General features: G+C 43.2%; 1 protein-coding gene and 1 pseudogene across 2 annotated transcripts; one reads left to right on the forward strand and one right to left on the reverse strand.

Moving 5' to 3' along the window:
• The first annotated feature begins 7,448 nt into the window (after positions 1-7,448).
• Fkbp5 (FKBP prolyl isomerase 5) lies at positions 7,449-111,100 on the forward strand. 2 transcript variants are annotated; one of them, XM_070023900.1, is made up of 11 exons: positions 7,449-7,540; positions 52,751-52,876; positions 57,551-57,695; positions 64,573-64,715; positions 65,610-65,724; positions 85,649-85,805; positions 92,350-92,440; positions 94,456-94,539; positions 105,078-105,263; positions 108,049-108,288; positions 108,766-111,100. In XM_070023900.1, the coding sequence occupies exons 2-11, from the start codon at positions 52,772-52,774 to the stop codon at positions 108,868-108,870; spliced, it is 1,371 nt and encodes a 456-aa protein (XP_069880001.1). In that variant the 5' UTR covers positions 7,449-7,540; positions 52,751-52,771; the 3' UTR covers positions 108,871-111,100. The 2 variants fall into 2 exon arrangements, with proteins under 2 accessions (XP_069880001.1, XP_069880002.1); XM_070023901.1 differs by having other exon boundaries at positions 7,474-7,560.
• LOC138828134 (ubiquitin-conjugating enzyme E2 T pseudogene) lies at positions 56,814-57,555 on the reverse strand (annotated as a pseudogene).
• Positions 111,101-130,075: the final 18,975 nt, after the last annotated feature.

Consider the following 130,075-nt stretch of genomic DNA (forward strand, 5'->3'; position numbering starts at 1 on the left):
CCTTCTCTCTCTCTTATATGCTGGTTCTGGGGGCTTGAACTCAGGATCTGGGCACTCTCCCTGAGCTTTGTGTTCAAGGCTAGTAACTCTACCACTTGAGACACATCTCCTTCAGGCTTTTTTTCTGGTTCATTGGCAATACAGCCTTTCCTGCCCAGGCTGGCTTTGAACTGTGATCCTCAGACCTTTAGCCTCCTAAGTGGTTAGGATTACAGGTGTGAGCCACCAGCACAAACTCTTTCTTCTCTTTCCTTTTTGCCATGCTGAGCTGGAACCCTCCCTCCCACAAAGCAATTCACTGTTCTACCACTGAGCTTCAGCCTCATAGTGCTGTGCTCAATGAGTGTTGATGAATACATTTGTCTGTGTAACCTCTACCACAACACAGATTAGTTCCATCACCCCAAAGGTTTCCTTGTTCCTTTCTGCAATCAGTCCCTACTTGGCTCAAACAACCCTTAATCTATGTTCTGTCATTGTGGATTAGATTTGTAGCTCTAAACTTTCAGATGAATGGAACACACAATACATACCTTTTTTTTTCTTTTTCCTCAGAGTGGGATTGGAACTCAAGTTCTAGCACTTGCTCAGTTTTCTGGCTCACAATTGGTATTCTGCCACTTTTGCTACAACTCCAGCCTGGCTTTTGACTAGCTATTTGAGGATAAAATCTTGTGGACTTTCTGACTGGGCTGGTCTCAATCTGTGATCCTCCAGGTCTCAGCTTCCTGAGGAGCTAGGATTACAGGTGAGCCATTGGTGCCTGGCTAGTATATTTTTTTCTCTTAGGAACAGATTGCAGAGTTGGGTGGCAAGTGTATATGTATACTTACCCTCAAAAGACACTGCCCATCTCTGTTACAAAGCGGCTGAATTGGGGCTGGGAAGGTGGCTCAGTGGTAGATCGCTTGCCTTGCATGCATGAGGACCTGGGTTCGATTCCACAGCACCACATAAGCAAAAGAAAAAACGCCGGAAGTGGCGCTGTGGCTCAAGTGGTAGAGCACTAGCCTTGAGCTGAAGAGCTGAGGGACAGCACCCTGGCCCAGAGTTCAGGCCCCACGACTGGACCCCAAACAAACAAACAAACAAACAAAAACAAAACAAAGGGGCTGAATTGGAGCTCCTACTTGTGTCCTGTCTTGGCCTGCTCTTGATATCGTCAATCTTTTTATTTTTAGCACTTTTTGATTAAGTGTTGCTATTTTTGATTAAGTGTTGCTATTCCCCCCCAAATATTATGATTTGAGTGTGTCCCTCTCCCCACCCAAAAAGATTCATGTGCCAAAAACTAGCTTCATAGTGTGTAGATGTTGAGAGGTGGTCGATCCTTTCAGAGGTGGGGCTTAGTGGGAGGCCATTAGGTCATATTACACTGCATTTTTGTTTTGTGAGATAGGTCTCACAGTTGGCCTATAACTTGCTCTGTAGGCCTAAGTTGGCCTCAAACTTGAAGTTCTCCAACATTAGGTCTCTTGAGTGCTGAGATTACAGGTATGTACTACCACACACACCCGACTATTTCTAGGAATTCTCCTTGATCATCTTTCAGCATTAGTGCCACCTCCTCAGAAGTCTTCCCTGATGTCTTCTAGAACCTTTTTAATGCTGTCCTCAACACTTCTTTGTTTGTTTTTAAATCACATTACCCTGTCTGCCCCATGAAGATGTGAGCTCCTTAAACAAAATCATCTTGAACCAGGTGCTGGTGGCTCACACTTGTAATACTACACAGGAGGCTGAGATCTGAGGATCATAGTTTAAAACCAGTCTGGGCAGAAAAATCCATGAAATTCTTATCTCCAATTAACCAGCAGAAAACTGGAAGTGGAGCTGTGACTCAAAGTGATAGAGCACTAGCCTTGATCGCAAAAGCTCAGGGAGAGTACCCAGGCCCTGAGTTCAAGCCCCAGGACTGATTTAAAAAAAAATCATCTTGTCTGTTTTATTTACCTAGAACAGTGCCTGCTACATTAAATGGATTTGCAAGGCCAAAGTACACATGCATGCATTTAATATATTGATCTTTGGGGTTCTAGAATTGAAGGTTATATGTATGCCAGGGGCCAGTGGCTCATGCCTATAATCCTAGCTACTCAAGAGACTGAGATCTGAGGATTGAGGTTCAAAGCCAACAGAGGCAGAAAAACTTACAAGATTCTTATCTCCAATTAACTACCAAAAAATAAAAATAAAAAGCCAGAAGTGGAGCTGTGTTTCAAAAATAGAGTGCTAGCCTTAAGCAAAAAGCTCAGGGACAGCACCCAGGCCCTGAGTTCAAGACTCAGAACTGGCACTAAATAAATAAAATAAAATAAAGGTTATATGTATCATCAAAACAGAAAAATTTAAAGCATAAATTATTTTTTATTGTCTGGTCTTTTCTGTTTTGCATGTCAATATAATAGAATCCCAAAAATATAAAGAAAAAGAAACAGAAAAGCAAGCATAGTATTGTCACATATACATCAATTTTGGTTTTTTTAATACTAGTGGCTCATAGCAACTCAGTAGGTTGAGATTTGAGGATTATGGTTCAAAGTCAGCCTAGGTAGGAAAGTCCATAAAATTCTATATTCAATTAACAGGCAAAATAACAGAGTGGAGGCATGGCTTAAGTTGTATACCAATAGCCATGAGCAAGAAAGATGGTGGAGCCGGGCGCTGGTGGCTCACGCCTGTAATCCTAGCTACTCAGGAGGCTGAGATCTGAGGATCGCGGTTCAAAGCCAGCCCGGGCAGGAGAGACCGTGAGACTCCTATCTCCAATAAACCACCAGAAAACGGGAAGTGGCGCTGTAGCTCAAGTGGTAGAGTGCTCGCCTTGAGCTGAAGAGCTGAGGGACAGCGCTCAGGCCCAGAGTTCAAGCCCCACGACCGACAAAAAAAAAAAAAAAAAGAAAGATGGTGGAGCTTGAACTCTACACCTGTATTCTCTCTTGGTTTTTTAGTTATAGGCTGGTGTTCTTCTCACTGGAGCCACAGATCCACTTCTAGCTGCTTTTTTTTTTTTCCTAATTAGTTGGAGATTCTGGATGGGCTGGCTTTGAACTGTAGTTCTCAGATGTTCTACTGAGTAGCCAGGATTATAAGTTTGAGATACCAGTGCCTGGCCAGTTTTGACATTTTAAAATGATTAGATCCTTGCAATTAAACATGAGTTTAAGTTTCAGCTTGCCAATTTCTATAAGTAATCTGAACCTATAAAGGGATAGTATGGAATCTGAAAGCTAATTTAGAGAGCATTTCCATCTTAGCAATGTTAAGACAGTGATTGGGTCTGTGGTTCATGTCTATAGTCTCAACTACTCAGGAGGTTACAGATCAAGGTGACTAAAGTTTCAGACCTGAGTTCAAACCCCAGTGCCACACCTCCACAAACAAGTTAAACCAATGTGTATACCTAGGATATTTTTTCAATTATTAATTTTAATTTCTTTCAGTGTTTTGTAATTTACAGAGGATTAGTTTTGCATTTCTTTTGCTAAACACATTCCATTTTATATTATTCTTTTTTATGGTGTTATGAATTAATTGTTCTCTTTTAAAATAATTGTTTTATTAATTTCATTTTTTGGGTTATTCATTGCAAGTATACAGAAATATAATAGTTACTTGTGTCTGATCTTGTATTCTGTAGCTTTGCTGATTCTGTGTCTCAATTCTAGCAGGTGTTACTTTATTTATTTATTTATTTATTTATTTATTTATTTATTGTCAGTCGTGGGGCCTGAACTCTGGTCCTGGGCACTGTCCCTCAGCTCTTCAGCTCAAGGCTAGCGCTCTACCACTTGAGCCACAGCGCCACTTCCAGCTTTTACTGCTTATGTGGTGCTGAGGAATCGAACCCAGGGCCTCATGAATGCAAAGTAAGCACTGTACCACTGAGCCACCTTCCCAGCCCCATTACTTTATTTTTTATTTTTTGGTATGGAAAGCCTAGACTCGGCTTACCATAAAATTCTATAATTGTTCAAAACTAAGGAAAAACTATTCAGAAGGTGACAGCTATAAGCTGATGGCTAGCCTGTGTGTGTGTGTGCATGCATGTGTGCATGTGCATGTATATGTGTGCACACATGTATGTGTATGCTTGTAGTGGGGCTTGAACTCAGCCTGAATGCTCCCCTTGGAACTTTTTTGTTCAGGGCTAGTACTCTACCACTTGAGCCACAGCTTTACTTCTGGCTTTTTGGTGGCTAATTGAATAAGAGTCTCTTGGACTTTCCTCTTCTGGCTGGCTTCAAACCATAATCCTCAGATCTCAGCCTCCTGTGTAGCTAGGATTACAGGCATGAGTCTCTGGTACCTGGCTTAGATATCCCTTTTAACATGTGTCCTGCCTCTTAAAACAGTACCTCTTTACTGTGCCAAGCTGCTTCTGGCAGAATTCTGAAATCAAGCCAGAGGTAGCTCGTAGTAAATAAAATGGAGATTGGTGGTCAGCCCACTCAAGTTCAAGTATAAGCTCTGTCTCTTGCTATTGTTGGACCACCTGGACAGGATTGCTGAACTCTAGCTTTCTCAGTTAGTAAATGAGAATAAAAAGTAATGCAAGCCCATCCCATATTACCATGGTGAGAATCAAGTGACACAAGCATGTGAACAAACTTAGTGAATGCCAAATGCTTTAAAAATGAGATGTGGTTTGAGCTGTATCACAAACACACCCAGGGGTACTAAGGGATAGGCGGAATTGGCTGCATAATCTGCAAGATCCAGTGCAAAGTGAAAATGCAGGGCCCTTGTTGAAAAATTACTGAGAATGTCAATATGGTGACAGCCAGGCATGGGGCCATTCTAAGTTTGGGGCCCTGTGTAACGATACAGGTCAAGCAGCCAGCTTCAGTGACAGGCCCTGAAAAGAACAGTTCCATGAATTGAGGCTAGGGCTGTTCATTCCATATCCAGATGTTTGCAGCCATAGTCCATGTCATCTTTGAATTGAGAAGAGCAGCCGTGTTTAGAGGAAATGCAAGCACACGTGCTTCCAAACGCAGAGGAGGGTAGGTGCAGTGGCCAGAATGGATTGTGGGGGGAGTGGGGAAGACGAGCCAGGCTGCCACCGGAACTGTGGAACTGACTGTTCCCCACAGACTCTGGCCTGGTGGGGGTGGGGGGTGTGAGGGGGGGAAAGCCTGCAGCTGTATCTACAGGGCCTGTTGTTTGCTGTGTGGTGTGTTACAACACAGCCTGGCAGCCTCTGGGGCTTTTCTGTCTTCCTCCTGGAAAAGCCTGGTCCCAGAGCATGTGACAAGTCCACACAGCCTGCAGATCTGTCTATACCATGTCACACTGTTCCCGCAGTTACCAGGCTTTTCCAGGTCTGTGTGCTGTTTTGCTCCTCCTTCTACTGGGAGTCCTTGCCCTCCTTCCTCATCTACAGATCACAGTCTGGCAAACACCTACTCTATCTTCCAAATATGACCTCGTCAATGAAGCCTTCCCTTCCTCTTCCAAGGAGAGCTGATTCCTCCCATGGAGCCCTGGCTGTGCCCTCTGCAGTTGTCTGCCACCACCTCTGTCACATGGGCGGCACTGAAATGTGATGTAGATGTCCCTGCTGCCTAGGCTTCAGGCCTTCAGGGCTGGCACAGTGTCTTCTCACCTCGGTCTAAGTGGCACTGCACAGTACTTACAACTTGCTCTTTGAAAGCTTAAGTAGGTACTTAATTAAATGACATTGATATGGTAGGTTTGATCAACTTCTTTTTTGTTTTGTTTTGGTTTTGGTTTTGGCAGTGGGACTTAGCACTGTCCATCAAGGCTGGTACTTGACCCACAGTTCTACTTCTGGCTTGTTGGTACTTAAGTGGATATAAGAATCTCATAGATTTTCCTGCTTGGTCTGGTTTTGAACCATGATCCTCAGATCTCAGACTCATGAGTAGCCAACGTTAAAGGTGTAAGCCACCAGCACCCAACTAACATTGTGATTTTGAGACAATGCAAATCTATTGTTTCAGTGATATCCTGGCAGCTCATGAAGAGGAAGCTTCCAAGTGGCTGAGACAGGACCCCTGCACACCAGGAAATTTCTTTCTTTCTTTCTTTCTTTCTTTCTTTCTTTCTTTCTTTCTTTCTTTCTTCCTTCCTTCCTTCCTTCCTTCCTTCCTTTCTTTCTTTCTTTCTTTCTTTCTTTCTTTCTTTCTTTCTTTCTTTCTTTCTTTCTTTCTTTCTTCTTTCTTTCCTTCTTTCTTTCTTCCTTCCTTTCTGTCGGTTCTGGGGCCTGAAATCTGGGCCTGGGTGCTGTCCCTCAGCTTTTCAGCTCAAGGCTAGCGCTCTACCACTTAAGTCATAGTACCACTTCTGGCTTTTTCTGCTTATGTGGTGCTGAGGGCCTCATGCATGCAAGGCAAGTACCCTACCACTGAGCCACCTTCCCAGCCCAATCAGTGTCTTTTCTTGAAGGCACAGAATGAATAATTATACCACCAGCCAACATGGTGACTTGTTGAAGCTCTTCATAAATACCTGACATTGACAGAGAACAAAAAAACAGATTTGGAGCCAGGAGACATGACTTCTAACTCCACCATGAGACAGTAAGGCTTCTACAGGTTAACTACAGGATAACTAGCTATGGGTTTTTAGGTGCATTTCCTCAAAAATTGAAGTAGTGAATTGAAACTCTTCCGTACATTACTTAAATGAAACACATGTTAAAAAAATCGAAGGAGTTAAATTGAAGTCCCCAAGGCCCAGGTGCAGCTCTGGAGTCTGTCTCTATGCGAGTGACTCAGAAGTTGCTCATCTTTTTTGGGGGTGGTGGTGGTGGTGGTGGTGTCTTGATGCGGGGTTTGGTCAGCGCTCCTTACTCAGGAGCTGGGCTGGGGTAGAGAGAACATAGCCATTTTTTAAACCCCTTCTGTCTTCATCACCTGCGAAATCATGTTTGAAAGGTAGAGAGCCACGGGAAAGCATAGTTTTCAGTTACTGGGTGTCCAGAGGGAGGTGCTATGTGGCAAATTGGTTCTAGAGGTGGGATCTCCCCGGTCTTGTTTGAGCATTTTTGACTTCTTAGGGTTGCTTCCAGGGGCCAGCCTAGTCTGCTCTCCCACTGACCGTTTGTCCTGATCGAAGGGGAAGAGCCTTCAGAAAGCCGAGACAGACATAAAAGTCAACGAGCTTGTTTGAGCATTAGTTTGTCTAGAGGTAGGAAATGATCTGAGGGGTGTCAGTTAGCTTCCTCCATCCCTTCTCTCTGGCCCCCACAAAGGGCAAGGGCCAGACACGTGGGCTAGTGTGGAGAAGCCGGATGCAAATAAGCAGGGCGTGGTCTCATTTGCATGAGCGGCGCGCGGCCACCAATCCGGTCAGGCGGAGAGGCAGCCCGCGCGCCTTTTGGGGGCGGACTGACAGCCCCAGGGCCCTATGGAAGGCGGGTCCTGCGGCCGGCGGGGGCGGGACCGCGCCGGGCGCTGCCCGGGGGACTCGGGCCGGTTCGCGGACGCTGCCAGTCTTGGGCGGCGGTGTCCGGCGCGCGGGCAGCCTGCTGGGCGGGCTGCGGGGTGAACGGCGTGCTGAAGAGACGGAGCCGGTGAGTTATCACCGTGACAGGTACCGGCGCCAGGGCCGCGGGGACTAGAGCGGGCGGGCGCGGCGCCCCGGGAGCCCAATTCCCTCTTTCCCGGTCCCGCCGCCACCGGCCACCTTCCCGCCTCCCTCACGCGCCGGGGCGAACGGAGCCCGGGAAGCCTCGAGGTGAGGCGCGGGAGGCCCACTCCCTGCGAGGGGCCCGCGGGCCGGGGCTCCCTCCCGGGAGGCGCGGAGCGGGCAGCCGCCGGAGCCGCTCCCGCCCCCGCCGCGCTCCCCCGAGGCGAGGCGGTCGCGCCCGTCCGTCCCCGCTCGGCTTTTGTTTCCCGCCCGGGTGACAGGTCCCGCCGCGGCTCCGCCGGCCGGCAGACCCCCCTCCTTCCCCCCCGGCCCCCGATACCGCCCGAGGCCCAGCGGTAGTGACCGCTGCGGCTGCCCGCGGGACCCTCGAGAGAGCCGGGCGGCGCCCGAGCAGCCACGCCGCGGGCGGGAGCGAAACTTCGCCTTCCGGACCCCGGCAGCCGGAGCGCAGGAGCCGGGGAGCCGCGGGAAATCGGGGTGTGGGGGGGCCTGCCCAGGCACCCCACAATTAACTACCACGAGCGATGCAGTCCGCTCACCTAGTGGCAGCCCGGGAGGGGAGGGCGAGGATAACGGAGCGACCCGCCGCCGCCGCCGGCCTCCTCCGCGTGGCCGCCGCCGGGTGTGGAGGGGCGGTCACCGCCCTCACCTGCCGCCCCGCGACCTGACACCGGGAACCGCCGGGCCGCGCTCGGACCCCGGCCGCGGGGTGCCGGTGCGGCGCCGGGCCGGCAGGTGACCCGTGTGAGTCTAGGGCCCTGGTCGGTCGAGGGGTCCTTTTGTTCTGGGACCTTAGCACACGACTTCCGCCCTGCTGATGGTCTGGAAAGGTGTCCCCGGCCGGAGCGCGGGGCCCGGGTGTTCAGGGGGTGTGGGGAGGATGTGGATGGATCCCCCCCCCGCCCCCGCCCCCTTAGGAGTCCCGAGGAGCGTTTTTAAGGCTCGTTTTCAGAACGGTTTTGTGCCGGGGTGGCGGAAGCCTGGGAAGGTACAAGTTGTAAGTGGAGAATGCAGAACTCGAGCTATCCCGGAGCGAGCCTCGGGACGGCGTGCACGGCGCTTGGCCGCCATTCAGTAAATTCTGCGGGAAGCCGGCTTGGGTTTACTTTTCAGGAGTACGCGTTGCTTTCCAGGGCAGCCAGGCTGAGCACCGCCGTGCACGTTCTCTGCCCTCCCAGGACAGGGTGGTCGGTGAGATTGCGCACCAGGGGGGAAAAGTTAAGGCGTGTGTGTGTGTGTGTGTGTGTGTGTGTGTGTGTGTGAATAGTCTGTGTGTGTGTGTGTGAATAGTCTGTGGAGTTAAGGCGTGTGTGTGTGTGTGTGTGTGTGTGTGTGTGTGTGTGTGTGTGTGTGTAAATAGTCTGTGGGAGTTCTGTTCCCCCGGCTTTGCACCAGGAGAATCCGAGTAGTTGCTTCTCCGGGTGTCAAGCAAAATTCAAGGGTGCACTTGGGGGGAAAAAAATGCTCATTCTGGTGGAAAAGTATTTCTCTATCTTGATTTCACCTACCGTGTTCTGTTTGTCCCTCTCTCAAACTGACCTGATTAACAGTCTAACAGTTATGGGCCTGATCCATTTAAGGATTCTACAAAAACCGTATTATTTGTTACAGATATTTTAAGATGGAGTTACTTACTAATAACACTCATCTGTGAGAAACGCTGCATTTCCTTGTCTCCGTTTTTCTCTTCTAACATGTCTTGTGTGCTGAATATTGGGTAGCTTTATACTTCAGAGATGTTTGACTCTTATTTAAAATTATTTTTTTTGTTATCTTCAAATAGTTCTACAAAGGGGTTTCAATTTAACCCTCCATTGTGTACAATGCATCTTCATCAATGTCACCCTGCCCTAGTTTAAGATGAGTTACTAATTTTTATTTAAATTGCTAATGTATTAATATTTAATTGTATAATCATTTTATTATCTAGCTTTTAGTTGTGACTAATTGAGATAAAAATAGTCAAAGATACTCTTTATAAATTGTTTTATATCTCTAAAATGACAGGGTTAAATATTGCCACTCCAACAAAACAAGTCATTGTCACTTAACAAAACAAGTATGTTTTTGAATCTTTTTTTTAAAGTTTTGATGGGAATTTTGAATACATTTCTCCTTTAAAAACATTTTTTCAAAAACCTAATTTTAATCAGTTTCAAATAAACATATCTTCAGTTTTTTAAAAAATCTTTTCAGTTTTTAGATTGGAAAAGAGCGCATTTTTTTGGAATGTCTAGTTTCCTAAAGGTTTCTGAGCTTAGAATGAATTAGTTCCAAGAAGAAAGAATGACCTTTTGGTGTATCTACCTGCAAAAGAGGTTCTTGCTAACAAAAAGCAAAGTTGACTTTTTGATGGTTAGAACAGCTGGTTGATTGAACAATTACTCTTATTTAGAGTGAGTTTATTTTTCTTAAATAACTGTAAGGGATTTTTAAAGATGAGGGCTTTTGTTGTTTTAGATAATTTAATTACTCTCTAGTGCACAAGAATTTAAATACTACGGGTAATTAGAGGGCTTATATTATTGATCTTATGGTGTTGCATAAGTACAATTAATATCAAAGGCAGTTGTATTTACACAAAAAGCATATTTTCAGCACTTAATTGGGAAAGTACCTTTTAATTAAAAGTCCATTTCAAAATTCAGTTTTTAGATATTTTAATTACTGGTTTATGTCCACTTTAACATGTTAACTTTACCATATGATTATCAACCACATTTCACTTTTACAATTAAGCATGTTGATTATCTTTTTTTTTTTTTTTGTCGGCTGTGGGGCTTGAACTCTGGGCCTGGGCGCTGTCCCTCAGCTCTTCAGCTCAAGGCGAGCGCTCTACCACTTGAGCTACAGTGCCACTTCCAGTTTTCTGGTGGTTTATTGGAGATAGGAGTCTCACGGTCTCTCCTGCCCGGGCTGGCTTTGAACCGCGATCCTCAGATCTCAGCCTCCTGAGTAGCTAGGATTACAGGCGTGAGCCACCAGCGCCCAGCTGATTATCATTTCTATATAACAAAAATTGGGACCATCAGGAGGCTGAGATCTGAGGATCAAGGCTCAAACCAGCCTGGGCAGGAATGTTCGTGAGACTCTTATCTCCAGTTAACCACCAGAAAACTGGAAGTGGCACAGTGGCTCAAATGGTAGAGTGCTCACTTTGTTTTGTTTTGTTTTGTTTTTTGGGTCTGGTCGTGGGGCCTGAACTCTAGGCCTGGGCGCTGTCCCTCAGCTCTTCAGCTCAAGGCTAGCGTTCTACCACTTGAGCCACAGCGCCACTTCTGGCTTTTTTCTTTTTGCTTATGTGGTGCTGAGGAATCGAACCCAGGGCCTCATGCATGCAAGGCAAGCGCTCTACCACTGAGCCACCTTCCCAGCCCTAGAGTGCTCACTTTGAACTGAAGAGTTGAGGGATAGTGCCCAAGCCTAGAGTTCAAGCCCCAGGACTGGCAAAAAACAAACAAAAATTGGGACCAGTTGTCAGGTACTTACCTTCAAGTATGGCACATTTTGAGCTTGAGGCATGATAGTGTTGGTAAGAATCACTCCTTCCTTCCTTCCTTCCTTCCTTCCTTTTTTCCTTCCTTCCTTCCTTTATTTCTTTCTCTCCCTCCCTCCTTTCTCTCTCTTTCCTTCCTTCCTTCCTTCCTTCCTTCCTTCCTTCCTTCCTTCCTTCTTTTTGGGTCCGGTCGTGGTGCCTGAACTCTGGGCCTGGGCGCTGTCCCTCAGCTCTTCAGCTCAAGGCTAGCACTCTACCATTTGAGCCACAGCACCACTTCTGGCTTTTTTCTTATGTGGTGCTGAGGAATCAAACCCAGGGCCTCAGGCATGCAAGGCAAGCACTCTACCACTGAGCCACCTTCTCAACCCTTCTTTCTTTCTTTCTTTCTTTCTTTCTTTCTTTCTTTCTTTCTTTCTTTCTTTCTTTCTTTCTCTTTCTTTCTTTCTTTCTTTCTTTCTTTCTTTCTTTCTTTCTTTCTTTCTTTCTTTCTTTCTCTTTCTTTCTTTCTTTCTTTCTTTCTTTCTTTCTTTCTTTCTTTCTTTCTTTCTTTCTTTCTGTCTTTCTTTCTGTCTTTCTTTCTGTCTTTCTTTCTGTCTTTCTTTCTGTCTTTCTTTCTGTCTTTTTCTGTCTTCTCTTCTTTCTTCCTCCCCTCTCCTCTCTTCTTTTTCCTTCCCTCTTTCTTTTTTGTCAGTTTGAGGATTAAACCAGGTTCTTACTTTATCACTGAGCTACATGTCCAGGCCTTAGTAATTATTTTTAGATGAACAAAGCTGCAAAACCCAGCTAGATTGAAGAGTAGATCAAATGACATGGGTACAGATGTCAATACTGCTTTATGTAGTAGTAATACACATGTTGTACCTGACATTAAAAATATCCTTGCCCTGGGCCAGGAGGGTAGCTCGGTGGTAGAGTGCTTGCTTGCATGCATCAGGCCCTGGGTTCGATTCCTCAGCATCACATAAGCAGAAAAAGCCAGAAGTGGTGCTGTGGTTCAAGTGGTAGAGTATTAACCTTGACTGAAGAGCTGAGGGACAGTGCCCAGGCCAGAGTTCAGGCCCCACGACCAACAAAACAACAAAAAGAATATCCTTGCCAGCTGGGTGGTAGTGACACATGCCTGTTATCCTATCTACTCTGGAGGCTGAGATATAAGGATCTCAGTTTGAAGCCAACCCACTCAGGAAAGGCTGTGAGACTCTTATCTCCAGTTAACCACCAGAAAAAGCCAGAAGTGGCACTGTGGTTCAACTGGTAGATTGCTAGCCTTGAGCAAAAAAGATCTCAGGGACAGCACCCAGGCTCAGAGTTTAAACCCCAGGACTGGGAAAAATAAATTTTATACACACACACACTTTTTTTTTTTTTTTTTTTGGTTGTGGGGCTTCATCTCAGCTTGGGCGCTGTTCCTGTGCTCTTCAGCTCAAGGCAAGCGCTCTACAACTTGAGCCACAGTGCCACTTCTGGTTTTCTGATGGTTTATTGGCAATAAGACTCTCACGGACTTTCCTGCCCTGGCTGGCTTTGAATCGAGATCCTGAGATCTCAGCCTCCTGAATAGCTAGGATTACAGGGGTGAGCCACCAGCGCCCGGCTTAAAATACATACATACATACATACATATATATATTTTTAATTTTATTATTATTTTTTTTTTTTTGGGTCCGGTCATGGGGCCTGAACTCTGGGCCTGGGCGCTGTCCCTCAGCTCTTCAGCTCAAGGCTAGCGCTCTACCACTTGAGCCATAGCGCCACTTCTGGCTTTTTTTTTCTTTTTGCTTATGTGGTGCTGGGGAATTGAACCCAGGGCCTCAGGCATGCAAGGCAAGTGCTCTACCACTGAGCCACCTTCCTAGCCCCTATATATATATATATATATATATATATATATATATATATATATATATATATATATATTTATAGGATTTTATTTTTTAACTGTATTTTTTTTGGGGGGGGGCGTCCAGTCGTGGGGCTGGGCCTGGGCGCTGTCCCTCAGCTCTTCAGTTCAAGGCTAGCGCTGTACCACTTGAGCCACAGTGCAGCTTTTTTTCTTTTTGCTCATGTAGAGCTGAGGAATCGAACCCAGGGCCTCATGCATGCAAGGCAAGCGCTCTACCACTGAGCCACCTTCCCAGCCACTTGTCTTTTCTTTTTTGGTACTGGGGATCGGACCCAGGACATTGCACTTGTTAGGCCAGTGCTTTACCACTAAGCTACATCCCAGCCCCTCTATAGGACTTTAATATACTTTTTCACAATTCCTGAAGAAACATATGCTGTCCATATTTTGGTCTACTAACTTTAGTAATTAATACATGCTAAACAAATATTCTATTTTACAGGGACTGGGAATGTAGCTTAGTGGTAGAGTGCTTAGCATGCTTAGCATGCATGAAACCCTGGTTCGATTCCTTAGTACCACATAAACATTAAAAAAAAAAAAAAGCTGGAAGTAGTGCTGTGGCTCATGGTAGAGTACAAGCCTTGAGCACAGAGAGGCTCGGGGACAGAGCCAGGCCCTAAAAAAACAGAAAGGAACAAATACTCCCATTTTATAATTCTGAAGCTTTTTTGGGCGTTACAATTTAGTTGATCAGTTAAGGTTGTAGGGCTTGAACTCTGGGCCTGGGCGCTGTCCCTCAGCTTTTCAGCTCAAGGCTAGCGCTCTACCACTTGAGTCACAGAGCCACTTCCGGTTTTCAGGTGGTTTATTGGAGATAAGAGTTTCACAGACTTTCCTGCCCGGGCTGGCTTTGAACTTCGATCTTCAGATCTCAGCCTCCTGAGTATCTAGGATTACAGGCGGGAGCTACCGGTGCCCAGCTTGTTTTTTTTTTTTTTTTTTTTTAATCCTAGTCTTAAGGTGTTGTGCCTGAGCTTTTGTGCTCAAGGCTAGTGCTTTATCACTTGGTAAGTCATCACTTCGAGCTTTTTGGGTGTTAACTCGGGGTACCAGCTTTTTTTTTTTTTTTTTTTTTTTGGTCGGCCGTGGGGCTTGAACTCTGGGCCTGGGCGCTGTCCCTCAGCTCTTCAGCTCAAGGCGAGCGCTCTACCACTTGAGCTACAGCGCCACTTCCGGTTTTCTGGTGGTTTATTGGAGATAGGAGTTTCACGGTCTCTCCTGCCCGGGCTGGCTTTGAACCGCGATCCTCAGATCTCAGCCTCCTGAGTAGCTAGGATTACAGGCGTGAGCCACCAGCGCCCGGCTAGGGGTACCAGCTTTTTGGGTGTTAACTCGGGGTAAGAGTCTCATGGGTGATGGCTCTGCCCAGATCTCAGCCTCCTGTTGGCTAGAGTTACAGCTGTAACCCACTGGCATCTACTTTTTGTTGTTGTTGTTTTGTTTTTTATGTGGATTGAACCCAGGGCCTTGTACAAGCTGGGCAAGCACTCTGCCACTGGGCAACACTACCAGCCCTTTAGTGCATTTTAACACTCTAACATTGTATCTCTCCCCAAATGTAAAAATTACACTTATTTAAAACAGTAACCATGTATGTATGATATACAAACAAGACATTTATTTACTGTGTAAAAGGCAGTTCTGTACATTAGGACTGAATAAAATAATTTATTGTCAGGCATATGTATTAACAGGTTGTAGCTAATAGATTAGTAAAGGTATTATAGCAATATTTACAACAGTAAAATTTTAGTATTCGAAATAATTTGTATCTCATATTTTAAGATGGTAGAGCGCTAGCCTTGAGCTGAAGAGCTGAGGGACAGCACTCAGGCCCAGAGTTCAAGCCCCATGACCGACCAAAAAAGAAAAAAGAAATACTCATATTTTAAGAGAACTGACTGTGTGAACTTATGCTTAATTTAGTATTGCTACTAATCTTCTGTAAACATTTGATTAACGAGACCAAAGAACCACCAGAGGGAGTTTGGGGTCTACACATTGGGTATACTTGTTTTTTATACTTGATCTAGAAGCAAAATATTTTGAAGATGAGAACAAAATTTTAGTCTTCTATAACAATCAGGCACAAACAATATTGAAAAGGGAGATTGTCACTGGAGTTGCTGCCAGTTTTGTAATAATAACTAAGACTTAGTCAAGGTTCATTTTCTTCTTTTAGAAATAGGTAGTTATTACCAAAATGAAATCATATATCTTCAAAGTGAAATAATGGGTTTTAAAGTAAATAGTCCGACATAGTTAGGAAACATAAGAGGGCCCATAATTTTTGTTAAGATGAAAATGTAAACTATTTGAATTGTATATGAAAGAAAGATCAAGGACAAAAAGGTTTGCCTTTTCCCTTTTGTAGTTGTAAAAGGAGCAATGGTAAATTTATAGAACCATTGTAGCATTCTGCTTGTAGTGTTGGCAATTTATAGAATGAGAAGTCCCCTGAAAGTGTTCACCTGATTATATCAAAAGCTAGGTTGGAGTTCTGAGCCGGTGGCTAATTCCTATAATCCTAGCTACTCCAGAGGCTGAGATCTGAGGATTGTGGTTCAAAGCCAGCCCCGGTAGGAAAGTCCATGGGACTCATCTTCAATTAACTACCAGAAAACTGGAAGTAGTAGCTCAACGTGGTAGAGCACTAGCCTTGAGTGAAAAAGCTCAGGGACAGTGCCCAGTCCCTGAGTTCAAGCCCCATGACCGACCCCCCCAAAAACAAAACAAAACAAAACAAGCCAGGTTGGAAATTTCAGATTGATTTCTTCAAAAATTACATTAGTGTTGCTGGGTGTCAGTAGCTCACACCTGTAATCCCAGCTACTCAGAAGGCTGAGATTCAAGGATCACAGTTTGAAGCCAGCCCAGGCAGGAAAGTCCATGGGACTTACCTCCAATTAACCACCAAAAAAGGTGCTGCGGCTCAAGTGTTAGAGCACTAGTCTTGAGCACAAAAGCTCAGGAATAGCGAGCACATACACAAAATTAGATTTATGTTTCCTAATGTCCCTATCTCTGAAAAACGAAAGAACCTCTTCTGCTGTAACCTGCAAATTTCACAGTGGAATTCTGAGTTAAAATATCTTTTTATCACAGACTTAATGTTGCAGCAAGTTCCTTTTTGGAATGGAGAAAACATCCTAGAGATTGAATCTTTATCAGCATATATTCTGAATAAGCATGGAATGTTCTTTATCTATGTTAAATATTAACTAGTGAAATTATTTCCATGTTTAACTTTTTGGAAAATGCAAGACAATAAAAGCCTTCTAATATTAACACACACTTTAGGTTTTGTCTCAGCATAAAACATTGTTGAGTGAGCTGGGTGCCAATGGCTCATGCCTGCAATGGTAGCTACTCCGGAGGCTAAGATCTGAGGATTGTAGTTCAAAGCCAGCCTAGGGCTGGAGAGGTGACTCTGTGGTAGAGTGCTTGCCTTGCATGCATGAGAGTGCTAGCCATGAGCAAAAGAAGCTTAAGAGTTGAAGCCCCAGAATTGACAAAAAATACAAATAAATTAATTTAATTTAATTTGAGCAGAACTCCAGGGGTTCACACCTATAGGCTGAGATATGAAGATGACAGTCAAAGCCAGCCTGGGCAGGAAAGTCTATGAGACTCTCATCTCCAATAAACTACTCAGAAAAGGCCAGAAATGGTGCCGTGGCACACATGGTAGAACATTAGTCTTGAGCACAAAGAGGCTCAGGGACAGTGCCCATGGCCTGAGTTCAAGCCCCAGAACAAGCAAAACAATAAATAAAATGAAATAAAGTTTGGAAATGGAGTTGTGGCTTAAAGAGTGCTAGCCTTGAGTAAAAATGCTCAGAGACAGTGCCCAGGTCCTCAATTCAAGCCCCAGTACTAGTAAAAAGTAAATAAAACTTACATGCCATAAAATGCATATATCTCCTTTAGCTTACTAAGTCTGAACATACACAAATAATTGGTGAATCTGGAGAAAGATATATGGGAAGTTCCTAGTCTTGCATTTTTCTTTAAGTTAAAAATGACAGGAGGAGCCGGGCGCTGGTGGCTCTCGCCTGTAATCCTAGCTACTCAGGAGGCTGAGATCTGAGGATCAAGGTTCAAAGCCAGCCTGGGCAGGAGAGACCATGAGACTCCTATCTCCAATAAACCACCAGAAAACTGGAAGTGGCGCTGTAGCTCAAGTGGTAGAGCGCTCTCCTTGAGCTGAAGAGCTGAGGGACAGCGCCCAGGCCCAGAGTTCAAGCCCCACGGCCGACCAAAAAAAAAAAAAAAAAAAAAATGACAGGAGGCCAGGCGCTGGTAGCTCACGCCTGTAATCCTACCTACTCAGGAGGCTGAGAACTCGGGATTGAGGTTCAAAGCCAGCCTATGCAGGAATGTCCGTGAGACTCTTATCTCCAATTAACCACCAGAAAACCGGAAGTGGCAATGTGACTCAAGTGGCAGAGCACTAGCCTTGAGCTGAAGAGCTCAGGGATAGCGCTGAGGCCCAGAGTTCAAGAGTCACAACCCACAAGAAAGAAAAAAAGAAAAGACAGGAAACTGACATTACCCATAGAAGTGTACACTTAAATTTTCATCATCCAGGTTGAGTTATAGACTATTTCCATCACCCCAGAAAGCTCCCTTGTACCCCTTTTCATTCAACCCCAGCCTCTACTTAGAAGCAACCACTGTCCTAGTTCTATCATCATACCTTTGCTTTGCCTGTTCTTGTTTTTAATAAATGACACCGTATATTACATACTCTTGTTCTAAACAGTTCTGAAATGTCTCTATTTTGTGTGTAAATCAGTAGTTTATTTCTATTGTGGAAAAGCAGCTATGAACATTCTGTACCAGTCTTTTCGTGGACATGTACTTTGCTCCTCTTGGTGCAGCAAGATTTTATTGACAAGAAGGGGTTTCACATATAAGAGAGAATGGATAAACAGAGCTATATACACCTATATACATATAGCAACTTTTGTATACGTGTATAATGCAGAAAACTGTTACGTGATATTTATGTATACAAATTTATTACATGTGTAAACAGATACGTTTCTAAAGAATTTATTAAGGGCTGGGAATGTGGCTTAGTAGTAGAGTGCTTGCCTAGTATGCATGAAGTCCTGGGTTTGATTCCTCAGTACCACATAAACAGAAAAAGCCAGAAGTGGCACTGTAGCTCTAGTGATAGATTGCTAACCTTGAGCAAAAGAAACTCAAGGACATGCCTAGACCTTGAGTTCAAGCCCCAGGACTGGCCAAAAAAAAAGGAATGTATTAAGTTAAATTTATAGTTAAAGTAATCTAAATTGGGAAATACAACTGACTTTCTCAATTATTCTTTATGTGTCAAAAGTAATTTAAGCCAGTTCTGTACATCAGCTTTATAGTAACAATTAAAATAGTTAATAATTATAATTTATTCTGGGCGACGGTGGCTCATGCCTGTAATCCTAGCTACTCAGGAAGTTGAGATCTGAAGATTGTGGTTCAATCCAGTCCAGGCAGGAAAATCCATGAAACTCTTATCTCCAGTTAACCACCAGAAAAGAGGAAGTGGAGCTAGGGACTAAAGTGATAGTGCACTAGCGAGGAAGAAAAGAGCTCAGGAACAGTGCCTAGGCCCTTAGTTCAAGCTCCATGACCAACAAAAAAGAAAATGAAATTTTCCCTATGTAAATTACTGTTATGCTTCAATGAGACATTTCCTTCTTATAAGACATATCTCCTTCCAAACTAGAATTTCAAAACATTGTATCCTCCACACAATTTGTTGTTGTTCTGGCCTGTGACTTGAACTCAGGGCTAAGTTAAGTGCCCTGAACTTTTTTGCTCATGGCTAGCACTCTACCACTTGACCATAACTCTAATTCTGGCTTTTCTGGTGGTTAATTGTAGTTAAGAGTCTCATGGCCCGGTGCTGGTGGCTCACACCTGTAATCCTAGCTACTCAGGAGGCTGAGATCTAAGGATCCTGGTTTGAAGCCTCTGAAGCAGGAAAGTCCACGACATTCTTTTTTTTTTTGGGTCCGGTCATGGGGCCTGAACTCTGGGCCTGGGCGCTGTCCCTCAGCTCTTCAGCTCAAGGCTAGCGCTCTACCACTTGAGCCACAGCGCCACTTCCGGCTTTTTTCTTTTTGCGTATGTGGTGCTGAGGAATCAAACCCCGGGCCTCTGGCATGCAAGGCAAGCGCTCTACCACTGAGCCACCTTCCCAGCCTGTCCACGACATTCTTATTTCCAATAACTTACTCAATAAAAGCCGGAAGTGGCACTATGGTTCAAGAGGTAGAGCGCTAGCCTTTAGAAAAAGAATCTCAGGGACAGCACTGGGCCCAGAGCTCAAGCCCCAAGACCAGCGAAAACAGTCTCATGGACATTCCTGCCTGGGCTGGCTTTTTTTGTGTTTTTTTTTTTTTTTTTTTTTTTTTTTTTGTGGGTTGTGGGGCTTGAACTCTGGACCTGGGCACTGTCCCTCAGTTCTTCAGCTTAAGACTAGCACTCTACCACTTGAACCACAGCACCACTTCCAGCCTTTTCTGTTTATGTGGTACTGAGGCATCGAACCCAGGGCTTGATGCATGCTAGGCAAGAAACAGGATCTGGAATATGATTTGAGGCAGGACTTGCTAACAAGGAAACCTTGTTTTATCTTGTAATTCTATTCACATCACTCAGGAAAAGAGACTGATACCTAGTGATAACTTTCTGGGAGTTGAAGATGGTGATTATTCCTGTTAGAGTTACATACCTACAGTGTGCTAGATTTTGCACAAACATACCATCTTTATTGTCCCGAAACTTATTAGATAAATGGAGGCCAAAATGTCTGTCACTTTTGGGCAGTGCTATTTATCATAGGGGGGCAAGATTCCTGCTTGCAAACCACATAAACTATTCATGGTCATTGGCAAGTAGTGAATCTGCTGCTTGCTACTAGTTTTAATTCTCTCTTAGTCTCAATAACTTAATTGGATTAAATCTATTCAATCATGGTTTACACAACCATGTTGTGTAATTGTTTGAAGTTATTTTGTGTAGGGATCCCTCCTCCCTTTTCCCCCCAGCCAGGGGGCTTGAATTCAGGGCCTGGGTTCTGTCCTTGAGCTTTATCTGCTCTGCCTTTTTGGGCCACAGCTTTACTTCCAGTTTTTAAGTGGTTAATTAGAGGTAAGAGTCTCCTGGACTTTCCTGCCCAGGCTGGCTTCCAACTGAGAGCCTCAGATCTCAGCCTCTTAAATATCTGGGATTACAGGCATAAGCCACTAGTTCCTGGTGATTTTGTATGGTTTTTTTAAAAATATGCTCATTGCAATTTAAGATTAGGTATCATATATGGATATTGATATAAAAAATCTCTTTTACATCTTCATCAGGAAGTTTGGTTATTTACAAGTTAGAAGTATCTGGAGGGCTAAATAGATGCTTCAGCAAATTAATCATTGATATTGTAGACACATTTATTTTTGCCTTTGCTAATCAAAACCATGCATTTATATATAGCCTATGTGTCTTCCAACAAAACGAGTTCATTGAAAAGAAAAATGACAGTTGTCTTGAGATCAGTGTGGATAGACTCACTTTTTCCATTTATTGAACATGTTTGTGTTCCTCTGAAATGACAGGCGAGGCCTTTCCTGCCTTTTATACATACACTAAATTCCACTAGTCTGTTAAGAACGAAGGAAACATTTGAAAAGTATTTGCTACAAGTCCCTCCTCACCTCCCCCCAATCCTACCGAGGATCGAATCCAGGGCTTCTTGAATGCCAAGGATGGGCTTTAATTCTGATCTAAACCCCCAACCCTATCTGCTAGAATTTTATGCTTTAATTCAGACTTTATTTTTTTCCCATATTGTGCTTTGTTGTACTCTCATTAAAAAAAAATTATCCTTAAGTTAAATAGTTGTACAAAAGGGTTTCAACCTGTCAGTTTGTGAATACAATGTTAAGCCAGAATTTGGAAAATAAAGTGTATGTAGCCTTCTTCCACCATCCTTTTATTTTACTATGAAATTTTCCAAGTGTACACAACGGGAGAGAGTATAGGGAACCTCCATGTTCTCACTCTCCAGATTCATTAATGCCCTCCATGTTCCATTCTGCAGATTCACCAAACACTGACATTTTGGTTAATATGCTTTTAAAACTTGGTAGATTCTCACAAGGACTATAAAACAGGGGTAGTATTGGTGTACTAGGTTTTTGTTTTGATTTTTTTCTCTTAATTATTTTTCTTTTGTTATAAATAAACTTCAAATCAGCGTGTTTAAGCTCAGATATTTGACAAATGTTATTACAGTACTATTTTTGCCTTTAGCTTCTTTCTGCTAATTCATATTCTGGGAAGGAAAGAAAAATTAATTTTAAGCTTCTTACTAGAATAAATCAGTCTAAATAAATCAGCCCTCCTATGTATAGGGCTGGGAAGGTGGCTCAGTGGTAGAGTGCTTGCCTTGCATGCCTGAGGCCCTGGGTTTGATTCCTCAGCACCACATAAGAAAAAAGAAAAAAGCCGGAAGTGGCGCTGTGGCTCAAGTGGTAGAGCGCTAGCCTGTGCCCAGGCCCAGAGTTCAGGCCCCACAACCAGACCCCCCGCCAAAAAAAAAAAAAAAAACCAACAAAACACTATGTGTAGAATAAGGTAGTATTCATCTGGCAAGTTAGGTTATCTGAAAGAATGCAGTTACATGTGTGTTCTTCTGCTAATTTCTAACACCCAGTCATTGCACTACTTTCTCTCCCTGAGGCCCTAAATCTATATGGTGGTCTGTGCTTGAGGTCTGAATTTTCACCTGTGTTTTTGAAACAAAATCTATGTCTATACTATGTAGCAGCTGTGCACAGCATCCCTATTCTTGCCCCTTTCTCTAGCTGGAACACTATAGCTGTTGATCAGTCATTTTGACTTTTGTTAGGGCCAGTGAGTCACTAAATCCTTTGTTTTTAACTTTATACTGTCTTTATTTTATTTTACTTTTTTTATTGGTTGTGGGGCATGAACTCAGTGCCTGGGCACTATCCCTGAGCATTTTCACTCAAGGCTAGCATTCTACCACTTTGAGCCACAGAGCCACTTCCAGTTCCTTGATGGTTAATTGGAGATAAGAGTCACAGACTTTCCTGCTCTGGCTGGCTTCAAACTACATTCCTCAGATCTCAGCCTCTTAAGTAGCTAGGATTCCAGGTGTGAGCCACCAGGTGCCCAATTTTTAGTCACCAAGTACTGGTAGCTCACACCTGGAATCCTAGCTACTCAGGAGGCTGATGATATCAGAGTCTTGTGGTTCAAAGCCAGCCTGGGCAGGAAATTTCATGGGACTCCAATAAACTACTTAAAAAAGCTGGAAGTGGCACTATGGCTCAAGTGGTAGAGTGCTCATCTTAAGCAAAAAGAAAAAAAAAGTCCATTTCATTTCCACTATACTTGACCTAATTTGATTAACATATTAATGCAGAAAATTATCTGTAATCTCTAGTGAAACTTCATGCATATCAAAATTAAAATAGGTTCGTAAATTAAATAGGACATTTTCTTCCTTTCCATAGAAGGCTTCCCTTAGCTTTATTTACTTACAAGTAATGATAGGGATTGAACCCAAAGCTCTGCATATGCTCGTTAAGTGCTCTACCACTGAGCTAAAAACCCCTAGCTCCATAAGCCTACGTAATAATTATATTTCAACTAAGGTGATAGGGAAGACTGCCAAGTCGTTCAACTCAACTGTGAATAGTGGCTGGCATTATTACAGGGTTTGAGCAGTAGACTTCTATAGACCAATAGCATGGTCCAGGATTACTTCCTAATAGTTCAGAATATCCACAGACTTCGCAGTAGATGAAATGCTGACCTGTGCATATGACATATTTCTAGGACAGTTAAGCATTTTTTATAGCTGAAAATACAGCTTTTTTTTTTTTTTTGCTTACCTGAAGAGTCTTTTATCTCTTGTCTATATATCTCGGCATAGATAGTTCCCATTAAAAATCCAGCTTTGCTAGGAGTAGCATGAGATTTGATTTTGTTACCTTGTCTTCTTATTATAGTCTTCTGGAACTGAAGTTTGTCAGAAAAACAGGAGCCTGAGGTTCTTTATGCATGTGCATATATGAGTACATGTGCATTTGTACCTGTCCTGGGGCTTGAACTTGGGGCCTGGGCACTATCTGAGCTTCTTTGGCTTAAGGCTAGTGCTCTACCACTTAGACTACAGCTTTACTTCTGGCTTTTTTGGTGGTTAATTGGACTTGAGAGACTCCGGAACTTTCCTGCCCAGTCTGGCTTCAAACTGCGATCCTCAAATCTTCAGCCTCCTGATTAGCTAGGATTACAGGTATAAGTAAGTCACTGGACCTGCTGGGAAGATGTAAAATTGAAAGGAGGAAATAACTGCTGCTGTTGTATTTCCTACAAGGAGCTGTCTACCCTCCTGGGATCTTGGACCTTATTCTTTTCTGTCTGGATTGCAATTCATTAACCTGGCTTGGTTTTAGTCTGTTTATGGTGATATTTCTGCTCTTCTGGGAGAATGTTTGAAATTTCCTCCTGGCAAGAACCTGATCCAATTTTGGATTATTGAGTTTGGGGACAAGAGAATGAACTATGTATATTATGTTAGGTTACTCAGAATACCTGATTGTTTTCTTCTAAGGGATCTACAAATCATATGGGGATTCTGAAATGCTTATTAAGAAATTAATTGGATGGTTATTGAGGGTGAAAAAAGGGGAAAACCACACCATATTTAGAAAGAGGGAAGTGGTGAGAATAGACACTGGGCTGAAATTCTAACGATGTAGTTTATAATATAAGTATTTGTATGACCCTGGGCAAGGCAGTTGGTTAGTCTTCTTGAGCTTTGCTTTAACCATCAAACGAATGGGTTCAATCAGATAGTGTTTAAAGGTCCCTTTCAGTGTTGATATTCTAAGATGAGTAGTTTATGAGGAAAAAAAACTCCTAATTTAATTATTGTTCCTAGTTAATGGCTTTTCAGTGGCTGGAAAATAATTTTGTTTTCTTTAGAGGTTAGGAAAAAAAATAAAGGAGTCAGCACGATGAGATTTTAGTGTTTTCATTGCTTTTTGTTTCTGTATTGGATTTATTCTGGACCCCTACTTGAGCTGTCATCTGTTTGCATATATTTCTCAATTTTTCTTGCTTTTTCTTCTCTTTGCTTTACAGTGTGCATCTTTCAAAATCTCTGCTTTTTAGGCTGCTTTTTTCACAACTGTTCATATTTTATTATGGAATAGAATTTGTCAAGAATACCTTTAAGTCTAAACTATCACTAATTTTTTAATACATTTTCTATTGTAAAAATACTGTACAGAAGCCGGGCGCTGGTGGCTCACGCCTGTAATCCTAGCTACTCAGGAGGCTGAGATCTGAGGATCGCGGTTCAAAGCCAGCCCGGGCAGGAGAGACCGTGAGACTCCTATCTCCAATAAAACCACCAGAAAACCGGAAGTGGCGCTGTAGCTCAAGTGGTACAGCGCTTGCCTTGAGCTGAAGAGCTGAGGGACAGCGCCCAAGCCCAGAGTTCGCCCCACAACCGACAAAAAAAAAAAAAAAAAAAAAAAAATACTGTACAGAGGGATTACAGTTACATGAGCAAGGTAATGAGTACATTTCCTATCAAGCATTGTTACCTCCTCCTTTGTTTTTCCCCTACCATCCCTTCCCTTCCACCTCCACAACGACACTTTTTTTTTTGAGATAAGTTTTTATATAATGCTGCGTAGCCTTGAACTCACCATCCTCCTGCCTTAGCCTCCCACATAGTGACATTACAGGCATGTGTCATATGTTATACTAATCACTAATTTAAATTCACATATTCTAATAGTTGTTAGGATTAATGGAATCCTTTTCTAAATAAAATACAGCAGTGAGTGCTATGGTAGAAAGAATAAGTAAGCCTGAAGGAAGACAGAATGGTGTGGAAGAGAATTTCTAAGGATTAATTTGATTTTGCCCCTAAACATACTTTCAGCTCTCTAATACTGAGCTTACAGGCTTGTGTCCAGAAGGTCCTGAGCTCTTCATAGTCTGTTAATTTCTTGGGGGCAAAAGCCATGTATTATGCACTCCACTGTGGATTGAACTCAGGACCTTACACTTGCTAGGCAGGTGCTCTTATCCCCTGAGCTGTGCCTCCAGCATTTTTTCTGTTGATTATTTTTGAGCCAGGGTCTCCCACATTATGCCTAGTCTGGGCTATTATCCTTCTGTTTGTGCTTCCCTGTGTCACTGGGAATGACAGGCACATGCCAGCATGCTCAGCCATTGTGTGCAATGGGGTCTTCACAAACTTTTATGCCTACGCTTGAACCACGATTCCCCCCCCCCCAGCCCTGCCTGCCAAATAGGATTATAGACTTGAGTCCCTATGTCTGGCCAATGGTATCTCTTAATTCTGTATCCTCAGCGTCTGTAGTGCTGAAGTACACTGCTGAGTAAAGGCAAGCTAAATTGTTGGGAGCGATGATTTCTTCTGATGTTATTGTGGCAGGCTGAGGATTAGGAGTATTTATAACATAACATAGACTCTTTTTTTTTTTTTTTTGGTCATGGGTCTTGAACTCTGGGCCTGAATGCTGTCCCTCAGCTCTTCAGCTCAAGGCTAGTGCTGGCTTTGAACCACAGTCCTCAGATCTCAGCCTCCTGAGTAGCTAGGATTACAGGCATGAGCCACCGGCACCCAGCTAGACTCTTAAATTGTACTGTTGGAAGTTGAATCATATTACTGCCACTTTGTGATATTGGACAAAATTTTTAGTTGTTCTAAGCCTCAGTTTCCTTATCTGTAATGTTGGAAACATTGGGCCTTCAGGATTGTGAAGATTGAGACAACAACTATTAAAGTACTTAGCTCAGGGGTATGTGTCTTCAATAACTATTAAATACTATTCTAGTTTTTTTTTTTTTTTTTTTGGATCCAGTCGTGGGGCCTGAACTCTGGGTCTGGGCACTGTCCCTCAGCTCTTCAGCTCAAGGCTAGCACTCTACCACTTGAGCCACAGCACCACTTCCGGCTTTTTTCTTTTTGCTTATGTGGTGCTGAGGAATCGAACCCAGGGCCTCAGGCATGCAAGGCAAGTGCTCTACCACTGAGCCACTTTTCCAGCCCCTATTCTAGTTTTTTTTTTGTCCCTGCGCTCTTCAGCTTAAGGCGAGCGCTCTACTGCTTGAGCCACAGCACCACTTCCGGTTTTCCAGTGGTTTTTATTGGAGATAAGAGTCTCACGGGGTTTCCTGCCTGGACTGGCTTTGAACTGTGATCCTCAGATCTCAGCCTCCTGAATAGTTAGGATTACAGGCATGAGCCACTGACGCCAGATTCTAGCTTTTTTTTTTTTTTTGCCGGTCATGGGGCTTGAATTCTGGGCATGAGCACGCTCCTTCAGCTCAAGACTAGCACTCTACCATTTGAGCCACAGTGCCACTTCTGGTTTTCTGGTGGTTTATTGGAGACAAAGAGTTTCATGCTTTTCCTGCTCCGGTTGGATTTGATCCAAGATCCTCAGATCTCAGCCTCCTGAGTAGCTAGTAGCTAGGATTATAGGTGTCAGGCACCAGAGCCGGGCACTATTCTGGTTTTAATAAAACACAATCCTGCTCTCAGAAAGTAGAACATATGCACAAAAGATAGATAAATAACAACTTTGACCCCATGGGAAGTGGTAAATGAATGGCTTTTTTTTTTTTTTGGCCTGTCCTGGGACTTGAACTCAGGGCCTGGGCACTGTCCTGAGCTGCTTGTGCTAAGGGAGAATACTCTACCACTTGAGCCACAGAGCCACTTCCAGCTTTTTCTGTGCATGTGGTACTGAGGAATCAAACCCAGGGTTTCATGCATGCTAGGCAAGCACTCTACCACTGAGGCACATTCCCAGTACTGTTTCCACCCACCCCCCTTCCGCCCCCAATTTTCTTTTTTTTTTTTGGTCGGCCGTGGGGCTTGAACTCTGGGCCTGGGCGTTGCCCCTCAGCTCTTCAGCTCAAGGCAAGCTCTCTACCACTTGAGCTACAGCACCACTTCCGGTTTTCTGGTGGTTTATTGGAGATAGGAGTCTCACGGTCTCTACTGCCCGGGCTGGCTTTGAACCGCGATCCTCAGATCTCAGCCTCCTGAGTAGCTAGGATTACAGGTGTGAGCCACCTGTGCCTGGCCTCCCAATTTTCTTAAAAGAGCTCAAGAGGCAGAAATATCTGCTAAGCAAATGTAAAATTAAGGAAGGTGACACAATTTGACCTGAGCATTGAAGGACTAGTTATCAACTTGATAGATTTGTAGGAACCAGACTGTATTGGATACCTAGCTCTAGTAGTGTAACTTTTTTTTTTTGTTTAATTTTTAACTTTTTTTGTGCTGGTACTGAGATTGAACTCAGGGTCTTGTGCGCCTACTCACCTTGCTTGCCCACAGCTGGCACTCTACAACTTGAACCTCTACTCCAGCTTTTCGCTGGTTAATTGGAGATGGAGTTTGTCTGCTGGCTTTGAACCAACATCCTCCAGATCTCAGTCTCTTTGGTAGCTAGGATTATAAATGTGAGCCACCTATACTGGCAAGTTTCTTAACCTCCTTCCTAGGATTACTGAGAGAATTAGGTGAGCTAATACACATAAAATATTTAGAACAATGCCTCAATCATTGTTAGAGCTTGATAAATTATTAAGGGAGAATGTGTGTCAGATAGAACATTGAGCACTGAGGAAGGGGTGATACCTTAGATTCATTTGAAATGATGAAGCCAAGTGGGCCAAAGTGATAACTTATCTGAAAGTAGTGTGATTATGTTGGGGCAGATTGATGAATGATTAAACCAGGGAATATGACATCTCTTCCATATGTGCTGAGGGAACTTGGAAGATTCTTGGGTTGTTTGGCAAGGGCTCTTATGTATTACCCATCACACTTCTAAGTCAGTGTCTAGCATTTCTCACTGTCTTTCTTGACTTAAAAATAACGGAAATTCTGTGAAGCTCATGATCATCTGTCCTGCCATTATGGTGTTTAATTAGTCCATTTGTTTTTGCAAACTTTTTTTTTTTTTATATCCCAGATGTTTATATCCTATTCGTTTCTCAAAATTTCAGTAGGCTTTTACTATTATTTTACTCTCTGTCCTCCTAGAAACAGTGTAGATTCTAAATCACAAAATGGAAAGGGCCAGGGAGAGGGAAGAGGAAAGAATTAGTGCAGCCATGTTGTTTTACAGCTAACTCCTGGGCAGCTTGTACCATATAAGGCTAAACTTTTTTTTTTAATTGTAAAGATGCTGTACAGAGGGGTTACAGTTATAAACTTTTTTAAAATGTAAGACTGAACTGTTTTTTAAATTGTTTTCTAAATTGTACAGAGGGGTTACAGTTATAGGGTGACATTGGACAATGTCTGGCTTTCTCTTGCTCACTCCCAGTTTTTCCTTCCCATCCCCACTCACAAGTTGTATAATTCCTTTTTAACATAATGTCTAGCCTGTTGCCAGTGGCTCACTCATGTAATCTTAGCTACTCAAAGCCAGTCCAGGCAGGAACGTCCATGAGACTCTTATCTCCAGTTAACCATCAGAAGAAAAGCGGTGCTGTGGCTTAAGTGATAGAGTGCTTGCCTTGAGCTGGAGAGCTCAGGGACAGTGCCCAAGCCCAGAGTCTCATGGACTTTCCTGCCTGGGGTGGCTTTGAACCACAATCCTCAAATCTCAGCCTCCTGAGTAGCTAGGATTACAGGCATGAGCCACTGGCATCTGACTCTTTCATTTTTAGTTACAAATTGTGAACACAATAGTGCTTTAAAGTATTTTGCTTCAGGCTGGAAATGTGGCTTAGTAGTAGAGTGTTTGCCCTAGCATGTGTGAAGCCTTGGGTTTGATTCCTTAGAATCACAGAAAAAGGTGGAAGTGGTGCTGTGGCTTAAGTGGTATAGTGCTAGCCTTGAGCACAGAGAGGCTCAGGGATAGTGCCCAGGCCCTGAGCTCAAGCCCCAGGACTGGCAAAGATTTATACATGAAAGAGGGGGGGCGGGGAGAAAAGGAAAGGAAAAAAGTAGTGAGGGTACATGAAGATGTTCCAGACTCTTCAAATTCTCACCTTCTTTCTCAAAAAAAATCAGGCTTCTGGACCATAGTCATGTTTACTATTTTTTTTTAACGTTCTGAGGCTGAATTGTAACCCACCAATGTCTTCAGTGCCTTGTGTCAGGTCACTTACATTTCCCACCATTTCTTTCTTTTTCCTGTTTTTATAACATTTTTAAAATTATGCTTTGAGAGAAGAAAAATGCTCCCAAATTTATTTATTTATTTATTTATTTATTTATTTTTGGGTCCGGTCGTGGGGCCTGACCTCTGGGCCTGGGCGCTGTCCCTCAGCTCTTCAGCTCAAGGCTAACGCTCTACCACTTGAGCCACAGCACCACTTCCGGCTTTTTTCTTTTTGCTTATGTGTTGCTGAGGAATTGAACCCAGGGCCTCATGCATGCAAGGCAAGCGCTCTACCACTGAGCCACCTTCCCAGCCCAAATGCTCCCAAATTTAAATTGGGCTTTTGAGGGTGTGTGTGTATGTGTGCATGCGCGCATGTCTGGACATAGGTTTTGCTTAGTCTCTTTGTAATTTAGACAAACTTCTGTTTCTATGCTTTAAATGTTCTCTTATGCTGCACTATTTCATTGTTTGAGAAAAATCTGTTAAATTATTTATAGGAAGTTGCTAGCCTTTTCTCATAAATTTATATAGGGACAAATTTTGTTAACTTTTATTCTTTTTTTTTTTCCTTCTTTTTTCTTTTTGTCGGTAGTAGGGCTTGAACTCTGGGCCTGGGAGCTGTCCCTCAGCTCTTCAGCTCAAGGTGAGCCCTCTACCGCTGAGCCAGAGTGCTACTTTCGGTTTTCTAGTTATTTATTGGAGATAAGAGTCTCACAGACTTTTCCTGCCTGGGCTGGCTTTGAACCGTGATCCTCAGATCTCAGCCTCCTGAGTAGCTAGGATTATAGGTGTGAGCTACCAGCCCCTGGCAACTTCATTCATAGACTATTTATTTATTTATTTATTTATTATTTTTTGTCAGTCACGGGGCCTGAACTTTTGGGCCTGGGTGCTGTTCTTCAGCTCTTCAGCTCAAGGCTAATACTCTACCACTAGAGCCATAGCTCTATTTCTGGATTTTTCTGCTTATGTGGTGCTGAAGAATTGAACCCAGGGCCTCATGCATGCAAGGCAAGCCCTCTACCACTGAAACACCTTCCCAGCCCCTTTATTTATTTTTTACCATTTAGCTTCTCTAATATTAACTCAGATTTTTATAAGTTGAGAAAGCAACATTTGATTTTTGTCAGTTTCATATTATGTTTATTATTTGGCTACCTTGTTTCTTCTGTTTATTTTTATTTTCTAGTTTATATTTGTGTTTTCTAAAAGTAGAGAGTTTTAATATAATATGCTTTTGTTTTGATGCTGAAGATCCTTCCTCACGCCCGTTTTAGCCACCGGCACCCTGCTTGCCTTCGTGTTTTTTGTTCACTTAAGTACTAACTTATGCTGGGTGCTCATGGCCCATGCCTGTAATCCTAGCTACTCAGGCTGAGATATGAGGATTGTGGTTCAAAGCCAGCCCAGGCAGGAAAGTCTGTAAGACTCTTATCTCCAATTAACCACCAGAAAACCGGAAGTGGTGCAGTGACTCAAGTAGTAGAGTGTTAGCCTTGAGTTAAAGAGCTGAGAGACAGCGCCCAGGCCCAGAGTTCAAGCCCCACGACTGACAAAAAAACCTCCAAAAACTAAAAATCCCATTTTTAACTCATTTTTAATTGCATTTAACAATTGTTTGCTATTACTGTATAGTTTCCATGTGCATGTGTGTGCACGTGCATCATGCTTAGAATTGTTAAACAAGTGTGACAGGCACCTCTTTTCTGAGCTAGTAGACTATTTTAATGTTTGTATGTGTAACTATATATATATATAGAGAGAGAGAGAGAGAGAGAGAGTCTACTTTGCATTTATGCATACTGATAGTGGCACGTGAGAATTAAATACACATTTTGTGAGTATATTTTTTACAGTTGTCTAGCATTACCAGGACAATTTTGTTAATAAATTAATGGCATTTCAAGTTTTCTGATCCTCCTAATTCAGGGTCTCCATTCAGTAATTTAAGCTTTGCTCTGTTTTCTCATTCTTTCACTTAAAAAAAAAAGTCATTGGCTTTTATAAAAGTGAGTCATAATTATGTGAAATAATTTACTTTAGAAGAAGAAAGAAACATTTGTCGTTCATTAAAAATTTTATTTTAGATAATATAGGTTATAAAATGATGTTATAATCTGAACTTTTAAGATATTAATTTAACTTATGTAAGTCTACTCATGGAAGGATTTACACAGCTTGTATTGTCAAATTTAAAAAGTAAAGGACCAGTAAAAGCAAAGTCAGAAAAGGATCATAAATCACTTGAGGAATAATGGACAGGATGAGGGAGTGTGAAGAAAACTTCACACCAATAATCTGAAGCAACATAGTTCCTATATTTGAACATTAAATTTAGCTCCAAGTTTCCTGGCAAGCAGGAGAAAAGGAAACAGGATGGGTTCCATAGTTATTGTCTGATAAAGAATGCTTATCAGTTTTTCAGAAGGGAGAAACTGTTTCAGAGTTCTGAGTGGTAAAAGAAGTTTATGTGAGTTCTTACATGAGAAATGTAATTTATATTTTCTATTTTTATATTATTAAACTTGTGCAGTTGTACAGTTGCTATGTACCCCACTGTATACATTATAATTATAATGGGTCATATGATCTCATGTCCACTGTTGTCAGAAATGGACCGCTGAGCAGGGCTGTGTTTATGCATTGCCTGAGTTGTAGCCATTGACGAACAGGAAACTGAAAGCTAAAAGTTCAGGAAATGTATTGTATTTAGACTGTGTGGAAAAATTTATATACCATACTTAACTCCTAAAATCCATGGCTACTTCCAGACTGCAAGTTGTATGTATGTATTTAGAAGTAGATATTTAGGACTGTTCTGACAATACGATCAAATGCTTCATTGTGATAAAAGATACAGTATGTACATTGTAGGCAAGAGACATTGTGCAATCCTGGGAAACACATTCCTCATCAGGTTATTGTTGGTTTGCTGGGCTGTACTCTTTCAAGAAATAACAGCTAGCTCATCGCTGAATTGTTCAATGATGTTTTATCTTCAGAGAATTAGAGAATTTTAATTTAGTTTTCAAGGAAGAGGAGCTATGTTTCACAAGCCATCCCAAGTCATTTTTAGGAAGTTTCCATGGTTAAGTCTTATTTTCATATGCTGAATTGAACTTTGTTTTCTGTTTTTCTGTAATTTATTAATATACTCTAAAGTTTTCTTCATGTTGAAAACATTATTAACTTATCAAAATTATTTAAAAGGTAAGTATATTTCAAAACTTGCTTAGTTAGGGGCCTCATAAAATAATAAAATCTGTAGTAATTTATTTTTGAGGTTATAAAAGGATTTGTTAGAGGAGGTTAATTAATGTGTATTCTGGGTAGACCTTTCTATACTTACCTGTTTTGACAATAGATTCTTTTTTTTTTTTTTGTCCGTCTTGGGGCTTGAATTCTGGGCTTGGATGCTGTCCCTGTACTCTTCAGCTCAAGGCGAGTGCTCTACCTCTTGAGCCACAGCACCACTTCCGGTTTTCTGGTGGTTTATTGGAGATAAGAGTCTCACAGACTTTTCTGCCCAGCTGGCTTTGAGCTGCAATGCTCAGATCTCACTCAGCCTCCTGAGAGTGAGCCACCGACTCCCAGCTAATAGATTCTTTATACAGGTAAAACATTCTTATTATTTGAGGTGAGCATAAAGTTTTAATAGCTTCTTTAGGATGGAATTTTAGTATTTAAGAAACTAGTATTTAGGAAATGTTTTGTTGCTATTTATTGTTTGTACAGTATCAGTAAATATTATATACAGGAAGAGGTTTCATTTTTAAAATAAATTTTTGAGACAAGGATTCACTGTGTATCTCAGTAGGCTGGAACTCACTATGGAACCCAGGCTGCCTTGAACTCATCATCCTCCCGCCTCATATCTTGAGTGCTGGGATACAGGAGTGTGCCAACCACTCCTGGTTTGTTGTATATTTTAACAAAAGAAGTTATATGACTATTTAACTGCAAGGGTATTTTGCTTTGTTTTTTGAGATAGGATTATCACTCTAATTTAAGCTAGGCTTGAATTTGCAGTATGCCTGCCTTGGCAAGTTTTATGACTTGAAATTAGTCATGTAAAATCTTTAGGAGCCACATTTGGTGAAAATTCTATTTGAAAGTTTTTTCTGTTGTTGTTAAAATTTTAGTATTAAATGTTGGCAATGAAGAAATTTAGTATTAAGTGTGGGCAATTAAAATAATTTGAATAGGGGACTGGGAAGGTGGCTCAATGGTAGAGTGTTTGCCTTGCATGCATGAGGCCCTGCGTTTGATTCCTTAGCACCACATAAACAGAAAAAGCCAGAAGTGGCACTGTGGCTCAAGTGGTAGTGGCTCAAGAGTACTCGCTTTGAGCTGAAGAGCTGAGGGATAGAGCCCAGGCCCAGAGTTCAAGCCCCATGACCACCACCACAACCAACAAATAATAATATTTTGAATAGCTTAATTAAAGTTAGTCTCTTGACAGGATTGATTTGGTTTAGATTTGTTATGTTAAGGTCATGTGTTCACTCATGAACTCTTTTTTTTAAATTTTTTATTGTAAAGATACTATACAGAGGGTTACAGTTACATGAGTAAGGTAATGAGTATACTTCCTATTGAGCATTGTTACCCCCTCCATTGTTTTCCCCCTATCATCCCTTCCCTCTCTACCTTCCCCAAGGTTCCTTTTTTTTTTAAATTGTGATTAAGTGATTACATAATTTCCCAAATTTCACAGTATTGTGGAATAATGATGCTCATTTAAAGTCACAAGTTCATTCTAACTTTCCTGGAGCAAATTGTCTATCACAGTCTATAACATATAATGGTGTACACATATACACCATACATGTGATCAGCAGCATGGGGATATTTAGTAGTGGTTTGACCAGATGAGTGGGAGTTCTTTGTTTCTTAAGTCCTGTTAGTTTTGTCGTATCACCTAACATTTTGGATTTAGCATCCACTTATCAGGGAGACCTGTACCATTTGTCTCTTTGCTCTTGGCTTACCTCGCTCAACATGATTCCTTCTAGCTCCATCCATTTTCCTGAAAATGCCATTATTTTGTCATTTCTAATGGCTGCATAATATTCCATTGTGTATAGATACCACAATTTTTGGATCCATTCATCACTCATGAACTCTTTTTTTTTTTTTTTTTTTTTTTTGCTGGTCATGGAGCTTGAACTCTGGGCCCTGTTCTGAGCTCTTCAGCTCAAGGCTAGCACTTTACCACTTGAGCCATAGCACCCACTTCCAGCTTTTTCTGTGTATGTGGTACTGAGGAATCGAACCCAGGGCCTCATGCATGCAAGGCAAGCACTCTACCACTGAGCCACCTTCCCAGCCCCACTCATGAACTCTTATAGTGACCAAGGGGGTAGAAGGTGCTAATTGTCAATGACTGCGTACAGCCAAGGGGGTAAGAAACATTAGCTTTCTAGAGGAAAGCCCTGTGAGGCTGTTTCCATCAGGAATGGGGGATGGCCTACAAAAGCAAGTGTGTCAACCAGTCCAGAACCTAAGGAGCCTGGTCTAGCAGGAAAGGCATTGGCTATATGCAACAGCTTGTCTGTCTTTGCAGTGCAGAGCTTTCTTCCAGAATAATTCACATTTTTTTCTTTTTCTTTTTTCTTTTTCTTTATCTAAGGCTAGGACTTGAAGTCGGTACCTGATATTTTATCTCATTGGCTGGTGCTTTACCAACTGAGCCATGCCTCCCATTCTTACATTATGCTTTCATTCTAGAAACATTTTAGGAAACAGTAAATTGATGAAGAAAATAATTTCATATATATATATATATATATATATATATATATGGTTTTTTTTTTTTTTTTTTTTTTTTTTTTTTTTTTTTTTTGTCGGTCATGGGGCTTGAACTCTGAGCACTGTCCCTCAGCTCTTCAGCTCAAGGTGAGCGTTCTACCACTTGAGGTACAGTGCCACTTTTGGTTTTCTGGTGGTTTATTGGAGATAAGATCTTGTTTCACGGACTTTCCTGCCCGGGCAGGCTTTGTACCTCGATCCTCAGATCTCAGCCTCCTGAGTAGCTAGGATTACAGGCGTGAGCCACCGGCGCCCAGCTCCTATATTTTTTTGTTTTTTGTTTTGGTCAGTTGTGGAGCTTGAACTTAGGACCTGGATGTTGCTCCTGAACCTCTTGGTTCTCAAGGCTAGCCTTCTATCAGTTGAACTTCAGCTCCACTTCCAGTTTTTTGAGTGGCTAATTGGAAATAAGAATCTCTTGGGGATTTCTCTGCAAGGGCCAGCTTCAAACTGTGATCCTCAGATCTCAGCCTCCTGAGTGGCTAGGATTATAGGCGTGAGCCACCAACACCAGGTTTTAATGTTTTTATCTAATTTCCCTTATACTTCATTTAACATCTAGGCTTTTCCCCCACACCCCTTCCCCTAATGGTTATGGGGCTTGAACTCAGGACCTAGATATTATCACTGAGCTTTTTTATTTTCTTGAAGACTAGTGCTCTACCACTTGACCACAACTTTACTTCCAGCTTTTTAGTAGCTAACTGGAGATAAATAAGAGTCTAATGGACTTTCCTTGCTTGGGCTGGCTTAAAAAAAACTGTGATCCGCAGATCTCAAGCTCCTGATCTCAGGACTATAGTCCTGGCCTTTTTGTTGTTGTTGTTGTTATTGTTACCAGTCCTGGGACTTGAACTCAGGGCCTGGGCACTGTCCCAGGGCTCCTTTTGCTCAAGTCTAGCACTCTACCACTTGAGCCACAGCCCCATTTCTGTTTTTTTCCTGTGTTTCAGGCACTTTCCTGCTTGGGCTGAATGAACCACTATCCTCAGATCTCAGCCTCCTGAGTAGCTAGGATTACAGGTGTGAGCCACCAGTGCCTGGTTCAGGCCATTTTTTAATTTATTTGAAAGGGTGTTACATTATTCTTCCTAGAAATTGTGCTTTTAGTAACCTTAAGAATTAATTACAGGGGGAGGGAAGGGATAATGGGAGAACAACAAAGGAGGGGGTAACAATGTTCCACAAGAAATGTACTCATTACCTTACTGATATAACTGTAACCCCTCTGTATAGCATCTTTACATTAAAATAAAATTTTAAAAAATGAACTACAACACCTGGGCACCAGTAGCTCACACCTGTAATCCTAGCTACTCAAGAGGCTGAGGATCTGAGGATCGTGGTTCAAAGCCAGCCCTAGCAAGAAAGTCTGTGAGACTTTTTTTTTTTTTTTTGAGTCCGGTCGTGGGGCCTGAATTCTGGGCCTGGGCACTGTCCCTCGGCTCTTCAGCTCAAGGCTAGCACTCTACCTCTTGAGCCACAGAGCCACTTCCGGCTTTTTTCTTTTTGCTTATGTGGTGCTGAGGAATCGAACCATGCCTCAGGCATGCAAGGCAAGCGCTCTACCACTGAGCTACCTTCCCAGCCCCTGTGAGACTCTTATCTCCAGTAAACCACCAGAAAACCGGAAGTGGCACTGTTGCTCAAGTGGTAGAGCATTTGCCTTGAGCTGAAGAGCTGAGGGACAGCTCCCAGGCCCAGGGTTCAAGCCCTACTACCAGCAGCCCCCCCCCCAAAAAAAAAAAAAGTTTACAAAAGCCAGACATGACACACACCTATAATCATAGTACACAGGGGGCTGATGCCAGAGAAACATGGATTTGAGGCCAGTCTGGATTATAGAGATCCTTGTTTCAAAAAACGAAACAAAAAAACAGACTAAATATTAATTGTGAAAGGGTTAAAAGAATTAAGAAGCATTCTTTTTGTTTGGTGTAATGGTCCTGTTAGTGAGAGGCCCAATAGGCATAATGAAAATACAGACCTGTACGTTTAAGTACAGGGGAAACAGGAAAAGCAGAGACCAGAAGGCCTCTTTCCTGTTCACCATTATGTCAGGATCATCAGACACAATGCTTGGCACATAACATTCCATAAATAGTTGAATGAATAGGTATGTTTCTCATTAAGCACGAGTAGCTCCAATATGCTACATGGTAGACAGTTGGGGTCAATTATTTTCATCTAAAGTTAACTGTCTTAAGCCAGGCGCCAGTGGCTCACGCCTGTAATCCTAGCTACTCAGGAGGCTGAGATCTGAGGATCACGGTTGAAAGCTAGCCCAGTTGAAAGCTAGCCCGGGCAGGAAAGTCTGCGAGACTCCTTGCTCCAATGAACCACTAGAAAACCAGAAGTGGCGCTGTGGCTCAAGCGGTACAGCGCTTGCCTTGAGCTGAAAAGCACAGAGACAGCGCCCAAGCCCACAGTTCAAGCCCCACAACCGACCAAAAAAAAAAAAAAAGTTAACTGTCTTAGGTGTACTTGTCTTTCTCTCTTTTCTTTTCCTTTCTTTGCTTTTTATTTAAATTTTTATTATCTTTAAGTAGTTGTCCAAAAAGGTTCAGTTAAGCATATCAGTTTATGAGGGCAATGCTTCTTTTCATGAAAATTGAAGTTTAATAAACTATGTTTGTTTGTTTTTTTTGGTCAGTCCTGGGTTTAAACTTGGAGCCTGGGCGCTGTCCCTCAGCTCTTCAGCTCAAGAGTGAGTGCTCTACCACTTGAGCCACAGCACCACTTCTGGTTTTCTAGTGGTTTGTTGGAGATAAGAGTCTCACGGACATTCTTGGCTGGGCTAGCTTTGAACCGCAGTCCTTAGATCACAGCCTCCTGAGTAGCTAGGATTACAGGTGTGAGCCATCGGTGCCTGGCTAAAAATTTTTTTTTTTTGCTGTTTTTTTTTTTATTGTGATTAAGTGATTACATAAATTTCACAGTATTGTGGGATAGTGATGCTTAGGTAAAGTCACAAACACATTCTAACCTTCATGGGGCAAATTGTCTTTATCGTGGTCCATAAAGTTTATGAGTTCTATGAGCTTTGACAATAGTTATTTCTTCTACATCAGGTGATATGTACATTTCTTTCCTTTTGCTTAGTGTCAACTGTTCCCTCTTTCCCACTCATTCCCTCCCTCCCATTGCTGCCATTGAGTGGCTTAGTTTGTTTTGATCAATGTACTATACAGCTGATGGGTCCCACTGTTGTATGTTTTCCAGTTTCCCTGTTTCTGTGTCTTCCCCTTAGTTTCCCTCCGATGTTAAACTAATTATTTTTAAAGATATCTGTGTATGTACACACAAAACAAAAAAAAAATCTCATTTGTTCTTTTGAATCCCATTCTTCAGAAATATTTTTAAAATTTCTTTACTAGATATTTTCTCTGCATTTACAAGTAAATATTTATTTATTTAGTGCCTACACTGGGGCTTGATCTCAAAGCCTCTTGCTCTTGGTTGAGCTTTTGTTCACAGTTGGTATTCTACCACTTAAGCCATGCTTCCAATTCCCGCTTTTTGCTGATTAATTGAAGATAATAAAGATGAAAGAAGAGACCACACATCCATCCCAGGGAACCATGCAGAGGCAGGCAGGCACAGGAGAAAGATTATTACAAGGTTTATTAGAGGAGCCATATTTCCCCCAAGAGGGAGCACATGGCCTCTGTCCCCATCCAGGTAGCAGGAGAGTCTGAGGGAAGGAAGTGAGGTAGATGGAAGTTCAGGTGGGTCTGGGCATAGAGAGGGAGGGGCCAGCTGTATGGAGGGAACTGCAGGAATGGGAGAGAGGCCCAGATCTGGGTGGAGCTGAGGACCAAAGGTAAGCATAATACTAACAAAAGGTATGGAAGATTTGTGGGTCTGGGTTGTGAATCAGGATCCTCACATCTCAGCCTCATGAATAGCTAGGATTATAGGCATGAATCACTGGTGCCCTGCTGAATCTACATTCTTTATACAAATAGAGCATCTATTTTATCTACTCATTTATGCATCTGTCTATTAGTCTGTTCATCTAGGAAGCTGACTTTGCAACCTTATGGAAGTACCCTGCCACTGAGTACAGCCCTTAGAACAATTATTTTACATTCTGTTCTATAAATTGATTTTTATTTATTTATTTAGTTTTTGGTTGGTCGTGGGGCTTGAACTCTGGGCCTGGGCACTGTCCCTCAGCTCTTCAGCTTAAGGCTAGCGCTCTACCACTTGAGCCACAACACCATTTCCGGTTTTCTGGTGGTTAATTGGTGATAAGAGTCTCATGGACTTTCTTGCCTGGGCTGGCTTTGAACTGCAATCCTCAGATCTCAGATCTCAGCCTCCTGAGTAGCTAGGATTACAGATGGCTCCCAGCTATAAATTGATTTTTTTTAATGCTTTTCTTTTGTTTGTTTGTTTATTTCTTTCTTTCTTCATTCCTTCCTTCCTTTCTTCCTTTCTTCCTTCCTTTCTTTCTTTCTTTTTTTTTTTTTGTCAGTTGTAGGGCCTGAACTCTGGGCCTGGGTGCTGTCCCTCAGCGCTTTCAGCTCAAGGCTAGCAGTCTACCACTAGAGCAACTAGCACCACTTCTGGATTTTTCTGCTTTATATAGTGCTAAGGAATCAAATCCAGGGCCTATACATGCAAGGCAAGCACTCTACCACTAAGCCACCTTCCCAGTCCTTTTTCTTTTTAGTTGTGCAGGGACTCATGCTTCTTAGTCAGGTGGCCTACCATTTGAGCCACTCCACAAGCCCCTCTTCCATTCCATTCTTAAATATTTTCCATATCAATTCATATGTAACTGATTCTTTATTTTTGCTGTGTGGTGTTCAAGTGCAGAAATGATCCTTGAAGTTCTATTATAACAATATGTTTAAAAATCCCTTTTGGGAGACTGTCTACAAATATTTTTCTGGAAGTGGTATTCCTGGGCTTTGAAGGATGTTTAAACTTTTGATAGATACTGACACATTTGCTTTTAAGGCTATTATACCAGTTTGCATTATCACTAAGGATACAAAGTGCAATTTTCTGATAACCTAGGACCTGTGATAGTGCTAGATGGTCTGTACGTGGTATGGTTAGTATATAGGCTCTGGAGTTTTTCTACCCAGTACTGCTGTTCGGTAACAGTGTACCATTCATTAGTAAACTACTTAATTTCTCTGTTCCTTAGTTTCACTGATGGGCGGTTATTGAGAGAATATATTGTAAGTCCTGCATTCTAGTGGAGAAAGACAGGCAATAAACGTAGTGCCAGGTGGTGAGCGGGAGCAGATAGTGGGGCTGACTGCAGCACTATCTTGTTCTTTTATAGCAAATACCAGGGAAAGCCTGTCAGATCCCGAGGAAAGGAAAGAATGCACTACACAGCCTTCTGGAAGAAGTGTTCTAGGTGAAGGGAATAGCTGGTGCAAAGGCCCTGAGGCGAGGCATATTAGGGCAGGATACAACAAGAATTCAAGTATAGCTAGAGCAGAGTGAGGAAGGGAGAATGGTAGAAACTAATTTCGAAGTTAGCCAGTGATTAGCACACAACAGCTTTCAACATGAGAAGGATTTGAGATTTTATTTGGGGTGAGATTGGAAGCCATTGGAGATTGTAGGGCACTTCTTTTTTTCCCTTCAACAAATTTACCAATATTTATTTATTGGCACTACTGAAGAGTAAATGGGGTTTTATGCTTGCAAGGCAGATGCTCTTACCACTTGAGCCAGGCCTCCTGACTTCTTTGTAAGCCACTCTTTTAGTCACATCTTTTCTTTAAAATGTTTCAGTTCCTTATTCTTTTGAAATAAAGCTCAACTGGGCACTGGTGGCTCATGCCTGTAATTCTAGCTACTCAGGAGGCTGAGAGCTGAGGACCAAGGGTTCAAAGCCAGCCTGAGCAGGAAAGTCCGTGAGACTCTTATCTTCAATTAACCACCTGAAAACCGGAAGTGGTGCTATGGCTAGAGCACTAGCCTTGAGCTGAAGAGCTGAAGGACAGCCCTCAGGCCTAGAGTTGAAGCCCCAGGACAGACAAAAAAACCGGAAACAAAACCAAAAAAGAAAAGAAAGTAATATAAACTAAAACAACCACTGCAGTGATGATTGCTGTCACTAATGTGTGACATGTGCCTTATTAAATTTATTCCTCAGAATCACAAGAAGTGGTAGTAAGCCTCATCATTTAGAAGGGAAACTGAGGCACAAAGTAGTTAAATGGGGGCTGGGAAGGTGGCTCAGTGGTAGAGTGCTTGCCTTGCACGCATGAGGCCCTGGGTTCAATTCCTCAGCACCACATAAGCAAAAAGAAAAAAGCCAGAAGTGGCGCTGTGGCTCAAGTGGTAGAGTGTTAGCCTTGAGCTGAAGAGCTGAGGGACAGCACCCAGGCCCAGAGTTCAGGCCCCACGACCGGACCCAAACAAAACAAAACAAAACAAAACAAAAGTAGTTAAATGACTTGCCCCAAATCCTATAGCTGCTGTTGTCAAGCTGAGATGCTCATTTAAGCAGACCTGTTTCTGTAACTCTTGGACATGTTAAAAGCTGTCAAAAAAAAATATTATAGCAATGTTAAGTAGTATAAATAAATCGGAAGCAATGTATAACCTGAGTTATAGTCCCCTAACTCTGTAGATACCTTTTATTACAGCTTTGTTAGGGGGCTGGAAATGTGGCTTTGTTGGAATACAGCTCACATAATAATATGTGAGTGTGACTCAAGTGACAGGACCCTTGCCTAGCATGAGTAAGGAGGAAGGAGAGGAGACAGAAGAGAGAGATTATGTGTTCTTTAAGGGTAGACTGTTCAAGTTTTGTTCTAAAACAAAAGCAAACTTTAAAGATCTGTTAAAGTCTACTAATACCAACAGCAACCAGAGTCAACTTAAAAAATTGTCAAAGTGATGTACAGAGGGTGTGTGTGTGTGTGTGTGTGTGTGTGTGTGTGTGTGTGTGTGTGTGTGTGTGTGTGTGTGTGTGTGTGTGTGTGTGTGTGTGTGTGTGTGTGTGTGTGTGTGTGTGTGTGTGTGTGTGTGTGTGTGTGTGTGTGTGTGTGTGTGTGTGTATGCTCTGGGCGCTGTCCCTGAGCTTTTGTGCTCAAGGCGAGTAGTACTCTACCATTTGGAACAGCTTCATTTCTGGCATTTTGATAGTTAATTGGAGGTAAGAGTTTTACAGACTTTCCTGCCCAGTCCAGCTTTGAACCTTGATTTTTAGATCTCAACCTCCTGAGTATCTAGGATTACAGATATGAGCCACTTATTCCTGGCCCAAAGCCAACTTTTATAGCATTATGACTTTGAAGCATTGTGATTTCCTCTGTAGTATATTTTTCAGATACACTCTGTAATCCTAACACTTGGGAGGCTGAGGCAGGAGAACAGTGCGTTCCTCTAGCCTGTATAGCATGATCCTTTCTCAAGAAATGGGGGTGGGACAGGTTGGAGAGAAAGAAAAAGGAGAAAAATAGTTTTTAAGTTAAAGTTGTCTTTTAGAATATAAAGTTATAATTTTTCATTCCGTGTAACTTTTAAACATAACCACTTATATAGGTTAAAGAAACAATAAGATATGCAGTTATCTGGATTTCTAGAAATGTGTATAAAACATAGTTTTGACTGCTTTTAAAATAAAGCACTTTTAGGAGAAACTTATTTTTCTTTTTCTTTTTTGTGTGCTAGTCCTGGGGCTTAAATGCAGGATCTTTGAGCTTTTTTGCTCAAGGCTGGAATGCTACTACTTGAGCCAAAGCTTCACTTCTAGCCTTGCTTTGGAAGTTAATTGTAGATAATTGTCTCACGACTTTCCTGCCTGGGCTGGCTTCAGACTGTGATCCTCAGTTCTCAGTCTCCTGAGTAACTAAGATTACAGGTACGAGCTATTAGCACCTGACTGGATAATTTTTTTTTAAATTTTCAGTTATTTTATTTTTTTCAGTTTGACTTTTGTAGTGTCATGGAAAAGGTGTACCCTTCAGATTTCGCACTGTCAAAATTTGTTTTGCGAGTGTTTATTTTCTAAGACACTTTTTCTATTTTGAAACTCCATTCTTGGTATCTATGTCTTTTCCTGGCTTAAGAGTAGAATTGGTGGGCTTGTACTTCTGGACAGCACAAAGTTAACAGAGATCAGATTTACCTTCCTGGCTGCAGTCATAAAACAAACAAAAGCCCCAGACAAAACATCTTCAAGCACCAAACAACCACAGCACAGGATGACCACTCAGAAGACAGAGACAAACAGGTGAAACCTGCAATTATACTTGCTCACTGCTTGGAGAGAGTTCTAGTGTGCAGGGCAGAGCCCAGCCTTCTCTGAGTTGAGGAAGTGGAGCTGGAGTACTGGGAGGACAAGGTGGCCAGAATTTGAGGCAGAGAGGGATGCACAAGGGGAGAGCTCCGGAAGTCTGAAGATGAGTATTGGTCACTATTGGTGAATGTATTATATAGTAACTACCCAGTGAGAGAAAGAACTACCCAACAGGATTAGCCACAGTAATGTGTGTTTCTCAGGGTCAAGAATAGTTTTAAAGGATGAATTCCCAGCACTGAGAGACAGACATTTACAGATTTTTTTTCCCCAGGTCAGTTGTTTGGATGTTTTTAGAGCTTATTTTGCTAAATGATTCTTTACTGAATAGATTTTATTTATCTATTTACTTATTTTTGTACTGGTGCTAGGGCTTAAACGCAGAATCTCACACTCAGGTTTGGCTTTTTTGCTCAAGGCTTGCTCTATACCTTGAGCCACAGCTCCACTTACAGTTTTTTTTTTTGGTAATTGGAGATAAGAGTTTTTTGGATTTGTCTGCCTAAGCTAACTTTAAACCAGGATCCCCAGGTCTCTATTTCCTGACTAGTTAGGCTTATAAGTATGAGCCATTGGCACCAGTCACAAATAACTCCCCCCCACCCCCACCCCCAGTTGTGGAGCTTGAACTGTGCCTGGGCGTCATTCCTGTGCTCTTCTGCTCAAGGCAAGCACTGTGCCACTTGAGCCACAATACCACTTCTGGTTTTCTGGTGGTTAATTGGAGATAAGAGTCTTAGGGATTTTGCTGCCCAGGCTGGCTTTGAGCCACTATCCTTAGATCTCAGTTTCTTGAGTAGCTAGGATTACAGGCGTGAGCCACCAGCACCTGGCTACAAATAACATATTTTTATAGCATGAATTTGCTTCTGTGGTTGCATGTGCGCATGCATGTGTGTGTGTGTGTGTGCGCGCGCGTGCGTGCGTGTTGAATTTGTCTGCTCAGGCTGCTTTTGAACAGAGATCCTCAGATTTCCACCTTCTTAGCTAGAATTACAGGAGTGAACCACTGGCTTCCAGCTGTACTTGCCAAATTTTATTTAAACATTTCCTTGAGCATCCTTTTGAGGAAGAACTTTGAAATAGTTTTATTTAGCCACACAATTAATATAGCTGCAACTTAAGGAATCTGGAATGTTTATTTGATGAGCAAATCTGTTCCTTGCTCCTCCTTTTCTAGTCATTACTTTTTCATTTCCCTCCACGCTACTCTATATATCTATGCATATCTGGCTCTTTCCTCTGCAACTTGCGCTCTCCATTCCCTCTTTCATGCAAAACCTCTTGTTTTCCTCTACCTAGCCCTATGGCAGACAGCAGACGTCACCCCTTTCACTTTTGCAACTTTCTTAGCTTTACTACTCAGTGCATACTGCCTTCTTATTTCCAGTTCTGACTTTCTTAGCCTTTACCATGCCTAGTACCCTTAGGAGATAGTAGAGAATACGTAAAACCAGCACTCTTCTCCCTTTTTTCTTTTTCTTTTTCTATTGTTATCATAAAGGTGAGATACAGAGCGGTCACAGTTACATAAGTCAGGTGAAGAATACATTTTTGGACAATATCATCCTCTTTTTTTTGTTGTGTGAGATTGGGACTTGAATTCTGTACCTGATGTTTTGCTGGCCCTCTGCCAATGAAGCCATGCCTTTTTCTTTTTCTTTTCTTTTCTTTCTTTCTTTCTTTTTTTTTTTTTTTGGTCGGTTGTGGGGCCTGAACTCTGGGCCTAGGTGATGTCCCTGAGCTCTTCAGCTCAAGGCTAGCACTCTACCACTTAAGTCACAGTGCCACTTCCAGCTTCTTCTGCTTATGTGGTGCTGAAGAATCGAACCCAGGGCCTCATGCTTGCAAGGCAAACGCTCTACCACTGAGCCACCTTCTCAGCCCCCTCACCCCCATGCCTTTTTCTTTTTTTTTCTTTTCCTTTCTTTCTCCTTCCTTCTCTCCCTCCCTCCTTCTCTCTCTCTCTTCCTCTTTCTCTTCCTCTTTCTCTTTCTCTTTCTCTCTCCCTTCCTTCCTTCCTTCCTTCCTTCCTTCCTTCCTTCCTTTCTTTCTTTCTTTCTTTCTTTTTCTTTCTTTCTTTCTTTCTCTTTCTTTCTTTCTTTCTTTCTTTCTTTCTTTCTTTCTTTCTTTCTTTCTTTCTTTCTTTCTTTCTTTCTTTCTTTCTTTCTCTCTTTCTCTCTTTCTCTCTTTCTTTCATTGTGGGGCTTGAATTCAGGGCCTGGGCACTGTCTCTGAGCTCCTTCACTCAAAGCTAACAAGTTTGAACCACCACTCCACTTCCAGTTTTTGAGTGGTTAATAGGGGAGAAGAGTCTCATGGGGATTTTTCTGCCTGGGCTGGCTTTGAACTGAGATCCTCAGATCTCAGCTTCCTGAGTAGCTAGGATTACAAGCATAAGCCACTGGTGCCCACCTCCCTTTTCCTTTTTAAAACAGCTCTTAGCTGAATACTTATTCATAAGAAATGTCCCATTTTAGTCTAAATAGTTACCTCAGGAAGATTTCAGGGAAAATTGCATCTGCAAAATAAAGACAGAATGCTAAGAAAAATGAGTCAAATTGTTTAAAATCCCTGGAACAGACTAAACAAAATATTAAATATAACTGATGACCAAACGATGATCTAAAAATTCCACCAAAGAAAATCTCTTAGAATCTAGAGGAAAAAGACAAAGAAGAAAAATGAGAGAGGAAAAAAGGCAAGCATATCTGGCTGCTGATTGGAAACATCTAATGAGCTCCTTGACATTGCTTCCCTGGCCCCATTTTAGATCAGGTAAATCAAGGTACTCTGGGGATGGAATCCAGGCATGAGTAGCTCTTTTTAAGTTCACTAAACTTGTTAGTAGCATGATCTGATGGTAGATATCCACAGTCTCACAAGGAGAACAACACAGTAAGTACTATGCCTGGGGAGTCATTAAACAGGGCTTTAAAAGAACTTCTCATTTGGTAAATCTAATAATTTGGTTGTATTAGTGGAAGTTTTCAGTCCCATGATGATGAAATACCAAACGTCTTCTGGGTTTCCTGTAGTGTGTCAGGTATTTGCTGATGAGCACTTTGGAGGTGCATGCTTATCTGGCACGTCTATAGCAGAAGGAACTGTGTGTTCCTTTCTGATGTACTGGGGACCAACTTACTCCCTTTGCATACTGTAGTTCAGTAAGCTTTATCATAGATTAATAGCCATAGCTACATAGTGATTTTAAATCCAGGGTAAACTGATGATGGGAGGAAGAGGAATAAATCCTGTAGAAACAGTAGAACTTTCCCACTTTGTCTTAAGGGATTTTATGAATTTTCTGCCCTTACTGTCTTTCTTGTATAACACACAATAAAGTAAGAAGGTTGTTTATATATTAGTTTTGAATCTAAAAACCTGAATTCCAAATGGCCTATTGGGAATTAAGAGGATACACTGAGAAAATTAATTTTTTTCTATATTTTTCAGATATTTTTGAAAGCTACGAAAAGTTTGTTTTCTTATTCTTTTTTTGATGTTTATTTATGTTTAATTATTTGTGGTGCTTCTTTTCCTATGCACTCAGACTCAGTAAGAATAGGCTTCGAAGATTACTAAGCATACTTGTCACTCCTAAAGTATTGGAACCAAAAATGAAGAACACATTTCCTTACCAAATCCCATTTACAAAGCTAGCAAATTTACTAATACAAGTTACCTATCTATTTAAATTTAAGCAAGTCATTTTCTCAAATCAGTAAGGTTAAAACCCAACAGAAATATTTCTTGATTAACAGTACTTTCAGGAAGTGGCACTGTAGCTCAAATGGTAGAGTGCTAGCCTTGAGCTGAAGAGCTGAGGGACAGCGCTCAGGCCCAGAGTTCAAGGCCCACGACCGACAAAAAACAAAACAAAACAAAACAGTACTTTCATTCAAAACCTTGGCTGAACTTCAGATGATGAGCATTCAAAAGAAAGCTTTGGCCATTAGTGTCTGTGCCAGGATCTTGTTTGCTCAGTGATGTGCTTTAGTTCGTTACAGCATTTGCACATTCTGTCTGTCTGTCTGTCTGTCTGTCTGTCTGTCTGTCTGTCTGTCTGTCTGTCTCTTTTACACACACACATACACACACAGATTTGACAGTAAATGGCACAGTATGGTTTTTTTTTGTGTGTCTTAAATATCAGTTAAAAAAGTAATCTAAAGTTGGGCAATGGCTCATCACACCTGTGCCTAGCTACTCAGGAGGCTGAGATTTGAGGATTGCAGTTCAAAGCCAGCCCCGACAGGAAAACCTGTGAGACTCTTAACTCCAATTAACACCAGAAAAACCAGAAGTGGCACTGTGGCTCAAGTGGTAGAGTGCTAGCCTTGAGAGATAAAGCTCACGGACAGTACCCAGGCCCTGGGTTCAAGCCTCATGACCAACCCCCCCCCCCAAAAAAAAAAAGTAATTTGTGAGGTGTAAAGATAAATTTTCACTGGGTTTTAATTGTTCGGTGCCATAAGTCTTGGGGACGATTGATGGATGTCAGTGTATCTATAAAGCCCCAGAATATGTTTTGCACATGGGTATTTTCCTGGGAATATAATCCACAACCCTTAAAATATTTAAAAGATCTTTCCTTCTGCTATTGAAATGCTTTCTAAAAGTTTCCATATATCAGAAAAATGTTATCAACAGTGGGTTTATAGAAGCTGAGAACCAACCCTGCTCATCTAATTTTCCTGATTATCTAGCCCAGCATTGTGTACAGCTAGGTACTTAATTTTTGTTTGTTTGAGAACGATTTGTTCTGGCCTTTTACTTACCCTGAGCCAAACATTTGAATCTTTTATTTGGTATAAACTGTGCTAGAAAATAAAGCAAAGGGGCTTAGCCCCTGGATTTTGGTGTTTTGAAGGTTTTAGGGCACAGCAGTTCGATTGTGTCTTTGTTGACACTGAAGTAAACTTTGGCTGTCTGGAAATGAGCTAAAACAGTACAATCTATGTTTTAATTGTTTAATTGTTGGTGATACCAGTAAGACATTTTTCACAAGTACACAAAAGCTCTTTTGGCTGTTGAAGCTTGGGTATAGTCTGTTCTTAGCCTAATGTGGGTTAATTCTTAGCTGGGGAGGAGAGCATGCTTATAATCCTAGCGTTCAGGAAGCTGAAGCAGGCTTATGAGTTTGATGCTAGCCTGTGTATTAGTGAACCTCCAAAAAACAAGGCGGGGCAGGGGCTGTTATTCTTTACTTTAATTTCTTGATTTTTTTTCTCCCCTTCTGCTCAATCAAAGAGCTGTGTGGCAGTGGCCAGGTATATTTTGTTTAGCCCATCGATTAGCTTCTTGGCATGCAAGTGTCTGGCAATAACAATAAAAGCTGACAATAACAATAAAAGCTTATAGGCGGGCACTGCTGGCCCAGCCTGTAATCCTAGCTACTCAGGAGGCTGAGATCTGAGGATCAAGGTTCAAAGTCAGCCTGGGCAGGAAAGTCTGTGAGACTTTTATCTCCAATAAACCACTAGAAAACTGGAAGTGGCGCTGTGGCTCAAGTGGTAGAGCACTCGCCATGAGCTGAAGAGCACAGGGACAGCACCCAAGCCCAGAGTTCAAGCCCTACAACTGACAAAAATAAATAAATAAATGAATGTTATATTTCAATAATATACTTTGTGGGGTGGGGGGGGAAGGCAGTACATGGAATCAAACTCTTCTTTAGCTGGCACTTTACCACTTGAGTCATGCCTCCAGTCCAGGTTTTTGCTGATTGTTTTGGAGATAGACTCTAGAAAATTTTGTTGCCTGAGCTGGCCTCATACTGCAGTTCTCCACATCTCATCATCATGAATAGCTAGGATTACAAACATGAGCCATCAGTGTCAAGTTGAATAGTGAATACACACACACACACACACACACACACACACACACACACACACACTTGTGTTTGTAGTGATCCTGGGGCTTAAACTCAGGGCCCGGTACTGTCTGAGCCTTTTTGCACAAGACTAGCACTCAGCCACTTGAGCCACAGCTTCACTTCTGACTTTTTTGGTGGTTAATTGAAGATAAGAGTTTCACAGACTTTCTGCCCCTGTTGGCTTTGAACTGTCATCCTCAGATCTCAGCTCCTATCTAGGATTACAGGTGTGAGCCACCAGCGCCCAGATTGAATAGTGTGTGTGTGTGTGTGTGTGTGTGTGTAGGTGTAGGTGTAGGTGTAGTTTGTTTTTTTGCTGGTCTTGGGACTTGAACTCTGGGACACTGTCCCTGAGCTTCTTTTGTTCAAGGCTAGCACTCTACCACTTGAACCACAGCACCACTCTGGCTTTTCTGAGTAGTTTATTGGAGATAAGAGTCTCACAGACTTTTCTGCCTGGGTTGTCTTTGAACTGCAATTCTCAAATCTCAGCCTCCTGAGTTGCTAGGATTATAGGCAATGAGTCACTGGTGCCCTGCTTGAATAGTATATTTTAATACTAATTACACAGTGAAAAAGGTTTAAAAATAACAACAAAATTCTCCCAGTATAGCTAATGTAATCTTTAAAAAAGGAAAAAGTTTAGAGAAGCTCAAATAGCCAACTACAGATAGTTTGTTAGAAGTAGAGGAAGAACTTCAAGTTTTATTCTAAATTCTAAAACTTTGTTTTTTAATCATTCTCAAAGCTAGAGGCATTCTAGGAGATCTACAAATAAAGAATGGGCCTTGCTCTAAAAGACCTTTTATAAATTTAACTGGAATGTCTTATAGTCACCAAATTGAAGGGTGATCTAAGGAAATATAGCAAAGGGGCAAAATAACTCCCACTTACAGGGTCAAGGGGTTAAGAAGGAAGTAGCATATGAGTGGGAAAGAAGAATCAGAATAACCAAAGCATGGTTATGGGAATATGCAGAGCTTGCTGTATGTCTAGTTTGGCCACAATAAGAGCTTTAAGTAGCAAAGTAGTGGAAACTAGATATAATAGCCAGGTTACTATCAGATCCTAAAATATACTCAATGCCAGAGAGTAAACCCATGTTCTGTGGATATTCTAAGTAGGAGATGAAAACTGGCCCTGAAAAGATCCAATAATGATAGTAAGTCCTTACTTATTATTTAAGGCTTCAGTGCATAAGCCATTGGTGTCTGGCTGCTAATCTCGTAAGTATGCTATTTATTAGTGCCTTACAGTAACACCATGAACAGTTGAAAATGCCCATTTTACAGACATGCAACTAAGAATAGGTACTATTAAGTGAATTGCAAGCCAGGAATGGTGATTCAAGCTTGTAATCCCAGTGCTCAGTAGGCTGAGGCAGCCTATGTTACATTATGTAGTGAGACCTAAAACAAAGCAAAATTTGTAGATGCCAGTAGCTGAAGCTAGGACTCAGACTCAGTCCAGTTCTAGAGCCTGTTCTTACCACTATGATAAGAGCTTTTTTTTAAAGTCAGATCACCTGATAATTTTTTAATTATCTATTCAGAATATGGTTTTAGAAAGTGTTCTGTTTTTGGTCAGTCATGGGGCTTGAACTCTGGGCCTGTGTGCTGTCTGTGCGCCCTTCAGCTCAAGGCCAGTACTCCCCCACTTGAGCTACAGTGCCACTTCCATAAACAGTGTTTTTTTTTTTTAATATAATTTTATTGTTATTAAGGTGTTGTTTAGAGGGTTACTATTTCATAAGCCAGAAAATGAGTGCATTTCTTCTTTTGGACAGTGTCACCCTTTCACTTTCCCTGATTTCCTTCTCCTATCCTACCCTACAAATTACATAGGTCATTCCCTACATAATATATACTGAATAGCATGATTGCATTTGCTCAGCCTTCCTTTCTTTCTGTGCCACCCCACACAAGAAGAAAAGAAAAACAAAAAGCAAAAACACCACCACCAACAACAATAACAACAAAAACTATGTCTCCATTTCCTGGAATTTGTTTCAATAAATAGTATTTTAAATGTTCAGAGGAGTTACACTTTGGGTTCCTCCCCTAAGGCTATCCTCCTTTACTCTGACTGTGCATGAATGCCTAGAGTCCTGTATAGGTTGTCATGTCCAATTATATTTTAGATCTAGTTTCCACATATGAGAGAAAACATGGGCCATTGGTCTCTCTGAGCTTGGCTTACCTCACTTAACATGATATGTTCTCTGCAAATGACACAATCCCATTCTTGCTAATGGATCAGTAAAATTCCATTGTGAATATATACCACATTTTCTTGATCTACTCATCTGTTGTAGGCATGTTTCTATAACTTGGCTATTGTGAACAGTACAGCAATACACATGGGGTGTACATGTGTCTTTACCGTAACCTCACTTGTGATGTTCTGGGTAGATGCCCAAAAATAGTACGCCTGGGTCATAGAGAGGTTCTTTTTTTTTTTTTTTTTTTTTTTGAGGAACCTCTAAATGACCTTCCAGAATGGTTGTACTAGTTTGTAGTTCCACCAACATTGCAATAGGGTTCCTGAAAAATAATGTTTTTTAAGATTATCAGACTGTTTGCTACTGTGTAGTCACATTCAGGAATATAATTACTAACAAACCTAATTTGTATTGCTTTCTAGTTTGGAGCTCGAACCAGATGGGAAATAGAAGAATTGGGTGGTGTTTTATTTATATGCCTGATAAATCAATACCTGATCATAGCAAAAGCTTGTGCATGTTGCCAGGGTTTGAACCTAAGGCATTGCACATGCTGAATAAGTATTCTACCACTGAGCTACATCAGCCCAGGCAAATGCTTTGTTTTCCATTTCTGGTGTCTATTTATATTGGTCCTCATATAAATCTTAAGAAAAGCTTAGTTCCAAGGGGCATTGAAAAAGATGATAAAAGAAATGATATTTTCCACAGCTAAACTACATTTCTTTCTTCTTTTCTTCCTCTCTCTCTCTCTCTCTCTCTCTCTCTCTCTCTCTCTCTCTCTCTCTCTCTCTCTCTCTTTCTCTCTCTTTTTTTCTTTTTTGTCGGTCATGGGGCTTGAACTCTGGGCCTGGGCACTGTCTCTCAGCATTTCAGCTCAAGGCCAGCGCTCTACCACTTGAGCCACAGCGCCACTTCCGGCTTTTTTCTTTTTGCTTATGTGGTGCTGAGGAATCGAACCCAGGGCCTCATGCATGCAAGGCAAGCACTCTACCACTGAGCCACCTTCCCAGCCCCCCTTTTATTCTTGTCTTTCTATTCTTTTCTTTCTCTTTCTTTTTCTTTTTTTTTTTGTCGGTCGTGGGGCTTGAACTCTGGGCCTGGGTGCTATCCCTCAGCTCTTCAGCTCAAGGCGAGCGCTCTACCACTTGAGCTACAGCGCCACTTCCCGTTTTCTGGTGGTTTATTGGAGATAGGAGTCTCACGAACTTTCCTGCCTGGGTTGGCTTTGAACCATGATCCTCAGATCTCAGCCTCCTGAGTAGCTAGGATTACAGACATGAGCCACCAATGCCTGGTTTAAAATATGTTTCTTCTTGGCAGGTTTCCCACTTAGAAAAGACAATGACTACTGATGAGGGTGCCAAGAACAATGGAGAAAACCCAGCAGCCACTATTGCTGAACAGGGAGAGGACATTACCTCCAAAAAAGACAGAGGAGTGTTAAAGGTAAGGACACAAGTGAATGACACACAGGCAAATATGCTATCTGGAAAGATTGGTCATAGACACGTTGTTGTGGGGGCAGGTGGTAATATTATTCAGGCTTACCAAGTGCTAAGCACTATAGCTAGATTCATGTTTCACCTTGGTAGTACTGAGGTTTTCATTTTGATCCTGCCTGTACATGGTGAAATGGAAGCTGTGCTAGGTAAATTAATTTGCTCCAATCTTATAAATCTTAATAAAAGGCAGATCCTAGAGTTCAGGTCCAAGTTATTTATGCCTGACTCAAAAAACCCCTCTTTTTTCAGTGTACAAATGAGTTCTGATTTTAATATATCTTTCTGAGACAGGATGTAATGTAGTACAAGTTGGCTTCAAAATTATAATCTTTCTGACTCAGCCTCCTAAGTGCTGAGATTACAGGCATGTGCCACCATGCTTCTCAGTTAATGTATCATTTCAGTATAATAAAGCTAGCTATAATGACAATATTAAAGACTTTTTAGAGGACAACAAAGCTAGTTTGGAAGCTTAAAAAGGATTTTTCGGCCAGGTACCAGTGGCTCGCGCCTGTATTTTTCACATATAAGTAGAGTTACTGTATACCATGGAGACTTTGGGAGTGGAATAAAAAGTTTTATCAGAAAACATACCTTATGATTAATTTTCCTATTTATTAAAGCACTGTAGTTAATCATTTTTCATTTTTTAAATTTCATTTTTTTTTTTTTGTCGTTTGTGAGGCCTGAACTCTGGGCCTGTGGACACTGTCCCTGAGCTCTTCAGCTCAAAGCTAGCCACAGCACCACTTCGGGCTTTTTCTGCTAATGTGGTTCTAAGGACTCAAACCCAGGGCCTCATGCATGCACGGCAAGCACTCTATACCACTGAGGCACCTTCCACGCCCATTAAATTTTAATTTAAAAGGTGATGTACAGAGGGGTTACAGTTACGTAAATAAGGTAGTGAGTATATTTCTTGTCAAACTTGTTAGTCACTGCCTCGTTTTTCTACCTCCTTCCCTCCCCTAATTTTCGTATTTTTAAATTTGTTTCTCAAACACTTCTCACTGTAAGCAAAACACATTTGAATCTTCAATTTCCTAAGTCAGTAACTGAAGCTGAGAGGTGAAATAGCTTTTGTGCATTAAGTAGTTGCTGCTTCTACATCTGTGGGACATAGATGCTCTCTCACTTGGCTTATTCTGTGTATGGTTGGCACTCTACCACTTGAGCCATGCCTCTTGTTCCAGCTTTTAGCTTATAATTATAGATAAAGAGTCACTCAGCACTCAGCTGAGTGCTGGAGGCTCGTGCCTGTTATCCAAGCTACTCAGGAGGCTTAAAATCTGAAGATCTGGGTTAGAAGCCGGCTGGGGCAGAAAAGTCCCCATGAGAAAGTCCCTGTGAGACTCTTATCTCCAATTAACCACTCTAAAAATGGAAGTGGCACTTGCTGAAGAGGTAGAGCGCTAGCCTTGAGCAGAAAAGATCTGTTTCAGCACACAGGCCCTGAGCCCCACAGCTGACACTCCCCCCCCCCAAAAAAAAAGGCATTTAGATTTGTCTGCCTGGCTGGCTTTAAACTACTCCCCTAAAATCTCAGTCTCCAGAGTAGCTAGTATTACAGGCATGAGACTTTGTCCTCTGCACCTAATCGCCTCTTAAAAGACCTCACCGCAAAAAAAAACAAAACAAAACAAAAAAAAACCTCACCACATGAGAGAAAATCTGGGAGAGAGCAAGGGAAGGGGTGACTTTGTCTGAAAAGAAATGTCCTCCTCTTTACTGACTTATGTAACTGTAACCCCTCTGTACATCCCCTTTATACTAATGACTTAAAAAAGAAGAAGAAGAAGACCTCACCTACTGGGTGCCAATGGCTCATGCCTATAATCCTAGCTACTCAGGAGGCTTGAGCTCACAATTCGAAGCCAGCGTGGGCAGGAATGTGTCTGTGAGACTCATATCTCCAAGTAAGCATGCCAAAAAACCCAGAATTGGAGCTTAGTTCAAGTGATAGAGTATTATTACCCTTTAGCAAAAAGGTAAAAAGTCCAGGGATAATACTCAAGCCCTGAGTTCAAATCCCAGGGCACACGCACGCACACGCACACACACTTCCTTATCTCCCAATCTAAGTTTTAGTAAAGACAAACAATATTAAAACCACAGCACCCAAGGACTGAAAGTCTACAGCATTTGCTTTGTATGTTTAAGGCCCTGCATTTTATCCTCAACACTGCAAAATAAAGGAATAAACCACAGGTAATAGATAACATCATTGCCTTTTGCAGGTGGCCCCCTGGCTTCAAGTAGCCATTCATCCATGTGCCGAGTTGTTTGTGTACAGTCCTTGCAATGCAAATTCCTACTGTTGGCTGAGCCTAGACTTCTAGATATCACACACACTTTTAGATTAGTTTTGTGGGGTGTGTTTTTTTTTTTTGTTTGTTTGTTTTTTTTGAAACCTTTTTCTTTTGCAGTCCCATGAGAGTAACAATGCTTCTTTTGCTTGAAAGAATTTTTGGGCTTTTGAGCTAAGAAAATTGTGGAATTTAAGTTCACAGTGTTTATGTGGGGTGGGGTTGGGGAACACATTTACTAGAATTTAAAAGCAAATAATTGTATTCTTCAAATGAAAGCTCAAGCCCTTCTCCAAGAAAGATATGCATTAAATGTTAGCTACTATCCTCTGCTATCTACTAAAAATGATTAATTTGGCACAGATGATTGACAGAATAAATTATACCACCACATGCCTGGATTGAATTTTCTTTTCCAAGAAATGACCAACTGCATTAGCAGCTTGCTCTGCCAAGAACAAAATAAATATACTGGATTTTACGATAGCTAAATATTTTTCAGCTTGGAACTTTTCTTTGGCATTTCCTTTACTAGAAAACAAGTTTTTCAATGTCACCAAACTGCCTAGTGATACTAATGGTTTTTACAGATTGAACATTTTTCAAATAATGTGAAGTATAACATGTTATTCCAAGATATTGGCTTTATGAAATCAAACCAAACTGGCAGAATATTGATAGAAGTTACTGTTTTGTCTTTTTTTTGTTGTTGGTTATGGGATCTGAACTCCGGGCATGGGCACTGTCCCTCAGCTCTTTAGCTCAAGGCTAGTGCTCAACCACTTGAGCCACAGCACCACTTCCTGTTTTTTCTGTTTATGTGGTGCTGAGGAATGGAACCCAGGGCCTCATGCATGCAAGGCAAGCACTTTACCACTGAGCCACCTTCCCAACCTGTGAAGGTAGCATTTTTAACAAAGGAGGGAAGTAAGTAAAAGCATACTTTTGAAACTTCACTTGAGTTCTCTCATTGACTGTTTTAAAAGTCTCATAGTCTTCGTAGTATAGTTTGTATGAAGCTGCCTACCTCACAAGTTTGTGTTTTGAAAGATCTTTGTGTCAGTATAGACTATTAGATTTATTGGCTAATTTTTTTGAGGGAATAGTACAGTAAGCAGTAAAATTAACGGTAGCCTTTAGAAAAGACAGGTTTCTAACTGGAAGGGATATTGAGAGAATGCTGAAGGAAGCCTTCAAAAAGGAGAAATCAGGGCCTGAACACTGTCCCTGAGCTTCTTTTACTCAAGGATAGCACTCTACCATATGATACTGAGGAATGGAACCCAGGGCTTCTGCTAGGCAAGCACTCTGCCATTAAGCCATATTCCCAGCCTGCTGTGTTGCCTTTTTATTCTCTGAATAGAAATCAGAAATTCTACCACCTGTTTCTTTTTTTTTCTTTTTTCTTTCTTTCTTTCTTTTTTTTTTTTTTTTTTAGAATTCTTGCCAGTTTATTCCCACATACTTAGGATAAAAATATACACAACATTAAGTGACTATTTTTCAGATTAAAAAGGTTTCAAAACATATATACAACATAAATAAAACAAACTGAAGAGAATCATTGTCGATCAGAATACATAAATACAGTATTGTTTTACAGAATACAAAAATTATGTCACCAAATACAAAGAAAAACATTCAAGAAAAATAAGCAAATAAGATCTTGTCAAAGATCTTATTAACTAAGATGGATCAAGAAAAACCTCCTGAACATCAGAGTGAAATTTCTTTTCTATGCCTCCTAGTTGCCTGGCCTTCCTTTTCTGTACTGAGTTGTAGACTTCACAGTCACTGGTCTTTGGTAAATCATCAAGCACCTCCTCTTCACTGGCCCTCTGTTTCTGTCTCGCATGTTTCTCTGTCCACTGCCTGGCATTCTTGAGGAAAACTGGCTTGTTATATTTAAATTCTGAGGAAATGTCAGCCATGAGTGGGTCATCAGGGTTGGGTTCTGATATGAGCAGTTGGATAGAGGTCAACACAGTAGCAATATTGAGGGATGGTCTCCAGGCACCCTCTCAGGAATGATAACTTCCAGGTTGAAAATACCTTTCTCATAAGGTGTGTTGGTTCCACCTAATATTTGAGCTCTAAGATCATCCATTTGGTCCTTTTCCTGCCAGCATGTGATGCCTGGGGGAGGATCTGTGGCTAGCATCTGAAGTTCTCTCTTCAGCCGTGAGGCTCTCTGCATGATTCCCTGCGTGAGCGAGCTCCCCATTCCACAGCAGCTCGCGACAGTGGCTGGGGACCCGCGGCCCGGCCAGCTCGGACCCTACCACCTGTTTCTTGATATTTATCTTTTCTAGATTGTCAAGAGAGCAGGGAACAGTGAAGAGATGCCAATGATTGGTGACAAAGTTTATGTCCATTACAAAGGAAAATTGTCCAATGGAAAGAAGTTTGATTCCAGTCATGATAGAAATGAACCATTTGTTTTTAGTCTTGGCAAAGGTAAGAGGATGTTTTGGGGGGATATATTTTGCTTAGATTTATTACTATCTGTATTTTATAGGAACAGTAGAACCTAATCTGTCCTTAGTCAAAAGCAGTATTTTCAGAGAGTTAGCAGCATGGGAGTCTCTGAGATTCTTTTCAGGAGTTCAGTTATTTTCATAACAAACTAAGCTATTACTTGCCTCTTTTAGAGGGTTCAGTGCTATTGGGGTTTGAACTCAGGGCCTAGCCTTCACTAGACAGGTGCTCTACCACTTGAGCTACACTTATCATTTTCTTTTTTTTTTTTTTTTTCCCCTTTCTGCTTTATTTTTCAAATGGGGTCTTGTGTTTGTGCCCCACTCAACCTGGATTACAATTCAGTCTTGAGTTTCATATGGGTTTGATACTCTTCCCAGCCGGGGAAGCATACCAGTAGCAGCTCTGTGCGTGTGGCACCATGGTATGCCAAGAAGAGTGTTTGGGCACTTGTGTTGGCTGAGAACCAAACAAGCTGAAGTACTATTTTTCCATGAAATACTATTTTTTACTTGAAAGGGAAAACTGTGATTATTCAAACTTGGTTATTAAGAATTTGGCAGGTATTTTCTAGAAAATGAATGAAGTCTGCCTGTCTCTTCCAAGAAAACAACTTACGTTTTGCTACTGAGTTTTTAAATAAAAATTACAGTTTTGAAAATTTGGTGTATGCCACAATGAGCTTGACAGCTTCCTGAAACTTGAGACATTTCTGATGAAATCAGCGGGTATTAATGAATGTGACTTTTTAGTATTATACAATGAAATGTGTCACAGTTTGAAAAGTCTGAATTACTCAGTGAGCCAGTATTTTCTCAGTGAATATTACGAGATGTCCATGGTTATATGTGAATAAATAGTCCATTTTAAGTCCGACATAATATAAAAAGTTTAGTGATAAACTTTTACACTTCTTATTGTAACTATCCTTAGTGAAACGAACTTTTGATGTATATTAACAGTTAATTTGAAAAGGCTATTAAAATTGCTCTTTAAACCTTTTCCAACTATCTCTTTGTAGGTTGTATTTTTTCCCCCTATATTTCACTTAAAGTTATAAAAGATGAATGTAGAAGTAGAAATGGAATCCAGCCAGGCATTATAGTTCATGACCGTAATCCAACATCCCAGCACTCAGGAGGTTGAGGGGGATAAAACAGTATAAGGAGACAGAATCTATTTGTCCTATATTAAGTCAATTTTACATTTGTGAAATTAAGAAAATGAAAGCCATTGAGGGTGGGGCTAGTAGATTTGAACTTGATTTCATGCTTGTTATACAGGCATGTACCTACCACTAACCACTAAAGCCACATCTCTAGCTAGAAAATTAGAAGAGGATGCCTTTCTTCTAATTTTTGTTTTAGAACAAATACTTTATGTTAACATGAGGTTGTTATTACTTGAAATAAATTACTACACAACTTTAATGTTTACTACAATAAATATTAACAGGTACATCATAAACAGTTTTTTGTTTTGTTTTGTTTTTTTGTCAGTCGTGGGGCTTGAACTCTGGGCCTTGGCACTGTCCCTGAGCTATTCAGCTCAAGGTGAGCACTCTGCCACTTGAGCAACAGTACTACTTCTGGTGGTTTTATGGTGGTTATTTGGAGATAGGAGTCTCACAGACTTTCCTGCCCGGGCTGGCTTTGAACCTCGATCTTCAGATCTCAGCCTCCTGAGTATCTAGGATTACAGGCGTGAGCCACCTCCACCCAGCCATAAACAGTTTTTTTTATAGCTTTCAGTTGGGAGGTCAGCAGTATGTGCTGTGAGAGCCTGTTCTCTACCAGACAGTTTTTTCATCATGGTTGACAGGGCTTATGAAAGGCAAAATTAGTGTTCTTTTATGCTTGACATTATTGAAGTCTAATTCCCATTTAAAGTTTTACTTTATTTTTAGTATTTTTTGGCAGTGCTGACTGGGGTTTAAATTTAAACTCAGAGCCTACCACTTGCTAGGCAAAAGTGCTCTTTATCACTTGACTCATATACTCCTGATGTTTGTTGTTGTTGTTATTTCTGGTCCTGGGGCTTGAACCCAGAGCCAAAAGAATTGAAGGCAAGGCCTAAAAGAAATATTTATACACACTTATTCAAAGCAACATTATCCGTAATAACCAAAATGTTGAAGGAACCCAACAGATACAACGTAACATACCAGTTTAGTGGAATATTATTCAGTCCTAATGTAGGACAAACCTTGAGGACATTATACATTATGCTAAATGAAATTGATCAGTCACAAAAAGAGATTATTTTATAACCAAACTTATATTAGGTATCTGTAGTGGTCTCTGTCCTGAAAACAGGAAGAATGGTGGCTTTCAGGGCACAAGGGAAGAGGAAAAAGGGGGAGGTGTTTAATGGGTGCAAAGTTTCAGATCTGCAAAATGACCAACTTGTGAAGATTGAGTGCATACAGTGTGAATATACTTAACATATTGTGTTCTACACTGAAAAGTGGTGAGCAGGATAAGTTTGATATGTTTTACAGTTAAACATTTTTTAAGGAAAAAAAATATATGTCATCAATGTTCTAAGGTACTCTTTATAATCTTTAGGCTAAACAAAAGTATTAGATGATTAAATTCAACTGTTTCCCCTTTGTTTTTTTGTTTTGTTTTGTTTAGTTTTGTCGGTTTGGGGGCTTGAACTTTGGGTTTGGGCGCTGTCCCTGTTCTCTTCAGCTCAAGGCAAGCACTCTACTGCTTGAGCCACAGCACATTTCCAGGTTTTTAGTGGTTTATTGGACATAATAATCTCGTGGACTTTCCTTCCCAGGCTGGCTTTGAACCATGATCCTCAGATCTCAGCCTCCTTGAGTACTTAGGATTATGTGAGCCACCAGCGCCCAGCTTCTGTTTCCCCTTTGTACTACCGTTACATTTTTAAATGTATTGTATAATTTTTAAATCAGAAAAACATATGGCCCTACAGAAAGAAGAAAAAGCATAGTGCATTTGTATAATTTTAAACTTTTTAAATTGCCCACATAGGGGCTGGAAAAGTGGCTTAGTGGTAGAGTGCTTGCCTCACATGCATGAGGCCCTGGGTTCCATTCCTCAGGACCACATAAGCAAAAAATGCCAGAAGTGGTGGTGTGGTGCCTTGAGCTGAAGAGCTGAGGGACAGTGTCCAGGCCCAGAGTTCAGGCCCCATGACCGACATAAATAAATAAATAAGTAGCCCATCTACGTGTTTGAAACTCAGAACATCTTATTTATATTTTGATGTTAAAAATTACCCTAACTAGTTGTACAAAGGGGTTTTGATTCAACCATCAGTTTATGAGTATAATGTATCATGGTTAACATCACCCCTTTCATAATTCTCCCTCCAAATTGACTATAATTAAATGTAGTTAATATACTTATAAAATTACTTATATTTGTACTTTTTTTTTTTTTTTTTTTGGTGCCAGTCTTGGGCCTCAACTCAGGGTATGGGCACTGTGCCTGAGCATTTTTGCTCAAGGCTCTACCACTTGAGCCACAACTCAACTTCTGGCCATTCGGTGGTTAATTAAAGATAAGAACCTCACAGACTTTCCTGCCCAGGCTAGCTTTGATCCTCAGATTTGTAAGATTATAGACATGAGCCACTGGCAATCACTTGCATATGTTCGTATTTCATATTTTGGAATTGATCATGTACATTGTGTTTGAGCTAAGAAAATTAAAGTCTGATCAAATGTAAGAATAAGTTGTCTTGATACATTTTGGGGTATTTTATCTACTAGATAAACTAGGATTTTAAGATTAAGAACCTGTAAAAATGCTCTTTTTTTTTTTTTTTTTTTCTGGCCCAGTAATTCTACCACTAGGAATTTAGCCTAAGGAAATGTGGTAGAAACTATTACCTAAGTCTAGACCTTTGCTTCATCCTGTTTGCATATATCCTGAGTGGTCCTGTGTGCTCTCATGCTCTGGTACCACCTGTTGGGTGTCCTTCTCTTTGCTTTCCAGTCAGAACCCACAAGGAGCACAGCTCCTTGTTAAACAGGCTGGAGTCATTACTTGTGAGGGAGGAGACACGGCACCCCTGGGAGTGTCTAAAGAGGCATGTTAGAAAGGCCCATTGACAGGATTTGGGCTGAGGTGGGTAGCTTGGGGAGTTTTAAGGAAGTGGGCTTTGCCTGGGTCAGGTGCTGTTGGTATGAGGTAACTTTGCATTTGGGTATTAGAAGAGATCTGACTGGAGTAGAGTGAGACTAGAATTGCAACAGTGAAGCAGCACTCACTCAGATTAGCCAGAAGAGGGGGGTGTTTTGTAGGCCTCACAAGGATATTATGTTTTTGGTCCAGGCGTGGAAAGCAATTTTAAGGTTTTTATTTGTCTCAATTTATCATCGTCTCACTATGACATTGACTGGCGTTGGTATTTTGTGAGATTGTTGATATTTAGCAGGCCAATGAGGGCCTTGCCTTGAACCCTAGGCCAGCCTCAGGCATCCTGAGGCCTACTTTGATGTAGCTGAGCACTTTTCAGGAGTCAGGGGCTCCTTTTTTCTTTCTCAACTTCTTACTAAGAACCATTTGAAACTTATTCACACCATGCTGTTTGTAGTTATGTAATTTTGTGAGATATTGTATAAAATCCTAAAATGAGTATAAAAAGAAAGGAATTATGGGAAAATGGATGGGATGGGTGAACTGATTAACTTTTAATCTGACTTACAGAATTGAAACCTCTTTGTACAACTACTTAATAATAATAAAAAGAAAAAATTATTTGGGCACTGGTGGTTCACAGCTATAATCCTAGCTATTCAGGAGACTGAGATCTAAGGATCACTGTTCAAAGCCAACCCAGGCAGAAAAGTCCCCACGAAACTCCTATCCAATTAACCACTCAAAAACTGGAAGTTGAGCTGTGGCTCAAAGTGGTAGAGCACTAGCCTTGAGCAAAAGAGCTCAGGGATAGCACCCAGGCCCTGAGTGCAAGCCCCATGACTGACAGAAAGAAAGAAAGAAAGAGAGAGAGAAAGAAAGAAAGAAAGAAAGAAAGAAAGAAAGAAAGAAAGAAAGAAAGAAAGAAAGAAAGAAAGACAGAAAGAAAGATAGAAAGAAAGAAAGAAATTATGTATGTTGGATGTTAGAAACAGTTAAGATGAAATGCTGAAAGCCCTTCAAATTAGGGGTAGGGAGAACATGCAAAGTTTAAGTGGATAATCAGGACATTTTTACCAGAATGATTCTGCATGCTGCTTACTTTACGAGGATCTTCTGGGTCTTGCTCCACACTGTAAATTGCAAATCATTTACCGTGAGTGTGCTTCTTACAGCAAATGTGATGTGGAACACTAATCATTGAGCTGCACTCAGAGACAAAGCCTTGGCCTCTACCACCTGTGAGATAATATAATTTATGTTCTTTTAGTAGTAGTAGCATTAGAACACAGAACCTTGCACTTGTCCCAACACTTTTTTGTGTGTGTGCGGGTTCTGGTATTTGAACTTGGGGCCTGGATCCTGTCCCTGAACTTCTTTGGCTCAAGGCTAGTGCTCTACCACTTGAGCCACAGCACCACTTTCAGCTTTTTCTGAGTAGTTTATATTAGAGATATGAGTTTCATGCACTTCTCTGCCCTGGCTGGCTTCAAACTGTAATCCTCAGATCTCAGCCTCCTGAGTAGTTAGCCTGGCTTTTTTCTTTATTAAAAAACTTTTTTTTTTTTCAGTACTGCAGTTTAGACTCAGGGCCTTGGACTTACTAGGCTGGCACACTACTACTTGGTTCATGCCTCCAGTCCTGCTTTTTACTATTTTTTGTTGTTTTTTCTATGTTACTTTGTCAGTACCTACTGGAGCTTGAACTCAGGGGCTCAGACTCTCAGCTTTCTTGCTTATAGCTAGTGCTTTTATTGCTTGAGGTACACTTCCACTCCAGCTTTTGCTGGCTAATTGGAGATGGAGTCTAGCTGGTTTTTCTATCCAGACTGGCTTTGAACTGTAATCTTCCACATTGCAATTTCTTGAGTGGTAGAACTACATTTATGAGCTACCAACATCTAGCTTTTATATTTTAAATTCTAAAATGTGTGTATATGTATAGTATGATTCTACACTTAAAGCACTATTTTAAATTTACTTTCCACTAACCCTGATCATGTCAGGCTTTTACGGTACAAAAAAGTTAATACTGGTTGGACCTGGTAATCTATGTCTATAATACCATCTGCTTGGACAATAAGAGACAGGAAGATTGCAGTTGAAGGCTGGCCTAGGCAAAAGTTAATGAGACCCTAAGTTTAAATTAAAAGCAAAAGGAGTGGGAGTGTTCCATTTCTGCTTAGAAAACATGCACTTATTATTATGGTTGAAATGATAAATTGAGCAACAATTTTAGTGGTTTTTTTTTTTTTTTTTTTTTGGGTCCGGACGTGGGGCCTGAACTCTGGGCCTGGGTGCTGTCCCTCAGCTCTTCAGCTCAAGGCTAGTGCTCTACCACTTAAGCCACAGCACCACTTCCGGCTTTTTTCTTATGTGGTGCTGAGGAATCGAACCCAGGGCCTCAGGCATGCAAGGCAAGCACTCTACCACTGAGCCAACTTGCCAGCCCCACAGCAACAATTTTAATACAGTGGTATTTTGTGAACGTTGTTAACACCACTTCTCAGGGTTTTAACTTTGTGGTATTTGAGGAATTGGTACTTCATCCTCCTCAACAGGTTTTCTTCTCTGTCTTCCAAAAGATCATACTTACTTTTCTATGTGTAGTTTTTACTGAGATCTGCTGTCTCATCACTCATAATTTGAATATATAGTATGAAGAATTGGAAATTTGTCTGAACTTTGTTTCATGAAAACTAAATTTGTCAAATTTAGCATATGCCTTTCCTTCCTGTTAGGCCAGGTTATCAAGGCCTGGGACATTGGAGTGGCCACCATGAAGAAAGGAGAGATCTGCCACTTGCTGTGCAAACCAGAATATGCATATGGCTCTGCTGGGAGTCTACCTAAGATCCCCTCCAATGCCACTCTCTTCTTTGAGGCAAGTATGCATGTGAAGTCAGTTACCTTGTCAGCACCTGCTCTTTGCCACTAAAGGGAATAAGGGAATGGAACAAGGACCTGAGGAGTGCTGCTGAGAATCAGATACAATTTATTTACTTTAGAGTTTGGCTTCTGAATTGTTCCCCACAGACCAAGGGGTGTGTGCCAGTGCTTTCTTAGAAACATGTCTTTGGCACAAAAAGGTCCTATCCAAATAAACAAAAGACACAGACTTAGAAATAGACTTGGGTCAGTAGTGTAAAACGTTCAAAATTGACACACTAGAAGAGGTGGTGATAAATGTTAAAGTATGCCTGTACAAAATAGCAAATTGTTTTCATGTTCTAAAGACTTATAAATGTCACAGATACCATTCTCCATTTGGAGCAGTGGTCGTGGTGTTTGTTGTTCATTCCATGTTGCAATGAGTACACATATTAGACAAAGCTTAATTTTAAGAACTATCCCTCAACAAGGTAGTTTGTTGTAGGCTAGATTCCTAGGATTTAGTCTTATATTTTAATACAGGAACATCAAGAATGTGAAGGTAAAAACGTGGTAACCTCAGACTCAGACAAAATAAATCTGCACCACCTTCTTGTAATGCTGTCTTTTTGCCTACAAGGCAGTGTTCTTAGTATTTCCTGTCCATTTTTGCACTGCAGCCACACAGGATGTATCCTAGATGTTATTATTATGCTAACTTCTTTCCAAGTATTGAAAAGTGCAGTGCTCTTTTATCTGCCTTTCCAGTAATGAAGATTCACAGATAGATACATGTATTTTAAAATAAAATGTTATTTTATAAAATGACAGAGAAACAGTTGTCTTTGCCTTTGCATATGTTAAATTGGCTTTGATCTCTTCTCAGTTAAATCTTTTTCCTTTCTAGATCGAGCTCCTTGATTTCAAGGGAGAGGACTTATTTGAAGATGCAGGCATTATCCGTAGAATCAAGCGAAAAGGTGAGGGATACTCAAACCCAAATGAAGGAGCAACAGTAGAAAGTAAGTATGGCTGCAGAGGGAACTGGTCCTTAGAAGTTAAGTTCTTTTATGTGAATGAAGTGAAAATTCTATTTTAAAAATCTATACATAGAAACAAAATATATTGAAATCAGGTGCCAGTGGTTGAATAATTCCTATGACTTCCATAAATATTTAAATCCTATCAAGGATTTCTAGGGTCAACAGAACCTTAGAAACCAACAAGTCCAACTCTACCTTCTTGTCTAGGAAGGAGGCTGACATGTGGCCAGACACCCCATTTCCTGCTTCCAGACTGGGGCTATACCTCAATTCTTCCATGTATGAATGACCCTATGAAAATAAGAAACTCAAAAATTCTATTTAACTGTTTAAAATGAACTCTTATTACTATTAAATCATTTTTGAAAGTATTGGGGTTCGAAACTCAGGACCTTGTGTTTGCTAGACAGTTGCTCTAACACACACACACACACACAGCTGGAACTTTGTGTTTGCTAGACAGTTGCTCTAACACACACACACACACACACACACACACACACACACACACACACACACACACACACACACACACACACACACACACACACACACACACACACACACACACACACACACACACACACACACACACACACACACACACACACACACACACACACAGCTGGAACTCTGAGTTCAAGCCTGGCTTAAACTCTTAATTTTTTTTTTTTTTGTCAGTTGTGGGGCCTGAACCCTGGGCCTGGGCGCTGTCCCTCAGCTCTTCAGCTCAAGGTTAGCACCCTACCACTTGAGCCACAGCGCCACTTCCAGTTTTTTTCTGTTTATGTGGTGCTGAGGAATCGAACCCAGGGCCTCATGCATGCAAGCTAAGCACTCTACCACTGAGCCAACTTCCCAGCCCTTAAACTCTGTTTTAAATAGGCCTTCTTAAATTATAGTGCATGTTTCTGGGTTTTTGTTGTTTTTGTTTTTTTGTCAGTCATGGGGCTTGAACTCTGGACCTGAGTACTGTCCCTCAGCTCTTCAGCTCAAGGCTAGTGCTCTACCACATGAGCCACAACACCACTTCTGGATTTTTCTGTTTATATGGTGCTGAAGAATCGAACCCAGAGCCTCATGCATGTAAGGCAAGCATTCTACCACTGAGCCATCTTTCCAGCCCTGTTTCTGGGTTTTGAACTAAGGGCCTTTTGTTTGTTAGGTATACACTCTGTCACTTTAGCCGCTTCCCCATTTTTGCTTTTTTTTTTTTTTTTTTTTGCCAGTCTTGGGGCTTGAACTTAGGGCCTGAGCACTGCCCCTGACCTTCTTTTGTTCAAGGCTAGCACTCTACCACTTGAGCCACAGCGCCACTTTGGCTTTTTCTGTTTATATGGTACTGAGGAATTGAACCCAGGGCTTCATGTATGCTAGGCAAGCACTCTGTCACTAAACCACATTCCCAGCCCTGTTTTTGCTTTTTTTAAGTCATGTTTTAGATAGTCTCTTGATTTTGCTTAGGGTCGACCTTGGACCATGATTCTCCTATTTGTGCCTCCCAAGTAGCTGGGAATGCAGATGTGCCCCCTATCCAGTTTGTTGAGATGAGATCTCACTATCAGATGTCAGTAATGCACACCTACAATCCTAACTACTGAGGAGTCCATGATTGGAAGATCATAGTTCAAAGTCAGCCCATCTCAATAGCTGGACATGATGACACCTGTCAACTTAGCTGTGTAGGAAGTATAAATGCCAGAACATGGTCCAGGCCAGTCTTGGGCATACATGTGAGACCCTATTCGAAAAATAACAAAGGCAAGAAAGATCTGGGAGCATGGTTGAAGAGATAGGAGAAGCACAAGCCTTTGAGTTCAAACTTCAGTGCCATCTAGTACACAAAATAAACATTGGATACATCTCAAAATAGTTTTAGATTCAACCTTTTCATAACATCTTCCCTCATTAAATAATAATTTCATATATGTGTGCTGAATTACCTGGTAGTTCCATTTACTAAGAAGTTGAATTTTTTTTTTTTTTTTTTTTGTCGGTCGTGGGGCTTGAACTCTGGGCCTGGGAGCTGTCCCTCAGCTCTTCAGCTCAAGGCGAGCGCTCTACCACTTGAGCTACAGCACCACTTCCGGTTTTCTGGTGGTTTATTGGAGATAGGAGTCTCACGGTCTCTCCTGCCCGGGCTGGCTTTGAACCGAGATCCTCAGATCTCAGCCTCCTGAGTAGCTAGGATTACAGGCGTGAGCCACCAGTGCCCGGCTAAGAAGTTGAATTTTTGTTATTGTTGTTTTTGTTGGTTGTGGGGCTTGAACTCTGGGCCTGAGTTCAAGGTGAACACTCTATCACTTGAGCCACCGCACCACTTCTGGTTTTTCTGGTGGTTAATTGGAGATGAGAATCTCACAAACTTTTCTGCCTGGTCTGGCTTCGAACCGTGATTCTCAGATCTCAGCCTCTTGAGTAGCTATAGGCATGAACCCCTGGCACCAGCCAGAAGTTCTTTTACTATGGGGTACCAACAACTATATTACTACTCTTATGTATTCATTTATTTCCCACAGTAACCTTCCAAACTGAGATAATCCCCATGTGAGAGAAGTTCAGATAAATACTAACTGCCTAAGGTCTCAGAGTCACTAAATAGACTTCTTAATTTCTAAGGTTCTGTTGGCTCTAGAAATCCTCGGTAGAATTTGAATGTTTATGGAAATTACTGAAAATTTGCATATGTACATGTATATATAATGTATTTTAATCATTTTGAAAATTTTCAAACCTATATATCAGATTTTTTTCATATGATCTGGAAACTCCCCTAGATTCAACTGTGTGTGTGTGTGTGTTTTGTCGGTCATGGGGCCTGGGTCTTGTCCCTCAGCTCTTCAGCTCAAGACTAGCACTCTACCATTTGAGCCACAGAGCCATTCCTGGCTTTTGCTGCTTATGTGGTGGTGAGAAATCAAACCCAGGGCTTCATGCATACAAGGCAAGCACTCTACCACTGAGCCATCTTCCCAGCCCCTCAACAGTTTGTGTTTTTAAACTGGAGGGTCTTATTAACTAAGAGGAAAACTTTTCCAAATTATACCAATACCACAAATTTATTACTGTAGAGATAGAGGACTTTGGGGTAGACTAAATTAAGTTTGGGTTTTGGTAATAAATTCATTGTGAATCATTTCCTAACTTTCTGTTTTGAAATAACTTTAGATTGGCAGAGGGTTGAAATATTAATACAAAAATTTCTTGGGGCTGAGAAGGTAGCTCAGTGGTAGAGCACTTGCCTTGCATGCATGAGGCCCTGGGTTCGATTCCTTAGCACCACATAAGCAGGGGAAAAAAAGCCAGAAGTGGTGCTATGGCTTAAGTGGTAGTGTGCTAGACTTGAGCTGAAGAGCTGAAGGACAGCACCCAGGCCCAGAGTTCAGGCCCCACGACCGGATTTCCCCCCACCCCCCCAAAAAATTTCTTGTATCAGCTTTCCCTAATGTTAAAATTTGACCCAATTGTAGGACATTTATCAGAATTAGGAATTAACATTTACACAAAATTACTAGCTGTTCTATAGGTTTTATTCAGAGTTATACCTGTTACTACATTCATTACTTTTCTGCCCCAGGATCAAGTTCAGGATCTGGCATTGTATTTAGTTGTCTAGTCTCTTTATTTCCTTCCAGTATGTGTCAAGTCTTCAGTCTTCCTTTATTCTGACCCTGATGTTTTGTTTTGTTTTATTTATTTATTTATTTATTTTTTTGGTCAGTCATGGGGCTTGAACTCTGAGCCTGGGCACTATCCCTCAACTCTTCAGCTCAAGCAAAGGCTCTACCACTTGATCCATAGTGCCACTTCCAGTTTTCTGAGTGGTTTATTGGAGATAAGAGTCTCATGGAGTTTCCTGCCTGGGCTGGCTTTGAACCACAATCCTCAGATCTCAGCTTCCTGAGTAGCTAGGATGACAGGTGTGAGCCACCGACACCTGGCTTGACCCTGATGGTTTTGAAGACAGTCTAACTGACACTTTTTAAGACAATTGACCATTTGTAGAATCTCTTTTGTCAGATATCTGCAGCGATCAGATTGGTACTGTGCATTTTGGAAAATACATCATGCTGATATTGTGATCAACTTGATGTTGATGTCTTATTACTGGTGGTATTAATTTTAGATCATTCGATTAATGTGAAATTACCATATTTCTCCTGTAATAAAAAAGTATCTCATTAAGAGGGAAATACAGATGTTTGATGCTGGAGACTCACCCCTCTAATCCTAGCTAGTAAGGAGGTTAAGATCTGAGAATCAAGGTTTAAGCCAGCCTGGGCAGAAAATCCATGAGACTCTTCTTACTACTTTACCAACAAAAAAACTGGAAGTAGAGGTGTGGCTTAAGTGAAAGAGTACCAGCTTTGAGTGGAAAAAGCCAAGTGAGAGCATAAGACCCTGAGTTCAAGCCCCCAATACCACCATCAAAAACAAACTAAGAAACAAACAAAAAAGCTGTAAATGTCTTACTTATGTCACACTTTCACAGACTCATTCTAGCATACATGAATTTTTTTTTTTGCCAGTCGTGGGGCATGAGCTCTGGGCCTGGGCACTGTCCTTCAACTCTTCAGCTCAAGGCAAGCGCTCTAACACTTGAGCTATAGCGCCCCTTCCGGCTTTTTCTGCTTATGTGGTGCTGAGGAATCAAACCCAGGGCCTCATGCATGCAAGGGAAGCACTCTACCACTGAGCCACCTTCCCAGCCCACATGAATGGTTTCCATATATAACAATTATTATTACAGTATTTGACTAATAGTAATCTTCTGTGTCCATTGTTATCACATTTATTAAAATTCTGTTGTAAGGAAGAGCTGCCTCCTTTTCCCCATTTGTTGTTTATGTAGTTATGTGTTTATATCAGTACGTACCTACAGATATTTTCTTTTTCTTTTTCTTTTTTTTTAGATATTTTCTTCTGTAAGTTATTTTTCATTGCTGTTCTTACTTGGCACAGATTGTTTCAGATTTGTTTCATTTTTTGGCTATTGAAAACTTCAATTTGGTTTTTGTGTTCTTTCAACATTTCCCCACTGTGTTTTATTTTTATTTTTTGGTTTAGGAGTTTTTGTTTTTGCACTTCCTTACTTTCTGGCACCACAAGCTGCTTTAGGCTCATCTCAGAAATTTCCATGCCCCAGGTTTCGAATTAACCATTTCTCCAAGGAGCACTGATTCTTTGTATTGGGAATCATATTTAGAAAACAAGGTCTGGGTGTTAGGTGTGCTTGCACAGTGGGATATCCTTGCTTCTAGCAAGACATCTAGGAAGCACACATGCCTCACCATACCCTTCACACATCTGTATGTACAGTATTTCTGTACATATAACTCAGATGTCTTATAAACTGTGAGTACATAGTCCTGATTCAGAACCACATGGCTCTTCTCCTTTTGCCCAGTATATCCAGTATATCCACAACATATTGGCTTATTTGTGTAGTCCTAGTATATAAATTAAATACTTTCAGAATTGCAAACCCAGGCCATTGAGTAAAATTAATTTCCTAAGTAGGAAATGTCTGAGTATGGTTCCTTTTGGCCATTAACTTTATACCATGCATTTAAAACACTGTTTTCCCACTTAGATAAATTTTTGTCACTCATTGTCAGTATAGTGCTCACTTGACTAGTTTGATTTATTTATTGTTCATGTGGTACTGAGGAATTGAACCCAGGGCCTCATGCATGCTAGGCAAGCATTCTACCACTAAGCCACATTCCCAGATGCTCTTTGTTTCTTCTTCCTTCCCCCTCCCACCCCCCTACCCCCAGTTCTGGGGCTTGAACTCAGGACCTGGCTACTATCCCTGTGCTTCTTTTGCTTAAGGCTAGCAACTCTATTACTTGAGCCACGGTTTCTTTTTCTATGTGGTACTGAAGAATCCAACCCAGGGCTTCATGCATGCTAGGCAAGCACTCTACCACTAAGCCACATTCCAAGCCCTCTTTTGTTTCTTCTTATATTCCCTCTTTCCATAAAGGGGAGTGAACTCGGGATGCCATTTTTAAGTCATATTTGAATAATGATTTATGTAATTTTATTTTTTCTTGAGTCCAATTATTTTAAGAAAGAGCAATGACTAATCTTTTGTTTGTCATTTTATTATAATGTACTCACCTGGGAAATTTGAGAGTAAATGATTTATTTTACATTTTCTCCAAAAGCACTTTTTGACTTGAGGGGAGCAAATCAGTTTTATGGAAATGTATTTTTATTTATAAAGGTAACGATAGCTTGCCTTCCTTGTAAACAAGTTAGTGCTGTGGGGGAGGAGGATAGAAGTTGCTTAAAGATTATCCCTGTTTCCAACCAGGAGCACCTTGTTGGTTTTTGTTGTTTTGTTTGTTTTGTTTTTGTACTGATACTGGGATTTGAACTCAGACCTCAATCTCTCCCTTAACTTTTTCATTCAAGGCTGGTACTCTGCCACTTGGGCCATACCTCCACTTCTAGCTTTTTGGTGGTTAATTAGAGATAGGAGTCTTACAGACTTTCCTACTAAGGTTGGCTTAGAGCGATCATCTTCAGATCGCAGCCTTTTCAGTAGCTAGGATTACAGGCATGAGCCACCATTGCCCAGTTGAGCATCTTGTTCTTTTTGAAGTCTTCTCAGTTCATATGGGTTTGGCTTCTTTCACAGCATGGTCCATACTCTGTGATTCAAAACCAGGTTTGAAACCTAGAACTACATCCAGTTGTAGAGTAAAAGAACAATTGATGGCTGGGAAGGTGGCTCAGTTGTAGAACGCTTGCCTTGCATGCCTGAGGCCCTGGGTTCGATTCCTCAGCACCACATTAAGCAAAAAGAAAAAAGCCGGAAGTGGCGCTGTGGCTCAAGTGGTAGAGCGCGAGCCTTGAGCTGAAGAGCTGAGGGACAGTGCCCAGGCCCAGAGTTCAGGCCCCACGACCGGACCCCCCCCCCCAAAAAAAAAAGAACAATTGACTGTGATCACCAGCAGCTGTTAGAGATACAGAAGAGTTTCTATGTAGATATATCATGAAGTACTGAGTAGAAGGGACTCATGGGCTTTGGAAATGATAGACTTGAGTTTTAAATCATGGAATTGCTACCTGTTTTGTTGTGCCGGGGATTGAACTCCACACCTCAAGATTTATAGGCAAGCAAGTGCTCTACCATTTGAACCACATCCAGCCCCCTTTTCTGTTAGTTATTTTTAAGAATTTTGATGTATGTAATCCTACTTGTGCTTCCCTGTGTGGCTGGGGGATGACAGGTATGACACCTTACCCAGTATTGGTTAAGATGCAATCTCTTGGGCTATTTTTTTTTGCTCAGGCTAACCTGGAGCTTCAGTCATTGATCTTACCTTCCCAAATAGGATTATAGGCTTGTACCACTGTCTCTGGCTCTACCTGTTATTTTGTCTGTAGACAGCCTACTTGACCACCGTGAGCACATAGTTTTCTCAAATGTAAATAATAATCTTTCCCCATACAAGTTATGATCTGTTATTATGAAAGGTGCCTTATATATGGGCACTTAATTTCTTTTTTTTCAATCTTCTAATATTTATATGTTTTGTTTTGCTTCCTTTAAATGGTGTTTTTTTTCTTTCTTTCTTTCTTTCTTTGCCAGTTCTAAGGGCCTGAGCTCTGGTCCTGGGCGCTATCCCTCAACTCCTCAGCTCAAGGCTAGTGCTCTACCACTTGATCCACAGTGCCACTTCCAGTTTTCTGGTAGTTTGTTGAAGAGTCTCACAGTCTTTCCTGCCAGGGCTAGCTCTGAACCATGATCCTCAGATCTCAGCCTCCTGAGTAGCTAGGATTACAGATGTGAGCCACTGGCGTCCAGCCTCCCCAAGCTTCTTTTCCTCAAGGCTAGCACTCTTACCACTTGAGTCATAGTGTCACTTCTAGCTTTTTCTGTTTTTGTGGTACTGAGGAATCAAGTCCAGGGCTTCATGTATACTAGGCAAGCACTCTATCACTAAGCCACATTCCAAGTCCCTGGATGAAGGAATCCTTAGTTGAATGCTGGTGGCTCATTCCTGTAATTCTAGTTAATCAAGAGGCAAAGATCTAAAGATTTCTGTTGAAAGTCAAATGAGGCAGGTAAACCCAAGAGACTGTTATCTCCAATTAACCATCAAAAAGCTGCAGGTGGAGGTTTGGCTTATATTGTAAAAACTAAAAAGCCAAGCAAGAACTTGGGGCCTTGAGTTCAAGCCCTACTACCAGCAACAAAAAACAACAAAACAAGAAATCTTGATTCTTCTTTCCTACATCTAATCCATGGTTGTCTGTAGTGACAGTCTTCTATAATTTCTATTTGTTGTTGGTTGTGGGGCTCAAAGTCGGAGCCTGAACGCTGTCCCTCAGCTCTTCAGCTCAAGGTGAGCGCTCTACCACTTGAGCCACAGCAACACTTCTAGTTTTCTAAGTCATTTATTAGAGATAAGAGTCTCACTGACTTTTCCTGCCCAGGCTGGCTTTGAACTGCGATCCTCAGATCTCAGCCTCCTGAGTAGCTAGGATTATAGGCGTGAGCCACCAGTGCCTGGCTCATATTTTTATAATAATCTGACTTAAATGATATTTATCCAGGGTTTGTTTATTGAAGAGTACTATGTATTGAATTAAAAAGCTTTTACTAAGTTGTAACCTTTTGTTTTCTTTTCCTAGTTTGTCTCTTGTGTGAAAGAGATAAGTTAGCTTGACAAAATTTACTCCTTTTTAGACATTTTTATTTTTACTCTATCAGAAATCTCATGTTTATAATGAATTTTAGATTGTTTCATGTTGCTTTTTTGTGTCAAATAAGATGACTATCTTGTGATTGTCCTTTTCCCATGGTAAAAGGTGTTCAGTCACAGTGTTCTGAGGTGCTCTAGTTGCATGATTAGGATGACTGATGCTGTAGTCATTGTGCTTTCATTTAAGTGCCAGTTGCATGGCCACTTTAAATGGGTCTGACACGAGGCTCTGAATCGATATGTAGTCTGATTATTGGTGTCAGTGGTTAGAAGTGGCCCATCACACACTGGCTGTACAGGATGGTCATGGTCTGTGTGAAGCTTCATTGAAATGCAGAGGATACAGACAGCTATAGTTTCAGAGGAGAACATTACACATTATGGGAGAATCTCCTTCCCCTTTGAAACCAACTGAAATGGCAAGTAGAGTTAAGGGGAGATTTTCAAAAAGAGGAAAATGGGACCAGAATTGTGAAGAATTTCTAGGTTATGTAAAGTAGATGAAATTGGCCTGCTGGAAACTAATTTCAGCAACCCAACCCAAAACAGGTGTAGAGAAGACCTCCACAGAGGTACATAGTGTTCTCAACAAGCTTGGGCAGAACTCCAGGCTCACAATTAGCTGGTGCAAGGGAGCCAAAGCAGGCTATGGGGCAATCATCAAGATTGTTCTAGAACAATATGGGACAGCTGGAACAGTTAACATCCACTGCACTAGTTCTCAGCTTTAGCTGAATTGGAATTACTTGGGGAGCTTTTAAAAATACTGATGCCAGGCCTCAAACCTGTTAAATGAAAACCTCCCTACGTGATTCTAGTTTGCAGCCAAGGACTGAACCCTACTACCGTAGAGTCTCTCTGGCTCCATAGCTAAAGCCAGTAAGGCCAGGTTCCAAAATATGAAAGGGATCAACTTCAGAAGACCCTGTGTTAGAACTTTTGGACTAGAGAATGAGAATATCATATCACTGAATCATCCCTCCTTCCTTTACTCAAGTCTATCAGTCTGTCTCTCTTCTTATTACTGGGGTTTAAACTCAAAAGACCTTGCACTTGGTAGTGCAGGCCCTTTACCACTTGAGCTACACGTGTATACCAACCCTTTTTGCCATAGCTACTTTTTAGAAAGGATCTTGCTCTTTTTGTTGTTGCTGTTGTTGTTCCAGTCTGATTTGACTTTGATCCTACATAGGCTTCTTTCCATGTGGCTGAGGTGACAGACATACATCAGTACATCAAGCTTTTTATTGATTGTGATGATGGTCTCATGACTTTTTCCGAGTTGGCCTCAAACTACTGTCCTCCTCATTTTCACTTCTCAAGTTGCTAAGATTATAGGTGTCAGCCATTACACTTGGCCATGAGAGAGAGAGACAGAGCGAGAGACAGAGAGAGTATGCTGGTATGAGGGCTTGAACTCGGCCTCTTGATCTCACTTGGAAGCTTTTTTTGATCAAAGCTGGTGTTCTTTGTTGAATGGCAACTCATTTGTACAATTATTTAAAGGTAATTTTTTGTAAGCCTGATGTTCTGTCACTTGAGTCACACTTCCACTTCTGGCTTTTGGCTGGTTAACTGGAGAGATAAAGTCTCATCAACTTTCCTGCCTGTGCTGGTTTTGAACCACAATCCTTAGATCTTAGCCTTCTGAGTAGCTAGGATCAAAAGTGTGAACCACTGGCACCAAGCCTATACATTGATTGATTCTTTTTTTTTTTTTTTTTTGCCAGTCCTGGGGGCTTGAACTCAGGGCCTGGGCACTGTTCCTGAGCTTCTTTTGCACAAGGCTAGCGCGCTACCATTGAAGCCACAGCGCAACTTCCGTCTTTCTGTTTATATGGTACTGAGGAATCAAGCCCCGGGCTACATACTTGCTTGGCAAACACTACCACTAATACAAATTACCAGCCAAAAATTTAATGAGAAGTGTTAGTAAAGATAGAATACAGAACTTTCACCAGTGTAGAGTGGGGAAATAAAGGAAAACTTCATCAATTCAGTAAAAAAGAATATGGGGCTGGGCGCCAGTGGCTCATACCTATAATACTAGCTACTCAGGAGGCTGAGATCTGAGGATCATGGTTCAAAGCCAGTCTGGGCAGGAAAGTCCATGAGACTCTTATCTCCAATAAACCACCAGAAAACCGGAAGTGGTGCTATGACTCAAGTGGTAGAGTGCTGGCCTTGAGCTGAATTGCTCAGGGACAGCGCCCAGGCCTAGAGTTCAAGCCCCACAATAGACAAAAAAAAGCGGGGGAGGGATAACAGAAAAACACTTAATAGGAAACCCGAAACATAAGTAAAACCAATTGTATCCTCAAAAAATATAAATGAAAATTTCCTACTAAAGACAGAAGGTCTCATATAATGAAAATGTTGACAACAAAAACCTAGCTATATATATTCTTTACAAATAAAACAGCAAGGGCTGAGAAGGTGGCTCAGAGGTAGAGTGTTTGCCTTGCATGCATGAGGCCCTGGGTTCAATTCCTCAGCGCTACATAAGCAGAAAAAGCCAGAAGTGGTGCTGTGGCTCAAGTGGTAGAGCACTAGCCTTGAGCTGAATTGCTCAGGGATGGTGCCCAGGCCTAGAGTTCAGACCCCACATCGACAAAAAAATAAAAAATAAAATAAATGAAACATCAAAAGCAAAACATACCAAAAATTGAAAATAGACGCAAGAAGACTCCATATATGCTCATATTTGAGATCTTTTAGAACTAGTTTTTTGTTTTTTATTGTTCTTGTCATGGTTCATGTGTGCGCAGCATGTTGGGGGAGGGATATGGGATTTGAATTCAGGGCCTGGGTGCTGTCCCTGTGCTCTTTTGCTCAAGGCTAGTGCTCTACCACTTCCTTCCAAAGCTCCATCTCCTAAGGGTTTTTGTTTTTTTGTTGTTGTTTTTGCTTCTTTTTGAAGTATCTGTGGAATGTCTTTGGCAAATAACTCAAGAAGAAAGCAAATTATTGACACTATTTGATTGTGTTTTCATGAAATAGTGAAGCATATCATATACTTAGTCCAAAATAGACTGTTTATTCCTTCAAATATTTTAGAATTATGAAGCTCCTTCTAAAAAGTTATCTGCAAAGTGGGCGGAAGCCGGGTGCTGGTGGCTCACTCCTGTAATCCTAGCTACTCAGATGGCTGATATCTGAGGATTGAGCTTCAAAGCCAGCCCAGGCAGGAAAGTCCATGAGACTCTTATCTCCAGTTAACCACCAGAAAAACAGAAGTGGCGTTGTGGCTCAAGTGGTAGAGTACTAGCCTTGAACTGAAGAGCTGAGTGACAACGTTCAGGCCTAGAGCTCAAGCTCCATGACTGACAAAAATAAACAAATAAATAAATTATATATATATATATATATATATATATATATATATATATATAGAGAGAGAGAGAGAGAGAGAGAGAGAGAGAGAGAGAGAGAGATTGGTTTTTTATTTTGTTTTTGGTGCTGGTCCAGGGCTTGAATTTAGCTTGGGTGCTGTGCCTGGGCATTTTTTGTTTGTTTTTTTGGGTCTGGTCATGGGGCCTGAACTCTGGGCCTGGGGGCTGTCCCTCAGCTCTTCAGCTCAAGGCTAGCGCTCTACCACTTGAGCCACAGCTCCACCTCCGGCTTTTTCTTTTTGCTTATGTGGTGCTGAGGAATCGAACCCAGGGCCTCTGGCATGTAAGGCATGCGCTCTACCACTGAGCCACCTTCCCAGCCCCGGCATTTTTGCTCAAGACTAGTGCATAGAACCACTTGAACTACAGCTCCATTTCTGGCTTTTGGTGGTTAATTGGAAATAAGAGCCCCAGGGACTTTCCTGCCCAGTTGGCTTCAAACTACAATCTTCAGATCTCATCCTCTTGACTAGATTACAGACATGAGCCACATTGCCTAGCTGAAAATAATGTTTTCTTGTTCCAAAAGGAAAAAATAACCAATGGCTCATTTATTTCAGGATAGTTTTATAAAACAAAAGCTCCTTATCAATAATGTATTTTAATAGCCTTTTGGGGCTTATTAAAATAGGAATGCTGACTAATAGAGTCAAAAAAGGAAAAATTATTATAAATTATCGCCCTTAATGCCCTATTTTCAGATTCGTCATTAAATAAGTATCTACTTTCTGGTCTCTTTTATTTTGGGGGGGGGGGGGTGTTGGTCGTGGGGCTTGAACTCTGGGCCTGGGCGCTGTCCCTGCGCTCTTCAGCTCAAGGTGAGCGCTCTACCACGTGAGTTACAGCACCACTTCCAGTTTTCTAGTGGTTTATTGGAGATGAGTCTCCACAGACTTTCCTGCCCTGGCTGGCTTTGAAACGCAATCCTCAGATCTCAGCCTCCTGAGTAGCTAGGATTACAGGCGTGAGCCATCAGTGCCTGGCTTACTTTCTGGTCTTAAAATCTGTGGTAGGCACTGTATAATGTACAAAGACATTGCCTTATTATTATTATTATTTTTTTTTTTTTGGGTCCGGTCGTGGGGCCTGAACTCTGGGCCTGGGCGCTGTCCCTCAGCTCTTCAGCTCAAGGCTAGCGCTCTACCACTTGAGCCACAGCGCCACTTCCGGCTTTTTTCTTTTTGCTTATGTGGTGCTGAGGAATCGAACCCAGGGCCTCGAGCATGCAAGGCAAGCGCTCTACCACTGAGCCACCTTCCCAGCCCCCATTGCCTTATAATTAACAATTGTACACATGCTTTGAAATTAAATGTTTTTGGGCTGGGAAGGTGGCTCAGTGGTAGAGTGCTTGTCTAGCATTCATGAAGCCCTGGGTTCCATTCCTCAGTACTGTATAAACAGAAAAAGCTGGAAGTGGTGCTGTGGTTCAAGTGGTAGAGTGCTAGCCTTGAACAAAAGAAGTTCAGGGACAATGCCCAGGCCCTGAGTTCAAGCCCCAGGACCAGCAAAAAAGAGAAAGTAAATGTTTTCTTATGCAGACTTCTTATGCTTAATCTAGTATAACTTAATACTTATCACAGGACAATACTCATAACTAACATTGAGTACATCTCAATATCCAATATAACAGTGTTTGGGTATGGTAGACTCCCATATGGATGTATGAATGAATGAATGTATGAATTCTGTATTTAGCTAAAACTTTAATTTAGCTAAAGCTTTAATTTAGAACAAATTAAATCTTGTTTGTGTGTTTATTTATTGTGGTTCTACAGATTGATCTCATGCCAGGTAGTCAAACACTGTACCACTAAGCTATGTCTCCAAACTTCTGAGTTTCTAACTTAATCCTCTCAATAGCTATGAGTTAGCTATTTTACAGATGAAAAAACTGAGAGATCATTTAATTTCTGAAGTCATATCAATTAAGTGTCAGGATGGATCAGTTCAGTATAAAATACAGGTCTGTTTAACTCAAGTTCTATACTACTGGGAAGACAAGAACAATAAGTTTGTGTTGGTGGAGAATTTATCTGCTGAGCGTATGCTTCCTGTTTAGACCACAGAATAGAAATCACTTACATAAGTGTTCTCCTATCTCAGTAGCCAGGTTCCATGCCTGCCCTCCGTTATCATGTGTCCCTCAGTTCCATAAGTCTTCTTGCCTTTTCAGGGGGTTATTAAGATCCTATTCTTGGAAGTGGAGCTGTTGCTCAAGTGGTAGAACACTAGCCTTGAGCAAAAAAGCTAAGGGACAGTGCCCAGGCCCTGAGTTTAAGTCCCAGTTATAGTGCACACACACACACACAAACACACACACATACACACACACACAGACACACACAGGCCCTGAGTTTAAGTCCCAGTTATAGCAAGCGCGCGCGCACGCACGCACACACACACACACACACACACGCTTGCAAGTGAGAGAGAGAGAAAGAGAGGAGAGAGAATATCATACTCTCTCAGAAGATGTGCTCCCTTAGACAGGAGACACAGAGAAAGTTATTGGCAGGAATTAGGCAACAGAGGAAACATTGCTGAGTGGGAATAACCTGTTGCAACCTGGTTTTCTGTGGCCAAATGACTGGTCTTGTCTAGTAGTAATGCCCGTTAAAGCATTCCCATCCAGATCCCTCTGACCCAGTAATTGTTTTGGGAATGAGTGCAAAGCTATCAGACACCAACTACTATAATTAGAAAAGGGAAAAACACTTACCAGAGCTAACGTCTTTAGGCTGGAGCATTTACAGCACTTTTTTTTTTTTTAAGTTATGCAGCCTCTTTCTCAGTTTTGCTTCCTAAAATACAAATTGTGCAGTTTTGGGGTTCTTGCATTCCAGTCTGTTGCTGCTGTGCACTCTTTCCTTTTCTCCCCCTATTTTAATCGGAGTACAAATTGCTGTCAGCACATCGAGTTCATGTGCCAGCCACATTCAGAACAGGGTGTTCTGTGCTCTTCAAAACAAAATTGCTCTAGGGCAGTAAGAGAACAATAAGTCAGAGGCTCCAGTTTAAATGATGTTTTGCAGCGGACCAGGCACACTTGATGTGGTTAAACTCAGATTGCGCAGCTAAACTTGGGTAATTTGGTTTGGTTTGACTCTGTGAGGTTTGCTGGAACTCCCTCCATCCCCCTCCCCTCCTTCAAGTTACAAAGACTTTAAGTCAAGAGAAAATGTCTCTTTTTAACTTGTTTATTTCTTTCTCAACCAAAAAAGCCCTAAGTAGAAGCATCCTGTATGTACTTTTATTCACTTTGGCCACGTCATAGATCATGTACTTCCCATCAATCATGCTGGTTGAGATTAGCAACAGACCTCCTGAGCCCTTGAGGCTGAGCTTTCAAATGAGTCATGATTGTTATTATTAAATATTTATTACGTGAGTATTCGCACTAAGAGATACAAGGTCAAAAGCAACCAGAGCTGCCACGGTTTTCTTTGATAGCAATTGTTAGGAAAGGAGTGTAAGTGGAACTACAGGAGCTGGGCCACCTCTACATATGTCACCAGAGGAGAGCCATGATCGTGGCTGTGGGCGGGCTCCTTAGTGCTGGGAGTACTTGTCAGCAGCCTTGTAGAACTTGTCACGCCAGTGTTCCAAGTTTAGAAACCAGTTAACTGGGCAAGTGATAGCCTTTGCTGCTTGTAGATGTAAAGCATCAATGGACTGTATGTATGTGTGTGCCCTGAGGCTGTGATACCTCCACTGTTCTGACATTCCAGATATCATCAGTGTTACAAGGTGGAGGCTTGTATTTACATATAAGTATGTCTTCATATCACTTAGATTTTATGGCATTGCAGCTACTGCTTGTTCAGGTTTAATTTCAGAGAATTTGATATACTGGGGGGAAATAGTATACACATAGGTATTATTTATAAGAGCCACCACAGATTTTTTTTTAACCTTTCTATTAGATGGCCACAGACACTGTATCCACCATTTGTTGTCTCAGAGACCATCTGTAACTAATATTGTACTTTCTTTTCTCTTTTTTTCTTCTTCTTGCTTCATTTGTCTTTCTCAACATGTTTATTAGTAAGCAGTCTTTCTTATTTCCCCCTAGTGCTGGGTGAAGAAATCTAAAGGGAAATTTTCAAATTATTTATATCATTTCAAGTACATGTGAGCTGAAAACCCATCTAGGAAACTGACACACACTCAGGAATCCTTTGCAGAGTCTTTGGATTTCCTGTTTTGAAAACACATTCAAACTTGATCAACCCAAAGCCACAACAAATGTACTGATAATTTCCTCCCTACTAAATGTATTCTCCTTTAGGGAGGAAGATCCTTCTAACAATAAACCTCAGGCCAAAAAAGAAAAATCTGTTTAACTAAGTTGTGAGCTACTGAAATAATAAATCTCAATACTGGGAATATTACACAATACATGGGTTGAAACTCACTTTGTTCAGCAAACCTTTTTCATGAAAAATGTGGCCATTAGTCTAACTTAAATTTCTTGCACATATTTAAATATATATAGGTGCACAAACTTACAGGAACTTTCAACCCCTTTATAAAAATCAACATATATTTCAGAAAAGTATCTTAAGCCTTAGACTCCCCCTAAAACCTCTTAATATGCATGTATTTGAAAGTAATCACCAGATCCTGGTTGCTCATGCCTGTAATCCTAGCTACTCAGAAGGCTGAGATCTGAGTATCTCTGTTCAAAGCCAGCCCTAGCAGGAAAGTATGTGAGCTTCTCATCTCCAATAAACCACCAGAAAACCAGAAGTGGTGCTGTGGCTCAAGTGGTAGAGAGCTAGCCTTGAGCTGAAGAGGTGATGGTCAGCACCCAGGCCCAGAGTTCAAGCCCCATGACCGACCCCCCCACCCCCCCAAAAAAATTAGGTGCACAAACTTTAGGAATTTTCAACCCCTTTACAAATATCAGCATATATTTCAGAAAAGTATCTTAAGCCTTAGACTCCCCCTAAAACCTCTAATACTCATGTATTTGAAAGTAATCACCAGATGCTGGTGATGCCTGTAATCCTTCCTACTCATGAGGCTGAGCTCTGAAGATCATGATTCAAAGCCAGCCCAGACAGGAAAATCTGTGAGACTGTATTTCCAATAAGCTACCAAAAGCCGGAAGTGGAGGTATGGCTCAAATAGTAGAGTACTAGCCCTGAAGAAAAGAAAAAATCAAGTTTTTTTTTTTTTTGGGGGGGGGGGTAGTGGTTGGTTTTTGTTGTTGTTGTTTGTGTGTATGTTCTCTTTTTTTTTTTGGTCGGTCTAGGGGCTTGAACTCTGGGCTTGGGCACTGTCCCTGTGATCTTCAGCTCAAGGTGAATGCTCTACTGCTTGAGCCACAGTGCCATTTCCGGTTTTCCAGTGATTTTATTGGAGATAAGAGTCTCAGGGACTTTCCTGCCTGGGCTGGCTTTGAACCACAATCCTCAGATCTCAACCTCCTGAGTAGCTAGGATTACAGGCATGAGCCACCAGCGCCCAGCGTGTGTTCTCTTTTTGCAGTGGTAGGGATGTAACCTAGGACCTTGCATGTACTAGACAAGAGCGCTACTACAAGCTACTACATTCCCAGAGATAGTGAAATTTACTTTTTAAATGTTCAGAAGAACTTTGAATTTACTGCAACTTACTGAATTTACTGATTAACTTATTTAGAGAGATCCAATAATGAATACAATATAGTGGGAATATTTGCTTTTCTGAGGATGGAATATAAATGCCATATGATGCCTCTACACTGAGTCTAGCATTAGTCATAGTTTGGAGGAGCAAACTCAATATTCAAACCCTTTGTAGCTTGACCCAAATTTCCTCAGCTAGCCTGGGTCAGTGATGAGAGCAAATCAGGAAGGTCTTCAAACATAAATATCCCAGTGACATTTGGGCCCAGTATCTATACCACTGCTGTTTTCTCTTCAAAGTTTATATCATTTTTCATGTCTGGGCAATATGATCAAAGGATTAATCACAAGAATTAGTTTGAAGGGCTGGGAAGGTGGCTCAATGGTAGAGTGCTTGCTTTGCATGCATGAAGCCCTGGGTTCGATTCCTCAGCACCGCATAAACAGAAAAAGCCAGAAGTGGTGCTGTGACTCAAGTGGTAGAGTGCTAGCCTTGAGTTGAAGAGCTGAGGGACAGTGTCCAGAGTTCAGGCCCCATGACTGACCAAAAAAAAAAAAAAAAGCTTGAAGCTAGTTTTAGACTTTATTGAGATGTATATTACTGGGTCATAGAATCAGAATTTTAGAGCTTTCAAGGGGCCTTTGAGATCGTAGAGTTAAATTAGGCTGGTATGACTGTAATTTCAGCTCTTGAGTGCTAAGGCAGAAAGATCTAAGTTCAAGGCCAACCTAGCCTACATAGTGAGACTGTCTCCCCACTACCCCAAAAAAGAGATTTAGTTTGTATTTGGAAAGTAATAGTTGGTTTTTAGACATGTAATGAATATAAAAGAACAAATAATCTTATCTAAATAATCAGCCAGCCTTGAAGTCTTTTAGGAAATTACAGGTTTGCATATAGGCCATTATAATAAAGAATTTTTTTAATTCGTTTTTTATTATATAGAGGGGTTACAGTTACATAAGCAAGGTAATGAGTACATTTCCTACCAAGCATTACTGCCTCCTCCTTTATTTTTCCCCTACCATCCCTTCCCTCCCACCTCCACAACTACACACTCCCCCAACCCAGCCTAAATTGTTTCTCAACATAGTGTCTTGTACATCTCATTGTTACAATGGGTCAAACTGTATCCCTATTTAAGCATTTTGTTTTTTCCCTTCCTCTCCCCAAATTAGAGAAGTGTTTATACAAGATGCAGGGCATCGACATCAAATACAGTGAGAACAGGGGAAGAATTTTCTTCTAAGAGAGAAATTATATTGCTTGGTGTCTGATACACTGTCTCACAGGCCAACCATTTTTCTTACTGAATCGAAGACCTAAATGAAAAAGCATAATTACCATTAACACTAAAGGTAGTTGGAAGGTTTCAGAGAATTGTTTTTCCTAGAAAAATGAGTCTTAACTGATGAAGAAAATGTGTGTGTGTTTCCTATTGTTTCTTGAAATAAGATCTGACACGAATTAACCCTGGGAATAGGCTGAGTGAATTTGGACAGTGTGGTGACTTAAACCCCAAGAAATTGACCTTTACTCTTAGCATGTTACTGAGGTTATTAAGTAATTTGTGAAGTTGCAGTATACAATTGATTCCTCCAGGCTTTGCATTTATTACTACCACTAAGGGACCCAGCTGATGTTATTGCCTTTACGTTTTCTACTTTTAATCAGGAATATTTGTGAATGCCATTAGGACGTTCAAAAAACAAAGGGTTGCAATTAACTTGTGTGTCTTCTTGGGGAAATAACCACTCACTTGGTTTTCGTGCCCAATTATCTGAAGCCAAGATGCTATTATAGATGGAGGCCATTATATATTCAAACTTAAGTTTGTGGCATTTTAATAATTATCCAACATATCTTGACTTTGTTTTGCAGGTAAGGAATCTGTCACCTAGTAGGCTTAGATCAGTTCTAAATTTGTTTTGTTATCTATAAGCTGTCTTACTGATGTAACTATCAGTAGTTATACATTTAATCTAAAACAATGAAAAATATGGTTGTTCTTAACATTCAGATTGGGTGGCTAAGCTTCAACAAGACATAATGCAAGTATCTTGATGAAATGAGAAAAGGGAAATGGTATGTGTTACATTTGTGGGCCACCACCACTTCACTAAATCCGCCAGTGGTAGGAGCAGCTTTGTGACTCTCCTGTCTTCCTACCCTCAGTCCACCTGGAAGGCCGCTGTGGTGGAAGGATGTTTGATTGCAGAGATGTGGTATTCACTGTTGGTGAAGGAGAAGACCACGACATTCCAATTGGAATTGACAAAGCCCTGGAGAAAATGCAGAGGGAAGAACAGTGTATTTTGTATCTTGGACCACGGTAAGCAGCACACCAGTTTAGCACACAGTGAAGTTACCTGAAGAACAAGGATACACTTGTTTTTTTCACTCAGCATTTTGGTGTGTTCTATGAATTTAATACAGCAGTGCAGAAATTTCATTGAGTCAAGTACGGTTTGCCAAGAATAATGTTGCCTTACACTGCCACAGCAGTTTGTGACAATGTTTACTTGGTTGATGTGTGTTAAGGATAGGATTGACAGGCAAGCGTTATTTTTCGATGTGATCACCTGCCACCTGGCTAACTCAGGCCATTATTGGCTCCTCTCACGTGTGGCAAGTTCTCTTTTCTCTAAATTCATCAGGAGGCAGTAAACACATGTGAGTGTTGGGAGTTAAAGCAGCATTTAGATGTTCTTATATAGAGTCCCCCCTTTTTGGGGGGTGTTTTGTTTTATTTTGGGGGAAAAGAAAAACATGTTCTTCCTGGATCGAAAGGCAATGGAGCTGACTCATTTTTGCCTCAATTTTTCCCATCATAAGGATATCCATTAGCACTTCCAAGCTTAGAACTATCAGACATTGACAGTCTGTCTTGTGAAAACATATTTGGTAGTATTTTTAGATCTAAAATGTTACCATAAGTCCAGCCCTGCTCTTGAGAAATGGACCCCTGAGAGGAAGCAGGGTGTTTTGAATCTGTTTGCATGGACATGCATCTGCTTATCTAGTGTGTCCTCCCTCGACCCCATGGCTTTTCCAGTTAGGATTTGAGTTATTGAAACTCTCGATGACCTGCCCTTGCCATTAGGTACTACTGTGTCTTTTGTACCCTCTTTTGCCTTTGTGTCACCTCTGACCCAAGCCAGTCACCTATGTTCCTTTGTCCTAACACATGGTCCATAATCACATTTCTCAAGTAGTGATGTAACTGCCACCTACCCTTTTAAAACTCCCTTGAAAATGCTTCTACCCTGAGTTCTAAAGCCTTTTCTGAAGCATCTTTTATGTAATCTCTTTCTCTACCCTGTTCCTTATTCCACTACTGTATTCTTACTTCAGTGTATTTTATTAACATCTACTTGTTCCTGTAGAAGCTGTTTGTATCTGGAGAGAATTTTCTTTTTTTTTTTTTTTTGAAAGTCGTGGGGCCTGAACTCTGGGCTTGGGTGCTGTCCCTCAGCTCTTCAGCTGAAGGCTAGCACTCTGCCACTTGAGCCTCAGCCCCACTTCCAGCTTTTTCTGCTTATGTGGTGCTGAGGAATCAAACCCAGGGTCTCATGCATGCAAAGCAAACACTCTACCACTGAGCCACCTTCCCAGCCCTGGAGAGAATTTTCTTTTACTCAGTGCAAGCTCTCTTCTCTGTGTCCATATCCAGATAACCTCTAATTACTTTTAAACTAGCAGTCCAATATTGTCATAGCTCTGACCTCACAGAGAAAGGGTGTGATTTACATCTAGTGTGCTTACAAATTTAAGCTCCTGAAGAGAATAAAATTTTATATGGGCTGTGAGAATATAATGCTGTAAGAGTCAGCTCATTATATTTTAAAATATAACCTAGCTAATAAGGCAGTTATTGGGGGCAAATGTTGCAAATGTAATAGCACAAAGGAATAGAAATTACATTTAGCACTCCAAGTAGTTTCTTGCAGGTTTGAACTGCTGAATCAGCTGCGTGCAGTTGGGTTCACTACTGAACTCGCCAAAGCCTTCCTTAACTCCCCCTCTGTAACTGGGGAAACCAGTGTTGACCTCATAAGCCGGTCATGCTAGTCACTCAGCAAACTCACCAGCAGTAGACACCCTCAAGAAATTAGCCAGTATTGCTTTTGCAGTGGATGGCCATCTTTCTCTTCCATTTTTCCCTTCTCTTCCTTGGGCCACCAGAGAAAAGAAACTAACTACATTTAAGACATGATAGATTTTCATATCATTTCTAGCATGAAAGTAGTCAACAGGTTTTCATAAATTCTTATGTCTATAAGTTTTCATTACTTTCTCTTCAAGTTACTGATTATGTTGAGAAGTTGTGCTAAGTCCATTCTCTACAACCTGACACCTGCACATGTGTGTGCAATACTGCACACCTCCCATACCGAGCCTGTTCGGTGTCCATGCGGCAAATTCCCTTGTCTTCTTTACATCCCTCCTTCCCATTCAGTATTGCATCTGAGAGGTGCTGTGATGTGGCTGCTGCAAAAAAAAACTTGTTTTTTTTTGGGGGGGGGCGGGGGGTCCAGTTGTGGGGCCTGAACTCTGGGCCTGAGCTCTGTCCCTCAGCTCTTCAGCTCAAGCCAGCGCTCTACCACTTGAGCCACAGCACCACTTCCGGCTTTTTTTCTTTTTGCTTATGTGGTGCTGAGGAATCTAACCCAGGGCCTTAGGCATGCAAGGCAAGCGCTCTACCTCTGAGCCACCTTCCCAGCCCCTGTTGCAAAATTTGTACCCTTAATGTTATCTGCATTTTATTCTCCATAAAACTTCCGAGGTGTGATGGAGTCTAATTAAGAAGCAGTATAAGTCAAAAGATTAAACTATCTTCTCAGGACAAACAGAGTCTGAGTTTAAATCTTGACTCTGCTGCTGCCTGGGGGGGCGGGGGGGGGGGGGACAGCTTCTCAAGAAGCACTTCTCGCTGAGCCTCCATTTCTTCATCTGTAGAAATGAAACAGTTGGTACAAGAACTTTACATGAAAGTGCTTCTTGATAGACATGAAGACCTAATGGCCTCTATGGTCATTTTTTGATCTTTTACTCTCAGGTGACAACTAGTAATGCAAGGACATTAATACCAAATTTCTTCTGTTACAGTAGCCCAGTTTATCTGGTTAAGTCTTGGCATATCTGTTATCTTAGTGATGTTTTTCAGCCAGTTAAATTGTGTGGCCCAGGTCCTTTTTCTTTGCCCAGACCAAGCTAGCATAAGTCAAAACTCCCCGTGCCTCATGGAAGTCAGGGTGACTGTCCTCAGAACAGATTGTTATGAATTTCTGCCTCCCCAGGATGATGGTTCACCTACCTCTTGAAAAGATAACTTCACTTTAACCTTTCTTCAGTCTTCTCGAACCCCACTTACAGTAGCTATGATGGCTTTGATGCTCCCCTTCCCCAGTCTCACACTCCCACCTAGTTATGGCCCCTTTCCTGGGGCTTCTCTCTCACATTCTGCACCACTGGCATAATTATTGGGAGCCAAGACTGCCCTATGCAGTGTAGGACATTCAACTGTTTCTGAGCATTGCCAGATGTCACCTGGCAAGGAAGGGTTAAAAATGCCCTGATTGCCGGGCCCTGGTAGATCATGTCTATAATCCTAACTACCCAGAAAGCTAAGATCTGAGGATCACGGTTCAAAGCCAGCCTGGGCAGGAAAGTCCGTGATACTCTTATCTCCAGTAAACCACCTGAAGTAGGGCTTGGCTCAAGTGGTAGAACACTAGCCTTGAGCTGAAGAGCTGAAAGGATAGCACCCAGGCCCAGAGTTCAAGCCCCACAACCTACAGAAAAGAAAAAAAAAAAGTCCTGATTAAAAACCACTGATCAAAGATGAATGACACACAGTTGCTTTTTCCTTCTTAGCACAGGACTCAAAATCATCATGTGTCCACTGGTTATTGCATTCTTTTTATTTCTTTGCTAAAGGTACACCCTTTGCCCTGTTGTTAAGTTACCACGCCCTGTTCCTGCCAGGTCTCTTTGTGCCTCTCTTTGCTTCAGCTTCCATTTTCTTTCTTTTTTTTTTGGTTGGTTTTGGGGCTTGAACTATGGGTCTGGGCGCTCTCTCTCAGCTCTTGAGGTCAAGGCTAGCACTCTACCACTTGAGCCACAGTGCCACTTCCAGTTTTCTGAGCAGTTTATTGGAGATAAGAGTCTCTTGGCCTTTCCTGTCTGGGCTGGCTTTGAACCAGGATCCTCAGATCACAGCCTCCTGAGTAGCTAGAATTACAGGCATGAGCCACCATGCAGGCTTCAACTTCCATTTTCTTTCTTTTTTCTTTTTTGTCAGTCGTAGGGCCTGAACTCTGGCTGTCCCTCACCTCTTCAGCTCAAGGCTAGCGCTCTACCACTTGAGCCACAGCGCCACTTCCAGCTTTTTCTGCTTATATGGTGCTGAGGAATTGAACCCAGGGTCTCATGCATACAAGGCAAGCACTCTACCACTGAGCCACCTTCCCAGCCCTTCAGCTTCCATTTTCTTGATTAACTGTGGAGGTCAATGAGTAAGCATTTATTCTGAGGAAATGAGGCAAGAGGTAAAGAAAGTAGAACAAGCAACAAAATGTATGTATTCTTGTTCCTTTGCCCCAGAGACCACTGGGTGTGTCAGCATCAGCCCAGTTTTGACATCTTTCACAACACATACCCTGAAAGTTTGAGTTGATCTTCTGTTATATCATTTCATACATTCAAAAGTAGTTTGGGACTGAAGGCATGGCTTAGCCATTAGGACGTCTGCCTAGCATATGTGAGGACTGAAATTCCAACCATACTATGCTAGTAAAAAACAGTAGTTTAGCTTAGCAGATAGAATATATTTTGTTGAATACTTGACTAATATGCTGGGCATATTAGGGAGCCCCTGGAACCAGACAAGTAGAACTCCTCTACCAAAGACCCATTCATTCTAGCAAGTATATGCTTCTTGTATAGTTTAAATTTGTTTGAAGCCAGGTTTGAGCCTGGTGGCTCATGCCTATAATACTAGCTACTCAGGAGGCTGAGATCAGAGGATCACGGTTTGAAGCCAGCCTGCTCAGGAAAGCCCCGAGTCTCTTATCTACAATTTGTGAATGTTGCTCAAAGTGGTAGACCACTAGCCTTGAGCATAAAAAGCTCAGGGACAGTGCCCAGTCGCTGAGTTCAAGCCCCATGACAAACAAAAATATAAATAAACATATATATTGATAGATGGCTATAAAAAGTAAATTTGCAAATCCCCAGTTTTTTATCCAGTTTTAGCTAAAAACCGCTCCCATTTTCCAACAGGATAGCTTCATTTTCCAACAGTGTATCTCCAGATGAGTGTCTGGGCAGCTATTTTGTATTGTTGTATTATCTGTGTTTCCTGATGTGCCTTTTTGCCTTTCTAATGTGTATTTCCTCATGTTTATTTGATTGGAAGTAGCTGGTGGCTCATGCCTGTAATCCTAGCTACTCAGGAGACTGAGATCTGAAGATCATGGTTCAAAGCCAGCCCGGGCAGGAAAGTCCGAGAAATTCTTATCTCCAGTAAACCACTCAGAAAACCAGAAGTGGCACTGTGGCTCAAGTGGTAGAGGGCTAGCCTTGAGCTGTAGAGCTGAGGGACAGTGCCCAGGCCCAGAGTTCAAGCCCCACGACCGACCAAAAAAAAAGAAAAAAAAGAAAAAGTGACAGTACTTGAAGTTTAAAATGTAGGAGAGGGGCTAGGAATTTGGCTTAACAGTAGAGTGTTTGCCTAGCATGCATGAAGCCCTGGGTTTGATTCCTTAGCATCATATAAACAGGAAAAGTCAGAAGAGTCACTGTGGTTCAAGTGGAACAGTGCTAGCCTTGAGCAAAAGAATGTCAGGAGCAATACACAGGCCCTGAGTTCAAGCCCCAAAACTAACAAAAAAAAAAAAATCAGAGCTGAGTGCCCGTAGCTCATGCCTGTGATCCTAGCTATTTGGGGGGCTGAGATAAGATCGCAGTTTGAAGCCAGCTTGGAGGGAGGGGGGTAAAGACTTTTATCTCCAATTAACCACCAAAAAGCTAGAAGTAGAGGTGTGGCTGAAGTGCTAGCCTTGAGCAAAAAAAGCTCAGGGACAGCATACAAGCCCTGAGTTCAAGCCCTAGTGCGGGGGCACACACACATAAAAAGTTAGGAGAGCAGGTATAGTGACACACACCTTTATATAACCACTGTTACTCAGAGGGTGGGAATGGGAAGATCACAATTCAAAGCCAGCTGGAGCAAAAGTTAGACACTCTCTCAAAGAAGCCAGATACGGTAATCACGCCTGTAATCTCAGGTACTCTGGAGGCAGAAATAGAGAAATTGTCATTCAAGACCAGCCCAGGAAAAGGTAGCAAGACCCTATTGGAGGGGTGGTGGACTGAGAGAGAAAGAAAACTAAAGCAAAAGGACTTGAGGATGTAACTCAGGTGATAGAGCCCTGGCCTTGGAAATGTGAAGCCCTGACTTCCATCCCCAGTACAAAAAAAAAAAAAAAAAAAAAAGTTAAAAGCTTCTTGAAGCAAGCACACCTTTCACAAGCACCACTGGAACAATTACAGTGTCTGAGTCTTTCTTGCCCTTCCTGCAGAGGGAGTCCAGCAGAGGAAAAGGCAGTGACATTTAAGCAGGCCGTGTTAAGCACTACAGGTGTCATGTTACAGGCGGATGTAAAGGAGAAAAGAAAGCCAAATGTTCCCTGGCTTCCCAGAAACCTCAGCAGTGCACTTGGCATGGCGTCCTTGGGTCAGCATTGGCTTTGTCTTTGGGTATCTCTGATGTGTGAAGCTCTCTGTGAACACAGGGCTTCAGAATACCAAAGGGAGTGCCCGAAAGTGAAACACCAATTCTTTTAAAGTTTTATTTTTACTCTCCATTTCAGATATGGTTTTGGAGAGGCAGGGAAGCCTAAATTTGGCATTGAACCTAATGCTGAGCTTATATATGAAGTTACACTTAAGAGCTTCGAAAAGGTGAGAAAATCCAACTTCTCTCCATCCTGGTGCTCTCTCCCACCCGCTTCCTTAACTGCCTTGCCAGGTGGTGCGTCACAGTGGGGTTGATTTCCCAGTTGTGCTTTGTCTCCTGTCTCTGCACTGTTACCAGAGAAGGGACAACTGACCAGCCCAGGAGCTCCGTGTGCTTACTTTGTTTTTATGTGTCAGCCTTTTTTTTTTTTTAAACTTAACTTGGGTAAAATCCAAGACTTGTTCCCTTATTTGTTCCTAGACTTGTTCTTTTTGTACTTTTTTTTTCCTGGGTTGAAGACAAAAAAAAAGTTTATGTACTGCCAAGCTGCTCCTTGGGGGCGTGGGGCTCGGCTTTTCAGTGCTGAACGGGTTGTACCCTTCACGGAGTCATGAAGGGGGCCTGTGCTGAAAGCAATGATCGCAAAGGCCCGGCCTGGGGCCACCCTCTGTGTGACCAGGACACAAGAAAGGAATGTAACCGTCCAAGTATAGAAGAGGGAATTTGTCACTTGCCCTGGGTTGAAGAAATGATGCCCCCTTGGAGATCTCTGCAGCCCAGGGTCACTTCTGGAGGCTGCCAGCTTGATTTAACCACAAACACGCAGCATATGCCTGGGCTAGGTATGTTGTCAACAGCAGCCACATGCTTGTGGGACCTGTACCACACCTTCCTGGGGCCCCTCAGTGACGGACTTGTGTATTCCTTTTTTATTCCTATATAGTATGCACCCTCCCCTCCCTCCCCCTCCATTCTGTACCTTACTCTGAAGAGAAACTGTTGCCCTATAGGTCTATAGTTTTGATCTAAGAAAGCGAGGGAAGGGCCAGGCATCGGTGGCTCATACCTATAATCCTAGCTACTCAGGATACTGAGATCTAAGGATCAAGGTTCAAAGCCAGCCCGAGCAGGATTGTGCCTAGACTCTGATCTCTAATTAGCCATAACCACCAAATAGCCAAAAGTGGAGCTATGGGTCAAGCTGTGTCCCTTGAGCAAAAAAACTAAGGGACAGAGTTCAGCACCCTCCTCCCCCCAAGTTCTGACATTAAAAAAAAAAAAAAAAAAAAAAAAAAGGCCAAAGCTAAAAACCAGGCTTGATGGTACATGCCTATGATGCCGACAAAACTGAGGCAGGAGAATCACAGGCCACTTGGACTACATAACGAGACTCTGTCTTCAAAAAAAAAAAAAAAAGATTGAAGCCTACATGAAAAATTCATAGCTTCCCTTGTTAACTAGGCTTTTAAATAATTGAGCTGAATCATAAGGAGGCCACATGGTTGCCAGAGAAACTAGTATCGTCCTCACTCACTTAAAACAGAGGCAGGGCGGCTGCTGTACTGGGATCACAGCCTAATTGTTTTTGGATAGAGAGAATTTTACAGTTAGCACCTAAGCTTCTTAACTGCTTTGCCCTGTAGTGCACTGACCACACCTTAGGAGAAAGAGCACAGGTAGTGTAGAGTAGCAGCCGATGGTGAAGTCATGTATTTATGGCTCTGAAGCGACATCTTCGCTGAGCCTTGCTCTCCTAACCTCTTTTACATGCAAGTCCCCAAGCACACAGATGCAGGTTGTTACTGTTTAGCGCCTGACTGTAACTGGCTGCTGCAAAGACAACTGCTGGGCCTAGAGTTTTGAAAGTTCTATATGGATCTACAACTGTGACTTGACTACAAGTAGTATTCTCATTTTAGGGTTGAAAAACAGGCTTAGAGAAAGTTTGCTAAAATTGTGATTGCCGCTTGCCTGAGGGGAGTGAGGGGGCCTTGCGTTCCTTGGATGGCCTCACCATACCATCTAAAGGTGCACTCTTTTCATGCTCCGCATGGGGCACCTTGGAAAGCGAGTTCTTAAAGCCATATTGAGAGCACTAGCCAACCTGTGACTAGCAGTGACCCAGAGTTTAGCAGCCAGCCAGCGTGCCTGGAGTTGGGGTATCCCATAGAAGTAGCTGGCAACAGCTGATGCATTTCCTCCTGTGCTCATCTAACCATTGCCACAAATTTACACACAGGCCAAAGAATCCTGGGAGATGGACACCAAAGAAAAACTGGAACAGGCTGCCATTGTCAAAGAGAAGGGAACTGTATACTTCAAGGTGTGTGAGTCCCTGTCCAACCCTTTCCATGCCAAAGAATTCACACAAGTGTCCATGGGTTGTGCTGAGATTCCCTACTCTGAATTCTGTCAACACCTTCTTGGTAAGAATAAGCCTCGGTTTTTGTAGGTCTTCTGTTTTCTGTGTAAGGAAAGGTGAGAAAATAATGCATTAATGTAAAAAAGGAAAAAGAACACAAATCTCTCTCCCTCTCCTCCTACACATGGTTTAGATTATAAACTTAGCATATAAGCAGACCAGGTGTGGCATGCCCATCCACTGCTATGGGTCAAGACCTAAAGCATCTTGTTGAGTATATGGCAGAAATGTTTGTACACTGAAAGCAGAATGAGCGGGCTAATGGTTAGCAAGTAACAGAATTCATAGAGTTCAGTTGCCATCCTTTTCTTTTCTACTGTCCTGGTATAGCCACTAGTTCACAGGATGCAAGAAAAAAGAATGTGTACAGGTCTCTTGTTTTCAAAACAAATTTTAAAAGTTTATTGAAAGAACTAGGTGCTGGTGCCTGTAATCCTAATTACTCAGATCTGAGAATTAATGTTCAAAGCCAGCCCAGGCAGGAAAGCCTGGGACTCTTACCTCCAATTAATCACCAGAAAACTGGAAGTGGTGCTATGGTTCAAAGTGGAGCACTAGCCTGGAGTGGAAAAAGCTCAGGGACAGCACCGGACCCTGAGTTCAAGTCCTACAACTGATCAGAAAAGTTGAATGAAAAAGTGGTGTTACAAGCCGGGCGCTGGTGGCTCACACCTGTAATCCTAGCTACTCAGGAGGCGGAGATCTGAGGATCGCGGTTCAAAGCCAGCCCGGGCAGGAGAGACCATGAGACTCCTATCTCCAATAAACCACCAGAAAACCGGAAGTGGCGCTGTAGCTCAAGTGGTAGAGCGCTCGCCTTGAGCTGAAGAGCTGAGGGACAGCGCCCAAGTCCAGAGTTCAAGCCCCACGACCGACCAAAAAAAAAAAAAAAAAAAAGTGGTGTTACATGTATTTGTCTGTAGATAAAACAAAGAGACTAATTTCCTTAAGACTCTTTTAATAATACTTTAAAATGAAAAAAGTGAATTCTCTGTACCTATTAAACGGAAAGAAATTTTCACAACATATATCTCCATTTTTTTTAATGTCTTAGCAAGAATTTATTTTAGTATAATGGGGTTAAAGTAGGGAGGAAGGAAAAAAAAAAAAAGAGAGAAACATTTCCAACATGGGGAATAGGAAATGGGAGTTAAAAGACAAATTAGCAGTTCTTTTCTGTAGCTTTTGTATTTTCTGAGCTGGACAAATACACGTGGTCACAGCAGTCTAGCAACTGCTAATCCTTAGACAATGGTTTTAGAGAGTAAGATGAGTAAAGCTCATCCTAGGACCAGGTAATCTTTTTGGACTTTCTTATCTTTACCCATTATAAATTCTCTATTCAAAGGACTTTCTTATCTTTTTTTTTTTTTTTTTTGTCGGTCGTGGGGCTTGAACTCTGGGCCTGGGCGCTGTCCCTCAGCTCTTCAGCTCAAAGCGAGCGCTCTACCACTTGAGCCACAGCGCCACTTCTGGTTTTCTGGTGGTTTATTGGAGATAGGAGTCTCACGGTCTCTCCTGCCCGGGCTGGCTTTGAACTGCGATCCTCAGATCTCAGTCTCCTGAGTAGCTAGGATTACAGGCGTGAGCCACCAGGCGTGAGCCACCAGCGCCAGCAGCGACTTCCTTATCTTTATCCATTATAAATTCTCCATTCTAAGGAGAAGGCACACTTAGATAGCCTACCCTGATTCTCCTAATCTTGTAACTTAACTTTTAAAAGGAGGCCTGTTTGTTGTGAACGAGTATCTTACCAGCTTTTTCAGTTTACTTTGTTTTTAACTTTGAGTGTGGCCCTTTTAATACTTGTTAAAAATAATATAGTTTCCCTGTCTCCTTAGCTATCTATCCTGCTTCATTCCCTCCTGTAAATGATTTTGGTCCCTTTTCATTTGAAAAGGCATACCAAAGCGTGACAGTCCTATAGCCATTTCCTGCTGACAGTAGACTACTAACCTACCTGGAAAGGGGGAACCAAAAAAGTCATTTCTCTACCTAACTTAGGAGGCGAGGTGGGAAACTCGGTTGGCAGGAAATTTGGTTGACAGCATGTCCCACTCAGGACCAACAGATGATTGGGCTCAGAAGACAGGTTGCACTTTTCACGGTGTGGTGAAAAGGATCACATTTCTATTGACCCTGGTGGGTAACTGGTTGTCTTGTGAGATTTCACTCCTGCCTAAGGCTCACTAGTTTCTATCACCAGAGACAGATGAGAGGTTCCTTCAGCTTCCTCATATCCATGAAAGTCACAGGGTCTTGAGACCCACTCAAGAAAAGCATCTTGCAGAAAAGGAGCGTTTCACAAGGTGAAAGTTTTAGCAAGGATTTATTTTAGCATAACACAGTGAGAGGAGGGAGAAATAGAGAAGCATTTCCTATTCCCCACACAGGAAATAGGAGTTAATGACTCCAAGTAAATGTTGAATATATATTTTGCCAAGAAATATGTCACTACCTATCAGTATTACCATAACTGAACAGAAAAATAAGATACATGGCTGGGAATGTGACTTAATGGAGAGTGCTTGCCTAGCATGCATGAAAGCCCTACATTTGATTCCTCAGTACCACATTTGATTCCTCAGTACCACATAAGCAAAAAGTGGAAATGGCACTGTGGCTCAAGTGATAGAGCTCTAACCTTGAGCATAGGGTGGCTCAGGGACAGAGCCCAGAACCTGAGTTCAGGCCCAGGAGCAGCAAATAAATAAATAAATAAAATAAAGATCCCCCAAGACTGGAGTGAAAAACACAGTGCCTGGGGACTACTCACGGCTTTAAGAAAGTGATGGGGACAATACCAATGGCTTCTAATCGCCATGATGACCCCACACACTCCACTAAGGAGGCATTGGGCACTCTGGAACATCATAGACTATTCCAGAAACCTTTTTAGTAGCACCTAGTAATGTGAGACTTTCTCCCCACTTTGTTCAACTCTAATCAGAGTGCTTTGCAATGTCAAGTGGAAAGGCCATAGTGAGGAGAATTTATTTCTCAAGGTTTCTTTCCTTTTGTTCTTGCCACAGCAAACCATGAAATTAATGATGTTTTTCCAACAGTACGAAGCCGTGGTGCATAAGCATACTGGAACAAGTCTTCCTGAGTAGGTGCTGTAGTGCATGCCATTGCTCTTACACCTTGTCTGGAGATAGCTGGGTCCATGTTAACCCATTCTTGTGCATGTATAACCAAAATAAAAGCAAGTAATTATCAGTGTAGACAGAAGGTAAAGTGGGGATTGTTTTTCAGTTGAGAACCTCAATTGGGTCCTGAAATCTATTTAGTAAAAGTATAAGTATAGTTGCATAAAACTTTAGTGAAAATCAAATTGTAATTGAAAACATGTTGCAAGTTTATTTACTTATTTTTGGTTGGTTGTGGGGCCTGAATTTCTTTGCGCCTGGGCGCTGTCTCTCAGCTCTTTAGCTTAAGGCTAGTGCTCTACCACTAGAACCACAGAGCCACTTCTGGCTTTTTTTCTGCTTGTGTGGTGCTGAGGAATCAAACCCAGGGCCTCGTGCATACAAGGCAAGCATTCTACTACTGAGCCACCTTCCCAGCCCCTTATTTACTTTTTTTTAGTACTGAATTTGAACTCAGGGCCTCATACTTCCAGAGAAACTATTACTTGAGTCATGCCCCTCAGTGCTGCTTTATTTTTTTTTTAATAGGGCGTTGTGTTTTTTCTCAAGATGATCCACATTTCAATCCTCCTACTTCCACCTTACACATAGCTGGGGTCACAGTTTTCCTCTGCCACACCAAGCTTTATTGATTGAGATAGGGTTCCACTAACTTTTGGTCAAGACTGATCGCAGATCTGAAATCTTCCTGATCTCTGTCTCTTGACTTGCTAGAGTTACAGGCTTAAGTCACCACACCCAGCCCACAAGTTTATTTTCAGCTCTAAATTTTTGTGGATTTTTTAAAAATTCACAGTACTAGGACTGGGAAGGTGGCTCAGTGGTAGAGCGCTTGCCTTGCATGCTTGAGGCCCTGAGTTCGATTCCTCAGCACCACATATGCAAAAAAGAAAAAAGCCGGAAGTGGCGCTGTGACGCAAGTGGTAGAGCGCTACCCTTGAGCTGAAGAACTGAGGGTCAGTGCCCAGGCCCAGAGTTCAGGCCCCACGACCATACCCAAAAAAAAAAATTCACAGTACTGGGGCTGGGAAGGTGGCTCAGTGGTAGAGCGCTTGCCTTGCATGCATGAGGCCCTGGGTTTGATTCCCCAGCACCACATAAGCAAAAAGAAAAAAAGCCGGAAGTGGCGCTGTGGCTCAAGTGGTAGAGCGCTAGCCTTGAGCTGAAGAGCTGAGGGACAGTGCCCAGGCCCAGAGTTCAGGCCCTACAACTGGACCCAAAAAAAAAAAAAAAAAAAAATTCACAGTACTGAGGTTTGAGCTCAAGGCTTCACACATGCTAGCATGAGCTCCACTACTTGAGTCATACTTCCAGCCTTTTTTTGCTCTGGTTGTTTTTTGAGATAGACTCTGGACCACATTCCTCCTATTTACACTTTGCACCGTACCTAGGATAACAAACATGCACCACCATGCCTAACATTTTCTATTGAGACAGGAGTCTTGTAAACTTTCTTTCCTGGCTGGCCTAGCACTACAGTCCTCTTAGTCTCAGTCTCTCATGATAGGTACACACCACTGCGCCCCGCCATTGGCTAGAGGGGTCTTGGAAACTTTTCAGGCCATGTTGATCTTGAATCTTGAGTCCTCCTGATTTCCTAAGTAGCTAGAGTTACAGGCATCAGCCACTAGTACCTGGCAAAGAACTTCTAAATTCATGAGAACAAGCTTTATCTTTTAAAGAAAATCCTAATTGAGACATATTACGTTATTTGAGTCAGATATTAAGTGGATTGTTTTCCCAGATTACACAGTACACTAGAATAACAGATTTCTGTACAATTTTTATTTTTATTTATTTATTTAGGTCGTGGGGCTTGAACTCTGGGTCTGGGCACTATTCCTACGCTCTTCAGCTTAAGGCTCTACCACTTGAGCCACAGCACCATTTCTGGTTTTCTAGGGACTAATTGGAGATAAGAGTCTCATGGAGTTTCCTGCCCGGGCTGGCTTTGAACCGTGATCCTCAGATCTCAGCCTCCTGAGTAGCTAGGATTACAGGTGTGAGCTACCGGTGTCTGGCTTCTGCACAATTTCTTAAGACCATAGATTGAAACAGTGCTTTCTGTGCTCTTGAAATCTAATACTCCTTATTATACTCTATGCTATGGACTACCTAACATTTTGGTTAACAACAAACCATTTGAATGTAGTGATCCCATAAGAGTCTAATTGAGCTGAAAACTCCCTGTGCCTACTATGACAGGCGGTGCCGGCGAGGTTCATGCATGTACTCTGTCCTGATCTTGCAATAAAAGAATCGCCTCATGACACAGTCCTCACAGCATTCCACTTTAAGTGATGCATATCTATTTCCCCAAATTTCTAAATAGAATATTAGCATTGTTTTAGGGAGGTGGGGCTTTTAGCATTTGACTAGAGTCATATTATAATAGAAAAGCTCAGCTAATCAGAAGCTCTAAAAGCGTTTGGGAGAATGCTTTTAGAAATGGAATAATGTCATTAAGCCATCTGTCAGATAGTATTACCCCCTGAATATAAACAGAGACATGTCGGAAATTGGTGACAAGTAGCAGAAAGCAGTACATATGTGTCTGTATGGTATTTAACTGTCTTCTTAGCATCACAATCACAACCAGTATTTGGATTGTTTTTTTTTTTTGTTTTGTTTTGTTTTGCCAGTTGTGGTGCCTGAGCTCTTGGGCCTGGGTGCTGTCCCTGAGCTCTTCAGCTCAGGCTAGCACTCTACCACTTGAGCCACAGCACCATTTCTGGCTTTTTCTGCTTATGTGGTGCTGAGGAATTGAACCCAGAGCCTCATGCATGCAAGGCAAGCACTCTACCACTGAGCCACCTTCCCAGATCTCCCAGTATTTGTTTATTTCATAATATTGTGAATCTTTTTTAAATTACCGAGCTTTGGATAAAATCTGGGTCAGCATTCACACATATGGAACTTTTTTTTTGGCCAGTCCTGGGGCTTGAACTCAGCCTGGGCATTGTCTCTGAACTTCTTTTGCTCAAGGCTAGCACTTTTCCACTTGAGCCACAGTGCCACTTCCAGCTTTTTCTGTGTATGTGGTAGTGAGGAATTGAACTCAGGACTTCATGCATGCTCGGCAAGCACTCTAGCACTGAGCCACGTTCCAGCCAGAGCATATTATTTTTAACATGCAATTTGATAGACAAGATCTTTCAAAACATTAGTCCATTGAGGAAAAAATTAATGAAAGACTTTCCTCCCAGAATATCTCTGAACATTTTGTACCAGTGAAAACTTCCCTGGAGGCACCTTCATAATTATAGGTAGAAGATCCCAGCAGTGATCCTAGCTTTAGTTGTAAGACTTCAAAAATGGCTGGCAGTTTCCTGTGCACAGACCCATCCCTTTCCAGTTTCAGGGCAGGTCTCAATCTGCCACCCTGCTCTCCCAGGCCTTATCTTTGCAGGGTATTTGACTCGGCACGTTGTGCAACTATACAGAGTCCAGATGTGTGGGTGAGGCCAGAAATGAGCTGACTTAGCTGGGTACTGGTGGCTGGCACCTGTAATCCTGGTTACACAGGAGGCTGAAATCTGAGAATAGAAGTTCAAAGCCAGCTTGGGCAGGAAAGTCCGTGAGACTCTTATCTCCAGCAAACTACCAAAAAAGTCAGAAGTGGAGGTGGTAGAGTTCTAGCCCTAGCTAAAGAAGCTCAGAGACAGTACCCAGGTCCAGAGTTCAAGCCCCAGGACCAGAGAAAGAAAGAAAGAGAGAAAGAAAGAGAGAAGGAAAGAAAAAGAAAGAAAGAAAGAGAGAGAGAGAGAGAGAGAAAGAAAGAGGAAGGAACAAAGGGAAAGGAAGGAGAGAGGGAGGGAGGGAAAGAAGAAGGAAGGAAAGAGAAAGAAAAAAGAGAAGGGGAAGGAAGGAAGTCAGGCAGGCAGGCAAGGAGCTGAACTACAGAGCCTCATTCCATGCCATCTGCCCCTTGGGGCTTTGTTCCCATTGGCTCAGTCTGGTTTATAACTAAGAGGGTAAGTCTCCCTTGACTAAGGCTGCATTATACACAGCTTTAAATTAGACCAATTTAGATTGTAAAACTTTGTTTCAGCCTCTGAATACTAATAATAAAAATGGTGGGAGATGGTTGTCTTCATTTGGCTCTGAAAATAATTATTAAGCACAGGTAACAACATGATATTATGCCAGGCGTTGTGCACACCACTTAGTGTCTGCATTGGTTATCCTTCCTGGCTTGGGTTTTTCCCCAACTTCAGTGGCAGTTTAAATTCTGAGAATGCTGCCACAATGCAAGGTTCTTGCGCCCTCTTGTGGTCGGTAGGAAGAAAGCATGTCTACTATGGCTTTAGAGTTAAGGATAACTCTAAAGCCACTGAACCCCCTTTTTTTTTTTGTCGGTTGTGGGGCTTGAACTCTGGGCCTGGGCGCCGTCCCTGCCCTCTTCAGCTCAAGGTGAGTGCTCTGCCACTTGAGCTACAGCTCTATGTCCAGTTTTCTAGTTGTTTATTGAAGATAAGAGTCTCACGGACTTTCCTGCCTGGCTTTGAACCGTGATCCTCAGATCTCAGCCTCCTGAGTAGCTAGAATTACAGGCATGAGCCACCAGCGCCTGGCTCACTGAGCCCTTTTTAGACAAACTGGGATTGGCTAGGTTTTGACCACCCTTGCTGAACAGTTTAGACACAAATCTAGGATAAAGGAGGAAGAGAATGAAAGAAGCTACATGATGGGAAAATAACAAACCTCGCCCAATATACGTGAAATTACTCGTTTCCTCCCTACCCATTCTTCCATTTTGGCACCCAGTGATGTATTTTGATTCCATAGTTGGAATTCTTGACCTTAATATTTACTCAACAAACCTTTATTAAGGGCTTCTTTGTGCTAGACCCTGTATAAATGAATAGAAAAAGGGTAGCCTGTGCTGTCTGTCTTCAAAGAGCCCACAACCCAGCAAGGGAGAAAGCAGTGACAGGAAGAAAATGCCAGTCGCTGAAACTGATGCTTTCCTTTTTGTTTTTTCCTCCTTTTTTTTGTTTATTTTTTTGTTTTGTTTGTGGGTTTTTAGTGCTAAAAATAATAGTTGGCCGAAGGCTTGGACAAAAGACACGTGCGGCTTAGCTTTGTTACCAGAACCAAATGCCCTAGGCCAGGATTTCACTGTCCCATCCTGAGGACCACCTCATGCACTCTCATATAAGCTGGGTCCCTCCCTAAGATGCTGATCATCCCCTAAAGACAGTGTGCTGGTGCTTAAGATTTCAACTTGTGAATTTAGGATAGGGGACACAATTTAGTCAATATCAAGTATAATTTCTGTAAGATCTTCAATATTTATAATGAAAAGCCCTGGTTTCCCTTTATGAATGTGTGTGAACTTTCTGATGAAGGAAAGTATGACCGGCTTTGATTTCAGTTCCCTTTCCCTACTTTCCCCGCAGTGAAACTGATGCCTCTGCGAGTCTTCCTTCTCCTAGGCAAGTCTCAGTCTAGGCCCTCATGGGAACCAGCTCCTCCCTTCACCAGCAGAGCTGTAGAACGGCCTTCTTCCTACAGGCAGGGCTTACCTCTCATGCCCTCTTCCTGAGGTCTGAATACCAGGGACATCCTCTGAAACCTGCTCTGCCAGCTTTTTTCTCTTCTTGGTTGAGTGAAGCTTGGAGTATTGTGGGGAGAGACTTAGTGCAGCGATAGATGCTTGCTGCTTTGAGCGTGGCACATCTTACTGACATCATTGTGATGCTTCATTGATCACACATCTTAATGGGTCTGACTGCTCTTCTGCTGTCTGCCACCAGAATGTGTCATCAGTCTTTCAAGCTAATAATCACCTCCTGCAAAGGAGAGTCCTCACTCTTATTTTAGCTTCCCAGTTATTCAGTTCTCTCATTCACCTACAATAACAATAAGCATGTTGTTTCAGCTCCAGAGTTCCCTAGAGTGTATATGTGTACATTTCATGTGGTTGTTTACAATGAGAATTATCATTCGATAAGAGAGCAGGAGGGTGGCGTGATAGCACATGCCAGCTCCTCAGGAGGCTGGCAGGCTAATCACAAGTTTGAGTTAAGCCTTAGTAACTTAACAAGAATTGTGTGAAAATGAAATACAAGATTTAAAGGTATGGAAGTGGCGCTGTAGCTCAAGTGGTAGAGTGCTCGCCTTGAGCTGAAGAGCTGAGGGACAGCGCCCAGGCCCAGAGTTCAAGTCCCACGACCGACAAAAAAAAAAAAAAAAAAGATTTAAGGGTGTAGTGCACCTTAGGACTTACCTGTAATGCATGGGGCCCTGGGTTTCATCTCTTGTACAGTGGGGAAGAAGATGAAGAAAGGAAGAGAAAGCAAAAACAGTTTTTTCTCATATAATTGGCTGATATACATGCGGCTTATATAGTTTTATAGTTGCTTATAGTGGATGCTGCTAGTCAGCTGGTGTATTCCCAGTGCCTATGAATCCCACCATGGGCTCTGGCCACCTGCCAGTTTTGTAAGATTTTACCGGAATAGCCACTCCCATTTTTTATATGTTGGCTCGTGCTGCTTTTGCACTACAAATGGTAGAGTTCAGTAGTTGTGGGAGCGTGTGTGTGTGTGTGTGTGTGAGCGTGTGTGCGTGTGTGAGCGTGTGTGCGTGTGTGTGTGTGAGCGTGTGTGTGTGTGTGTGTGTGTGTGTGTGTGTGTGTGTGTTGGCTTGAACTCCGGGCCTGAGCCCAGTCTCTAAGCTTCTTTTGCTCAAGGCTAGTGTTGTAACCACTTGAGCCACAGCTATACCTCCAACTTTTTAGTAGTTTCATTGGACAGAAGAGTCTCATGGGCTTTCCTGCCCAGGCTAGCTTCAAACTGTAATCCTCATATCTCAGCCTCCTGAGTAACTAGGATTACAGGCTTGAACTACCAGCACCCAGCGAGCATCTGGTTTATATAGCTCAGGCAGCCTGTATTTGGGGCTGGCACTTGTCAGACTGCAGTATTTACTATATAGTGCTGGACATCAGAAGAAAAGCGAGAAAGTAACTTTCCCTCCAGTCAACTAAACCGCTCATCCTCCTTTGGAAAGACTGGTGAATATTAGCACCAGAGAATGCAGCCCCACAGCCTGGGTGCCACCTGCCGCCAGGAGACAGGAATGCTGCCGACAGAATTGTATTGTGCTGGAGCGCCTGTGGGCTAGGCCAAAGTGGCCCGGGCTGTGGAGAGCTGCTGTGGAGAGCTGCCGTCTGAGAACAGGCTCCTCAGGCAGGGTGGCCCTCTGAGGCAGGACCATGCTCCCCTTCTTCTGAGTTCCCTCTGGAGCGCAGTACAGGTAACTCCTAGCTGTTTCTTCTCCTAGGGAGGCAAGTACATGCAGGCGGTGATTCAGTATGGGAAGATAGTATCCTGGCTGGAGATGGAGTACGGCTTATCTGAGAAGGAATCGAAAGCCTCTGAATCGTTCCTGCTCGCCGCCTTCCTGAACCTGGCCATGTGCTACCTGAAGCTCAGAGAATACGCCAAGGCTGTGGAGTGCTGTGACAAGGTGCGGGGACTGCACACCGTGCGCTCTTGTGCTCTGTCCCACAGGGAGAACTTCCCACTTCCTCGCAACCAATGGCCTTTTTTGCTTGGCTCTGCTTGTTTTCTTGTTTGTTTGTTTTTTTGGGGGGTCCGGTCGTGGGGCCTGAACTCTGGGCCTGGGCGCTGTCCCTCAGCTCTTCAGCTCAAGGCTAGCGCTCTACCACTTGAGCCACAGTGCCACTTCTGGCTTTTTTCTTTTTGTTTATGTGGTGCGGAGGAATCGAACCCAGGGCCTCATGCATGCAAGGCAAGCGCTCTACCACTGAGCCACCTTCCATGCCCTGGCTCTGCTTCTTTGTATGGGTGAGGTTATATGTTTCTCAAGACAAGTTGGGAAGTTGAAAACAGTTTGGTTTACCACCAAATTTTTCTGATGTCTGGGTTTTTTTTTTTTTTTTTTTGGCCAGTGGTGGAGCTTGAACTCTGGGCCTGAGCGTTGTCCCTTAGCTCTTCAGCCCAAGGCTAGTGCTCTACCACTTGAGCTACAGCGCCACTTCTGGTTTTCTGGTGGTTTATTGGAGATAGGAGTCTCACGGTCTTTCCTGCCCAGGCTGGCTTTGAACCGTGATCCTCAGATCTCAGCCTCCTGAGTAGCTAGGATTACAGGCGTGAGCCACCGGTGCCCGGTTTAATGCCTGGATTATTGATGAAATATACCATGAATACAAGTTTGGGTAAAGTTTGCTATCAGAGTGGACAAAATTCCTCAGGTTTATTTCAAAAAGGAGACATTTAAAGTTTTGTTTGTCTTTTTGCCAGTCCTACGGCTTGGACTTGATACCTGGGTACTATCCCTAAGCTCTTTTTGCTCAACGCTAACCTCTTTGAGCCACAGCTAGAATTCTAGCTTTTTGTGGGTAGTTCACTGATGATAAGAGTCTCATGGACTCTTCTGCCCAGGCTGGCTTTGAATGTGGTGTTATATAAAGATCATATACAGGGGCTTGGGAAGGTGGCCCAGTGGTAGAGTTCTTGCCTCACATGCATGAGGCCCTCTGTTCAATTCCTCAGCACCACGTAAACAGAAAAAGCTGGAAGTGGTGCTGTGGCTCAAGTGGTAGAGCGCTAGCCTTGACCTGAAGAGCTTGAGGGACAGCATCTAGGCCCACAGTTCAAGCCCCATGGCCTACCAAAAAAAAAAAAAAAAAGATCATATACAGGGACTTTTTATTATAACCATACTGAATACACACGGATAACTTAGACCCAGAGAACATTAGCAGCCCTCTCCATTTTTACAGTGATTTTTTTTTTTTTTTTTTGGGTCCGGTCGTAGGGCCTGAACTCTGGGCCTGGGCGCTGTCCCTCAGCTCTTCAGCTCAAGGCTGGTGTTCTACCACTTGAGCCACAGCGCCACTTCCGGCTTTTTTCTTTTTTGCTTATGTGGTGCTGAGGAATCGAACCCAGGGCCTCAGGCATGCAAGGCAAGCGCTCTACCACTGAGCCCTCTTCCCAGCCCCTACATTGATGTTATTATCTCCAGGCTTTGAGTAGTTACATGAGGTGGCCTATGATGATGGGAGGAGGGAGGTATTCTTGGCTCTCAGTACTCAAGGTTTCAGTCTGGTCAGGTGGCTCCATTGCTATGGGCTTTCATAGGAGGCCACAGCAGAGGAAAGCCACTCACCTTATAGTGGCCAGGAAGCAGGGGTGGAAAGGGAGGATCCAGGGACAAGATAATCCATTTGAAGGCGCATCTCCAGTCACCCACCTCCTCCAGCCAGGCCTCCCTTCCAAAGATGAGCTCAGTGGGAACTAACTCATCAGTGGGTCGACTCATTAATGAAGTTGGGGGCTCCACTCTATCATGCACCACCCACTGGGCAGGCCTTCGGTGTAACAGGCTATAGGGTAACACTTCATATCTAAATCATCAAAGACTATTCTAGAAAGCATACTGAATACAGGAACATACTCTCCTCTCCCCTCCACCCCCATTTCAGTACTAGGGTATGAACTCAGCAGGCCTTCTTCCTCAGAGCTGTGTCTCTGGCCTTTTATTCTAGCGCTTTTTTTTTTTTTTTTTTTTTTTTTTTTTTTGTCGGTCATGGGGCTTGAACTCTGGGCCTGGGCGTTGTCCCTCAGCTCTTCAGCTCAAGGCGAGCACTCTACCACTTGAGCTACAGCGCCACTTCCGGTTTTCTGGTGGTTTATTGGAGATAGGAGTCTCACGGTCTTTCCTGCCCGGGCTGGCTTTGAACCGCGATCCTCAGATCTCAACCTCCTGAGTAGCTAGGATTACAGGCATGAGCCACCAGCGCCCGGCTTCTAGCGCTTATTTTTAAGATAGTGTCTCACTTCCTACTAAATGCATGCTTGGACCTTGATCTTCCTATTTTCCACTTCCCACCATATGAGAGATGACAGAAATTTGCCACAATGCCCAGCTTCTTCCACTGAAATGGATACTTAGGTGTTTTCTTCCTAGGATGACCTGGATCCATGATCCTTCCATTCTCAGCCTTCTGTGTAGCTAGTTCCTTGAGAAGGAAGTCTTGAATCTATACCCAGTCTGTCCTCAAAGTGAAATCCTGATCTCAGCCACTCAAGTAGCTAGGATTATAGGTGTGAGCCACCAATACCCAGCTCAGAAGCTAATTTGAGTACTGTATCTTGATCAGTAGTATATAATAATTGCCTTGAACCTCATTTCAGTGTGCTTTGGAACCGTTACTTACCAAGTTTCTTACCCAAGTCCTAAGAAAAGTTCCATTCATCCTTTCTAAATATAAATACTCTGTCCCCAGGCCCTCGGACTAGACAGTGCCAATGAGAAAGGCTTATACAGAAGGGGTGAAGCCCAGCTGCTCATGAACGAATTTGAATCAGCCAAGGGTGACTTTGAGAAAGTGCTGGAAGTAAATCCTCAGAACAAGGCCGCGAGACTGCAGATCTCCATGTGCCAAAAGAAGGCAAAGGAGCACAATGAGCGGGACCGCAGGATATACGCCAACATGTTTAAGAAGTTTGCGGAGCAGGATGCAAAGGTGTGTGCACAACCTACCTGGCATCACACATGTGGACAGCTAAGTTGGCCCCTTTGGCTTTGGTTCTCAGCAGATTGAGTGGAGTAGATGGGTTCAGGTGGACAGTCTAGGAGACACAGAAATAGGAAAATGGTTTCCACTCTGATCTCAGGCTGGCTTGCATCTGGAGAAGTAGGCCACAGGCATGGATCCAGGCTTTGAGCAAAATCTGGAAGGTCTGTCTGGAGCCAGCCTCCCCTGTGCCCTCCACTGTCACCCCCACGGGCACACGAACTTACTCAGCAGCTGCCTCATCATTTTAAGCCAAGAAAAGGAAAGCTCCCGGTGTAACTGCCCTGACCTGCCCACCTGTGCAGCCTGCTGGCAGCCATCGTAATCCACTCACCATGCATTGGCCCCAGTAAAGATGTCTAGGGAAGCTAGGAGTTTGTTTTAGTTATTTCCCGTAACCCTCTTGATGTCTTCTTTCTTGCACAGGAAGAGGCCAGTAAAGCAGTAAGCAAGACTTTGGCGGGGGTTCCCAATGAGAAACGAACAGAAAGCCAAGTGATGGATGAAGAGAAAGCCGAAGGCCATGTATGACACCACGGCCCGGAGGGAGGAGAGTCCTGGCGCTCGCCCTCCTCGCTGGGCTGTCACCCCTCAGGACTGAACAGTCTTAGTGTAAAGTTTGTTATAGTCTATGTGATTCTGGAAGCAAATGGCAAAACCAGTAGCTTCCCCAAAACCACCACCCTGCTGCTGCCCAGTGGGTTCGTGGAGAGGGTGGCATGGGACCACTCCACGTGGAACAGAACAGAAAGAGCTGTTGGTGCAAAGAGTGTGAGCCAACAGTGTGCATCGGCTCATTTCACTAGCCAAGCAGTATCCTCTGGGATGAGTCTAGCAATCTGGGGCTGTTAGATTTTACATTCAAACTTTAATAGCACTGCAGAAACCTACAAAGAATAATAATAAACAAAAACCCTTAGTGAATCTCTCCTTTCCTACAAGGTGGGGTGGGGATGCTGTGAGGGCCCGGGCAGGACCCGGGGTAGATGGAGGTTGGGAAGCCCTGGAAAGCTGGAAGTTCCTACAACCCCTGAGGCTGCCCATCTGCTGACTTTGCTGCTTCCCAGCCAGCCAGTTTGGGAGGGTGACTTTCTGTCACACGCAACCATTCCCTGGCATCACTCTGTCCTTCCTAAAACACTTCAACCATGTGAAGGGGTTGGCTTTCCCATAGATGGAGTTTTGAGGTGCTGAAACATGAAGAGTAACTAGAATTGCACTTCCTCCTCCCCATTGCTTTTGGGAAATAACAGTAGTACGCAGCACTTTGGCTGTCATTGATACCCTTGGCCTTCTTTCCATTCTAAGCCTGCTGTTAAGAGTTAAGAATGGCCAGGTGCTGGTGGCTCACGCCTGTAATCCTAGCTAGTCAGGAGGCTGAGATATGAGGATTGGGGTTCAAAGCCAGCCTGGGCAGGAAACTCCGTGAGACTCTTATTTCCGATTAACTACCAGAAAACTGGAAGTGGCACTGTGGTTCAAGTGGTAGAGTGCTCACCTTGAGCCGAAGAGCTCAGGGACAGTGCCCAGGCCCAGAGTTCAAGCCCCATGACCAACCAAAAAAAAAAGTTAAGAATGTTCTCAAAGTCTCTCAGACCTGGAGTGCATTTACTTCCATATCCATATAGGGTGGATGCAGCTTTTTTTTTGGCTTGTTTTGTTTTCTCAGTGGCTTATTTATATATATTGGTTTATGGAACTACACTCCTTGATCTTGCAGGGGGAGGGGTTGTTTGTTTTGGGGGTCCCCCCCCACTTTTTCACTGTTTAGTAGCTTTTAAAAACCAAACTCTGTGGTATTGAAATGTAAAGAGTCACCCTGGCATTGACAGCTTCGCCGGCAGGCTTGATGGTTGATGCTTCCTCCTCCAGCGCCGGCGGCCCTTGGTGCTGTTGAGCCGGACGAATGGAAAGCAGCTCCCACTCAGGTTCCTCCTGCCCGAATTGGGATAAGTCCTAAGTGTGTGCGTGGAGTTGACTTCACTCCTTCTGGGCAGTGAAATCAAGCGTGGTGTTTTCTCCACACAGCCAAAGCCTAGAGTTCACTCGCCCTCATCAGTCCTGAAGAACACAGGCAGTCCTGGTTCCAGTGAATTCCTGTCTGCATGGCCGTTTGAACCAAATCCCCTCATTGTTAACGTGAGGCCCTTGAATCTAAAAGTCCTCTCCCTCCATGTCAGTTTGCCGCTCTTGGAGCAAATGGAATGAAATTATGAAGTTTTTCTTTTTAACTAAAACCCCAGTACTTATTTCTTTTTAGTCGTTTTTCGTGCAGTTTTGTCCATCCCAAACCCCAATGTCACCTAAGAAATAGGAAGAGCCAGAGCTGGTTGTGATGTTGGCTTCCCTGTCCAGTGCCTGCAGCTCTGTCAGCTGGCGCGTGGTCTTCATAAGGCAGTGAGTGAGAGCTGAGCCTCTCGAGCCAGCTAGCGTTCCAGGTCAGGGGCAGGAAAACTGTTCCAAGACTCAAATGACCCAGCCGTCTCCCCATGCGTCCCCCAGGCTACTCACCCAGCCAGGTGTGCTAGTGGCTCCAGACAGATGATAACAAAGTGTCTGACCACTCAAGAAAAGACTTGTCACATGTTCTTGTTTGGGAGTCGGTCTTCTTAGTGCTCGTAGAAATCAGAAGACGTCTTCGAGCCGCTTTATTGACTGCAGGCCAGAGAGAGTCAGCAGATGCTGAATTTTAAAGGGTTAAAAAAAAAAAAAAATCAGATGCACTTTTTGTGTTCCTTAAATAAATTTTTTTAAAAAGCAATTATCTCATGGTTCTTATTCCTTCTGCTCAACTAACTCATCTTCAGGGGAAGCTATTTGGGTTGGAAAACTATGTTAAAGACCAACTCAGACAGCGGACTGAACATGATAAACTGATCCCGTCATCGCCACCGAGGGAGCCAGGACCTTGTTCATGTGCTACATAGTCAATGCTGAATAAACACTTCCTCTTTCCAAGGTAGCCTCCTTGTGCAGTGGCCCTCTGTTCCTGTCGCTTTCTTTGACATGGAGAGGGCAGACCACAGCCTGACTTGGTTTCTCTGTATTCCTTCCAAGTGAGCCACCAGCAACTTAACTGGGTAATCCAACTACAGGATGGCTCGGATGCCGGCCACTCATGCATGTAATCCTGGCTACTCACCAGGGTGAGATCTGAGGAATACAGTTGGAAGCCACCCTGGGCAGGAAAGTCTAAGATTCGTCTCCAATTAACTACCAAAAGATGACGCTGCCAGAAGTGGAGCTGTGGCTCAAGTGGTAGAGTATCAACCTTGCGTGGAAAAGCCAAGTGAGAGTAAACCCCAGTCCCAGCACGTAAAAACAAAAAGCTTTTTTCTCCCCTTGGGCCTTGGACTCAGAGCTTGGGATGTTGTCCCTGAGCATCTTTGTACTCAGGGCTAGTGGCTTTACCACTTGAGCCACAGGTTTTGAGTAGTTTATTGGAGATGAGTCTCACGGACTCCTGCCTGGGCTGGCTTCAAACCATGATCCTCAGATCTCAGCCTCCTAAGCTAAGATGACAGGCATGAGCCACTGGCACCTGGCAGGAAAAGCTTTGTGTTTTTTTTTCTTTTTTTTGTTTTGGGTTTTTGTTTGTTTGTTTTGGTTGTGGAACTTGAACTCGGCCTGGGCGCTGTCCCTCAGCTCTTCAGCTCAAGGTTAGCGCTCTACCACTTGAGCCACAGCACCACTTCTGGTCTCCTGGTGGTTTTATTGGAGATGAGTTTCATAGCCTTTCCTGCACATGCTGGCGTTGAACCATAATCTTCATATCTCAGCCTTGTGAGTAGCTAGGATTACAGGCGATGCCCAGCTAGGAAAAGATTTTTTTTTTTTTTTTTTTTTTTGGTCAGTCATGGGGCCTGAACTCGGCCTGGGCGCTGTCCCTCAGCTCTTCAGCTCAAGGCTAGCGCTCTACCACTGGAGCCACAGCACCACTTCTGGCTTTTTCTGCTTACGTGGTGCTGAGGAATCGAACCCAGGGCCTCATGCATGCGAGGCAAGCACTCTACCACTGAGCTACCTTCCTAGCCTGGTAAAGCTTTTTTTTTTGGCAGACAAAATCGTTCCCACTTCTCTGCGTGTCTTGTTCTCCTTGGTTTTTGTCTCATTTTTTTTTCAAACCAGATACCCTCTTGGGAGGCATATTAAGGGATTTAGGCCTTCCGTGATGCAGTGAATCATCCCTCCCAGTAAACCATCAAGCCAGCAATTACGCAGTGTCTCTGTCAGCTGAGGGCCTGCCAGCTTCCAGCTGAGGCAGATGGAGACTGCACACAGTTGTTGAGAAACATCAAGAAGTGAACTGGGTGCTAGCTAATAAATGACTGATGCTGTCTGGGGCCTCCAAGCTTCAATGATTTGTCATGCAGCAAGAGATAAATGGAATAATACATCTGCAAATGTTAGTTTCTTTGGTGATAAGAGTCTCATGGACTTTCCTACATGGGCTGGCTTCGAACTGCAATCCTCAGATCTCAGCTTTTTGAGTAGGTAGGATTAGAGGTGTGAGCCATCAGCACCCACTGGTGCCCGGCTTGGTGTTGAATTCTTAACTTGAGCTTTCATTAAGCTTTCTTGGTCATGACTGGCACTCTACCACTTAAGTCATGCTTCTAGTCTAGCAATGTGCTGGTTAGTTGAAGATGGGAGTCTCACACACACAGGCTGTCTTTGATCCTTAATCCTCCAGGTCTCAGCCTCCTGAATAGCTAGTATTACCGGCAGGAGTCACCAGCACTAAGATCTTGTTTAATACAAGCATTCTCAGATCCAAATTCCCTATCATTATTGCAGTGCCCCATACACTATATGTTGGGATTTTGCTTTCATTCTCTTTTTTGTCAGTGATGGGGCTTAATTGGAGATAATTGGGGGTTAATTGTAGATAAGTTTCTTGGGCCGGGTGCTAGGTGCTGGTAGCTCATGCCTGTAATCCTAGATACTCAGGAGGCTGAGATCTAAGGATCTTGGTTCAAAGCCAGCCTAGGCAGGAAAGTCTGTGAGACTCATCTCCGATTAACTACCAGAAAACCAGAAGTGGCACTGTGGCTCAAGTGGTAGAGTGCTTGCCTTGAGCTGAAGAGCTGAGGGACAGTGCCCAGGCCCAGAGTTCAAGCCCCACAACTTGGAAAAGGAAAAAAAAAAATCTCATGCCCTGTCCATTCTTCTCAAAATATTTTTTTTTAAGTTCCTCTGTGATTTCTTCTATGGCCCTGAGTGAAGTGATTTAGGAGTATGTTTCATTTTTGCATATTTATGTATTTTCCAAATTTCCTTCGGTTATTTATTTCTGATTTCATTCCATTGTGGTTGGGAAACATACTTTCTGATTTCAACCCTTTTAAATTTATTGAGACTTTTATTACCAAAATATGGTCTGCCCTGGAGAATCATCTGTGTGGTCATGAGAAGATGCCTGTGCACTGCTGTTGGGTGGAGCAGTTGATAAACTTCTATGAGGTTTAATAGAGTCAGAGTGCTGCTTAAGGCGTGTAGCTCTTTGCCAATTTTCCAATCTTTTTTTTTTTTTTTGGTCGGTCATGGGGCTTGAACTCTGGGCTTGGGCACTGTCCCTGTGCTCTTCAGCTCAAGGTAAGCACTCTACCACTTGAGCCACAGCACCACTTCCGGTTTTCTAGTGGTTTATTGGAGATAAGAGTCTCACGGATTTTCCTGCCCAGGCTGGCTTCAAACCAGGATCCTCAGATAGCCTCCTGAGTAGCTAGGATGACAGGTGTGAGCCACCAGTGCTTGGCTCTTTGTCAATCTTTTAACTAATTGTTCTATTTTTTTTTTTTTTGTTGGTCATGGGGCTTGAACTCTGGGCTTGGGTGCTGTCCCTGTGCTCTTCAGCTCAAGACAAGCGCTCTACCACTTGAGCCACAGCACTAGTTCCAGTTTTCGAGTGGTTTATTGGCGATAAGAGTCTCAGGGCTGGGAAGGTGGCTCAGTGGTAGAACGCTTGCCTTGCATGCATGAAGCCCTGGGTTCGACTGCTTAGCACCACATAAGCAAAAAGAAAAAAGCTGGAAGTGGTGCTGTGACTCAAGTGGTAGCGCGCTAGCCCTTAGCCTTAAGCTGAAGAGCTGAGGGACAGCGCCCAGGCCCAGAGTTCAGGCCCACGACCGGACCCAAAAAAAAAAAAAGTCTCACGGACTTTCCTGCCCAGGCTGGCTTTGAACCTTGATCCTCAGATCTCAGCCTCCTGAGTAGCTAGGAATACAGGCGTGAGCTACCAGCACCTGGCAGTTATTCTACTTATTAATGAAAACTTTGTATTTCTTTCCCCCTTCCAAGTTTTAGCAAGGATTTTAATAGAACAAGGCAAAAGTAAAAAGAAATGGGAAAAAGAAACATTTCTGCTCCCCAGGAAAGAAATCAGAGCTAAAGACCTCTAAACTGTCTATTTCAACCTTCAGTTCTGCCAGTTTTGCTTTCTGTATATTAAAACTCTGTGCATCTATGTCTAGAATTGTACTGGGGCTTGAACTCTGGGCCTGGGCTCTCTCCCTTCGCTTTTTTGCTCAAGACTAGTGCTCTACTGCTTAAACCACAGATCTCCTTCTGGCTTTTTGCTGATTAATTGGAGACAAGAGTTGGATTTTCCTGCCCTGGTTAAGTTCAAACCACAATCCTCAGAACTCAGTCTCCTGAGTAGCTGAAATTATAGGTGTGAGCCACTGGTGCTGGCATTATTTATGACTGATGGTACAATCTAATTGGGCAGGCAATCAGTATTTTTCTCTTAATACTACCAGCACCTGGGCCGACCTAACTGTTGCTGGGCTCTGGGTCCCCCCAGGGGACTCATGAAGGGACTTTTCTAGGTGTTGAAATCTCTAGGCTCTGAGATAAGATTGTAAAACACCAGATCTAGGAGGAAAGGTGAGGAGGGGGGGGGAATGTCCCAAGGCTAGAAAGCAGGGGTGGAGGGTGGAGGGAGGAGTACTGGGGTAGAGGAATGCAAGGAGGGGCTGGCCTCTTGGGCTTGGAGTCGGATAAAGAAGGGGCGGTGGGCTAGGAAGTCAGGAGATGGTTGGCTCTCTCTGGGCTGCAAATTGTATCTCCAAGTTGGACTTCAAAAGAGGAGTCCAACTCCTTTACCAGTCCTCTTTCCTCAGTCCATGATGGTAGCCTGAAGGGGCTCTGCCCCCCACCTGCCAGAAGGCCCTGCCCTGTGGCTAAGAACAGACTAGGCAGGACCCAATCTTGAAGAAATCCTGAGCCCTTTCTCTTCTTCCTCCTTCAGTCTCCTGTCCTAGTTATCTGGTCTCAGAATTCTGGCAGGCAATAGGAGGGTACTCTTGCTGGGTCTCCAGGTCAATATCCTGTGCATGTGCATGTGTGCACTTGAGCTACAGTGCCACTTCCAGCTTCTTCTGTTTATGTGGTACTGAGGAATAGAACCTGGGGCTTCATGCATTCTAAGCAAGCACTCTACCACTAAGCCAACCTTCCAAGGCCGTACACAGGGCATGTTAAGTACGAGCGCTACCACCAAGATACAGCTCTAGTCTATCATTATCCATTTATATACACTGCATTAAAAAAGTAAAAGCACCCTTTTAAAATAAATTTAACACAATTCTATTTTCTCCTTGAACATGAAATTTCTATTTCATTTTCTCCATGCAGAAGTTTATAGTAGCATAAAAAAATTCTAGAAAGTCTTGCACATCTCCACCATAGGAATGTGCCTTTTCATAGAAATTTAATTGCCTGGGATCATGATCCTCCAAGAAATTTCTTAGCTATCATTCTGAGTACTATTATTCCATGATTAATCAGATTAACACACAGTATCATTTATTATTTTTATTTATATTTTTGGCAGTCCCAGGGTTTGATGTCAGGATCTTGTGCTTACTTAACCACACTACTGCTGAAGTATCCCTCTAGCCTTTTTGGCTGTTATTTTATTTTATTATAAAGGTGCTGTTCAGGGGGGTTACAGTTACATGAGTAAGGTAATGAGTACATTTCTTGTTGAACATTATTACCCATTAGTTTGTTTTTCTCCCACTATCCCTCTTGGCTGTTATTTTGAGATAAGGCTTTATATCCTGCCTGGACCGTGACAGGTCTAAATTAGAATTTCATAGCTAGATAAACAGGAGTATGCCACCATGCCCAGCTATTGGTTGAGAATGGCTCTCACAAACTTTTCTGACTCAAACCATGATCTTCCAGATCTCAGCTGCTCAAGTAGTCAAGTAGGTAGAATTCTAGGTATGAGCCAATGGCACCTGGCCTGATTTTTTTTTTTTTTTTTTTTTTTGTCTGTCGGTTATGAGGCTTGAACATCTGGGCCTGGGCGCTGTCCCTCAGCTCTTCAGCTCAAGGCTAGCGCTCTACCACTTGAGCCACAGCGACACTTCCGATTTTCTGGTGGTTTATTGGAGATAAGAGTCTCATGGACTTTCCTGCCCGGGCTGGCTTTGAACTGCCGTCCTCAGATCTCAGCCTCCTGGGTAGCTAGGGTTACAGGCATGAGCCACCGGCGCCCAGCACCTGGCCTGATTTTTATCTTTAATGAGCTTTTACTGCAAATATATTTCAGTGCACTGTAAGATAAGTTTTATTGAAATCCTTAATTTTTTTTTTCTTTTTTGTTGGTCATGGGTCTCGAACTCTGGGCCTGGGCGCTGTCCCTGAGCTCCTCTGCTCAAGGAAAGTGCTCTACCACTTGAGCCATAACACCACTTCCAGTTTTCTGATGGTTAATTGTAGATGAGTCTCACGGATGTTTCTGCCTGGGCTGGCTTTGAACCGTGATTCTCAGATCTCAGCCTCTTGAGTAGCTAGGATTACAGGAGTGAGCCACTGGCACCTGGTGAAATCCTGCATCATTCTATACTTTTTTCGGAAGAAAACTTGTTCACCTGATGTAAGTATTTGGGAATGAAACACATTTTAATAAAGCAATAGCACTGTTTTTTTTTAACTCTTTAAATGTAGTATGCCAAAAAGTCGCATAATCAAAGCCAAAACTCATTTTAATGACCAGCTAGATGACAATTCCAGAGATTCTGATTCAATTTCATTGAACACAAATAATTGGAAACCATTAGACTTACAAAAGTATGTTACACAGTCATCAGTTTCACTGTTACTCAGTCACATTCTTAATCTAGACACACTAGTGTTCAGCACATTAGTTTATTTGGACCTCTGGGAGATTTACAGCCCCTAAGACACTTGAGATCCCTTAGGGAGAAAAGAGGTTTTCTTTGTGTGTGTGTGCAAGTACTGGGGCTTGAACTCAGGGCCTGGGTGTTGTCCCCCTTAGCTTTTTTTGTTTAAGGCTAGCACTCTACTACTTGAGCCACAGCTCCACTCCCTGCTTTTTGGTAGTTAAGTGGAGATAAGTGTCTCATGAACCTTCTTGCCCAGGCTGGCTTCAACTGTGAACCTTGAACCTCAGCCTCCTGAATATCCAGTATTATAGAGGCTGGGTCAGAGGCATTTGTTTTTGTTTTCTTTCTTGCTTATTTTGTTTTTTTTTTCTACCACTCCTTGCAATGGTAGCTCCATAAAAGCCAAGCTGTTTGAAAGATATCAACTTAGGAGGAACTCAAGAAGTATATGTAGCATATTGTTAAGAATGCAAAATGGTCAGTATTGGGTCTGTACACTGGGAACAAGGACAGGAGACAGAGACAAAGGCATTCAGTACACAATTTGGGGTTCCAGCCGGGCGCTGGTGGCTCAGGCCTGTAATCCTAGCTACTCAGGAGGCTGAGATCTGAGGATCGCGGTTAAAAGCCAGCCCGGGCAGGAAAGTCCCTGAATCTCTTATCTCCAATAAACCACTAGAAAACCAAAAGTGGCGTTGTAGCTCAAGTGGTAGAGCGCTCACCTTGAGCTGAAGAGCTGAAGGACAGCGCTCAGGCCCAGAGTTCAAGCCCCACAACCAAAAAAAAACCAAAACAATTTGGGGTTCCAAATTAGTCCAAAAGCACCAAATGCCCACCTCTCACAATTGAAGCAGCAGCATAGAACAAAGGTCTAATCTTTTTTTTTTTTTTGGGGTCCGGTCGTGGGGCCTGAACTCTGGGCCTGGGCGTTGTCCCTCAGCTCTTCAGCTCAAGGCTAGCGCTCTACCACTTGAGCCACAGCACCACTTCCGGGTTTTTTTGCTTATGTGGTGCTGAGGAATCGAACCCAGGGCCTCATGCATGCAAGGCAAGTGCTCTACCACTGAGCCGCCTTCCCAGCCCCCAAAGGTCTAATCTTTGGAATTCCACCGAGGTTTGACTTTTGTTGTTGTTGTTGCTGTCGGTTGTGGAGCTTGAACTCAGGGCACTCTTCTTGAGCCTCTTTGTGCTCAAGGCTAGCACTCTACCACTTGAGCCACACCGCCACTTCTGGGGACTTTTCTGCCTGGGCTGGCTTTGAACCATGATCCTCAGATCTCATCCTCCTGAGTAGCTAGGATTAGCCAGTCGTGAGCCACTGGCGCCCAGCTTGAGGATCACAGTTCGAAGCCAGCCTGGGCAGCAAAGGTCCATGTTATCTCCAATTAACCACCAAAATGCCCTAAGTAGAGCTATGGAGCAAGTTGTGGAATGCTGGTCTTGTTTTTTTTTTTTTTTTGGTCCGGTCCTGGGGCCTGAACTCTGGGCCTGGGCGCTGTCCCTCAGCTCTTCAGCTCAAGGCTAGCACTCTACCACTTGAGCCACAGCACCACTTCCGGCTTTTTATCTTTTTGCTTATGTGGTGCTGGGGAATCGAACCCAGGGCCTCATGCATGCAAGGCAAGCACTCTACCACTGAGCCACCTTCCCAGCCCCATGGAATGCTGGTCTTGAGAGAAAAATCCAAAGGGATAGCACTCAGAACTGGCACACTCAAATACACACACACACACACACACACACACACACACACACACACACACACACACACACACACACACACACACACACACACACACACACACACACACACACACACACACACACACCCCAAGAGGGGAAGGGAAGAAAGAACAAAGGAGGGGAAAGGAAAGGAGAACAGCATCTGTCAGCAGAAGAATGGATTACCACCCACTCAGCACAGCTGTCAAAAGGAAAAAATCTGACACAGGCAGCAAGGAAATATCACAAAAAGCACTGTGCTGGATGGAAAGAACAGACCCCAAATAGTACATTCCATTCGATTCCGATGAGGCCCGAGCAAGAACAAGGAGCAAGAACAAGTGAGGACAGAACCGGAGGAGTGGGGGGCAGGGGGAGCAGGGGCAGGAAGTGGCTGCAAAGAGCCTCTTTGGAGGCGGTGACGCAGCTGTAGACCACGGTCAAGTTATCTGATGGAAGTATAGTGTGAATTTCCATCTGAGGATGAAAGATTCGGGTGTGTCACCCGAAGCCTGAAGCCACCGCACCTACCAATTCCTCTTTCACGTGGCACCCTTGTCTTCACCAGCAATCTGGCCTAGAGCGCCACCTAGAGTCAGATGAAAGTACTGGTTCAAACCCAAGACAGACCATGGGAAAACTATATATACTGTTCATGTATCTTGAATTAGACAATAAACATTTCCATGAATAGAGGGAAGCTGGATAGATAGAGGAAGGGAAGCGGAGGGGCTGCTTTCAACTGTATTCTCTTTACCTTTGAAAGTCGCTGAATACTACTGGCTCACGCCTGTAATCTTAGCTACTCAGGAGGCTGAGATCTGAGGATCTCAGTTCAAAGCCAGCCTGGGCAGGAAAGTCCCTAGACTTTTATCTCCAGTTAGCCACCAGGAAAGTGGAAGTGATAGAGCACTAGATTTGAGTGAAAAAGCTCAGGGACAGCACCGAAGCACCCTACCACTGACCCAAAAAAAGTTTTTTGTTTTTTTTAAAATTATGTATATATGATACAATAAATAATTCATCCATAAGTAGTTATTCAATAAATAATGATACAATTTAAATTTAAAGAGAAAAAGAGCTAGGAATGGGGCTCTGTGGTAGAGCATTTTGCCTAATATATGCAAGACCCTAGGTTCAGCATGACAAAAAATACAGGCAGAAACAGAAATGGATGACCAGCCAGATCTGGTCAAAGGGCTATAGTTTTGCCATGCCTGTTCTAAGTCAAAACAGGTCCTTTGGCCCAGTTATAACCAGCAGAGCACACCACTCCCAGTAGCAATGACTGTTTTGCTCCACAGTGCTGTGTTTGCTAAGATGGACCAGAAACTCTACCTTCCACCTTTCCTAATGGAGTGAAAGTCCTTGCGTTATCTAGCCATCTCCAAAAACCTGAGAACATTTCCTACCCCAGGAGATAGCCTAGGAATGGTTGTAGGTCCTCTGAGCAAAGCTTGTCAGAGGATTTCTGGAGGAAGATATGCTTATGAAATTTTATAAGATCTTATCTCTGAGAGATCCTGGCCACAATTCAGGTTTGGTTTTTTGTTTTTGTTTTTATTTTTGTCAGTCCTGGGGCTTGAACTCAGGGCCTAGGCGCACTATTCCTGAGCTTCTTTTGCTCAAGGCTACCTTGAGTCACAGTTCTACTTCTGGCTTTTTCTGTGTATGTGGTGCTAAGGAATGGAACTCAGGGTTTCATGCATGCTAGGCAAGCACTCTACCACTGAGCTACATTTCTAGCCCGACAATTCACTTAAAACATACACACACACACACACACACACACACACACACACACACACACACACACACACACACACACACACACACACACACACACACACACACACACACACACACACACACACACACACACCTCTGGACTTGTGAACTACTGGAGATCCTAAGGAATGACCATTATTGTGAGAACTAATCAGATACACAGCTCCTGGGTCTGACGTTTTACTGGTCTGCCGATCAGGTACTATCTTAGTGGACAGCCCATCTATTTTAGTCTTAGACCATCATGGTCACATGGCCTCCCTCAACCATGCAGGTCTGTTGTCATCCTCCAATGCCTGGTAGGTCTCTGGTGATTAAATGTGGACCCTTGACTCCAGGTTTCCCATGAAATGTGGTACCCCAGCTAAGTGGTGGCCAGCCCTGGGCTTAATACTCTAACCTTACTAATCCCTCATGTATTCCTAACGCCATGGGCGGGGCCTCTGGGACCTGAGGGTGCAGCAAGGTAGGCATGCAGGTAATAAACAACCCAAACAACCCCATAACACTGCTCGATAGGAAATGTACTCATTACCTTAATCATGTAACTGTAACCCCTCTGTACAGTATCTTTACAATAAGAAATATATACAAAAAGAAAAAATAAAAATAAACTCCAGTCCTCTCTTCTGGGACTTGAACTCTGGGCCTGAGCACTGTCCCTGTGCTCTTCAGCTCAAGGCAAGCGCTCTACCACTTGAGCCACAGCGCCACTTCCGGTTTTCTAGTGGTTTTTATTGGAGATAAGTCTCACGGACTTTCCTGCCCGGGCTGGCTTTGAACCGTGATCCTCAGATCTCAGCCTCCTGAGTAGCTAGGATGACAGGTGTGAGCCACCAGCGCCCAGCTTCCACATGACTCTTGATACCCCAAGACCACAGGCAAAGAGGCCCGGCTGAGCTCAACAGGAGGAGAATTCACATCCATCTTGCGCCCAGCCCCAAGGGCTGCCAGACAAGGCCACCTCATGAATAACAGCAGGCAGAGCCTGACTGAGCCACACCAAGTCCCTGACCCACAGAATGGAATCAAGTGATAGCGCATTGATGCAAAAGAAGCTCAGGGACGGTGCCCAGGCCCTGAGTTCAAGCCCCACCTCTGGCAAAAAAAAAAAAAGAAGAAAGAAATGAGAGGTCAGGAGGGGCGGGGCGGGGCAGCCATGGGGGTGGGGCCACTCAGGGGTCAGTGAGTGTGTCTAAGAGGTGAGTGGGAAGCTGGGCGCTTTGGGGAAGGAGGAAGGGAAGATGCTGTTCTGGAAGCTGAGCAAGAACAGGCAGGTCCCCACCTCCCAGCCCAGAGGCTCAACGCAGAGGCAGAAGACCTAGTGGGAGGGCCAGCAGCACCCTCAGGAGAGCTGGAGGGCCAGGGAGCTGAGTCTGGGGTCCAGCCCGCACCCGTGCTCTGGGGCTCACAGGATGGCTGGGCCTAGGGGGGGGAGGGAGAGACAAGATGAGAGAAAGGAAGTGGGCCAGGGCGGATTAGAAAGATGGGGGGGGGTGGGAGGGGCGATGCACAGGACTAAGCAGTAATGAGATTAGCCTGGAGGGCAGCGGGCAGGGCCAGGCTGAGGGCTGGCAGGGCTGGAGGGAGGAGGGCACCCCCCTCACCCTCCCTCACCCCCCCCCCCAGCACAGGCAGCCAACCTGTAGACAGGACCTATGGTGATCTGGGTTGTCTGTTGCAGACTGTGAGGAGATATAGACTTTTCCAGAACGCTGACATCTGCCAACGTGTTCCCAAGAATACTCTAGAAAATGATGAAGAATTTCACAGCCCAATCAATCTCAGGAACAGCACACAGCGCCCCCCAGTTTAAGCCCCAGGACTGGCACCAAAGAAGAGCAACTTCATTACCAATCTGCTGTATTAACATCAGGGCGCAGACAGGCGAATAGAAGGACATATCTTAAGACCAACCAGCTTCTGACCAACCAGCTTCCCAACTCTATCTCACCGTACACTGGGAAAATAAACTTCAGGCATAAACAATATTCAGAAAAGACATAATTTTTACTCTGGAAGCTCTTTCAAGCCAAGACTAGGAAACCAGAAAGTCTAAGGGAAAAGATAGGCGTATTTAGTTGCATAAGAATTTTATATCAGGGCTGGGAAGGTAGCTCAGCGGTAGAGTGCTTGCCTTGCAAGCATGAGGCCCTGGGTTCAATTCCTCAGCACCACATAAACAGAAAAAGCTGGAAGTAGCGCTGTGGCTCCAGTGGTAGAGCGCTAGCCTTGAGCTGAAGAGCTGAGGGACAGCGCCCAGGCCCAGAGTTCAGGCCCCATGACCGGCAAAAAAAAGAAAAAAAAGAAAAAAAAAGAATTTTATATCATATTTGGCAAAAATGAACCTTAATCAAGGTGAGCCGAGTGTGGTGTCCCTGCCTGCAGTCTCCACTCTGAGGAAGCGGGAGGATCCTGAGTTCAAGGCCAGCTGGGTTCAAAAAAAGGGCACCAGAAGCTCACGCCTGTAATCCTCGTTACTCAGGAGAATGAAATTTGAGGATTGTGGTTCAAAGCCAACCGGGGCAGGGAAGTCAGTGAGACTCTTATCTCCAATAAACTACCAGAAAAAGCTGGAAGTGGTGCTGTGACTCAAGTGGTAGAGAGCTAGCCTTGAGCACGAAGAGGCTCAGGAACAGCGCCCAGGCCCTGAGTTCAAGCCCCATAACTGACAAAAAAAAAAAAAAAAAAAAAAACAGAAATACTAAAATAAGCAAAAATAAAGAATGCATCTATAACATACCACTATTTTATATAAAAGCAGTGATTAAAACATAATTACAGTGCCAGGAGCCGGTGGCTCATGCCTGCAATCCTAGCTACTCAGGAGGCTGAGATCTGAGGATCACAGGTCAAAGCCAGCCTAGGCAGGAAACTCTGTGAGACTCTTATCTCCAATAAATCACTAGAAAACTGGAAGTGGCGCTGTGGCTCGCCTTGAGCTGAAGAGCACAGGGACAGCTCCCAAGCCCAGAGTTCAAGCCCCACAACTGACAAATAATAATAATAATAATAATAATAATTACAGGGGCTGGGAATGTGGCTTGGTGGTAGAGTGCTTACCTCACATGCATGAAGCCCTGGGTTCCACTCCTCAGTACCACAGAAAAATCCAGAAGTGGCGTTGTGGCTCAAGTGGTAGAGTGCTAACCTTGAGCAAAAGAAGCTCAGGAACAGTGCCCAATCCCTGAATTCAGTCCACAGGACTGGGGGGGGGGGGGGAGGGGGAGGGCTGGGAAGGTGGCTCAGTGGTAGAGTGCTTGCCTTGCATGCATGAGGCCCTGGGCTCCATTCCTCAGCACCACATACACAGAAAAAGCCGGAAGGGGGCGCTGTGGCTCCAGTGGTAGAGCACTTGCCTTGGGCTGAAGAGCTGAGGGACAGCGCCTAAGACCAGAGTTCAAGTCCCACAACTGACAAAAAAATAAATAAATAAAATAAAAATAATAATTACAGGGCTGGGAAGGTGGCTTAGTAGTAGAGTGCTTGCCTAGCATGCATGGAAGCCCTGGGTTTAATTCCTCAGTACCACATAAATAGAAAAGGCTGGAAGTGGCACTGTGGCTCAAGTGGTAGAGTGCTAGTTTTGAGCAAAAGAAGTTCAGGGACAGTGCCCAGGCCCTGACTGGCAAATAATAATAATAATAATAATTCTACACATGGGATTTTTTTTGTTTAACAGTTCTTGGGCTTGAACTCAGGGCCTGTGCTCTTGTTAGTTTTTGTTTTCTTTTGTTTGTTTGCTTGCCAGTAAGGGACTTTTGCCAGTCTGAGCCTAGGCACTGTCACTGAGCTTTTGTGCTCAAGACTAGTGCTCAACCACTTGAGCCACAGCTCTACTTCCAGCTTCTTTTTTTTTTTTTTTTGTCATGGGGCTTGAACTCTGGACCTGGGCGCTGTCCCTCAGCTCTTCAGCTCAAGGCCAGTGCTCTACCACTTAAGCCACAGCACCACTTCCAGTTTCCTGGTGGTTAATTGGAGATAAGAGTCTCATGGACTTCGTGCCTGGGCTGGCTTTGAACCATGATCCCCAGATCTCAGCCTCCTGAGTAGCTAGAATTACAGGCGTGAGCCACTGGCACCTGGCTACTTCCAGCTTTTTGTGGTTAATTGGAGATAAAAGTCTCATGGAGCCGGGTGCCAGTGGCTCATGCCTGTAATCCTAGCTACTCAGGAGGCTGAGATCCAAGGATCCCAGTTCAAAGCCAGCCTGGGCAGGAAAGTCCCTGAGACTCTTGGCTCCAATAAACCACCAAAAGGACTGGAAGTGGCGCTGTGGCTCAAATGGTAGAGTGCTAGCCTTGAGCAAAAAAGCTCAGAGACAGTGCGCAGACCGAGTTCAAGGCCCAGAACTGGCACAGGCATGCGCTGACAGAGCCCCCCTCCCCCACCCCACCTCAGGGACTTAAACTATGGTGACTGAGCAGTTGGTTGCACTGGGGAGTGTGGAGGTGGAGTCTGCTGTAGCCCAGTTGTATTATCCCTGCGGGGGGGTGGGAGGGTGGGGGCAGGAATTAATTTTCCCAGAGGAAAGGAACAGGTGCTTTGTCAAAGGGCTGGGATGGGCGGCAGGAAGTCCCAAGGAGGTCACGGGCCAGGTGTGGGTGCAGCCAGTGGGAGGGGGTGGGGGGGCACAGTCACCGCCAAGGTGGAGCAGTTTCAGGTGATGGGGGAGGGTGTGGCGGTGGCCGTGGGTGGCCAGGCTGTCCACGAGCCAAAAGACTCAGGTGCTCAAGACTTCATTTTGAGGGGTGGAGGCCAAGTGCCATGTGACGCAGTCTCGGAGTGCTATTTGATTCGAGAAATACAACTGGGTAGCCTGAAGGTACTTTTTTTTTGGGGGGGGGGGTCAGGTCGTGGGGCCTGAACTCTGGGCCTGGGCGCTGTCCCTCAGCTCTTCAGCTCAAGACTAGCGCTCTACCACTTGAGCCACAGCGCCACTTCCAGCTTTTTTCTTTTTGCTTATGTAGTGCTGAGGAATCGAACCCAGGGCCTCATGCATGCAAGGCAAGCACTCTACCACTGAGCCACCTTCCCAGCCCTGCTTTTTTTTTTTTTAATCAGTTCAAGATGGGTACGGATGGTTCTCACCTGTCATTCCAGCTACTCTAGAGGCTGAGAGCTGAGGACTGTAGTTCAAAGTCAGCCTGGGCAGAAAAGTTCAAGAGACCCTTATCTCCAATGAACTGGCAAAAATGTTTAACTGAAACATGGTAGAGCACTAGCTGTGAGAAAAAAAAAAAATGAGGCCCTGAGTTCAAGCCCTGGTACTGGAACACACACAAAAAAGTAGTTGGGTGCTGGGATCTGAAGATCGCATTCAAAGCCAGGCTTGGCAGGAAAGTCTGAGACTCTTATCTCCAATGAACCACTCAGAAAACCGGAAGTGGCGCTGTGGCCTAAGTGGTAGAGCACTTGCCTTGAGCAGAATTACTGAGGGACAGCGCCCAGGTCCAGAGGTCAAGCCCCACAATTGAGGAAAATCCAAAAAAATTAAAATAAAAAAAAGTACTTAGAAGGTATGGTAAACTGGGGGAAACTGAGGCAGAGCCATATTCTCTTTCAGTAATAAACCTAGCCATTCTTTTAACTGAAGTCAAGTCTCCAGATCCAGGAATCTGAAAGATCCTGACCTGGCTGGGGAAAGCGTGCCAGGCCGGGAGAGCAGCAGGAGCAGGTTTGTTGATGCAAAACCCAAAGAAAACAAAGTGCGCCCTGAGGGGTGGGCAGGAGCCTGGGGTCCTAACACCTCAAGCTTTGGCTGGAGTCTGGACGTGGAGAGTGCTCAGTCCTAGACAACTGAGATATGTTTCCTTAATGCCCGCAGGCGGGGCTGTGTGTCATCGAGACTTCCTATAACCCCGGCAGGGCTGGGCTTGGCCTTGGCTAAGTCAGACTGGGGCTGTCATTCTCCATGGGCTGTGGAGGCTGAGGCTCAGCCAGGCCGCCTGCTGCACCCGCAAGTCCTGCTGATGTTCACAGTGCACAGAGTGACTCCTTAACATGGGAGCCTTTGCTCTCAGCCTCTGCTTTCTAACCCTGCCGCCGTCCTATAGCAGATGATTGTCAAAAACAGAGATTCCTCTGTGTGTGTGTGTGTGTGTGTGTGTGTGTGTGTGTGTGGCCAGCACTGGGGCCTGAACTCAGGGACTGTGCACTGCCCTTTAGCTTTTTCTCAAGGCTGGTATCTACCGTTTAACACTTGAGCCACAGCTGTACTTTCAGCTTTTGGATGATTCATTGGAGATAATCTCAGTCTTTCCTGCCTAGGCTGGCTTCAAACTGCAATCCTCAGATCTCAGACCCCTGAATGGCTAGGATGACAGGTGTTGAACCACTGGCACATGGCTATAACCTATATTCTTTATTATTATTATTGTTATTGTTATTATTATTACTCTTTTGTTGGTATCAGAGTTTAAACCCAGTACTTCTTACTCAGCTTTCTTGTTCATGGCTGATGTTCTACTACTTGAGCCATGCCCCCAGCCCTGCTTTTTGCTGGTTAATCTCATGGACTTTTCTGCTGGTATTACAAGCATGAGCCACAGGCCCCTAGCATCCTGTTCCACTCTCCCACGTTGGCAGTTTGTGGGTTCACCATCACCGCCCCGCTGTGGGTGCTGTGGCTGTGTACCTGCACCATGCGGCTGTGAGGTCCGAGGCAGGGAGTGGCCTGGCTCTGGAGGTGTGTGGATCCGGAGGTGTGTGGCCTTGGGCAGGTCCCCGGTCCTCTCTGGAAACAGAAGTCGGGGGTGGGAGGGTATTAAGCACATACACACCCAGGCCCAGCTTCCTGAGAAATTTGAATCCAGCTCCAGGTCCTTAGGAATGTGACTTTTTTTGTTTGTTTGTTTTTTGTTTTTGGTCGGGTCCTGGAGCCTGAACTCTGGGCCTGGGCGCTGTCCCTCAGCTCTTCAGCTCAAGGCTAGCGCTCTACCACTTGAGCCACAGCGCCACTTCCAGATTTTTTTCTTTTTGCTTATGTAGTGCTGAGGAATCGAACCCAGGGCCTCATGCATGCAAGGCAAGCACTCTACTACTGAGCCACCTTCCCAGCCCCTCCCTCCCCTCCCTCCCCCCAGACTCTTATCGCCAATAAAAAATCACTATAAAACCGGAAGTGGCGCTGTGGCTCAAGTGGTAGAGCACTAGCCTTGAGCTGAAGAGCAAAAGGGACAGCACCCAGGCCCAGAGTTCAAGCCCATGACCAACAAAAAATAAAATCCCCAGATGACATTTGTCACCTGGCAGGTGAGGTGAGGGCTGGTGGGACCTGGTACCCTTCTGCTGCCCCAGGGATCAGGGAACCCAAACTCACAGGCTCCTTTCTTAGGTGTCAGGGCCTCCAGCCCCTCAGCATCCTAGCATGCCCCCTTCCCCAGGAGGGCCAGAGGGAGGGATGGACTTGTGCTGCCACCTGGTGGTGACTCTGAGTATCGCAGCCTCTCCCACCCCCATCTCCAGCCTGGGCCAGGTGAGTCCAGAGCCACCATCCCTGCACAAGGCCTGGTCCAGCCACATGGTAGAGATGCTGGGCAGTGGGTATTGTTCTGTCTCCCTGGGCAGCTCTCACAGCCTGGACCCCCTGCCAGCATCCAGTAAGGGGTGGGGATTGGGGGGGTTCCCGGCTCAGGCCTAAAAACCCCTCCCTATAGATGATGCAGGCAGATGAGACACTGGGGGCTCAGAGACATTGAGTGATTGGCACAAAGTCACACAGCCAAGGTGGATCTCCCCCCTCTGCCCCCTGTGTGGCTAGGTTACAGGCCTGGGCCCCTAAGCCAGGACCTTTGGGATGACATTTCATGCCAATGACGTGTGCTCAGAAGCCTTTGAAAGTGGGTAAAAAAACTGGGTGAGGAAGTAGCTCATGCCTGTAATCCCAGACACAAAGGAAGCATAAACAGCTGGATCTCCACACAAATACAAGACTATCCCAACAAGAACTAAAGCAACAAGAGCTGGGGGGAAGGTTCACACCTGTAATCCTAGCTCTTCAGATGGCTAAGATCTAAGAATCTAGGTTCAAAGCCAGCCAGGGCAGAAAGGTTTATGGGACTTACATCTTGGTAGTACTCTACCACTTGAGCCACAGTGCCGCTTCCAAGAGGCTCATCGCTCTAGCCCAGCAAAAAGCGGGGAATGAAGTTGTGCCTCAAGCAAGAAAGGCTCTGGGACAGCTCTCAGGCCCTGAGTTCAAGCCCCAGGAGTGCCCCAGCCCACCCGAATCCCAGCTAGCACAGCACACAGCAGACCGGCCAGGCCAGTCTTCAGCGCCTCCCAGCAGGGTCCCCCCACCAGAGCCTTGTGAACCTCTCACTGGCTCCTCAGAACCAGGGTCACCCAGGAGCCTCCTGACACCCGAGGTAAAAGCAATGTGCAGCCAGGGTGGGGACAGGAAGCCCTGTGGAGGTCGCTGTGGGTTCAGATCCAACTTGGCTGAGTGAGTGGACTCAAGGCGGGTTGAGAGCGCTGGACCCAGGGCCTGGTGTCTGTGGGCACGCAGCCTCTCGTCCAATGAGAGTGAACTTAGTTTGAGAAGCAGCTGAAAGTCATGTGGAATGGAGTGAGCTGACCAACCCAGGGAGCCAGGTCTTCCGTTCTTGGCTCAAAACAAGGTGTAATTCCAGAACTTGGAGCCTGATTTTCTGGAGGGGTAGCAGAGAGCAGCCACACCAAAAGGTACTAGAAGCTCACGCCTGTAACCCCAGCTACTCAGGAGGCTGTGATGTGAGGATTGTGGTTCAAAGCCAGCCTGGCAGGAAAGTCCCTGAGATTCTGATCTCCAATTAACCACCAGAAAACCAGAAGTGGCGCTGTGGCTCAAGTGGTAGAGTGTCAGCCTTGAGCTGAAGAGCTGAGGGACAACGCCCAGGCCCAGAGTTCAAGCCCCACGACAAAAATAAAATAAAGTACTTGGACTTTTCTACACACCGATTGAAATCAGACTTATTTGTGTGTGGCAGGCCTGGGTACAGCTGCCCCTGAGCTTTTTTTTTTTTTTTTGCTCAAGTTTGGTACGTTAGTACTTAAGTCATTCTTCCACCTTCAGCTGTGTGCATGGTTAATTGGAGATCAGCATC

The sequence above is a fragment of the Dipodomys merriami genome, unplaced genomic scaffold (genome assembly GCF_024711535.1).
Source record: "Dipodomys merriami isolate MVZ:Mamm:240054 unplaced genomic scaffold, mDipMer1.0.p SCAF_16, whole genome shotgun sequence".
Taxonomy (NCBI): Eukaryota; Metazoa; Chordata; class Mammalia; order Rodentia; family Heteromyidae; genus Dipodomys; species Dipodomys merriami.

What these genes read in the sequence shown, in the direction of transcription:
- Fkbp5 (XM_070023900.1), top strand. Translation starts at nt 52,772, where the DNA reads ATGACTACTGATGAGGGTGCCAAGAACAATGGAGAAAACCCAGCAGCC. An exon ending in TGTTTTTAGTCTTGGCAAAG is followed by an intron (nt 57,696 to 64,572) that starts GTAAGAGGATGT and finishes CCTTCCTGTTAG; the next exon opens with GCCAGGTTATCAAGGCCTGG. An exon ending in AGGGAACTGTATACTTCAAG is followed by an intron (nt 94,540 to 105,077) that starts GTGTGTGAGTCC and finishes TTCTTCTCCTAG; the next exon opens with GGAGGCAAGTACATGCAGGC.